This window comes from Psittacula echo, assembly GCF_963264785.1.
Source record: "Psittacula echo genome assembly, chromosome: 6".
Lineage (NCBI taxonomy): Eukaryota > Metazoa > Chordata > Aves > Psittaciformes > Psittacidae > Psittacula > Psittacula echo.
In genome coordinates this window covers 52,698,345-52,820,240 of record NC_137743.1, presented here as the reverse complement: position 1 = coordinate 52,820,240, position 121,896 = coordinate 52,698,345, and the positions used below count along the sequence as shown (strand labels likewise).

The following is a 121,896-nucleotide window of genomic DNA, read 5'->3' as shown; positions in this document are numbered from 1 at the left end:
CACAGCACATTCCAGGTCCTACATTCAGGGATTTTCTAAGATGAAATTTTAAAGCTGTCCTGTTCACCAGGGCCTCCTGTCCATACACAAAGTTCAGCTGAACATTATGTAAACAGCCTGCTAACTTACTGAAAAACAACTGAAAAAAAAAAAAGGAAAACAACTGAAAAACAACAAAAGCACACACATTTAAAGAAGGAATGGGTAATTCCACAGCAGTAAGTTCTCTGACACTGCAGGTTTTCCTTTTGAGACAGAAATGAGTAATGTTCCTCTCTCTGCATCAAAAAACGTTCCTAGTTTACTGAAGAATCTCAGACGTTGACCAAATGCCACATGACACGGGAAATAGTAGTCTCAACTGCCTTGGCAAACTGCTCACTTCAAACAGGCCCTGCGCTACAGCTGCATTATGGTATCATAAAAGGCTTCTCACTGGGAAATTGTGTGCAAAGTTGGTTTGGGGAAAAAAGAAAGATTTAAGCTGCCCATATGACCAAGGTGCTGGGGACAAACAACCTTACAGCTGTACCCTGGTGAAGAAACAGGGCCTCAGTTTCAGCAGATGCTTGAGATCAGGCCAGACAGGGAAAACAAGATGAGCAAAGGTTGCATGCAGTCCCCTGTGGTTTACGCAACAACAAAACAACCACTGTTCAGGACAGACACACATAAAAAGAACTTACTGGAAATTACTTTTAATATAGGCAAACCAAGACTGCTTATGATTTGTAGGGTATGATAGTGTGACAGACTAATCTGAACAGCTTTTGTTTCATGTCTCTAAAACAAGCATTCAAGAAGTAATTCACATTACATGAGTCATCTTTGGTAATACTGTACATTTGTGTCAATCACTTGGTAAACATCAGTTCTTAGTGTCATTCATCATAACTACAAACTAATTTGAGAGTTGCAGGAGGATCCTCCAACTGTACGTCAGCTTGCAAAGGGAAGAGTTCAGACTAGCAATGCAGAAATTACTTCACAGAGTTATGTAGCAAAAGTTACAATTGCTCGTCATAAAGCATTACACTAGTTTCTCATTTTATCTACAGTTAAAGTGGGCTTATGCTCAGCACTATTATAAATTAACAACAAAGTAGCTCCTGAAACAAATTGAGGGAGTAGGATTGAAAGCAAAGAACTTTGATGGAAGCATAATTTTCTGACTTTGGTTTCTAACTCTAAATTATTAAAATACAGAAAAAAGTCATAATTATTTTAAAAAAGATGCATCATTTAGAAAAGAAGTCTCATTCCTTGCAAAATTATTTAAAATTGACATAGAAGAATAAAACACTGCTACAATACAATTAAGAGCATTCCGATGGCATGATGTAGGTACCCCTGTATGTCCTCTGTTCCATGGCACAGCCATGGCTTTTAACTTGCTTTGATGTGTATTTGACGGTCACTGAACTTTTCTCACTTATCTCGATGTGGGCTGTCCGCATCTACTGTGTTAACACTTGACTCGGCATTTATTTACAGTTTAAAAGCAGCACAGCTGTCCCACATCCTACAGCTAGCTCACTCCACTGTGGTACTGGAACGAGCACAACAGCTCGGGTATCTCAGGGAATGTATCATTGTTCTGAATTGCCTTTTTTTCCCTGTTTTATCAGAAGGTGGCTCCTCAGTGTTTTTCCCAGCCAGCTGTGCAGGCTCTGTTTGGAACTGTTCTATTTGAATCTCGAGATGTTTTTGAATGGCTAACCCAAGGACTTCGGGATCCACAGATGCCCCATATACTTCCCACGTCATTCCTTCATCATCCCATCTCACTTCACGCACTGGAGATTTGGGGGCCTCCATGTCTTGCTCTAGGTTCACCTCTGGGAACACATGTGAGTGGCTGTCTGCTGCAGCTGCTGGGCTTGTTGCCACAGATTTGCATTCCACGACTGGAAGAGTTTGTACCTCGGCATCTCTACACTCAAGAGCTGTTTTCAGTCCTTTGGTTAAATCATTCATAGAGGTCATAGTCCACATATCCTTAGTTGTCATTACCATGTTTGCACCCTGCTGGCTACTAAAGGCAACACAGGCAGCATTTGTTTCTGGAGGAGCCTTCTCCTGCTGGGTACAGTGTTGAGCATGTTGCAGTTGTTCTCCAGGAATGCTACAGCACTTCAGGACTCTTTTGGCATCCAGGCCTGATTCACTTACTGAAGACACCAGCTTAGGATATGTCAGAATGTCTGAAGTAGAAAAGGAATGAAAATAGCCAGGTGCTGCCTGCTCTTTTCCTGACTCACTAACTGAACATACCAACTGTGGAACAAGTTGTATAGATGGTATAGGCAAAGAATGGCAATAGGCAGGGATGGTGGCATCTACCTTCATACAAGGGTCCTTCCTTATATTACAGGGCCCTGCAGAATTATTATGAATTGTCATCACCATGGGGGAGTATGCAGAGTTTGCAATATTACTGTAAATCAGACCACCATGAATAATCCCAGTGGCTTGATTGAACATTGTCCTGTTTGAGAAACCATTTCCAGGCACGTGGGGTCTTAGGACAGCGGTGTGAAATGTTCCAGGATCTGTGTAAACAGTAGTGTTACGTGGCATACCGCTGCTGTCAAAGCTATTTGTGGGTACTTGCTGGTCTCTGGGTAGAGCTGGAGTCACAAGGTTTTTATAGCGAGGTGCGTTTTCATTTGTTTCTGATCCATATCTCTGTGCTTGGAAAGACATCCTAGCCACTGGTGGACCATGCCTGCAGCTAGAAGAGCTTAGGCTGGAGTAAGTAGCACCGGTTTCTCTGTGAGTGACACAAGTCTGGCGTTTGCAACTGCAGGTCAGGTCTGAGTGGCTTCTCTGAAGCGCAGCTCCCGGTTCTTCCATTTTACACATGCTTTGCTGATGGACAATGCAGGCTGAGGAAATATTCTCAACAGTGCTGCTCTTTACAAACATTTTAGTGTCCCCCACTTCCCAGGATGCTGGGGACTGTTCAGTGATAAGAAAATGATTTGTAGTCTTAGCTCTGCTCTGTGAATTGTCATTGGCTAACTGGTTGCTTCTGGTTTGGACCACTGATCCAAGTCCCATCATCCCAGGCTGTGAGGACCATCCAGGACTCTGCACACTCCTTGCATCACTCTTGTTTCCCAGAGTATGGCAGATGGTGCTACTATGGCTTTTCTTCAGCTCCTGCTTGTTGCTTTGTCTTTCCTCTAAACTTGATTGCCCAGTACAGGCCAGACTCGAGGAGCTCTTTGACAGGGGGTGACTGTTGACATTCAAGAGACCATGACAAGTAGAACTCAGTAAGTCCTGGTAGGAATGAGTGTGGAGCTGGTGGCTGTCTGCTGACATGGCAAAGGAGAGAGATCTGCAAGAAATGATGGAGAAGAAAAGAGAGAACTTCAGTAAAACATAAATACACTGGAAACTGTAATCTCTATTGACCTCCTGCCTGGGCTTCTTGCTTTTCACAGTTCACAAGTACTTCTAAAAAAGCAGTCTCTGTGTACTACAGTCTCTGTGTACTCAGACCAGCCAGTTTCCATTTCCAGTTTCCACAACGGGTTTTCCCTGAATTAGATTCAGAATTATTGAAATTCTGGGGGTTTTTCATTTCATAAAACACAAAGTTGTTAACATTCATGTTAGCACTTCCACACCTAAGAGAAGCTGTAATTGAAGATTTTTAATCTAACCAGATTTAGTGATCCATTTTTGTTGATCAAATCAGATCTTCCATTGTTTGACTACACACATTTCCTTGGTGTCACAGAGGTTGTGCAACATTTGTATAACTAAGTTATTTTAATATGCTCATATATCTATATCTATCAACACATACACATATAACTCTTTCCTAAAAGAACCCATTCTGTTGAACTGAAAAATGTAGAGCATTTATTCATCGCTTCCAGGCCAAGTACTACTGGATATTTTGTTGTGCAGTACAGTGGAAGCCACAATTCCTCCTTTTAGAGAGCTTTCTCTCAGGTGCATTCTGCCTCCCTAGCAGGACTCCTACAGAAACCTTCACAATTTCTTGTGAACCAGATCACTAAAATAAAAATGAATGTGTGGAACCGTAAAGGTATGTACATGTGGTGGACAAAAGCACTCTGTAAACATAAGAGGAGCGTTCACTCGTAACACCAAGAGACCAGTGACTGCAAGGGCTCGCATCCAAACCTATGAGTGAGAAGCTTTTAATATGTGATACTTTTAATATGATGCTTACAGCCTCAAAGAGTCATCTACCCATGTAATCGATAAAGAGCATGCCTTTTACTCCATCCACAAAACAAGCAGATCTACTGCTGAGCCTTACAGTTACCAGTGCTTACACTTGTAATTCCATTTTCGCTGCGAACTTGGGCAAGCCAATAGTTCAGGTTGCAATTTTCCTATCACCTAAAATCCATTTGCATTGACTGTGTTCCTTAATGAAACTAAACTGAGCAAGATGATGAGAAAATAACAGTATTTGCAATCACTTCTTTGAGAAACCTCTCACTGTGGGCTCACTAGGGACTTGGTACTGGCAGAAATATCCTCTAGCATTAGAGTTTGCAGAAAAAGGCAGTTTCCCCTCTTTCATATATGCTGGTTCAATGAGAAGTTAAACTCATTACAGACTCCTCACCAAGCCTGCTCTGCAAACCACATAGCCTCTCTGGCCCATAGGACTCCACTGTGGTGGCATCTAAGGACAACACAAAAGCATGTTTTCTTCCAGGAATGGAATTTCAGATTCCTGGGTGAGAGGCACTGCTAAGTTTAGCTGCAGTCAAAAGCAACCACTTTTTGCCATGTATTTCTGCATGTTTTTCAGAAGCCCTCATAAAATCTCACTCAACATTTTGAAGAGAAGCAAGAACTGGGAAAGTGACAGTTTTAAAACATTTCACTCATCTCCTCCAGTGTTATCTATCCTGCAGCCACTTACACATATGGGTATAGTCTGCCACATAGGAGTCAGTAGGATTAAACACCAGAGCATAGCTGTCTCCAAGGTGAAGATCTTAAATTTAATCTCTTTAGAAGATAATACCTACAAAGGCTCTCACAGATTGGGATGAAACAACATTTACTAATGGAAATCCTGTCACAAATACTGAGTCTCAGTTGAAAGGAAGCTTCAAACTGATGGCATAAGGCTGCAAAAACTTTGAAGAGCTCTCTCACAAAGTTTACAAGATTCAAATACGTGTGTCTACACAGATAAAAATGCCTCTATTTGCTTTCTTTATGTAGCATTGCTGCAGAAACCTCTGTAACTGGAAGAAGTGATGCAATTTGAGATTGATCCATCATCTGAATGTGAAGAAACATATTCAGATAAATGACACAGTCCAAATATGTTGACATAACAGAAAACAACATTCATTGTAATGTTTGCAATGAAACCTTCAAAGAGAATTCTGAAGAGATTTATTTTTGCCCCACTCACATAGACTCCAATTGCAGCTGAAATCAAGACCAAACATGGGCCAATGCAACATGTATATTACACATGTACAAATACATATATAACATTATAAGTAGCAACTATCAACAGGATTTGAACATCTTGACTCAGATAGACCAGTGTTCCATGCTAGCATAATTGTACAATTACCCTGTGGCTTTAAAAAATATGGGAACAATTACCAGTTAAGTAAAACAGCATCTCACCTGACACTTTAGGACATTGTTAAAGATGGGGGGTAGTAAAAAAACCCCAACAAAGCCCCATTCAAACAGGATGAATCAGCTTCCTTGAGAATAATGCACTTTCCTATTGTGTTGAAACCCAAAGTTAACATTTTCCCAGACACCCTGAACACTTCGCCATGTACAGACCACCTGTTGCTTTCCCCTTCCATTCCCTGCTCCTTTTATCTACTCTGGAAAGATCTATGAACTCTTTCACCACCAGCCCATTATGCCCACGTGGCAGAGGCAGGGTTCTGAGCTGGACTTGCGCACGTAGAGCTCTGCATGGAGAGGGACAGCTGCAGAACAAATCGATGTCTGGTAGACCTGACCTTTCCTGACCTCTGCTGCAGCCAAATGTCACCATGGCATTTCACAGTAGCATAAGTGAGCACGCAGGTCTGCCACACACTGCATCAGCCTGTTGGTTGATTGTTTTCAAACTGGTTCAGCTCCCACTCACTACATCAAATCATCAGTCCAGCCACACCAATCACTAATGTCAGCACAGGGAGGAAACAGAAGACCACTCCCTTCTGCAGAACCACAGATTCAGTGTGTGCATAAACCCAGAGCAAACCTGCACACACAGTGCCTTTCTTCCTAAAACTTTGGAAACAGCATGTAATCCCATACTCACCTTCCCAAACTCTACATTTCACACATGCAGTGTTGGCACTGATTCCCCAAGGTACACAAAAAATCTTACACATACATAGACAACCCTACAGAAAAGACACGACACTGCATGAACACATGCTAGAGGTGCTGTACTTCCTACATGAGCTCATGCAGACTGCATCCAGCTGATGACTTCTGAGAAGGGGCAGAAAGCAGAAGTGTCTGGATGGTTATACCAATACATATATACCACAGAGGGGCTGGGGGCAGGTACCAAGAATGGTGTGACAAGCTTCTTAAGAAACAACCAAAAAAACCTCAACCCAGCCACAAGACACGGAACCTGTCTGATTTCACAGCTGTGCAATGCCATTTTAGTTTGTGACTCAGCTAATCAGGAACGGATTACCCACGTGAAACATGGATATAATGAACACAGCTCACTCAGTTGGTACTTAGCGACCTGAAACAACTTTTTTTCTCATGTTGGGGGGAGAAGACCGCTTTGCTTAAACTTTGCTTTTTAAAAGGTAAAGACCTAATTTATAGGAAAGTAATTTGGGTATTTTATTTAAAAAAAAAGTTAAAAAATTAAAATTAAAAAAATAAAATTAAAAATATTAAATTTTTTTAAAAAAAATTATTCAAATGGGTATTTTATTCAAAAATACCCATTGTAGATTTTGAGTTGATCTGAGAGATTTTCATTTTGAAATCCAAAGGAAATCTACACCTGAATACACAAACAAGAAAGCATGAACTCTGAGGCAGATACCCTGCTATGAATATATAGAAAACTGTTAGTCAAGCAGAGAAAGGATTAGGATAGAAATGGAATTAACATCCACTATTTTTGGCTTAGCTTCAGATAGCTTATGAGGGGATCTAGGCCGCTTTCACTAATTCCACTGAACTACTTTAAAGCAACAAATGTGTATTTTGCTATGACTTATGATTAAAGTTGCTACCTATTTAATGCAATAGTAAATTTAGTCTCAGAATATTAAATATCATGTGTGTTGTCAACTGAAAGACATTCACTGGTAAATTAATGATGATTCCAAAATTCTTCAGTATTTTTGTTTTCTATGCATATACTTTTGATTACAATTTTGACAACAAACACAAATGGATATCAAATGGAATAATTCCTTGCAATCATATCAATATACAGAGCAAGTCTTCATGTAATGTAACAATACTGCATGATATTTCAGTATGATCGTACTTAGTTCCTTCTTTATGTATTTGCTAGTGATTGCTTTCTTCCCTGCATAGCCAGGCTTCAAAAGAGTGGCATGATAAACATGATATTCACAAAAGAACTCATAGTTTTCATAATGAGGATAGTAACATGGGATATTAACATAAGACAATGTGTTAATAACAGGATATGTACAGCCACACTTGCATTTCCTCCAAGTAAAGAAAGTACAAAATGCCATAAAAGTAACACAGCTGCTGCCTCCTTTATCCCAAGAAAGGACTTTTTAAGTACTAACTCCATCAAAGATCTGCACCATAACATAGCAAGTCACACTATATCGCGTGTGCTCTTTCGTAAGCACTCTGTGCCTACAGTAACTAAACACATTATGATGCGTTGTGAATTACCTAACACATTAAATGGTACAAATTAGTTGCAGAATTTGGGAATACTATTTACTAGAAAAATACATGCAAGGCCAGAGACTTACTTCTCTAAGTAAGTTTTACACAGTTTATTTTTGCTTCATATAACCATGATGGTCAGCCCATAAATCAACAAGACCTGTAACAGTGACTGCAGGCTGTTTCACCCTTCTTCACTTTGCTGATCATACAATAAAAAATAAAATATTTTTTTTTCTTCATGTATTTCATTTTATGCTTTCAAACCAGCATCTGGCAGCAAAATAAGCAATAAAACCAGAGCCAGTTTCAGAGGTGAGAGCATTACTATGCACGTGTGAAATTCGGAAGTTAGGTGATTTGATCCATACCAAGTTTTCAGATGATGACTGCTAATTTCAGGTACTGACCAGGACCCTTCATGGAGAGCACTAGCACTTTTTGAGAAGACATGCAACATTAAGGGGTTTGAAAAGTCTTTGCCCAGAATTCACTCCTTCATTTGTATCATTCTGACCCCCCTGTGCATCAGCACTTGGCAACCTGTGCAGTAATCAATCAGGTTCATAAGACATACACACAATTTTGCCAATAGCACCAAACTCCACAACAAACTCATTCATGCTTTATTCAAGAACAATGTGATTTTAATTAAGTTATTTAATTAATATTAATAATATATAATTGCTATTTATTACAAGTTTTACTTGAATAGAAGGCTACTATATGTAGGTTCTTAACTTTATTTAATAAATATCTTATTACAAATGCAATGGTTATAAATTTGAACAGGTAAGAGCAGTTTCTGGTTAAAATGACATAACTTTAATTACAACTCAAGGAGCAGCTGTCACTCACCATAGACACTGCTGACACCTGCCTGGGACACAAGATGGCACACACAGAAATAACTGAATTGCTGCCTGAACAGCCAAGTTACCTTGCGTACCAGAAGCAGTGCAGCATACTCATATTGTGTTCTCTTTGGGCCTGGCATTTTAAGCAATGTGTCTTCCTTACTGGCATCTACAACTGAACTTCTAAGATAGATGTTTACTGTGGTAAAGTGACATAAAAAGAAATATCAGCTAATATGGCATTAATTTCTTTTACAGCTCTACTCATTTTAAGGAGGCTCATATCACCATAAATAAATAATATAGAATATGGTCAAACTTTGTTCCTGCTTGCCCACACTGAGAATGACTGGTAACTTGCACAGAAAAAAAAGATCTGTGTTGCACTTACACAAAGATTGACATGCTAGTATTATGAGACCCTATGGTCTGTCCTTAACTACACTGCACAAAAAGAAATAGTCCATTAACAGTAATCACTAACATCTACTGTTGGGCGGGGGAGTCAAACCATTTGAAAGGCATTGGCAAAACAGGATTAGCCATGGTAAAAAGCTTAGAGATTCAAGTGTCTGGGATTAGGAGGGGTTTGGTGGTTTTAATTGTTGTTTTATTTTGGTGAGCTATAAGAGAAAGGAAGAAATAGAGGAGTTACAGTAGGGGAAAAGGTACCACTCATCAGGGAACATCAAGGAATTTCTCTAAATTCTGTAACTACAACTATATCAATGCAACTAGATTAGTATGGAATCAGGTTGAGACCACAGTTACTTAACATTTAATCCATCATCTTCCTTTAGGCTTTCCATTTTGCAATAGCATTATAAATTGACTATGCCTTGGTTCAGTTCAATCTGCTAATGCCCTCTTGAAAATATTTTGGGTCATCTTGTACATCCAAGTATCAGATCTACAGGGCAGACTGATCTGGGCATCTACAAACACCATCAGATGCACACAGCAGACAAGAGCATACTGTGTATGGGAATGAATGGAATTGATTTTCTGTTCTGCACCACTAGAAGCACTGGTGACAGTGGTGCATATCACGGGGATCATAATTCACTTGTAGGAAGAGAAGTACATTTGACAAGCTAGAAAACATGAGAGAAGTTATGACACTCACTGTGCAGCACAGCAAAAGCATAGATGGTGTGTTGTTTATGTCCGTATAAACTAACTTGTCACAGCTTTTCTTTGATTTCTGTTAATTATATCTTTGTCCATCAGGCTTTTCTAAAAGACTTTGTCATTTCCCTATCTGAAGCTGAGCATTCAGAACAGACATCTCTTTGCATTGATTGGCAACAAAATGAAAAACAGCGAGTCCCCTTTTTATTGAGCATTAATGAACCCCAGCTATCTCCTTACTGAGGACCCAAGCAGAGACGTCTTCCCCCAAATGCTGAAGTTACCACGGGTAGCCTGGTTACCAGTCACCTAACCAGGGAATAATATAATAGTAGCCATGTCAGAAAGTGAATAGATTCAAACATTTGCTGATACGTTCATCTCAAGGCTAAATGATTGGGCCATTGTGTCCACAATTATCCCAACAGTATAAAAAGGGTAATACAAAAAGGAGGAGCATTCAGTTTTAAGAAACAGCAGGGGCAGCCCGCAGCTGTGTTAGAGCCTGAGCCAGGAAAGAAGAGCTGGGAACTCTAAATTCTAAAATGAAAAAGGCTAAAATGAGAGTCCCAGAAGAGAAGAGTCTGAGAAGGATGAACCAAAGGAGATTATTTTAATGACAACTCTAATTGAATTCCCAGAATGGAGAATTCACATGGGGCTGTAAATAAATTGTTGAGAAACCAGAGAAGGGTGGACTCTATCACAAGGGAGGCACATATTGGGATGTAGTCCTGACACCACCACATTATGCACTGTGCAACTGTGTGTCCTCTTCACCACCTTTCTGTATTTAATCATCTGTTCCAGAAATAACTTCAAAGATCTCTTACGATTTTGATCTTTTTTTAGAAGAAGATTGTAAGCAAAACATTACTCCCACCATGTCTCCATGTGCACATAGACCTACCTCAGTGTACAAACAGCCTGACAATATCACCAACAGAGCTAAAAGATGAGATATTGCACAGTCACATTTGATGCTCACTGCTAGTATTTGACAGCTGACTTTAAAGCTCATCTCTTCAGTTAGAAGACTGGTCATTTAATCAGCTGTTTTCAGAAGCTGGAGCAACGCTGACCTAGAATCATGCTTACGGTGTGAATAGTGTGTGCCTACAGAAGTGGTACATTAATACAGTTGCTTTTCTGGTTTAAGCAGAGCAGAATTATGCAAAATGAAACTGTTAATTCAGCTGCCAGGTTTATGTCATTAAGAATTGCTGTCTACTGATATCCACTGGCAGCACAAAAGTCCTGTGAGAAAAACATTTCATAATTCTGTAGGAATTAAGCTTTAACGCACAAAATTTCCAGTGACTTATATACAATTGGATTTATTTCAGAGAGAGAACCTTTTCCTTTTCAATGCAGAGGATCAAATCCTATTCCATGACATGTACCAGTTTGGAGGGGACAGGGTCAGTCATGTACTGAACGACTCATCCCCCTCAGAGCTCCCTTTCTGGGTCCACTCTTCAGTTCTGAACAGGCTACTCCCAGAGGAAACCTATGGATGTGGAACTCCACAAAAACACATAGTCGTAGCTCACTTAGCAAGCCTCTATCCATCAGAGGCCGGAGCCTGCAAATGTATGAATCACAGAACTTAAAAATCATACAGAAAACCAAAAGCCCGCTTAGGGCTTGCTTCCCGTTTCACAGCGAGGGCATACAACTACATGTTAATGCAATCTTTGCAAGAGACCAGCAGTTTGCACATCCAACAAATTCCACCCAAGCCAGCTAAGTGATTAAAATATCCATGTGTAAATTCATGTGGTTCAGTAGAAAATATTCAAACCATCGTTTTTGCTGTTTGCTTGAAAGCTTAATAACAAGAGTTAGAGGGAAGACAGGAACTCAGCTTGGCTTAGCCTCCCTGCCCTATGGATATCCTAGCTTTAACTTCAGGATTCAGCACTGTAGTTAGTTACTTTTGAACATGAGGGCAAGGAGATACTCCACCCTGACAAGTGAGTGTGTATCTGACACCTAAAGCTCTGTCACATTGGCTGTGTGAGTCGATGGACAGTTAGCACGCGTGCACTCTGTGCTGACTGGAAGGAGCTGACCAGAAGAGCAGAGGCCAGCCTCCGCCTAGCGCACCCAGCCTCCCAGAAAAACTCACTCCCTTAGGCTAAATGTTAACACCAACTGAGAGCAAAGCTTTATAACTAGTTACAGTGGCAGACAAAGCTAAAACAAAATGCATCTTTTTCCTTGACAGCATTTCAAGATGTACTTATCTACCCTGTTCAGTCATAAACACTGAACTTTCCAGCAGATTCTACGCAGAAAGAAGTAATTTCAAAAGTCAATAAAAAACCCCATAAAAATCCAGTTTTGAATAGTTAGGGTGGTTTTGTGCATTCATCAGCTCTCCAATTTGCAAGTCAGGTTTGCTTAGTTTGAACTGAAAAGGAAGTCAAATCTTTCAATTCAGCTCAGATGAACTGGGTTCAGTCACTGTTACGCACTTTTGACAACAGTAAAGCTCTGCAGCCAAATGAAGGTCTTACAACAGCTCAATCCCATTAAAATTCATTTGCACACTCAGGTGTGCCCTTGCTAAAGCTTAATTAGTAAATATTCTGCAGATGGAGAAATACTGCTGCTCCTTTCTCTATTTTGTACTGAATCCACACTGCATAAGAGTTAAGCCATCCTTGTGGGAGACATACTACTTTAAAGATGCACACAGGAACAGGCCAGTTGAAAGGTGATCTTTCTTATGATGCTTCTCTGGTGCAGAATGATGCTTGGATGTAATTTGTGTGATTAATGCTTACACTCAACACCAGGCTAGCAAAGACCTGACTGATATCAACTTAACTTAGTTAGCTTGTTCCTATCCCCATGTTTTTAGTATATATATCTATGCAGCCCCAAAGTGACTTTTTTTTGTGGTTCCTTTTGCTAAAGATAATTTCTCTAGAGTGGAACTTTATTCTGAAGAACTTCAACAGCTCTCATAAAGGAAACAGACCACCTTCTTCCCTACCATCCACTAATCAGAGAACACTTAAATTCTTAAAATACATATAAACTATCAGCTGCACAGCTTTAGATTCATTCAGTAGTTAAAACGCAGACATAAGAAATATCACATCAAATAATGTTAACCAGAGAATGGCTCATTTAGTGTGTCTCGCTGCACTGCCTTCTCATTGTATCCCTTGTGCAAATATTCCCGACCACTGTTCTCCAACATTTATTTTCATTCCTCCTTTTTGCTTTCACAGCAAAGGTATCTCTCTCACCACTGAAACAGCCCCTGCCCCTCCCCAAGCGAAAAAATGACTTTTAAGAGTTTGGATGATTCAGACCTTACAGAATTTTAACAGCCCAAAGAGAAGCGTTTTCACATACAACACTGCACATGCACGCAGCTTTGCAGTTTACGCCAGTTAAAAAAATCATTACTGTATAATGAAACTTCAGGAATTAACAAAATGCCAGTGCCCGTGAACCCTATGGTGCTGCTCACAGTCACTTACACCAGAATGGTTTGGGACCACAAGCAATGAAATGTCACATACATCTGCCAAAGATACAAACTTTGGTTTCTTTTAGGAGATAAGAGAATTGCCCGATGACTTGAGGGTCACTTGCAACACTATAGCTATGGCGTATGATAACAACAAAAGTTCTGCTTTTTCTGATTCACTGAAGAAAATACTTACAGAACAAAGAAAATTAATAAATACCATTAGCAACTCTCTGTCTAGTTTCTTGAGCTTCTGAAAGCTTCTTTCCTAGGCTGTATTCTCCTGCAAATTGTTTAACAGCCTGCAATATCCAAATACAAGGGACCAATCAAGTATACTCCATCCTCATTTTAAAATATTAACTATAGGAGAAAGGAATGGAGAATTCAGCCTCTTCACGACCCAGAGAGTTGCTGAAGAAGGAAGAGGATTTTGCAGCACTAAACAGCTGCAGACAGGTATAACATTACCTCACTGGTACAGCAAATACCTCTGTTCATCTCGAGTGTTTTAAAGCTACCAAGATACTCTTTGTCATTGCCCTTAAAAATTTCAGGAGTGTAATGATCATCAGTAACAATTTGTGCCTGTTCCACCCTCCCTAATACAGTCATATTTTTCAAGTGCATTTCGAATATGAATAGTTTACTATGGAAGGAAAAATGTGGATTTGGTATGGTTATCTAATGGGGAATTATCACATCTGGTATTATAAACCAGCTCAGATATCACAAAGCTATATGCAGTTTATTGCCCTTCTTGTTTATGCAGCCCTAGTTAATTGTCAGTTAAACTAAACTGCAATTGCAGCTCTCTCTAGTGTACAGTTAAGATAAAATGTCTGGACGGTAAAAATCAACAAAACCCCATAAGCAGAGAATAGTGTTCTACAGAGTAACTGAACCATGACATGAAAACATGAAGTCCTCATCTAATCCACCCTCCCAAATGAAACCTTCCCTAAACCTAATTCTTTTACACAAGGACTCCATGCAGAGGTCTTTGTACTTGGATCTTACTGCAATCTAGGTCCTGCAAACATTCAGACAAATGCTTAACCTTAAACATGCAAACAACTATTTGCAAGGTTTAATCAATGTCTTGGTGCAAGGAAATCACCAATGTTTTTGTATCAGATGATTACTTTGAAGCATGAGTCACTGGAAAAGAGGTAGATTTTGATTTTTATACAGTCCATCTTATTTATGCACAAAATCAACAACTTAAAAAATATATTCATCCAATGGCTATCTTTCCAGTCACCTTTCATGCTTAGAATGCTCTAAACAGAAATAATTGCTTGCTCTCCTCCTCCTTTTTAAACATCTTCCCCTAAAATCCAGGGGTAAAACAGCACAAATTCTTACTTTTGATCATAGGAGGTTATAAGCTACAATAGATGCACAAAACACTCTTCTACTATGGTTTCTGATTTAAAACATTTATTCTAATGACAATAAAAAGCCAAACAAAATCAAATATTTGACTTTGCAAAAGATGTGGTTTTGTTCAAGAGAAAATTTTATCAGTCACTCTCAAGTTGATCATTTATCTAGGAAAGAAGAGTGTAAAACTAAGCTGATATGCAGAGGGCACTGAAATATTCCTGATTTTTCTCTAGTGCTTGATATTAACTTCTTAGGAATTTAAAAAACACGGTACACGTGGTATTAAAAACAAGGAAACCCATTCTCTGGCAGATAAGTACTAAAAGGTAACAATTTGAAGCAATACAGTTTACACTCTTTTTTTTTCAATATCAAAAATCCAACATACACACAAAAGATAATTGAAAAGCATCTTCATAAGCTTGCATGTGTGCAGATAAAGACAAATGGGATTATGGGGGTTTTTCTCCTCCAGAGAAACAATGACAAATATATCCTAGAAACACTTGCTAAAAGGCAAATACACATTTAAGTTAAAGTCACCAGCACAAAACCACCACCTTCTGCAGAACTACATTAAATTCAATTAAAGCTCACAGCCATAGTTCCTATCATTTACTAAAAGAAAACTACAATTTCCTGGGCTTTTCAGCCCAGCTATCAACCCCCTGCTGCCAACACAGCACTTACAGAAGCCTGGGTCTGCTTCTGTGCAGCTCCTCTCCCTTCCCCTCATCCGCTTTGTTACTCTGAAAGACCTGCTGGCAAAATGGAGAGGACTCGATGTCCTTACAGGAGATGAGAGAACGGGCAATACATGCCTTCCGTGGTCCTTACCTTCCCCCTACTCAGAGATTGCACATCCAGCTTCTCTGTCCAAGTTACTTGGAGGGTATTTAAAATAGATGCTCAGAAATCTGAGGAGAATGAAAGCCAGAAGAGTTCAGATTTCCTCTGGAGCCTGGGCTCCTGATCTGCCTGATGCAGTTGACACCAAGGTGAGCATATGATGAGGGGAAGGAGGAGGGATTGTTAGAGAGCATCAAAGGCAGGAAACTGGGAGATGGGTCTTTCTCTGCCTGGACATGACACCCCTTCCTGCCTCCCGCCTTGGCTGGAAAGGAAATAAAATGGAGCCTAGGAGGGAGAGAGAGAGATAATCCTGTGGCTTCATCTAATTAGAGAAACTGGGCCTGTGCAGAGCTGGCAATGCCGCCAGGGAGGCAGAGGGAGGGGAGGCAAAGAGGGGCAGGAAGAGGAGGAGCAGAAGGGGAGGAATAGAAATTATAAGGGAAAACAGAAATTATAAAAGGCGTACAAAGGAACTGATGCCTGGGCCAAGCCACCCTGGATGAGCTCAATTTCTAACCTCTTGTAAATGTGAAATCAGTAGGAAACACCCATTGCTTCTGGCAATCTGGAGTAATCAGGAAAAATAAACAATAACACCTCCCCTCCCACCTCCAAAACAAAACCAAACCAAAGCAGAATGCATCAGTTGTATAGGCATGGACTGGGAACAAGGACATCCCAAAGGACTGAAAAGAGTGGGACTATTCTAAGCAGGGAGCGATGAAGTAAAACCCAGTATACTACAGATAGCTGTCTAATGTGTCATGGACAGGACACAATTTAGAACAAATTTTCTCTTGGCAAGTCATTTTCCAGAACCTGTTTCTGCTTACTGAAACACATTTTAGTTGAACCAAAGTGACATTAAATACGCATCAGCACACACATCGGTGTCTGCATCTGTGGCCTTGGTTGCCCTCCCATGGGTCCTACACCCTGGCCATAGCCCCACAGTCATTCCCACCCTCCTAAAACCTGGCACAGGCACTCGTGGGCTCACAGCCCCCCACCTAAGTGTGGCCACCTGCACCACTGTGCTACTGTGCCCCGTGGGGGATCCTCAATGTGCAGGAGGCTGCAGCCAGTCTGGCCCTCACTGCACACAAGTGTGAGGGCAGCTCCATGCCCTTGCCCTCAGCTTGACATGGGAGCTCACCCGAGGTGCACTGGCAGGGTCTTGAGGATGCTGTTGTTGAGCATCCAGGTCCCTCTAAGCCACCTTGAGACCTATGGTATATTGGGGACATTAAGGACAGATGTGGCCAACAGAATCTTGTCCCCGTCCATGGTGGCCCATTTCTGTGAGAAATCTCCCCTTTCACTCACCTTCATCACCTACTACACTAAGCCCTTTCCCAAGTACCAATTCTTGCCTCTGCATTTTGAGCGGCTTTTATGTCTGTCTGGCCTATTCCCCTCAATTTAAAGCTTCACACAAGGCAGGCTGGTTAGATCTCCGATGGGGCAAGCAGAAGGATGCTAAAGCATCAGAAATAAACACCTTCAAGTCCTCTTTCTTTCTGTTCAGGAAGGAATTAATTTTTTTCCTAAGTAAAACACTTAGAACACATTCTCACTTTGTTCCTAAGTCTTCTCTCCTACCCTCCCATCACACCTATGTCAGCTGGGAGATGGGTACCAAAACCCCCTTCCTGATGCTTTTAGGGACACCATATTGTTCCCCAAGTCTTCAAAATGGGCTACAAACCCAGTTATTTTCTATGTGCTTCCAGGCTTTGCTCCTAAGAGGAGCATCCCCACACACTCACTGAGCAAAAATTCATACAAAAACTCCCTCAGGCTACAGATCAAGAAGCATGCATCAGCAGCAGCTTTGTGGCTGCTTTATTTTACCTGCTATGTTCATTATAGCAATGAAGCAGAGCAGGGACTTGAAATCAGCTGTTTGTGCTGACCTTGTGCATCCTTCCTGCAAGGCCAGAAACAGAAGTTCTTGAACCATCCCTTCCAGAGCATTCTTATCAGCATTTCTGGTAGCCCAGGATCATATCCAGGTGACTCTCCCCACGGTGGTATAGGACTACAATGGTGCTGCAGGGAAAGGACAACTCCACAGCATTTTGCCTCCTTTCTTATTCCAGCAAAAGACCTTTGGCTGATGTGATCAGACACAGCCCGGGCACTCGTAGCTATTACAGCATTGTTCTATGGGTGCCAGTGGCCACCTTGGACAACTCAGTGTACGACTCTTCCAGTCAAATGCATCTTCCAAACTTGCCCCAGGTTGCCCAAAGAACATACAAAAGATACAACGTAAGGATAATATTGCATTTCTCTTTTTCTTTAAACCCTGTACAGGAGGAAGTTCCATAGCTCTCTTGTTCTGGATTCGGTATGTCCAGCAAGGTTGACTATTTTCACTAGAAGCATCAAAATGTGCTTACACACCATCCCTGGAAGTGTTCAAAAACCGTGTAGATGAGGCCCTCAGTGACATGGTTTAGTGGTGAACTTGGCAGTCCTGAGGTAATGGTTGGACTTGATGATCTTAAAGGTCTTTTCCAACCTAGTTCATTCTATGATACTGGTGACCAACTCACACCTCAACAGGTGGTGTAAGTACACCTCATCTGAGCATCCATAACAATGATTGCCATACAGCTTTTTCATTTTACATTTAATGAGAAAAGGTGTACAGATGTCTCACATCCAAATTTGAAGAATTTATCGTGTATTTTTCTTTAACAAAGTTGACAGTTAAAGGAAACTGAAAAGTCAATAGCCTACAGATACATCAGGCTAAACCCAGACAATGTTGATGAATTTCTGTTGGGAAGAAGGGACACTCTGTTTTTCAACGGGATTTTTGCAGAACAGTTCTGCCACTGTTACTCAGCCTGACTAGCATTCATGTTTCCCATGAAATCCACCCAGGGTTTAAACATGTGAGAATGTGTTTAGTTTAATGAAATTACAGTCCTATGGCCAGCCATGGAAACAAGATTTCAAAATGACTATTTACTGATTTGGGTGCTTGAAGATCAGAAGCAAGCAAGCAAGCCACCACCATGACTTTGAGTCATATCATGTGAGAAAGGGCAGTTGGATCCACATGCCTGCCGAGGGGATCACTGCACAGAGCTGCCAGACCCACAGGCCAGTTTTTGTCACCACAGCCTCCAAGAAGAGAAACCCAGTCCTAGCCCAGACACTCTTTGTCTAATCTAAAATTCACAGACCACATGTTGACCAGCTACCGCACTTCAGAAGTGGGTACGGGGTGGGAAAACCATCCTGATATCTTGGTTCCTCCCTGTGAGACCTAAAAACTTGTACTGAAGCCCTCCTCTCACCCCTTCCCATTTATAACCCTTTTCTTAGACTGCCTGAACTGCTGTCATTCACAGTAACATTTTCATGCCAGGTGAGGGGATTTGGACCTGCCCAGACTGTGCTTGCTGAACTCCTCCATCAGCCTCAAACCTCTCAAGCTCTTGGAGGAGGCAGGTTCAAGTGTCCCAGTGAGAATGTGCTCTGCTGCAAGTGCACATTTCTTTCTGAGCTGCCTCAATCAAGCGCTGCTTGCAATTAGTTCATACGTCTTTCTCTGGGGGCTCTGTATGCGAACCCTGGAAGGCTGACATTTGCTGTCTGTTGATTCAAAGCCACTTAAGGCAGTGAAACTGCACCTGCAACCAGGCTGATTTTAACTTAATGCATTTCTGGAATAGGTTCTAGTCTACCACAATAATGTAGCCCTCCAGGAACAATATGCTGTCTTCTGGGTAACACTGCTCACTTGCCTGAATGATATCTGCCATAGTCAATTTGGATCAGGTCTTGGATATCACCACTGTAAAGGATTTTTGAGTGTTTCTGAAGAGTAACAGCACTTTAGCGCAGTCTGAGAGAGCCTGTAAGATACCAACTAATGTACTATAGCCAAACTTAACTTCTCCTACTCCTATAACGAGTCAGAAGCTGTCCACCCTAGACACAGCTAGCTCCTTATTGAAATTGGCATCCTGTATGCAGTGGCAGGTTTGCAGTTTTTGCTTATGCTCAGATACCCGAAATAATTCCAGTCAGTCCAATTCAGGAGCTAGTTTTCACACATGCTTTAGGCAAGTCACAGTATCACAGTATGCTAGAGATTGGAAGGGACCTCAAAAGATCATCTAGTCCAATCCCCCTGCCAAGTCAAATGCATCCAAGATTGTTTGAAAACATAAAACTGACCATCACCTTCCATTTGACATAAAAATCATAGAATGGTTTGGGTAGGACAGGACCTTAAGGTCATCTGGTTCCAACCCCCATGCCATGGGCAGGGACACCTCACACTAGACCATGTCACCCAAGAGTCCGTCCAACCTGGCCTTGAACACTGCCAGGGATGGAGCATTTACTACTTTTTTGGGCAACCCATTCCAGTGCCCACCACCCTCACAGTAAAGAACTTCTTCCTTATTTCCAACCCAAACTTCCCCTGTTCACTACCATCTTTCCTGCTTTTTGATATATACACAGATATCATTCCCTTAGTTTATGGGCCATCCCTCTAAAATGTCCGTTGAACTCATTTGTTTATAAATACTCTGTAGAAAGGGTTTATATATAGCAAGTGGCATGACAATTTCTGCTTCTTCTGCCTGGGAGAAGATAACTGCTGGTTAGACAGCCCAGTTATAGCAAGTACAGTCTATGAATAAGCCTCTATTCTGCAATTTTGTGTATCTGTGGAAATGAAGATGATTTGTTCGGGTTTATCTCATCTGTTTGTTTCACAAAGCTGTTATGAAATCTGCCAGGTCATCTACATTCACCTTTCCTGGGAATAATGCCGTAACACTACTGACATGGCTTTTTTTCAAGGAGCAACATAGATGTAGTACTCTTCTTTGTGGGATTAATCTTTTTGAAAGCTGTCAGGCTTTTTAGTACTGTGAAAGCTGGTGGTTTGGAGCTGTGTCATCTCCCTTCTTTTTCATCTTGGATTTAAGAGCAGCTTTCTCAACAAAGCAGGCCAGATCTTTTGCCTTTATTTTGCCATGGCAGCTTGAAAGGCAGCACGCTGACATGAGCAATCTCATATATTTCAAAGACTTAGCAAATCTCTACACAGCACTATTTTTTTTTATTCTATTCATTTGATAACCAAACAACAGCTGATTATGGAGAAGGCAAACAAGATCCCTCTTATGAGCATTTTTTGTTATAAACCAAAGATTTCATGACATGACACCTTAAATCCCATCTTAAATCAAGGGACTATCACATGGGCACTCTGCTCTCACTTCTCCTTTCCCAGATCTCATTTCCTCCTATGCAGAATCACCAGAATGTCTCCCCTGTTCTCTACTGTTGCGCAATACCCAGTAGCAAAAAGCAGTAAGTAATTGCACCAAAAAAACCCAAAAAACAACCCTTCAAGCCAGTTTTTGAGTAGCTTTAAGCTGCCTTCCATGGAATAAGTGCTTTGGCCCTTTAATCACATGTTTAGCTTCGCTCTGCATTTCATTGCTAGTATTCCACTACTCTCAACTGGAAAGGATGCAAGCCGGCAGGGCTCCCAGAAAACACACAAAAACCCCCAACAAAATACCCCCAACAAAACCAAGCAAACCAAAACCAGTACAACATGTTACACTTCAGGAAGTCACCAGCAATTCTGTCTTACGTGACTTACCCATCAAGACACTCTCACAAATTTGGATCTGAACTCTTCAAAAACACATTAATGTATATACTAAACCTCCTTAGTTTATGCTTGCAAATGCTGTGATTCAAAAAAGTGATTTGGTCTATGGATAACAAATGGAAGCAAAAGTAGTGGAGTCTTTTCTAGACCATAGCTGGTGCCTAGGTCAGAGTGCTATGAACAAAGCCTGCTGCACAGACAGCGCCACTTAATGGGAGTCAAGCAGCTAAACATAAACTTAAATTTTGTGCTGCCTCAATTCAAGGATGTAAAATGAGGAAACGTTATGAGCGAGAAGTTGGGGAAAGAACAAGGAAAACATTGCACAAGAGGAAAGTACTGCAGCCTGGGAGCATGATTTCTGACCCTGATGCACTTTCAAAAAGCACAGCTCTGCACTTGCAATAAGGTTTTGTTTTGCTATATGACCTGGAAAATTCCCAAACAATTTAGACCACAAACATCATAATTGTAATTGCCCATTGGCCCCATGTGCCTGTGGACTGACTCCAGCACACACAACATTCCTAACCCAGCCTCCCTTTCCCGGGCAGATGCTTCGGCAGTATACCCATTCCCATTTCTGCCCCATGCAGCAGGAGACTGCCTACACTGAACTCTCTGACTTCTTTCAGATGACCTGGGAGGCTTGTCCAGGATATGCTGGGCAGAGAATATGGTGGAAGAAAGAGAGACAAAGTTCAGAGGTTTCAGAAAAGTTGAGAGAATTTGCAGAGGATTTGGATTTAGTCCCTGTGGCTGACTATATCGGACCACTCTCATAAGAGGCATAACCTTTGGTTAAATGAAACAGAGAAAAAATTATTATGCAACCAATATACCAGGGTGACATTCTAAATTAGACACAAGCTGAGAGCACCAGCACTATATATTAAATGGGGCTCGCACAAATAAGACCAAAAAAGTAGTACACAGAGATTTCAGAGCAGCCCCACAGGAAGGGAATAATGCTATTTCAAGTGTATCCACTGCCAGAGGCAGTTCAGTGAGATGGACCGTAAGCCCCAGGATAGCTCTGCCTGCAATAATCTGCAGAGTTGACTCTGTGACAGATTGAAATGTACTAACAGTGTTTATGCAACTAAGTCTTGTTTTAATCTATTAGTTTATATAACCTTTGCTCATGGACATACTGACTCATAGGTCTCAGGAATCTAAAGAAAATCTCCGTTTTTAACTCTCTCTCATCCTTAAACCCCTGGTTGCCAAATAAACAAACATTGTCAGAGGTCTCATTCATATTCTTTAAAGAAAAATTATGTTGGTAGGTGAAAGAAAAAAAAAAAGGTATCAACTAAAGTCCTAAAATCCAGTTCTCTGCACATACAACCAAAGTCATATGATAAGATAGCTAATAGCGGGCAGGCGTCCTTCAGGTTAGCATTTCCAACCACAGAATGCATCATTTGAGCCTCAGGCTGGGAAAAGGACAGAAATTGTTTAGCTAGTTCCTAGGATTAAAACATTGCTTTCTAGCATACAGATGCTACCTTCCTGAGTAAAGCAAGGCAACAACATCTGAAGGAGTTACACTGATGTTTCTTAGGTCAAAATGTTTACTTTCATCCTTGTCACGTTTGTTGCATTTTCGAGAGCATTTTCACACATATTATAAGTGAGGAGCTAGCAGGAACAGGGTGCAGCATTCTTTCTGCAGCAGTCTTAGTTCTAGTGATTACTACATGCACCATGTCCACATCAGCTTATGTTGGCCCTTCCTGGCTAGGCTTTAACCTAGATTTGTGAGAGGATTTGAGTTAGGATGAACCTTTTTGGGGTTTGGGGGACTGTGGGGGTTTGTTTTGTTTATTTTCCTGCCAATTGAATAGTTCACATAGCTGTTGCCCGTGTAACACTTGTTATCTACCCTATACCTGATTTAATTTCTAACCTTTGGTATTGAGGATTCATGCACAGGCCAAAGCTGATCAGTATCACTTAGAATTAATGTACTTGGAGCCAAATCTCACTGTATTATGTGTATTCAGGAAAGGTCATTATGCACTTCTGATGCATACTGTCACTGTCAGTACTAGACAGATATTCTGTAAATGGATCAGATGTTCCTTATTAGTCATTTCAAAAGCTGCAGAAGAACAGGGATAGTGCCTGTTTCTGCTAAGTCCTTTTACGTATTAGGATGGTCTCCTAGTGGATTCTGTGATCATATTGAACAGTTTACTCTGGCAGAGCTAGAAGCTGGGCCTAGATAACACCAGTCATGTTTTAGCTTTGTCCTGTGTGGCAATTCACAAAGGAAAATGCCCAGAGGGAGCCCAGGGATGGCACCTGCCCTGCCATCTCCTGGATGCTTTGAAAAGAGAAAGGGATCACTTAGAGAGATGAAATAGGAATTAATTATATGAAAAGTTTATTGGTTTTCCCTACACTCAGGATTCAAATTTCTTTTCTTACATCCTTGACCCTCAAGATCTCACTACATTCTTGTCCAAACCCACTAAAACCTACAAAAATATATGGGATGGCATCTGTAAAACTGTTGTTGCCACAGATGGAGCAGTTTTAGGTGTATGTGCCTGCAGAAACAACCATAAGCTAGAGCAAACAGATCTTCAGCTTTTAGTATCTCATTCCAGTTGTATATGCTCCCAAAAACAAACAAAATTTTGCTCTCAGTTAGAAGTTTGCATCCCTTATGGGCTACAGATTTAGGGCTATATTACATACAGGGTAATATATACATTTTTGTGCTTTCCTGCACTTCATTCAAATCTTCAGGTGCATTTCTGTCTACAGACTCATCTATCTGATCAGCAATTCCTTCACGTTTGTCTTATAGTACTCATACCTTACTTAACATTGTGTCTGGATTAAATCCGTTATCTGTTTCAGAGGGAGGGAAAGTTAGGAAATACTGCCTAAAATAAAAACTAGTCTTGCCTTAGAGCAACATTTGTTTTCCATGGCTACAGCTGTGTAAACAGCTCATTTTGCATGTGTACATAAGTAATCTTGCAAGACCTTGGCAAACTAACAAAGTTTAGATTACCATTGCCAAGGCTAGGTGACGTGTGAAGCCAGAACAAAAAGTCAGATCTTGCTCCTAAAACGCTTTAAAGCCATGAAGGCCAGAGCTTTGCAAGTAATTTTCTCTGCAACAATCTCTACCGGCCTTATGCAAATCATCGTGAACACCGAGCTTATTAATAAAAGTCATTTGAGAGGAACATTTTGTGCTGGTTTTTTTTGAAGCAGCACCAGCTGCTAACTTTCTTAATGCAATTTACATTAGCAAAAAAACCCATGAGAACATTATCCTGTCAAAACAGACTTGGTATTTCTGAAATTCCTATTGTAAAACACAGGAAGAAAAAGTCAACTGAAAGCAATAAAAGTTCACATCCTCTGCATTCTGTTTCATAAAGAAAAATAAAAAAGTCACTTTTAAGAGAACTCAGCTTACTCTGTCGATTCTCAACAAAGCCCAACTTTGGACAGGAGGTGGTGCTGTAGCTTGCACAAATTTTATTATCCAGCAACACCAACAGTCACAGCGTACTAAAAGCAAAAGGAAAAAAACAGAAACATTCTGAGCTCTGTAGAAATGCCGATATGCAGACTACCTATGTATACTTTCATAGCATTAGATATACAATAACAGTGCTGAAAAGATTTGTAAGAAGGCCCTAAAGAGAAAGTAAATGCATCGTGTTCAAGTCTGTCAGGGACTTCCAATACCCGGCAAAAGATGCGTACCAAAGCATGGAAGGGGGAATCCGTCTTGCACAGCATGCTCTGTGCAAGCTGTCATAGTTTTCTATGTGCTCAATGCTCTGTTGACCAGTTCTGTGACAAAAGGAAACTGATGGGACAGATACCCACAGGTGGAAGGTTTGCACAGGTCCAGAAAGCATTCTGCCCATCTTTCCCTGAGGAGTATCACAGACACAAACAGTGTTAGGGGTTTTACTGGCCTAAAAGGAAATACCAAAGTAGGAAACCAAATCCCTTAACTAGGTTAAAGTTATCTTCCCCTTCTCCCCTTTTCTTTTCTTTGCTGTCTTTCTCCCTAGGCCGTTTGAAGAGGCACCAAACATGGCAGGTTTTTTTCCTGTTGTTCACATCGGCCCTGTCTCTATTCCATTTCATACCTGTAATTTTAGCAGGAGCATTGTTCTGGATTGTAGCCCTAGGCACTCAGAGTTAGAGTGCTTAAGGGCAAGTACCATCAACAGTAAAGCTAAGAAAAAACAGTTCTGGCAGACTCATTCCCTTCTGGATGCACTTACTCTCCCATTCCCATCTCTTCTTTTGAAAGGAAACTAACAAACAACACCCAAAATTAATCCAAAGGATATTTCATGACAGAGTAGATCTTTCTTTCACATTTTCTTTTCTGAAACAGTCAATTATCCATAACCTGCTCAAGCTAAGAACTGTATGTTAGTCCAAGGCCAACAGTAGGTTGTGGGAGAAATTCTTATCTCAGTTACACAAGTGTGACTCTGGAGGAATTCCAGCTATTAAACAATCTATAAAATAAGGATAACCGTAACTATTATTTCAAAAAGCTTTTGTGATGGTTAACTACCAGTAAATAATGCTGGTCCAGAAATCAGGAGCATGGGAATGAAAGGCTTTATAGAAATTCTAAGAACTCATTATTCCTGCCATTCACAATCATACTTCTTAATGTAATCTATTTGTTGTAGTTAGGGTGCTCATCAGTGTTCCCTGCAAACCCTAATCTGTTATGTCCCTGACAGATTCACCAGCCTCAATAAAACTGGCCACATTTTAATTGGGGAAAAAAAGAATCTACCTCTTTTTAAATGCCATTCTAGCTGAAGGTACCGCCAGTGTGAAAGTCAAAATTCACAAATACAAGGAAGTGGGTACGAAGGCAGAAGAACTTGAATACATTTCACTTACAATACCTGAATTTAAAGATCATTCTAGGGCTGCTTAAAACAAAATAATTACAAAATCCTTTTATCAAAGGAGATCCACTGTATCTTCAAGATTATTAATAAATTACAGTAAGAATTAGTCTTTAGAGGAAAACTGTCAACTGAATAATACTAAGATTACTTATCATTAGAAGGATCTACTGATGCTTATAATTCTACAGCTGTATCTTAAGTATTATTTATCTATCCTCTGTCATAGGGTGCTCCTAAAAAGCATTACAAAATTACTGATTACTAAACAGCATTAAGTAATTACATGCTTTCAACTTGATTATGAAATGTTTGCTTGACACCATTTATATCATTCTGTTTATAAAGTTATCCAATTTAAAAAACACATACATTAAATTTCACCCATGCTAGTGGAAATTACGAGAATATCGTATGATAAATGATAAAACATGTTACTTACCTTGGTGTCTCACAAGCAATGTGACAGCACTGTTTTTACATTAACTGCTTTGTGACGGAATATTCTTTATCTTGAGTGTTCTGACTTTTAAATAAATTCATTAAGAGACTATAATCCATTTCCAACTATTTCTGGTTTTCAGAGATTTTAAAAGCAACATTACAACACATTTTCAGGCTTACCTTTTCTACACATCTCTTCCGGAGACCACATCTGCCTTTTCAGCATCAGTTTCAGCTTTGCCAAAGCAAGAAGAAAGCCTCCCACCTGAGCAGCCATAAAAATGGTATCAACATTTCAGCATTCAAAATGAGATAACTACCACAAAGGCAAGGAAATGGCCTATAAGCAAAGAGGTGTCAGACATATACAGTAAAAACTATACTATTCTGTATCTCCCAGGATGATCAGCTATGCAATTTCATGAGAATGTATGTTTTCAAAAACATGATAGGAATGTGCCACCAGAATCAGAAAAACAGAACACTGAGAAAAACATAATTGAGAAATATGCATGACTATTCGGGGCCCAACTCATTACTTTCATACTACAAAAATCATTGTGGTGAGAATCACAATGGTAATTCAAAGAATCACAATGGTGAATCAAAGTGGTGAGAATGCAGCATCCTTTAGCCTGTATTCTAAACTAGGATATCTTGGTGATTATCTTGAAGTATAGTAAATATAATTTTGTAGTTACAAGGGAATTTTTATGTGGTCTTTTAAAGGCCAAGGTTTTACTGTAAGAAGCAAGACCTGGATATGCACACTAAAAAATGTACATGTTAACGCTACAAAAAAAATTAACCAGAAACTTCAAATACTTATAGTACAATATCTAGGTCCACAAAACATTAAACTCTCAGCTTGCTCTCAGCTGACAGTTTACTAAATCCAGAGATTTAAGCTAGAAAGGAGGTTAGTAATCAGAAATAAAGGAGGGTAAAATTGAGTTGCTCACATGCTGTATTTTGATTTCCAACTGGTGCAAGAACTCAGCACAGAAAGACTAGAGAGCAGAAAGTTTGTGGATGCAGCACAGAATCAGAATTAAAGCTCCCTGCTTAGCAGCTTTGTCATTAGTTCCTTTAGCCTTGGAGAGGGTGAAATCTGCTACTCCAAGCTCAGCCCATCTCATCTACCGACACACTGAAACGACCTGAAACAGCAGACTGTTAGCGCTTCCCAGAGGTAAGTGCTTCACACCTCTCTACACAAACCGCGCAGCTTGCATGGGAGACAGTGCATCTGACTAGGATCGTTTTAACTGTTCAGCAGCACTCTATAAATCTATCAGATGTTTAAAGCAACGTTGTCGCTCCTCACACAGCCATAAAAGTGTGCTCAAGTGAAAACACTGTAATGGAAAGCAGGCAGCTGTTGGTCTTGCCACATAACTCAAAACTTCCAGTTGTCTCAAACAGACATTATCCTTGCAAGTGCAAAACTACTGAGCAAAAAATCTATATTGCAATACTGATACTAATTCAGTGTAGAAATAAGAATAACAAAAGCGCTGATTATGCAATACTTATTTAATAGGTACCTATGTTAAAAGTGCAAAACTGAAATACATGTAGCTTTTTATTTTTAGAGTAAAAATTAGCTCAATACTTTCTAATTAGGGAGAACTCAAAAATAAATAGGAACATAATAGAAAAGGCTAAACCATACCACATAAACATTTTAAATGAAATTAAAAGAATTCAAAGATTCCACAGAATTGGGGGATATTCCATTAGACTCCTACTAGTTTAATTCCTATGCATTTCTTTGGCTTTTAGATTAAATCACACCATGCAAATGCATGCAATAGCTGTGAACAGAACAAGCATGTATAACACAAACAGTTATTAAATGTGAGGTGTATATTCTTGTCATACTGGCTGAGAAAGAAGCAAGCATTAGCAGACAAGAAGTGAAGATGAATAATTTTGTTTCTGAACTATATGTGAGTAATTTGGTTAGTTAAGATCTGTTTGGTTATATCTACTACACACACACGAGATTGAAAATCATTACATTTATACACACAAATGGGAAAAGCTGTAATTGCAGTTGTCTAAGTAAACTTTCTGTGTTCCTTTGTGCTTATGCATTTTGGTTTGAACCAAGCTCACGCTCATTTCTTGCTCACCTGAATTTTCAGAATTAAGCTACTACTAGCAAAGCTGCTCTCTGAGCACAATCATAGTTTAAAAAAATATCTCGTGTACCTAGTTAGAGTTGGAAGGGGCTTTAAAGCTCATTCAGTTCCAGCTCCCTGCCATGGGCAGGGACACTTACTAGACCAGGTTGTTCAAAGGCCCTTGAACACTGCCGGGATGGGGCATCCAAAGCTCCTCTCAGCAACTTGTTCCAGTGCCTCACCACCCTCATAGTGAAGTACTTCTTTCTAACGTCTAATCTTTCTAACCTCTAATCCGAATCTACCCTCTGTCAGTTTAAAGCCATTCCTCGTCCTATATGTTGCACAGGGCCTTTTAGGGCTGACAGAAGATTTACTCGGCACAGCGGCACTTCTCTCCTTATTTCCACACCTGGCTCCCAGGCAGGACGGCTGACGAGCTGCCTGAAGCCCGGAGTGCCTGTCCCCGATCCCCAGCCGGCCAGTGCCGGCTGGCCCTGCACAAAGAGCCTAGGTAAGGCTGGAACTTCTTCCGAACGTGCCCCTCACCCTTTCTTCTGACCGGAACCAGAGGCGCCTCTGCTCTAACTCGTGCTTCCAGCCCCGTCGTCTGCAGCCCAGGTGGCGGAGGGCAGGGCCGGGGAGGGGCCGGGCAGCCACCCCTCGGGGCTGCCGGCAGCCCCAGACCGGCGCGGGGAGCGGAGAGCTGCCACCGGTCACCGAGGCCGTGACCGCAGAGGCCCGAGCGCCCGTGCCGGGTGAGTGCCCGTGGGGGCGCGGACGCAGGGAGGGGAGTGGGGTCCCCCGCACCCCTGGCCCCGGGGGCCTTCGCCCTCCTCAGGCAACCGGCTCCCCTGCGCCCAGCCCGGCGTCCGCCTCGCCAGCGCTTCGGCGAAATCAGGGTAAGGAAAGGACTCAAACCTGCCTCTGAGCTCCACGGGCTGTAGCGCTGCTCGACCTTCTGAGGGAACCGGAGAGGAAAGGCAGCCTGCAACCTGCGGCTCGAGTACGCACCGCCGATCTGCATTCCGTGCACTGTGCTGTCGGAGGACAAGCCGGCTCTGCGGGACAGACACAACAAGTGCCAAGAGCTTAACCCCACCCCAGATAATTTGGGTTTTACTGTACATATACTGTAACTGCTAGTAAGTCTGAGTATATGTGGATTAAAGCTTTTGATGGATAAGTGGCTGGTCGTAACTCCCAAAGGCATGCTGCGAAGTTTAAGAAAGGCTTATTAAAAGTATATCATTGGACATTAAGCAAAGAGGGACCCAACACCAAAGATAATGATGATCACTATTTCTCTGTGCTAGGATAAACTTGGTACCTATTAACAGAGGACACCCGGAGACTAAGTGATCCAACACGTCTCATCCATCGCCAGCTGCCATGATTCTGGATCACAGAACAATACAATGCATCAATTCCTCACAATGACAGGTACGTATTTAAAAAGATACATATTTTTGTCCCTGCAGACTCAACTTATTTCAGTGGTTGATTTTGTGACTAGTACTACATCATGCCCTAAGCTATTGGTTCTGCTGCTTACCTAATCAGGTAAGATGAACTAGAAGTGTGCCAAATTTTCCTTATCTCATTAAATCATAGGTAGCTTTGCTGAAATGAGTAAAACTTTACCTTGTATATACCACTGTGTAAAAATAAATAAAAATAATTTGAGCCAATGGCAGTAGGTGGGTCATAAATAGCTAACAATTTCCAGTGGACAAACTCAATACATTAAACTCATTTAATCATGAGATTGGAAACTCATTCTCTTACTCCAAAAATCAGTGCACGGCTGTTGTACTGTTTATTGCATTACAGTACACCTCAGCTTACTGTCCTTAATGGGAGATGGTGACAAACTGGTTGGGGGGGGGAGCACAGAGTTGCTGCTGAGAGCATTAAAGACTTTGGAATGGAAAGGACAAGTTAAATAGGCTGTTGAGCTTGCTTGAAATGCTAACTTTTAATATACTTTTGTCAGACAGTAAAACCACCAGCCATACAAACATTTGTATTGTTGATAGTGCACCTGCATGAAGTGAACCATTAATTTCTATTATGTTCATGGGTATTAAACTAAAGCATTTTTTCTGTGTCTGGCCTTCTAAGCTGTAATAAAATGGCAATCTGACTGAAGACACACTCAAGCATGCCTTAAATAGGAAGAAACTAAGTAAGACTAAGAGGAACAAACACACATTTTCCATGCTTAGGACTGCATCTGTTAATGCATTTCCTCATACTGTGCATTCTTGTAAAAGAAAACTAAATGACCAGTAATAGTACAGACTTTTCTTTGCATTAATATTAACCCATACCAAATAGGTACTTGTTTCATGTTCCTCAGAACAAGTCTTGAACTGATACTGTTGTACCAATAGCCTGACTAAATGCTGAAACCTATTCAGCCTACCTGCCAGTTGCAAGGACAACAAAGTGCCTGTTGCTCAGGTATAGCCATGAGCAGGGTGGTTGCTCCACGGTGCTGGGAGACATGAGTGATTATATGACTCCTGGGGAAGCAGCCAGCCAGTTCCTGCAGAGAGCAAAGGCAACACACCTGGAGCAAAGCTGCAAAAAGTAAGTTGGCTCCTATGACTGTACCAAAAATGCAGGAAAATGAGATAGGATCACATAAAGGACTTTGAGGCACTACGGCCAGGTTCATTTTCTAGAACAAGGCATTTACAGAAGTGTTCTGTAGCTGACGGACATTTCATATCGCTTATAGGACCATGTAAACTATGAAAAAGATCAGTAATACACGTTTGCAACTCACTTCCTATATATTTATAGCTCTAATCAATAAGCTAAACTGTAGAAAATTACTTTTGAATTCTTATTCAAGACTATTACTAATGTTGACTGATTATCTTGTTTGTGTTGATTTTACTTATACCATTATATAGAGGTGGCTAACTGCAAGGTATCTACCAAGCAGAGGTAGATAAAAAGGAATAAAGCATAACCACAGTTACCTCTACCTAAAAGCAGAGAATTAAAAAAGTCAGTAGCAAGTGTGAGAGAACAACAGGTCACTTTGCTGCTTCAGTTTCAGGGGAGATCCTGAGAAATGGCAATACATGAGAACCCAGCTGATGGTAAACTGCCTCACATGGCTGCAGTGAGGAGTAGTTCTGCAGTCTGGGCTCAGACAGACGGATATTCTGGCAAGACCAGTTCTCAGTTGAGACCTAATAATGTCTCAGTGCACCAGTACTAGTTTAGTGGTAGGCCAAGACAGGCTAGGTATAAAGTACAGTGCAAAAGTGGCTTTTCCAGACTTTTACTCTAGCATACTCAGCAAACATGAGAAAACAACAAACTGAGCCCACTATCAATCATTTATCTTTGGTCTAGGGAGAAATTTTCACAACAGCATTCCTCATATTCATATTAAATACATTTATTAAGTTTTATTAGCTTGAAAAAAAGTCCCAAACCCCAAATTATACAAGATTTGGTTTTATCTGAAGTAATCAAGATTCAGGAAGCAGTGTTTAATGGATACTTAAGTTCGATGTTACAGATCAGGAAACACATGCATCCTTAGAAAACAACACAGAGCTTTGCTTTGTTCCTTGTGCCAGGATCTAGTTTCAATTCAATAGATGAATAGTTGGAAGAACAAACCAAACAAAAATAATGGTACCTTTTGTGTTAGATACTCCCGTGTTTTCTTTTTCTTCTGTTATAAAAGCTCTAGCGCTTCTGCCACGATAAGGTAAATGCTTATGCTAACGTAAAATAAGAGTCTGAACAGCTCTTTGGGTTTGGTCCCCTGTTGTGTTCCCCCCCAACATCTATAGCCTTCTACACTGCAGCCATTGCCTGCATATCTGAACAGTTTAGCTCTGTTGATGTCATACATCTTCAAGCGTTGCATCATGCTATAACCAAAGACAAATATGTGCACATGAACAGAATGTTTCACTTGAAAATCATTTTGGAATTTAAATCAAATAAATATTTCAGTTTTAATATTCCTGTCTATCCCCAAAACATACGTAACTTTGATCCTCCTATGCTTTATATACTTCTATGTTTGAACAGAACAAGCAGTTGCTGTTGCTGGAGGTATAATAGGAGGGATCCTTTTATTTGTTCTCATCGGAATAACCGCATACCTGCTCTGGAAGAAATTTTGCTGGTTCCATTCTTATGAAAAGCTCACCGGTGCTGTCAAAATGACAAATGCAAATGCTGTTTTTCAGGATCAGTCTGAAATTCAGCTAAAAAGCACAAGGTATATATTTTTGTTTTTTAAAGCATACACTAATGGTAGTTTATTTAAACTTGTGAAATCTCAAATGAGGGGGTCATCTAAATATATTAATGTTCATAAGTAAATGAAACCCCCTAAATTGTACAAAAACATCAGTCATGTTCTGTTTCGTTCCTGCAGGAAAACAGTACTTTCTTTATCTACGAATGCAATTATTATTTCTGATTTATGTAAGAGAGAACAGATTCAAGTGTAACTGGTGCATGGATAGCTTATCTGTTACTTAGACAGATTCATCCTGTGCTCCAGTCTTTCCTGGTGGTCTCATAATGAAGCATCTGAGAGCTAAACAATAGGACTTTGGTTCAGAAAGGAGACTCACCTAGAAAGTTAGTTAGTGCAGAGCTTTGGGGCTCCAAAACAGGCAGCTGTAGTTAATTCATCCTTTCTTTTGAAAGATCAATTCTAAAGAAGAATTAAAGGAAAAAGTGAGGGATCTGCCTGAAGAATTAAGATCGGATGGACCTTTAGGCATTATACAAATAAAATTATTTGCAAAGCAGTATCTTTTCTACCTGTGCATCTCCATATAACTCTTACAAGATTATGAAATAAGAACAGTAAACTTATTTTTGTTACCAAGTTTGGTTTCCAAGCAGAAGTCAGTAGCTGTTGCTGTCTTGAGCAGATCCAGAAGCGTTCCATTTATCATTCCACCAACACTGCACGAGCGAGACTGGATTAATCTCATGAACGAAGAACATGTTCAGGAAGACAGCGACCCCTACATGACTCCTCTCTCTGGGCCCCGGTCATCATTTCATTCTTTGGGTATGGCATTGCAAAACCAGAACTCTTTTTAGTGGTACTTTTTTAAAGAGTAACTTTATTATTGTGAAACATGCTTACTGGGTGCATACCAGACATCATTAGACAGTACAAGCCCCAAACACTGTATGCATATATATTTTTTTATACATGTAGAAATTGGGCCAGAGTATAGCCATTCTGGCTACATCCCACAGCCACGTGCTGTCGGACCTTGTGCATATGGCAGACAAAGCAATCTCTCCTGTGTTTTGTAAAGGCATAACATGAGTGTAGCTCAGAAAGTGTCTGACTGTTGTCCCCAGAAACAGTAGTGACCGGTTGCAGACTGCAAAAAACTATCAAGGTACAGTCACATGAATAGGAAAAATAAATGTGTCACAGCTTACAGTTACTCCTCCAAATTTGAGTGAAAAGGAATTAAAATACCAGGTTTATGGAAAATTTGATTGTTAATATAGAGATTAATGTGATTTCCCCAAATACAGCAGTGGCTATAAAAATGCCTACTATGGTCTTGAGACTAATCTGAGTGTTCTCGATTTTTATTTCTTGAAGCTGGAGCTTACGTTGTAGGCACCATTAACCCAGAGCTGTACAAATCTCCTGAAGACAAAAGTGAGACAGATTTTCCTGAAGGCAACATTGGCCGCCTCTGGTTCTCCATAGAATACGAGCAAGAGTCAGAAAGACTCCTCATCTCGTTGATCAAAGTCAGAAAACTGCAGCCTCCTGCTGCTGATTCCTGTAGTCCATTTGTGAAAATCTACTTGCTGCCTGATGAAAGAAGCTACTTGCAGTCCAAAATGAAACGCAAAACCCTTAACCCGCAGTTTGATGAAAACTTTGTTTTTCAGGTACTTTTCCTTTTGATGAAGCAGATTTTTGTTTGCAAATATTGACTTGTCAAAGTACATGTTTCGTGAAAATTAAATTTCTACAAGTTTCTACCACGATACCAGTCATTCCCACTGGCGATAAGTTATTACTGGGGCTCCTGGAGATCCTGGGATACTGAAGCCTGTGGCTCCAGCAAAGATCTTGCTTGTTGTCTGCACCAAAGTTGAGGATTCCAGAACTTGCTCTGGGAATGATGAAAGCTCCAGTCTGAACTACAGCTGAGTAGTTCAGCTGAGCAGCTCTAAAAGTCCATGTCCTGGGTTCAGCAGTAGCAGTCAGTTTTTCTCCTTCTTAGTAGCTGGTGCAGTGCTGTGTTTTTGACTTTCAGCCTCGAAACAGAGCTGATAACACTGATGTTTAGACTGACCAAGGACTTTGTGAGTCTCATGCTCTGCCAGGGAGGAGGAGGGGCCGGGAGGAAGCAGGGACAGGACACCTGACCCAAACTGGCCAGAGAGGTATTCCATACCACAGCACGTCATGCCCGGGGATGTAACTGGGAGCTACCCGGAAGGGCACGTCCTCTTTTCGGTCGGGCTCTTTTCCGGCGAGCGGTATCATATTTTCTTCCCTTGTTATTTCTCTTATCATTATTATTATTGGTGGCAGCAGTAGTGATTTGTGTTATACCTGAGTTACTGGACTGTTCTTATCTCAACCCATGGGAGTTACATTCTTTCGATTCTCCTCCCCATCCCTCTGGGGAGTGGGGGGGGGGGGGAAGTAGACTGCGTGGTTCTAATTTACAGCCGGGGCTTAAACCACGACAGTTCTTTTTTGGCGCCCAACGTGGGGCACGAAGGGTTGAGATAACGACAGATCTGACCGGAGTGTGTCTAATCGTATTTGTGATAAGCATTCAGTGTTTTAGATTAATAGTCACTCGTCACAATGCTGATTTATTGGCTCTCAAAGTTGTTGTTTTTGATCTCACAGTCTCAATATGCTGTAGGTTACTTAGAGCCGGTATTTGCTGTGTTGGTGTTTTTCAAGTGTGGGGCTTGGGCTAAGGTTGTTGTCTCGTTGTATTTTGTGGCAATGACTTGTAATACAATAGAAGGATTGATCATGAAACTGATCTGGCTTGTGTTCCCAGTGTGGTCACCACCTTTATACTTTGGGAGGTATATAATACAAATGCTTAGCAACTATACATCTTTTTTCTCCTTCCTGGGTGGTCAACCTATGAAGGAGACATTCTTTTACCCTCCCAGTGCCCCTCCCAGACCGTTTACAGCATCGTTTGAGAGTTTTGAAATTTTTGAGTGGCCTTTTAATATTGTTGAGACCTGTTTGCTGATTGTGATGGGGGTCACCATGTTGGCACGCATACAGAGTGTGTTTTGTCCACAACCATTACGTCTGATCTCAAGAGTTAAGCAGAGTCGGGTTTGGGTCTTGTCTGGGGTTAGACGACAAAATAGGGGGACCGAGAGATTTTCCCCGAGGCTGGACAGCCATGAGTGGCAGGGTGTGTGGGATAGTATGGGCAAGTATCTAGGTCAGTGGGCCCCTCCAGTGTTTTGGAATTTCACCACCGAACAACTGCAAAATCCAGAAGAATTAGTAAAACACTTAAATGAGGTGTGCTGTCATCCTGGTCATACCAGAGAGGGACAAATCATGTCAACGTGCTGGGGCTTGGCCTATGCTTACCGGGCCTTGTTCAACGCTATCCAGCACCTTCAAAAGAGAAAAAATGTCCCTGGATCTGAGGGCAAAGCAACAGACAGTGCAGCTACCCCAGCGACAAGTACAGCCGCTACTCAAACTTCGACTGCAACAGACAGTGCAGCTACCCCAGCTCCAACCACAGCAGCTACACCACCCCCAGCGACAAGTACTGTTGCTACTCAAACCACAGTGATGACTGCAGCTAAACCAGAGGACCAATTCGTACCAATATCGATTGCCCCTCTACGCAAGAGAAAAAGCAAAAAAGAGGCAAGAAGGGTGAAGCAAGATGAAGAAACAATGTATTCACCACTCAGGACAGCATCTGGTCAGGAGTCATCATCACATGATGAAGAAGAAGAAGAGGTGACTTCTCGACCTCGGACCTCAACCGAGCTACGGAATATGCGAAAAGATTTTACCCGTCAACCAGGGGAGCACATCATCACCTGGTTGCTCCGATGCTGGGACAATGGGGCCGATGGTCACGAACTAGGAGGTACGGAAGCCAAGCAGCTGGGATCACTTGCTAGAGAAGGGGGAATTGACAAAGCAATTGCAAGAGAGAAAAAGTCCCTCAGTCTTTGGAGGCGGCTCTTGGCAGCTGTGAAAGAAAGGTTTCCATACAAGGACGATGTTACGAGTCGTTCGGCCAAGTGGACTACTTTAGACAAAGGCATCCAGTCTCTGAGGGAATCAGCCATCGTAGAGATGATCTATCACATCAAACCGAATAACGGAGATATACCCATAGACCCAGATGAAGTCGAATGTACACGACCCATGTGGCGAAAACTTACACGGAATGCACCGTCATCATATGCCCATTCATTGGCAACAGTAACCTGGGGTGACATAGTAACACCAACAGTGGATGAAATGATTCATAAACTCCGAGAGTTCGAAGACAATCTCACCCCTTCCATCATCTCAGCTGTGGAAAAACTGTCCCAGGATGTCAAACAATTGAGGGACGATCTATCTGATTTATCCAGCTCCTCACGTGTACCAACACACGTCTCGGCTGTTAACAAAAGACGTCCTATTGTTCGAGACAGAAGATATAGAAGGCAAACACCACGGGCCACCCTATGGTTTTACCTGCGGGATCATGGAGAAGACATGACGAAGTGGGATGGAAAACCTACTTCAGCTTTGGAGGAACGGGTGCATGAATTGAAAATAGGAACAAGGGTCAAGACTAATCATCCCATGAGAGCTGCGGCTTCAGTCTCTGGTGAGCAGGTTCCCAGATGGAGCGGAAGAGCTGATTTTACTCCAGCTCCTATGATAACGAAGAATAATCCCTTTCAATACGACTTAGGTGTCCAACGTTGTGATGACTGTTAGAGGGACCCTGCCTCCAGCCAGGTGGAGGTAGGGGATAATCGGATTTACTGGACTGTGTGCGTCAGATGGCCTGGCACATCAGTCCCACAGAAGTATAAAGCTCTCGTAGATACCGGTGCACAGTGTACCCTGATGCCGTCAAGCTGTCAAGGGGTGGAACCCATCTATATCTCTGGAGTGACAGGAGGATCCCAAGAGTTGACTGTACTGGAGGCTGAGATCAGCCTGACTGGAAGGAAATGGCAAAAGCACCCCATTGTGACTGGTCCAGAGGCTCCATGCATCCTCGGCATAGATTACCTCAGGAGAGGGTACTTCAAAGACCCAAAAGGGTACCGATGGGCTTTTGGTATTGCTGCTTTGGAGACTGAGGAAAATGAGCAGCTGTCCACCTTGCCTGGTCTCTCAGAGGATCCTTCTGTTGTGGGGTTGCTGAAGGTCGAAGAACAACAAGTGCCAATCACGACCGCAACAGTGCACCGGCAGCAGTATCGCACCAACCGAGACTCCCTGATTCCCATCCATAAGCTGATCCGTAGTCTGGAGAGTCAGGGAGTGATCAGCAGGACCCGCTCACCCTTTAATAGCCCCATATGGCCAGTGCGAAAGTCTAACGGAGAGTGGAGACTAACAGTAGACTATCGTGGCCTGAATGAAGTCACACCACCATTGAGTGCTGCTGTACCGGACATGCTAGACCTTCAGTATGAACTGGAGTCAAAGGCAGCCAAGTGGTATGCCACGATTGATATTGCCAATGCATTCTTCTCAATTCCTTTGGCAGCAGAATGCAGGCCACAGTTTGCTTTTACTTGGAGGGGCGTCCAGTACACTTGGAACCGACTGCCCCAGGGGTGGAAACACAGCCCTACCATCTGCCATGGACTGATCCAGAATGCACTGGAACAGGGGCAAGCTCCAGAACACCTGCAATACATTGATGACATTATTGTGTGGGGTGATACAGCGGAAGAAGTCTTTGAGAAAGGGAGGGAAATAATCCAAATCCTGCTGAAAGCTGGTTTTGCCATAAAACGGAGTAAGGTCAAGGGACCTGCACAGGAAATTCAGTTTTTGGGAATAAAATGGCAAGATGGACGTCGCCAGATCCCTACAGATGTGATCAACAAAATAACAGCAATGTCTCCACCAACTAATAAGAAAGAAACACAAGCTTTCTTGGGTGCTGTGGGGTTCTGGAGAATGCACATCCCAAATTACAGTTCGATTGTAAGCCCTCTCTATCATGTGACCCGGAAGAAGAACGATTTTAAATGGGGCCCTGAGCAACAACAAGCCTTTGAGCAAATTAAACATGAGATGGTTCATGCAGTAGCCCTTGGACCAGTCCGAAACGGGCCAGATGTAAAAAATGTACTGTACACCGCAGCTGGGGAGAATGGTCCTACCTGGAGCCTCTGGCAGAAAGCTCCAGGGGAGACTCGAGGTCGACCCCTCGGCTTTTGGAGTCGGGGATACAAAGGATCTGAGGCCAGCTATACCCCAACTGAGAAAGAGATACTGGCAGCCTATGAAGGGGTTCGAGCTGCTTCGGAGGTGATTGGCACTGAAGCACAGCTCCTCCTGGCACCCCGGTTGCCCGTTTTGGGCTGGATGTTCAAAGGCAGGGTCTCCTCTACACATCATGCAACCGATGCGACATGGAGTAAATGGGCTGCACTAATTACACAACGAGCTCGAATAGGAAATCCCAGTTGTCCAGGCATTCTAGAAGTCATTATGGACTGGCCAGAGGGCAAAGATTTTGGAATGTCACCAGAGGAGGAGGTGATGCGTGCTGAAGAGGCCCCACCATATAATAAACTGTCAGAAAGTGAAAAGCAGTATGCCTTGTTTACTGATGGGTCCTGCCGTATTGTGGGAAAGCATCGGAGATGGAAGGCAGCCGTATGGAGTCCTCAACGACAAGTTGCAGAAACTGCTGAAGGGGAGGGTGAATCGAGTCAGTTTGCCGAGGTGAAAGCCATCCAGCTGGCCCTGGACATTGCTGAACGAGAAAAGTGGCCAGTACTTTATCTCTATACTGACTCATGGATGGTGGCAAATGCCCTGTGGGGGTGGTTGCAGCAATGGAAGCAGAGCAACTGGCAACGCAGAGGTAAACCCATCTGGGCTGCTGCACTGTGGCAAGATATCGCTGCCCGGGTGCAGAACCTGGTGGTGAAGGTACGCCATGTAGACGCCCATGTACCCAAGAGTCGGGCCACTGAGGAACACCAGAACAACCAACAGGTGGATAAAGCTGCTAAGATTGAAGTGGCTCAGATGGACTTAGATTGGCAACATAAAGGTGAATTATTTTTGGCTCGGTGGGCCCATGACACTTCAGGCCATCAGGGCAGAGATGCAACATACAGATGGGCCCGTGATCGAGGGGTGGACTTAACAATGGACACTATTGCCCAGGTTATTCATGAGTGTGAAACATGTGCTGCAATTAAACAAGCCAAACGGTTAAAGCCTCTTTGGTATGGAGGACGATGGCTGAAGTATAAATATGGGGAGGCCTGGCAGATTGATTATATCACACTCCCACCAACCCGCCACGGCAAGCGCCATGTGCTTACCATGGTGGAAGCAACCACCGGATGGCTGGAAACATACGCTGTGCCCCATGCCACTGCCCGGAACACTATCCTGGGCCTTGAGAACCAGATTTTGTGGCAACATGGCACCCCAGAAAGAATTGAATCAGATAATGGGACTCATTTCCGGAATAACCTTATAGACACTTGGGCCAAAGAGCATGGCATTGAGTGGGTATATCACATCCCCTACCATGCACCAGCCTCTGGGAAAATCGAACGGTACAATGGGCTGTTAAAAACTACACTGAGAGCAATGGGTGGGGGAACTTTCAAGCATTGGGATACACACTTACCAAAGGCCACCTGGTTGGTCAACACCAGAGGATCTGCCAACAGGGCTGGCCCAGCCCAGTCAGAACTTTTACATATTGTAGAGGGGGACAAAGTTCCTGTGGTGCACATGAAGAATTTGCTGGGGAAGACAGTCTGGGTTATTCCTGCTTCAGGTAAAGGCAAACCCACTCGTGGGATTGCTTTTGCTCAGGGACCTGGATATACTTGGTGGGTAATGCAGGAAGATGGGGAAGTCCGATGCGTACCTCAAGGGGATTTGATTTTAGGGGAAAACAGACAATGAACTCAATTGTACGCTGTTGCCTGCTATAGCCATCAACTAGAAGTTTGCAGGGCACCAGCGACTGGCCCTGACTTCCCTCCGACCATCATCCCAACAGAGAATGAACTTTGATAGAACCGGATGAGTTCTACAGTAAAGGAATGATCAGCATCAGCAGGCAACTATCCAACACTGCACACAGCTTCTCCTGCTCTGAAAGACTGTTACAAGAGATGGAGCCCAACATCATGAACCGAATGGACTCAGTAGCTTTATAGGAATTGGTCCGTGCACTAAGATAACAGTGCACTGAAATGAGAGTGAGGGTATATGGAAAATGTGGGATCTGAGCATGACGTGAATGGTATGGAATAAGGGGTGGATACTGTCCTGGGTTCAGCAGTAGCAGTCAGTTTTTCTCCTTCTTAGTAGCTGGTGCAGTGCTGTGTTTTTGACTTTTAGCCTCGAAACAGAGCTGATAACACTGATGTTTAGACTGACCAAGGACTTTGTGAGTCTCATGCTCTGCCAGGGAGGAGGAGGGGCCGGGAGGAAGCAGGGACAGGACGCCTGACCCAAACTAGCCAAAGAGGTATTCCATACCACAGCACGTCATGCCCAGGGATGTAACTGGGAGCTACCCGGAAGGGCACGTCCTCTTTTCGGTCGGGCTCTTTTCCGGCGAGCGGTATCATATTCTCTTCCCTTGTTATTTCTCTTATCATTATTATTATTGGTGGCAGCAGTAGTGATTTGTGTTATACCTTAGTTACTGGACTGTTCTTATCTCAACCCGTGGGAGTTACATTCTTTCGATTCTCCTCCCCATCCCTCTGGGGAGTGTGGGGGGGGGGGAAGTAGACTGCATGGTTCTAATTTACAGCCGGGGCTTAAACCACGACAGTCCAGAACCAACCGATACTGAACTAATGCTTTCGTGGCTTTTAGTTTCTTTGCTTTAGAAGTAGGCTAGAAGCTAGAACTCACGAGCTGTCTGGTCTGCTATTTGTATAGCGCTATAAAGCTAGAAGCTTGGCTCCCTAAGCTAAGAGGCCTTCACAGCAGGTGTCACAAGACAAAAGCTTTAAAACAAAAACAGTTTGTGTTTCAGACCAACTGAAAAATGAGTGTTTACAGATTTCTAAACACTTGCATCCGGAAGCGAATGCATTGTATAATATATATGACTCAAAAAAACACCAGTTAATTGCATATTTTTCAAGATACCTCATTCTATGTTAGCTTGTATCCTTAGACTTAGCATAGCTAAAACTTTAGGGAAATTAAGAAGGTCGACTTCAAATAATCAAAGGAAATCTCCACCTACCTTTAACTCACTTTGAAAAATTCTTCCTCTGAAGTCATGCTAGTGTTAAAGTGTCAGGTGTTTTACAATTATTAATATATTCTTCCCATTCTAATACAGGTTTCCAGTAAAATGTTGTTCCAACGGACTCTGAAGTTTTTAGTTTATCATGTCGATAAACAGAAGAAACATCATCTCCTAGGCCAAGTTATCTTCCCACTGAAAAATGAAATATTAACCGATGACAACAAGCTAATCATATGGAGAGACCTGGAGAAAGAAAACTTGGAGGTATGTGATAGCAGGCTGCTTGGCACTGTGGAACTTCTGCCATCTTACAAGTACTAGAGAGGTACAGCTGAAGTACTTGATACAACATATATCTACATCAAATGCAGAAGTATTTGATAAACATTTAGAATCAAGATTCCAACCTGCAGATCCATAGCTGTTGCATAGGGATTATCCAACTGCCCAGAAACAGTCACACAAGCTAGGAAATAGTTAGTTAAGAACACACTTCTTGTTATTTGCTTCTGTTCTGAATTGGTGAGAGCAGAAAAAAGGCAGAAAAGGCATGGAAACAGGCATCACCTGGAAGAGACAGTAGTTCAAAGGTTCCAGAAAGCTGATTAATTGGTTCTCTCCAATGTCACAACAGAATAAAGCCATTACAATTTATTACTCACGCGAATTGAGCCCTTAGTGTGGCAGAAACCACTAGTACAAAGGACAACTTCCCCCCTTCCCCATTTGTCTGTGTGAAGAGAAAGTTTGAGATACATTTGACACGTGTTGTTCTACTTCCAAAGCCTCCTTCAGAGTATGGTGATATCCAGTTCTCCCTCAGCTACAATGACTACCTAGGCCGTCTCACTGTGGTGGTTCTGAGGGCAAGGGGATTAAAGCTCCAGGAGGAGAGCCATGCTATCAGTGAGTGATTTCCTCTTTGCTATCAGCTCCAGAATTCCTGTTTTAATTTGCTCCTTCCTCATCTGTCCACCCAGGCTTGCACTGAGTGACTCTGAAAAGATAAACATATGGGTGATTTGTGTGGAAACAACCCACGCTTTATTACTGGGGTAATTAGATTTTGATAGCTTGGTTCTGCTACGTTTTGATTGTGTTTCATAATAAGTGGTTTGTCTCACGTCATCGGAAGTACTTTTTTTATCCTGCTTTAATACAGTGAGCAACTACCCTACTACAGAGAAGGCAGCATTTTAGGGGATGCTGACTTTAACTGAGTTGCTTCAAGGCAAAAGCCCAGAGGTAACAGCTGCAGGACAAGCGCTTACACTGAACAGCTGTCCTGGGTAGAACTGAACTGGGAAAAAAAAATAAAGCCATTTTAGGGCAGCCTGGCCATTGTTCAAAGGACCATAGCATGGACCCACAATTTTTCTCCCTTACTGCAGTGGGCATTTTCCTGGTACACCATGCTCACATGTCCCTGGCCTCAGAATAATAAACACAGTAGCAGCATGGAATCCCTTACTGCTTCACTGGAAAAGAACAAATATTTAGCAGTTAATTAAAATTAATTTTCTACATGCTTGTCACTAAATTTTGTATAAGGACAGAGAAGAATCGAATATTTCAGGCTGCTTTAGATCTCATTGCCAGAGACCTACTGAATAAGTCCACAATGCAATACAGGTCCCCTTCAGGAAGCAAAGCATTTTTTGTTGTTGTTGTTCTTGTTCCCACACTCACGTACCAATTTTCGCAGTATCTCCTAGAAGAGCGAGCAGAGATCATTGATTTCTTCCTCATTTTCTTCCTCAAATTGTCTATCAACCCCCTTACCACAGGGCTAGGAAGTCATTAGTAAAACCTTTTGTCTAAGGTTTCTTCTTTGACCAGGAGACTCTACTCCCCTGAAATTTATCCAATCCAAACACAGTCTGCAGCTTTATGATGTGGCTCCTCCCTCACAGCCTCCCTGTATGGATCAAACAATCATGCGATCAAATATATGAAATTAACTACTGACCAAACAAGCTAAGCCTTCAGAAAAGTCTCCATCAGATGAAGGGAAGGACTAGGAACATAAGATCAAGGATGCAGGGTAAAAACATGACTGCTCCTTTTAACAGCCCTTAAATTGGAAAATACACTGCAAAATTGGCCCCTAAGTACTTTGTGTACTCCCTGCTTAATGTTCTGCATTGCCGTGCTGCCATATATGTTTCACAAATCAGTCATGATCTAATTTTATACTTAATATAGTCACCTGAAAGCAAGAAATTTCTTAAGCCTTCTCCCTGCTGCCTCTGATGTATGTTCCTCTTGAATATCTTTTTCTCCAAGGTGTGTATGTCAAAGTCTCGCTAATGAACCATAATAAATTCATCAAAAGTAAAAAGACAGCAGCTGTTCTGGGATCTCCCAATCCAGTGTATAATGAAACCTTCAGTTTCAAGGCAGATCAGACAGAGCTGGATACAGCAAGCCTAAATCTATCTGTGCTCCAGAGTATCAAGGGTGAAAGTAAGCAATATAAATTATTACAGTTAAGATATCATAAACCTCTTAAATACTGCAGAGATACTTAAACCTGGGAGGAATTCCTTTTCAGCAATAATCATAAAACATACAAAAGGTCTGAGGTATTTCACAGGATATTTCTTTAAAGAGCAGAACAAAACTTATTATTTGCAGTAATTGTATGTGTCTCTTTCAGAGGCCAAAGATAAATTTAATGGAAGACAGGAATAAAATAACTGTAGGCTAGTCACTATCAGTAGAAGGTGCTGTACTTTTGTTTCATTCTGGTATCCTATGAAAACAAGCTTTTGCAATTATGTTCTCTTTATGTGTAGATCCCAGCCTCCAAATTTTGAGGCTATTCACTGTTCCTAACCAAATTTGAAAGAAGAATAGGAATTTTAATTATCACAGCAGTTAATGCAGTAAGAAAGAAGAGAGATTACAAACATCCCCATTCTCTGAAAGAAAACCAGATGCTTGAAATTGCCTCTTACTATGTCAGAGAATGCATGAAGAAGTTCTGCTTAGAGAAGTGAATCAGAATTTCCCATTTCCACTGTTCACAAGAAAACATCTTCCCTGCAGTGCAGATATGATCTTAATAGTGAAGCATTAATACCCTCATTTGGATTCATATACTTCTTAAAAAATTCCTTTAGGTGAATTTTTTGGCAGGTTCTTTGGCTTTGAGGATTGACAAGAACTGGTCTTTCATCATTTTCACTTGCAGACAGACTAATACTTTGGAAACATTCTCAAGTTCATGTAAAGGCAGGTTTTAATTATTTTTCTCCCTCCACAGCTGACAAGTTCAGGCATGAACTAACAATCTGCTCATTGGCAGAGGGTGGCCAGTGGCAACCCACATAATGTAACTCACAGCTGTCCCACTAAAACTATTCTTTCCCCAGCTAGAATATCATTTGAATCCTGCTAAAGTTGCTGATGTCCAAAACAAACACTTCCACAGTATACCTGAGGTAGAGAGGCTGGGCAGATACAGATCTGTGTGCTTTAAACTGATTCTAGCTTAGAGTGCAGGCAGTAGGGTAGGCCTGAATTGACTGAATACCCACTTACTGCAGTACCTTTTAATGCTGAATCTTAGCATGTAAAAACTACGTAAGTTGAAATCTAGAGTTAATTCCTTGACGAAAATTTTGGGTTAAAAAGAACTTTCAGAACATGCGTTAGAGAAATACAAGTTAATTTTCTAATTTAGGTAAGGATTTTGAAGAAGCATCTACAGGTGTTAATCACAAACTGCTTTCTTTTTTTCCCAGAAACACATCTACTAGGACATGTAGTAGTTGGGCCTTTCATGTACACCCGTGGCAAAGAACTAGAACACTGGAATGAAATGATCAGCAAGCCCAAGGAGCTGGTTAAGCGATGGCATGCTCTTCGCCACAGCACATAACAGCATGGATAATAAAGCCCACAACTAACCTTAAAATGGAAAAGCTCTCACCAATATCTTTCATAATCTAAAGGGTACAAAAATCTTTGACCATTTTACACTCTGAAGTAGACAAAAATAAAACAAGGAAATTCTTTCCTTGCCCAAATGCAAATAGAAGACTTGGTCCCTAGTAGGCTGGAACTCTTATCTTTGCTCTCTCCAAAATATATTTCCAATTTAATTAACATGTACCAGAGTAAACAAATTAGACAAACATGATCTCACTGTATTAGTTATTTTGACTAATAAATTCTAATTCTTGGTCATGAGTTCCATGGGTATCATCCATCATGTGGACAGACCGAAGAATGACCTACGAATTTTCAATGATGACAGCAGGCCTAACTGTTCACTGCATTGCATCACCATGGGCAGAGTATCTTCACCAAAAAGGGATGGAAGCCCAGTAAACATGTCAGAACAGACAAAGCCCAAAAGATGTTGACTGACTACTAAGTGTACAATTTATTTAAAATAGCAGTATTAGGGATGTTAAGGATAACAGGAAGGGATTCTATAGGTACGTAACGAATAAAAGACAGACTAGGGACAACGTAGGCCCCCTCTGGAAGCTATCGGGAGAACTGGCTACCCTGGATTTGGAGAAGGCTGAGGTTCTTAATGACTTCTTTGCCTCAGTCTTCACTGGCAAAGGCTCTGACCACACCACCCAAGTCTTGGGAGGCAGACGGAGGGACTGTGAGAATGAGGACCCTAGGCCCACTGTAGCAGAGGATCTGGTTCGAGACCATCTTAAGAACCTGAACGTGCACAAGTCCATGGGACCTGATGAAATCCATCCACGGGTCCTGAAGGAGCTGGCGAATGGAGTTGCTAAGCCACTGGCCATCATATTTGAAAAATCATGGCAGTCAGGTGAAGTTCCCGATGACTGGAAAAAGGGAAATATAACCCCCATTTTCAAGAAGGGGAAAATGGATGATCCGGGGAATTACAGACCAGTCAGTCTCACCTCTGTGCCTGGAAAAATCTTGGAACAGATTCTCCTGGAAGGCATGCTAAGGCACATGAAAAACAAGGAGGTGGTTGGTGACAGCCAGCATGGCTTCACTAAGGGGAAATCCTGCCTGACCAATTTGGTGGCCTTCTATGATGGGGCTACGGAAATGATGGACAGGGGCAGAGCAATTGACACCATCTACCTGGACTTGTGCAAAGCGTTCAACACTGTCCCACACGACATCCTTGTCTCTAAATTGGAGAGACATCAATTTGATGGGAGGACCACTCGGTGGGTAAAGAACTGGCTGGATGGCTGCACGCAAAGAGTTGTGGTCAATGGCTCGATGTCCGGCTGGAGACCAGTAACGAGTGGTGTCCCTCAGGGATCAGTGTTGGGACCGGTCTTGTTCAACAGCTTTGTCAGTGACATGGACAGTGGGATTGAGTGCGCCCTCAGCAAGTTTGCTGATGACACCAAGCTGTGTGGTTCGCTTGATACGCCAGAGGGAAGGGATGCCATCCAGAGGGACCTCGACACGCTTGTGAGGTGGGCTGATGCCAACCTTATGAAGTTTAACCATGCCAAGTGCAAGGTCCTACACCTGGGTCAGAGCAATCCCAGGCACAGCTACAGGTTGGGCAGAGAAGAGATTCGGAGCAGCCCTGCAGAGAAGGACTTGGGGGTGTTGGTCGATGAGAAAATGAACATGAGCCGGCTTCAGTGTGCACTCGCAGCCCAGAAAGCCAACTGTATCCTGGGCTGCATCAAAAGGAGCGTGACCAGCAAGAACAAGTCCAGAGGAGGGCAATGAGGATGAACAGGGGAGGGAAGCACCTCCTGTATGAAGACAGGCTGAGAAAGTTGGGGCTGTTCAGCCTGGAGAAGAGAACTAACTTCCACTATCTGAAGGGGGCCTACAAGGATGCTGGGGAGGGACTATTCATCAGGGACTGTAGTGACAGGACAAGGGGTAACGGGTTCAAACTTAAACAGGGGAAGTTTAGATTGGATATAAGGAAGAAATTCTTTACTGAGAGGGTGGTGAGGCACTGGAATGGGTTGCCCAGGGAAGCTGTGAATGCTCCATCCTTGGTGGTGTTCAAGGCCAGGTTGGACAGAGCCTTGGGTGACACGGTTTAGTGTGAGATGTCCCTGCCCATGGCAGGGGGGTTGGAACGTGATGATCTTAAGGTCCTTTCCAACCCTAACTATTCTGTGATTCTACAACTCTATATTTAAAACAAATCTTTGAATCTTTTGAATATGAGTGGTGGAAAGCACTGAGTGTTTCTTGATCAAAAACTTAAGATGCACTTGTTCACATTCCCCAGCACAGAGTATTTTTTGCAGTAATTCAGTTTTCATGTTTTCAGCTGACCCCAGCGTGTGACACTTTGTGTTGACACTAAGGGCAAAAGATGAAAGAAGTTCTGAATTCACAAATAACTGGAGGCTTGGAGGAGTATAGGAGCACCCTAAGGAAGTAACACAAGGGACATGACCTGACCTTATGTATTTCTCCCTAAACACATCTCTGCTGGAGCCAGCACTGATTACAAGAACCTTGGGTTTGATCTAGTATGACAACTCTTACTCTGAAAACCCAATTAGCTTAAGCTCCCAGGACATATGTCTGGTTTAGAGTTTTCTTTGTTAACTAAATTAGTGTTCTGTAAAATAATTCAGAGCAATTATTTTAATAAAGTAAGGCATTCTTCTGTTCTTGATCATTCTCTGGGGACCTGAACTCTGTACCTTTCACGCCATGCAGTTATAAACCAGACAGTCTATTGCAGCAAAGCATCTTGTACAGTTATGTTCCAAGGATGATAATCTTTGCAGCTGAAATAAAGCCAACTTGCTTTCAAACAGGATACAATAGTAATTCAATATATTAAAAAAACATGAGGCTTTTCTGGAGAGATAAGAACACTTTCCATTTTTATATTATTATCTAAAGGAATATTATGAATGAGAATATATTTGAGAGGAATCATAAGATAACAGACTCTGCTTCACCTCATTTGAAATGGTACATGGTACCCACATTCTGTCTGGCTAACTGCACCACTGAATAAGATGAGCCTAGACTCACTACATTTAATTGAATTTTGCAGAATGCTCAACTCTCATATGTGTCTTTCAAATGAGTAATGCCAGCAGCCCCAGCCCCAATGTGCCATATTCTAATTTTCCTCCCACAAACCCACTGAAACCCCATCTAATAGGCCCAACCCCATCCACATGTTCAATCTGGGAATGAAAACTACATACGAACTCTGTGATAACTCCATTACTATGATAAAGCATATGTACCAAATACATTATGTCCCTCTATTATTTTAATCATACCAATAAACATTGAAGATCATAAAAGTAAACTGTTAAAAATCTTTCAGACTGGTTTACTAGCCTATGCAGGAGGATGTGTGTAATTGTACGGTGTTTATGAATGTAAATACCTCTAAAGTGGGAAGTCACATGTCTATGTACACTACAATCTGAGTAATAAAACAGTGCATTATATTAATGTGGTCTCTTTCCTTCGAGCTTCTTATATATTAAAGTACCAAAACTTCCAGCTTGTGCATTCAATAATTCTAGCTAAAATCTTTAAGAAACATAACACACTTTAAATACACTTACTAATGTGCTTGACTTTGCTTGAGGTCATCCAAGTGAAGTAAATGAGAAAGGTCCTATTTGACTTTTCCTGAACACAAGAGTTACTCCAGTAAAGCAAGAAATGTTATTAAATAAGGGGTTACAGTGATATTGTCACACAACAAAGCAACTTTTTTTACCTACTGCCTTTTAGAGATCACCCCCGTTATCTTGTGCTTGAGAGTTATATTAAGATGAGGGATGAAGAATGATACAAGACCTCTCAGTGCGTAACAGTGCTTCTTTTCCTCTAAAATATTTTAAATTTTTACCCAGATATATAGCACAAATATCCCCATCCAAGAAACAGATACAAGATCATACAAAATGTGACACGTTCCTCAATACTCCCCATTACTATTGACAAACACAGGAATTTCTAATCTTAAACCCAAATTATCACTGAATTATGGCAGGTTAGAGAAAGGCATCCACATCTGAGAAAAATTCAGTCTCAATACTAGTGAATTTTTCTGGAGAGGAAAGGAAACCAGATACTAAGTAAGAGTTTATTAAGATAAAAGAAGTATTTATAAAAATATACTTTATGACAATTTTTAAGTATTACAGCAGCAGTATATACATATAGCAAATATTCCATACCAGTCCTTTTTTCTTTTTATAGGTTAAAACCAAAATCCTTTCTTGTATTTTTAAAGATATTTGCTTCCTTCAGTTAATTCAGTTTTCTTCTGTTTGCCATCTGTGTATTCCTATGGTCTCTGTTATTGCAGAGGTCAATGCTTCAAAGATTAGGATGAAAATCTAGCAGATGGAAATCCTTTTGCAAAGGATAGCTGTTTTCATCTAGTACAAAATGGCTCCTAATTTCCAACAAATAGGATGCTTCCGTATCTGCTAGCAGCAGATGGCACAGATCTGCTATTATTGTGCCATAGGTTATATCTGAAGAAGGCACTGCAAAAGACAGAAAAATCCAACTTACTCTTTATTTTCATAACAGCACCTAACGGTCAAGTTCCACTTCCATGAAAGCTACACTGAATTACTGGAAGTGTAGCTCAATATTCAAATATAAAATTAGCTTTTGTTTTTAATAATATTTTAAGACCAATGTGCTAATACTGTTTCTCATTAACACCTGTGAATCCTGTAAAACACCTCTCAAGTTAAACAGGATGTATTAAGGGAAGTTTGTCTGAAACACTGCTCAGTGATTTACATCATGAAAGCATCACAGTATCACAGTATGTTAGAGATTGGAAGGGACCTCAAAAGATCATCTAGTCCAATCCCCCCGCCAGAGCAGGAACACCTAGATAAGGTTGCACAGGAATGTGTCCAGGCGGGTTTTGAATGTCTCCAGAGAAGGAGACTCCACAACCTCCCTGGGCAGCCTGTTCCAATGTTCTGTCACCCTCACTGAGAAGAAGTTTCTTCTCAAGTTTAAGTGGAACCTCTTGTGTTCCAGTTTGTACCCATTACCCCTTGTCCTATCATTGTTTGCCATTAAGAGCCTGGCTCCATCCTCGTGACACTCCCCCTTCATATATTTATATACACTAATAAGGTCCCCCCACAGTCTCCTCTTCTCCAAACTATAGAGACCCAGCTCCCTCAGCCTTTCCTCATAAGGGAGATGCTCCACTCCCTTAATCATCTTAGTTGCCCTGCGCTGGACTCTCTCCAGCAGGTCCCTGTCCTTCTTGAACTGAGGGGCCCAGAACTGGACACAATATTCCAGATGCGGTCTCACCAGGGCAGAGTAGAGGGGAAGGAGGACCTCTCTCGACCTACTGACCACCCCCCTTCTAATACACCCCAGGATGCCACTGGCCTTCTTGGCCACGAGGGCACAGTGTTGGCTCATGGTCATCCTGCCGTCCACTAGGACCCCCAGGTCCCTCTCCCCTACACTACTCTCTAACAGGTCGTTCCCCAACCTATACTGGAACCTGGGGTTGTTCCTGCCCAGATGCAGGACTCTACACTTTCCCTTGTTATATTTCATCAAGTTACTCCCTGCCCAACTCTCCAGCCTGTCCAGGTCGCGCTGGATGGCAGCACAGCCTTCTGGCGTGTCAGCCACTCCTCCCAGCTTAGTGTCATCAGCAAACTTGCTGACAGTACACTCAATTCCCTCATCTAAATCATTGATGAACATATTAAATAATACTGGTCCCAATACTGACCCTTGAGGCACTCCACTAGATACAGGCCTCCAACTGGACTCCGCCCCATAGACTACAACTCTCTGGCTTGTCAGCTATTTCTAGAAACTGCTAAGAGAGTCTATTTTGCATATAAGGAATCCATGTAATTACTGAATACTTTGCTATATAAACTATAATAAATGTTCATACCATCTGACCTCATCATTGATACCTCAACTCTTAACTTCAGTAACTTTCTGACAAACTCAGAAGTGTTCTGAGTTTTTTCGGGTTTTTTTTGTAAGTCTTCTACAATATAAGCAAACATCATCCAGAACAATCTCACCCACTTCTAAATTGTCAATAGTTAAGAATTTTACTTCCATTGTGAACTTTACTCCCTGTTACTATCACAAGTAATTTATGAAACCGTACCTACTAATCTCTTCAGCCAGTCTGCAGGAATATTGAGAAAGACTTTTTCCATCAACTCAGATACCACATGAACATGAATTTCATATCCTCCATCTTCTACTGTCATCAAAGCAGGTCTAAATCAGAAAACAAAAGACTTCAAAGTTAGCTGTGATGTTTTTTTTGAAGCAAAGTTTCTGAAAGTAATACAATGTAATATTACTCTCCAACATAACATCAGGAACTAGAAAACTAGAAAATCTCCACACACTCATGCCTGTCAAATCTGTAGAGCTGGAATGAGTTTGAGATATATATACACTGAACTTACTATTCAATGTTAAAATAACTTCAAAATCTATCAAGTAAACCTTACTTTTGGACAACTGCAGAAAACAATGCTTTAGCAGTGGTCTTTTCCTGGAAGACAAGAGAACTGCATTGTTATGAAATAAGTGCTATGTTATTTATGGCTTTGAACTTTATATATTTAAAGTATAAAATAAGTTATTCTATTGTTTTTTGCTGTGCTTCTGCAAGATGATGATACCTTAGCAGTCCTCTAGAGTGATGTTCAACAGGTAGTTTCTGCTTGCTTTCAAGCTTGAGTGATTTTACTAAGCCTAATCATTTATACAGCTGATGCAGCTTCTATCCAACATACGCTCTTTGACTGCCCTGAGACTATTTAGAATTTGACCTGTAACATCTGCACCATCACAACCCTCACACTTCAGAAAATCTGCACTGCTCTGACTAAAGGAGGATGCAATGCTTCTATCCCAACCATCCCACATAAGTAATTAAAATACTATACATCAGGACATATCACAATAATGTAAATCCTGGTTATAGCAACATTGGAACAGTACCAAAACAGTGTATGTTAAATAAAGCAATAAAATAAGATAAGGCACAGTCATCTTCAATGCAGAACTTTTCAAAGGTGGATGTTCCAAAGAGGATATAAAATGCGCTCACTGCAGAGGTGGTAGAAATGAAAGAAGGACAGTCACTTCAAGAGGCTAGCAGATCCGCACTGTCAAATAGGGCAGTCAGTCAGTACTGCAGTACACTGACAACCAGAGAGTGTTATTAACAGACTAATTTAGGTATATTCTGCATCATGCTAACTAATGGCACTAACTGAAATGCCTGTGAGGCATGACTGCAAATACTGCAAATGACTGCAAATACACCACTTTCCCAGTAGGGCAAATAATTTGATTTGCCATCCATTGATCTAAAAGCTACTGCTAAATTTCATAATTTCAGTGATTAAAAGAGGTAAGAGAACTCCATGTCTGATTATGTATGGGATTACTTCAAATCTATTGGTCTAGACAGAAACCAAGGCCCAGACTACTGTAGTTATTAAAGACTGCTGGCTCCCTTCATGACAGAAAGCTTAAGAATACACTTACATGCTTATACACTTGTAACTACCCAAATAATTGTGGGCAATTGCTATTTTGTCTCTGAAGAAATGTATTTTGGTTTAGACAATTTATGCTGATGTACAAGAACATCACTGACTTCAAGACATACTAAACATTAACATTTTGGAAACAGTATAATTAACTTAAACATGTTTGCAGAGAAAGGTAGTAACAGATGTTGCGGAATTTAAAGCCTTCAAAACCATAGGCAAATGTGGTCTACAAATGTGATGTGTCAGAAAACACGTGATACAGTAGAAAAGATTAATTTTGCTTTATTCCTGATTATTATACTCTGACTACCTGTTTCTCAGTTCATACTCTGTTCTCCAGGTCATCTAAGTCTTCTTTTAGATAATCCTATTTACTTCAACAGGAATGAACTGTCATGGTGAGAAAGAAATTTCAACAGAGCCTAACACTTTTCTTTCACTAGTGCACAGAAAATGCCATTTTGTGATTAACTTTATTCCTTAAAAACCACTGTTTTTAATACGGTGAATTTAAATGATTGTAAACCAGTCAGAAACACATTTAAACATATAGCTAAATTTCTCTAAAGGCATAAATAAATAATCTTAGAGGCTACCAAGTAAATGGTCTTTAGCACCTTTATACTAAGCTGGTCAAGCATGTCAGTGAAATGGGCTTTTCCACTAGTAGAGAAGGGTTAGATTCAATCCATGCTTAGCACTGAGTACCTAGGAATCTCTCATCTCATTATTACTACTGTTAAAATGTTCAACTTTTTAAAATACAAACACTTACTGGAATGGACTGAAAAAATTACCTGAATGGAATGCCAACATCATAACAAATTCTAGGGAAAAGATGTCAGGAAACAAAGTTTGGGCAAAAACAGATGTAAGAAACAAGGATCTATCTGTGATATCTGACATTTAAGAGGTGAGCTCTGAAATACAGAGTATTTCTTCTTGTCTTAGTTTTCATGATTTTTTCTAGCTTAATATTCATATTGTCCTAGCAAAAAAAAAAAAAAAAAGGGAGGAGGAAATATTTACACACATTATATGACAACAGTTATGTAAAGTATAAGTTTCTAGGAACTTCTGCCTCATTATTACTGCTACTGTTATTGTGTTCAACATTTTAGGTATCTAACTTTGAAAAATAAGAAAGCTATGTAAGCATATACACATCCATCTACCTAAAGCTTGTGTCTCTGGCATCTGAAGGAAAAGATGAGTTTCATTATAGTCACAGCTGATTAACAAAACTGGGCTCTTATATTTCAAAGGAAAAAGACGACAGGGGATGATTTCATTGACCTACAGTATAGAAACCGAAGATACAAAGACTAAGTCTTCTAAATGCCAAGATCCTGTTTTAATACCTATTTTCCTATCACAGTGCCTATTTCTTAAATGTTCACACTTCTAAAATAAGTGTTATAAGTTATTACATTCCCTGAATCACAAATAAGCAAATCAAATTATAGATTAATCTTATGTTTTAAGAACTCTGCAGGGCTCAGTATTATTAAATTTACTTGTACTAAGTAGAAAACAATATATAGATTTTACTCTGAAGGAGATGCTGGTACCTACTGTGTTGCTAGAAATAGAGCATACTGAACTTACTACTTCCTTATATAGAGGAATTGAAAACAATCTATAAAGGGACACGTTGCTACATTCAAGTTGCTACATTTCAAAAGCCCAAAGATAAATTTAAGAATTAAACAATCGGTTAATAATGTTGTTCCTGCACCAACTGGATTCTGTTTATTTAGTCTAAGTAAATGTGCATATTGTCAAACAGTGCCATCTGCTGATAACTTGTATCTCTGCTCTGAGAATGTTGATTGAAAACATGCTTATATTATTTCTGCAAGGCTAGGGCTGATTAATCAGTTTAAAAATATAGACGTGCATTCACGTGATTTCAAAATTTGGTTGAAACAAGACTCTCAAGTAATCTTTCTTTGGTCCTCAAGCTTCTACTCCATCTTAGCTTGCTGACACAGTACAAGGCAAAACTTGTCACTCTGACATAGTATTCAAAGAAATTAAAAAAATTTATTTAAACAAAGAATATTATTTATAATATAATACAATAAAATATATTAATTAAAGAACAGGTCTTTGAAAATCCATTAGAAAAATAGGAATTGCTAACCACACATACCTTAAACACAGAATTTTATATGAGGGAACTTAAAATGGAGGAAGTTGTAGTTTATTTCCCTAATAGTACACAGTATTATTTTGATTTTGTTTACCTGTAGAATGTTTTTACTTTGTTGTATGGCAAACATCTAAGACACTGCTTGTAGATCATGTTCTCATCAGCCTGTAGTTCCAAACCACATTTAGCACAACCTGAATACGTAATCATAGGCAGAGAAGTCAAAACACACTCCAGCGAAGTGTCAGCACAAAAGATGAGCTGCTTGTATTGACCAGTTGAAACAGTAAACTTCAGTTCTAAGATACGGGCTTTCACTTGAATCACTCCTACAAAAACAATTTCAATCAAATCTGCATTCAGTTTTATTTATAACTGAAACCAAAAGCAAGGGTTACAGCTGACAGATACCACTATAGAAGAGCCTGAACGTATTACAATTGTGCAAATTGTAATAAAAATAAAGAGATCAACATATTACAATTGTGCAAATAATTTCCAACTGCTTTTCTTCTACATTAATTCAGAGACACTGAAAATCACAGCTTTAACAACTTAGCTTTCCACTAATTAGACATAATAAACTAGAGTTAAGCGTTGCAATACCAACTCCATTTAGTTACTTCTTAATGTTTAACACTAACCTTGGCAATCTTCTACTTTACTGCTTTTGTAAAATATGTTTTTTTGTAATATGTTTTCAATAGCAGTAGCTATTTTACTCCCACTTTAGAGAATTCCAGTTTTGGAGAAATACTATTTGACAAACTTTCAGTTATTAATCACATCATTACTAGACTGGTTAGCATGAACAACAAAAGGCAGCATTTCTTCCCATATTCCAAAGCTATCTTTGAATGGTACCACATACCACACCTATCTTGCCTCTGGGCTCACTGAATGAGGCCACAATCACAGTCTGGCTGGGTACTGAGCAGCAGCAGCCTCCAGAATAAATTCAGACTCATAGAACTGTGCTAACTTTAAAAACAAACAAACAAAAACACCAAACAAAAAAAAGCAGTATTTAACTTGATCAACAGAACATCTATTGGACAAGGAGTAATGGATTCAAACTTAAACAGGGGAAGTTCAGGTTAGACACAAGGAAGAATTTCTTTCCCGTGAGGGTGGTGAGGCACTGGAACAGGTTGCCCAAAGAAGTGGAAAATATTTCATTCCTGGCAGTGTTCAAGGCCAGGCTGGACAGAGCCTTAGGCAACATGGCCTAGTGTAAGGCGCTCCTGCCCATGGCAGGGGGGTTAGAACTAGGTGATCTTAAAGTCCTTTCCAACCCCAATAATTCTATGATTCTGGGATTAGTCATGCACTGCACAACAGACATTACAGACCTATGGATAACAGCTTTACCTGAGCACTTTTCCTCCAAATGTGCCGAGAGCTTTGTCACCTGCATGAGGGATACGTTGCTTTTCTGAAACTTTTCTTTAAATTCAATTGCCCTTTTGTCATCATCAAACAAGCACTCACACGATGACCATGGAGTTGTGTGCAGTTCAAAATCACCTGAGACAGAACTATGTTGCACCAGAAGGTATTTGAAGTCCCATATGTGATCTACAGAAAAAAAGAAAAAGAGTAAGCAACCACAAAACCAACAAACCAAAACCAACCAAACAAAAAAAACCCAAATAAGCCCCAGAAGAGCTTACTTTCTATACCTTATTTAATTCTCAGAAAGCCAAGGTTACTTATACAACTGAGAAACAAATCAGCAACACATTCTCATATGGTCAGCTCTGCCAACTTCATTTGAAGCCTGACGACATGTAGGGCTTTTCCTTTCCCTATAAACTTTACAGGAATCCTCCCATAACAAAATGATGCTTTTATTTCACCTGGACTGAATCCAGCTTTCAAGACAACTCAACTTTTTAAAAAAGAAACCAGTTACAAAATTTCTTGTCAGCTCTAATAAGGAAAAGTTGTCAATGGTTAGAAGAAGCCGTCTTTATGTTACTCATCAACTTCCATCTTTAATATGTCCCTATTTTTTAAATCTTCTATCTCCGTAATGCTCTGACATAAAAATAATTAATTTTCCATCTTCCAATTAACTCTAAAGAAAAATTGTTTAAAAATTGAGATCACAGAAGAGTAATATATTTTAGGTTATCCTTTATTTTGTTGTAAGAACCAAGTATTCACCTACTAATCCAATCTGATAACTATTTAAGCTGTTATTTTTTCCCATGTTTGCTCAAGGTGGAAATTGCAGCCAAAATAATTGGTTTTGGAAATATGGTCAAAAAAATACAGATTAATTACTTTTTGTTTAACGTATTGAAGTGTCTGTAAGTATTAGCATATTAGTATTTTCATCTTTTTGATTAATCTAATTTTTGGTGGTAACTTGCTAGAAGTGCAAGCTCCTGAAAAATCTGCTGCCAAATGCAGATTTACAGTAAAATACTCCAAAATATCTTCTTCTCTGAGCGGCTTTGTTCATCTCGTATTTGACTAAAGATCTTGCAGCCTCCCAAAACTGAGTATGCTCTGGTTCAAACCAAGGTTCAGGCAGTAACACTACAGCAACACGAAGCAAAATCTAAACAGGAGGAAACAAACAGGCACTTGGCAAGAGGGGATACATGGATGCAGAGGACAGTCTAAATGGGGTAACAAGATTTGGTTGAGAACCAAATTTAATGTGTTATTCAGACCTTTGATATTCCTCTGTTGATTAGAAAACTGATCACAAAACATGAGTAAACTGTAAGTACTCAAGTTTAGAGAAATGTGTGTAATGAAATAAATCTTGCCTTTTCGGTAATCTAAACCAGATAAGCGTAAAACATGAACTGAATGTCTGATGATTGTATACTGGAAGACTGGACTGATTTTTAGCAAGAGATGAAAAAATGTAAGTACCAGGAACAATTTTTAGATGCTCTAGAACTGCATAGTCTTATGCACTTTAAGTATGTGGACAGTTCAAAAGTTAAAAGTCAGTACACACATACACAACCAGTAAACACACAACACAGCTGTGCTGTTCATGGTTTGTCTGTGATTAAGAATTTGAACAGCTGAGAAATCACTCACCTTGAATTTCAGATAATCCTTTAATCATTAAAATGCTACCTCCTAGATACACAGTACACTAGTTGGAGAATAGGACACAAGCTTTGCATCAAATACACTTATTACTACAGAGCTCTATGTCTTATACTTTCCTGCATTAGAGAAAGTTGTCTGAGAAATTACCTTTGGTATCTTCCTTTTGCAGCTATAAAAATTTTTAAAATTCCGTATCTTGAAAAGTCTAATATTCTAGCATGCTAAATTCTCTAATATTTCTAAGCATCTAACAAACCGTAGGTATTCTGTCAATTGGTTAATGCTTAAACTGGACCATCTTCTTCAAGTAGCTTAAGAGGTAGGTCTTGGAGTTAAATGATTACTTATAAATCAAAGTGGAACTGGTAGTATTCAGACTGCCTACATTTAATAGGAAAAGATTCACTTGAGATTGTTTAACCTTTCTGGGTTTTATTTTGCACTATACAAAAACTGGCTTTTTAGCAGGCACATTCAGCACTTCAACTAATAAAGTGTTTACTTCTTAAGTGTATCCATTGATCAGAAATACAGACTCTTTAGTTATCAATTTGACAAAAACTTAGGTTCATGTATTTTAAAAGAACAAAGCCAGGAATAGAACAAAATTCAGCAGTAGTCACTGCTAAAACACAGGCTACATAATTCTTGCAAGAGATGCTTTTAGTCTGTTACAGCTAGACTTGATAGCAAGACCATTAGGATATAAAACCTGACGCTGTAATAAAATGGAAGACAGCAAATTAAAATCAGAAGTAGAAAACCCAGCAATTCATGCTAAACCAGACAACAATAAGGAACGCTCAGCAGAACTGGGGACATAGTTAACATTCAAGGGGGTTTTATAGTTAAATAATTAGGCATCCTGTGTCTAGATTCAAGTTTTAAACACTCATGCTTTCTCAGTCTTCTGAAGTGACTGCATTCAAATGCTGTTGCTGATGGCACTGCTTCTGAGCAGAGAAAACATGTTACAATCTGTATCAACTATGTGGTCCTTCCAACCGGAGTATTTAAAGCTTGCATGGAAAAATGTTACCAGCTGCACATTTTGAAGATATTAATAGCATCACAAAAATCCTTTTACAGCTACCTATAGCTACAAGGACTTTACCTTTTTTCTTTTGAAGCTGAGGGCACCAGGCAGCCCCTGCTCCCCACAGCACCATCCGATAGTGTCGATCTCTGCTCTGTTCTACTGTTAGAATAATTTTTCTTTGCTTGCCACCTCTGTAGCTATATGCTGATTCTGAAAAAGTTTGAAATTGTATGACTTCTACAGTAAAAATCTTACAGAAACAGAAAAACCACACACCTTTATTACGATAAATTCATGCTGCCATCTCATTTTGTAGTACAAGGGAAAAAAATACACCTAAAATTTCTTCAGGCCAGAATGAAAGCAATCTGATTTCTTCAGCAAGATTAATCTAGTTTGAAGGAATACATAAAGTATATTAATTTACCTTTATCCATCTAAATAGTCAGCAACTGGACACCTCCCTTTGAAGCAGCAGGTATGCTCACATACCTATGAGCTCCCACTCATCCTCACCAGTATAAGTGGAAAGAAACACTCAATCTCCCAGCAAGAGACTGTCATAATTGGAAGTTAAAGTTCCTGGAACTTCTGTGGAATACACTAAAACATTTCTCTACAATTTTCACATGAAAGAAAAATACAGTCACATACAAGGAGACCAAGAGGATTAGTAACAGTACACAAACTGAAACAATTAAGATCTCTACAGCATTCTTACCCAGGATATTGCCTGAACGTTTCAGCTGCACACTAAAACTACAATATTTTCATAAGCAAGTAAATTTTTGAACAATAACTCTTGCTTTAAGTATGTAACAGTTCTGGTGTTATGTACAATAATATGAAGATTTATATTTTCAGAATTCTCCATTTATAATGAATAAACATGACATTGACAGTGTGGGTAATGCATGATGCTAGTGCAGTATGATCAAATTCATGTGCAAAATTTATTATGCAACAGTGATACTGTAAAGAAAAGATGATCAAAACAGTTATGCAGGGAAAAGACAGGAAGACTGCTTTTCCACCTGGGAACAGTGGTGTTTAACTGTTAAAAAACATGGCAGGATGCCACATGAAATACTGAGAATGGCCCAAGATAATTTGGCTTTTTTCATTTCAGAAGGTGGAGAAGATGCTAGGAAGCAGCTGTAGGACCTGATTTTGAATGGAAACAAATTATCAATTTTAACATGGAAAATTGCTTCAGCAAGAGGAATCCTGAAATAACTGCATTCACTATTAGAAAAAAAGGAATGCATGACAGAAGGATAAACCAAAAAAACCATATAATAAATCAGTACACGGACTATTGGCCACAATTCTTCAGGGGAGAAGAGCCTTTACAATAAAAACATACAGAAAACATATTTCCAAACCAAATTATGTTAACGAACTAGTTCTCTGTTGTGCCTACGCAGAAGAAATAGGAGTATCACAGTAGGACATCTTAGTGTCACACTGCCCATTTTCCAGCATTGAAAAAAATCAAAAAGAACTTGTACAAGGGCACACAGTATGGAGTATTAAAGAAATATTTCATGTATTTAAGAAATCAGGAATGCTTAGCTTTAATAAACCTATTCCAAATAGGAAAAAAAAGAAACAGATATTCTGAATAAAACATTATAAAAGATCACAGTTTCATTATAAAATAAGAAAGGCAAGGACATCCTAAAAATATTAAAATAATAAAGAATTTATTCAATTCTCAAAACCACATAATTTCTAAGTGCCATCAAATGTTCTTTTAATGACAGAATGCTTACATGGAAGGTGGCAGGTCAGCTTTGACTGTCCCACATGACATTTTCATAAGCTAGCATCATTTCTCAAGCAGTGGTCAACAGTACTAGTATACATTAAACTCATTTCAGCAACTGACTACAGTCATTATTCCCTTCCTTTCCCTAGCCCTACTTCTGTAACTTCTATGCCCCCATGAGTGGATCGTTACAAAGGTTTGACTTGTGACTCCCACATCAAACACTGGTGTACTGAATGGGAAACAAACAGGAATTTTACAAGGCAATTCTGATTAAGTTTTACCTATTGTTGACGTTTCAGAAGCTGAAGTCCACTGGATGAACTTACCTGTTAATACGGCAATGTTGATAATCCTCAAGATTGAGTGAACCACTGTATTTGGCTGGAGCTGGTCCAGCTGCATATACTGAATACTATCCAGCCTCTGAACTTGTCTTCGTGGAATGTCTTTAAAGTGTGGAAATTCTGATGCTATGTAGGCCAGTAAGCCAAGGAGAACACCACAATCGACTATGTGATAAACTGAGGGGAAAAAAAAAAAAACCCAAAAACAAACCAGACAACAAACCAAACCCAAAGTTAAAGGAACACTTCTTTTTTTTTGTAAGCTTAGAAATATAAAATGTAATCAGTTGGTGCATATTTACACTGATGAAAACAAAACCATTTCACAGCAATTCTACTGCAAAAAATTCTTGAGATGTGTAGCACTTCATCCAAAATTAAACTGTACTCATCTGCCTCCTCTTGATAATATCCCAAAGTTAAGCTAAGTACAGTATTTTTAATTACACCAAAAATAGGAAAGAAATCTTGTATCATAGCTTGGTAAGAATAACTGTTCTTGATCTTTTTATCTCAAAACCTGCCTTAAACAGCTGGCAATAATGGACAGAAGATGACAGTAAGAACAGCACAAGTTTATGGTCATACTTCTACTGTATTTTCCCTTAGTTGCCAACCCTCCATGGCTCAGATATCTTTAAAGACTTTGTGCTTAATAGCCTTCAGTCAATTACTTTCCTTGAGTGGATCTACTTACTCATTAAGCCTCTACAGTTTTTAGCAAAAAATCATTAATCCTCATGAAATCTCAGACATCTTATGGTTGAGTCCTGGGATAACTATTCACTCTTAGCTCAAAAAAATCAGTTCTCTCCGAATTCACAGTTTTGAATGGTAACCACCCAATGTTACCATTAACTCCACATACCTATCTGCTGTCATCATGTCCACAGGTCTTCCTGTCACATTTTCCTAGTGTTTTGTACCTCTCAGTTGCTCACATTTCCATTTTATCCTGTGCATGAGGCATTGCCAACAAAAACGAGCACTATATATAAAATATAATATATAAACTAACTGTATGGTACAGCTATTTTACTGTGATTTTCATGGAAACTTATGCAGTATAATCTTACATTCTTCTGGATTGAGGGCTGAGCAGTTCCCCAGATTCAGTAACTGACTGCTAAATGTAGATTGCAGCATGATTTCTCCACACCAAAGATTCTCATACATTACTATATCTGCAAAAAAAAAGCAACCTTATCAACTCATGTACCAATAATATTGAAGTGTGTTATACTTTTCTTGACTATAGAACTATCATACATACAGGTGTGAAAGACAGTTCAAAAGAGGGCACTTGGAAACAAAGTGATATTTTTTTATCTACCAACACCATTTACAATGAGCTAATAAATTTTCTCAGTAGTTTGATGAAATTCTTCAATTCATATAAAATATTCAATACCCTCATAGCAGGTCAAGTGGGTGACTGCATTGGGTAAATTATTATTGCTCTATGTTTCAGAATGAGTAATGAAGTAGTAGGATTACCCAGAAACACTTTTGATGGATTTTGAGGTAAGAGTGTCTAAGCAGAAAAGAAAAATCCCAATTTATCTTCAATCTCTTTATCTACTTTTGTACCTACCTATAAGCACTTAAAGAACTTTTAACAAAGAGCAATAGGCATCTTAAACTGTAAAAGTATTCAAAAATTTTATATTGTGGTGGGGCACAGGGAGTGTTTGTTTGTTGGGGGAGGGGTGGTATTTTTCCTTTGGTTTGGTTTCTGGGGGTTTGTGTTTGGGTTTTCTGCACTTTGCAAAACCTAAATAGCCAGATCGATATCAAGTTCTGGCCAACTCCAGCCCTAAATTACGTACAATATCATTCTATAGTACTGTGCTCTCTTACACAAGATGTGTTCTCTTAAAGGGAACTTTGCATCTGTTGGGTTAAAGAGTACAAAGGACTTAATAGGAGGAATCTTCATTATTAGCAGACAACAGCATTTTATATTTCTCAGACCAAAGACTATACATAAGAGATGGGCAAACTTCTATAGGACAGTTCATGTTCCACTGGAAGGGTGAGTGATAATTCAAAGTGCTGTAGAATGATGTAAGTAATGCAAGAAAGAGACCTACAAATGCTTAGCCATGGTTACATATTGTTCCACTTCAAACAGGCATTTTAAAGATCCACATATTAAAAATGCAAATAACAATTCTCACCTGTAAGCAATACAATATCTCCAGGAAACACAGTGAGTGACCAAAATGCAGCACCACGCCACAGCACCACTTTTCTCTCAATTTCTGACTGGTCAGTAACTACAACTGTTGCTACAGGAACTTTACATGAAGATTTTGGTCTAGTCTTCACCTGCATTTCTTTGATATGACAAGGATGTACAATTGTGACCAAAACATTATACTTTTGATTTTTGCTGCAGCAATTTTTAAGTGCTGTTAATTTCTTTTGAAGTTTCTTGAACTCTGTTATCCTCTCTTGATCCACTTTCATCCCAGGACCAGCTGGACAAGAATTAAGTTTTGCTCTCTTAGATTTCAGGTGTCTTTTAAATGCTGAGTGAAAATTATGAAAGCAATCTTCACACTTGTGGGCTCTTTTAGAAGAACTCTCATGAGAATTGTCTACTTGAGAGCACAATATCCCTGAGCTCAATGGTTCAATACGGATTTCATTTACAAGTTGTTCAGCAGGAACATTAAGTTTGTGAAGCTCCTCTATATTTTCCTGAGCATTTCCTTCTTGTTTTGCAGCTTCCAAGCAAGTATTTTTTCCATCACCCTCAGAAATGAAAAGTTCAGGGAAACCTGTACACACCTCCTTATATTCATTTTCAGCTACACTGAGACATGTTCCAACATCAGAATCAAGTCTGAAGTGATCATACTGCCTTTCATCAGGTTTTTTGCCTGCTTCCACTTCCAGTAGTTTTATGACTCGCTTCTGCATCTCATTCCGATCCTGTGCAAAAACAGCCATCTGACTTGAAGTCATTATACTACGAAATTCAGTATCTGTCGACACTGCAAAGTCTGGACAATCACTTGGTTCTCCTTTTGGTTTTGACTCTTGATTTTCAGGGAAGAACATATCCAAATATTGACTTAGATGTTCATGGTAATCATTTCTACAATCTGATTGAACACCTTGTCCCACAGACCTTAGATGCATGCTGATCTGCTTAGTACTGGCAACCAAACCAGAAATGTCAGAACTGTTAACTTCTAAATGACCACCTTTTCTTTCAGTGAGGTGTGAACAACAGCCATGTGATATCTTATCTTGTCTAGCTGATTCTGCAGATTTTTGTGGAAGGTGTGGATCTGCAGCCTGATTTGCAGATGCACAGATGCAAGTAAGTGTAGATATCTGACAATCTGAATAAATGCAACTTTCGATCCTTTTAGGTGTGCTGGTACAAGTTACTGCCACAGGTTCGAGAGAGATCAAATACTCTTTTGCTACCATTAATCTCCCCTGTTCAGACTGCTGAGAGCTGTCATGGTTTGTAGGAACTGCTGTTTCTTCCTGAAGCACTAAGCAGTCAGCACCTTCGACTTTTTCAGAAAAAAGGCCATGTGTATCACACAAACAATGGAGTTCTCTCCATTTTTCAGCAACAGGTGCTGATATACTTTGTTCCGACACTTCCGGTGCACTTGGAATACTGGGTGCTCCCACAAAAATATGAATTTGAGGTCTTTTTGACATTTTTGATCACTGTGTAATTCTGACTTTAAACAATGTCCTGTACCCAGGACAATGCAATAGGCACAACACTAAACATTAGTAAATGCAAAAAAAATAGATTTGGCTTTTCTTAACAATTTAAAAATACCCAACATTCAAGGGATCATTTCATAATTTAACTGGTAAAACCACTACTACTTAAAACCTATAAAACTGAATGTACGAAAAAAAACGGAAGCTATTTGTTGAGTCAAACTTGCATAAAAATATACATTTACAGTAGGGCTTAATTTCTGACTCTGATACTTGGAAATATAGCAGATGCAGAATTATAGTAAAGTTCAATTATAGTCTAATTATTGAGCAGACTTATCGCCACTTGTTATTGCTAATTAAACAGCCAAATGTGAACTCACTATTCAGTACTTAATTTTAATTAATGTGAAATAAATGCTTGTTAGGAAATTTCACAGCATAGTTAGAAGGCAATTTTCTCTCTCAGAAAATTACAATTTCAACTAAATTATTAAAAATACTAGAGTTATTTAAAATTAGTTTAAAATTTTTTAGAAATTAAATATTTTACATGCTGGTTTAGCATGCAAATACTCTATTAAGTGATTATTTCATGATATGGAAGGTTTCAGGATACTGCTGATGAATTAAAATTATTTAATAAGCACTAAGAGGTCAGTGAAACTTGAGAGGACGATTTAGAACTTGCTTTAATTCATTTATGTAGTACCATAATACCTAAGAAATTACTAGCTTTCCTAGCTAATTAAAAATTAGACCACCTTACACAGCACAAAAGGTCGTTTGTGTTTTATGTAGTACGACTTTAAAATACTCAGCTACAGCTACAAATGTTCATTAAAATGCAGACACCTAACTACATGTTATGGGAGTGGTGTTAATAGAAGTTGCTGCAATAGGCAGTTCCGCAGAGGTAGCAAACAGAGCTCCAGAAACTAAATTCAAGAGCTCACCCAGCTGCAAACAGAAGAAAAAGAGCACTGAAATAAATACAACATTGAAAAAGACTTAAACTTTTAATTTAGCCCTTATAAAATTAACAAGCATTTTCTATCAACCCACTAGAGGTCGGTAAATCTGCACATTCATAAAGCTCATAGTAACATGGAAAAACTATAAACATCCTGGAACACTGACCAAGAGGTCTATTACAGGTGTAACAGGAAAAGCAATATACAAACACCAAAATTAAACATACCATGTCAAAATACAAAGAAACTACAAAGCACAGTATCTTATCACTCAGGTTTACGCTCACTGTAAAACAAATAATACATAGAAGACTGCTATATCCAAACATCTGCAATTTTATGTTTAAATAAATTTAGGCTCACACGAATGCAACTTCTGAAGGACAATTCCCATACTTGTGAAAGGCTTAAAGTTACAGAACTAAAGAATGGTAACACGCAAATAACCAAAAGACAATGTCACCGCTACTTTAAATGAACTTTAGAAATGAAACCTTATGGATGAGACTAAGTAATTTCTCCCATTTCAAAATGTATATGTCTAGTTGTAGCTTTTTCATTTATTATTACCATGATTACAGCCAGTACAGACAGGTAGCTTTCTTAATTAGACAGTCTATAGTATAACAATATAAATGTCTCTTTATTAAGAGATTCAAGTGAATAAAAGGTTGAAATGAATTAAAAAAACTTTTCTTCCACACGTGTGCTATAGTACAAAAGACACTGAACAGCCAAATTCTGACACAAGCCCATGCCACTTCTAAAGAACTTGCATACCATGCAGTGATTAATGAAATAATCACTCATTTCCAAACTGGGCTTTGGTACAGCGAGCAGCTCTTTCATTTCAACCTTCACCTTCTTCTACGAGGGATGAATACTAACCTGTCACAGGTATAAGATACCATCTTATTCCAGTCTTACTAGAATAAATACACATTAAGATCTGTAACTAATATTAAGGAGTACTTTGAACATACTCAGGTGCTTGTCCTAAAACGTATTGTATAAGCACACTTGATACCCATATAGCGTTGACATGATAAAAATTTATTAATAACAAAAAGTGACTTACCACAGTACTAAAACCCCACCAATGCCAATGAAAAAATCTGAGCTACTCATATTAGCTAAATGCCACTGCAACAGAACAAATCTATTTTTGTGCTGCAGTTATGTATGGATAGACAGGGGGTTAGCTACACCAAAGATAACAGGAGCTAAAGCTCATAAAGGTATAACTGAAACCTGAATGCACATATCCATTATGCCTGTTAATTATTACACCATTTCTTCATTTGTGGAAACGTGCTCTATTCATAATAGCCAATGAAAGCCTAGCGTTTTATCTCTGAAATGGTCAGAGTCTGATCTATTAAAAAACAGTAACTACATCAGCAGGTTTTACATTTGCAAGACACTGCAACTAAAGTTTAATATACCTATTACAAAAAATGCATTACGTATGGTACACAGTGTACTTCCCCTGACCTAAACAGTAAGACAGGAATTCTAAATTTAAAGGTTTTTAAAATTAACAACTATGTCATTAGCAGTTTGTTAATCTCTAGTAATTTGCTACGGACAGGACAAAACTAAAAATAGCTTTACAAATCCTCCTCCAATAGTTAAATACCCTATGAACATTGTGTTATGCTATATACATGGCCTTAAATTACCCCTAAAATACCTTAGAAGTATTCATTATTTTCATTCTATATTTCACTATTCACTCATCATGATAATCAGTTAAGCATTAGGCCAAAGTAATTTAAAAGGGTGACATGGCTTCAGCTTCCTGTCACTCCTGAATTTAATGGCAGCCAGATGCCTAAATCCCTGGTTTGAAAAGTTACATACAAATATAGTTTCAACAAGTCTTTACTTAAGCCCTCTAACACTGAAAGCAAACCATACTAATTCTACCTCTGGGTAAGTTTCTTTATGTCTGTTAACACACCATAGCTTTAAGCTACAAATAAAATTACAGAAGTAACAGACAACAGAGGACAAAGGATTAGAACAATATAATGCAAAAGTGTAACTCCTTTTCCCCTCAAGAATACTCATATACCTCCTACACTGAAGTTTTTGGGGATAAAACCAGAATATTCTTCTAATTTGTAGCTTTGATTTAACACGGCTTGGTGATGAACATCCTAAGCAGTAAGTAGTTACTAACTTGATTCCTACAGTATGCAAAAGCAATTATATTGTCCCTTACCTGCTGAAAAGCTGGCCCTGTAGATAACAAATACATAAAGCAGGTTATCCTTTAAATTCTAAATTTTAACTTCTACTGTGAGCTTTCTTCTCCCTCATTTGCACACTTCATTTCATACTTCTATCTTCAATAAAAAAAAAAAAAAAAATAAATCTAAGCACTGTTTCACTGACCTTACAACAGAAGAAAATGAGTTAACAGCCAGGTCCAGAGTATTTACTTTCAGTTCAATCCAAGCTGTAGGGCCGTTTGGTTGAGGTTTTTAAATTCTTCACGTTTATTGGTAGAGTAGCACGTCTACTACGACACTTGCCAAACAAACAAACAAACAAACAAAAAAAAAACCAGGAAAAGAAATAATCCTTTCTCTTTGCATCCCAGGAAACTCTTCCGGCACTTTTACCACACTACTCCAAAATTCAAGTGTGTCTTTTTAAAAGCCAGGTACTGCAGCTGTACAATAACCTTGAAAAACTGAAGAAACAGCAAGCAGTGTACTAACAGTTTCATATACTCAGAATTTGAAACAGCTCTGGGATGAAGTGAACACATTACATGTTTGCTTGCAACTTTTGCCAGAAAAGGATGATCTCTATGCCAACAGCTCATGCTGGCACCAGCAATACCACCTGTCCACCAAATCAATAAGAACTTGGTCCAAAAATATAAGGATAAGAGGAACCCAGTGGAAACCAAAAACTGCTAGAAATCAAGCTAAGCAACTCGTAGCTAAAGCAATCTTATATTCTGCATAAGACAGAGGGATGTATCATATCATCAGGCTTAAAAGATTATACCTGTAAGTGAACGGCAGCTCAATGAGATTTATGTGAATTGCTTTATACTAGGCTAATGAACCTAAGAAGAAATCAAGGGAACACACATGTGGAAGAAAGTACACGTACATATGGGCAAATGGAGAAATGGACAGCACAGGTAGTAACAAGACTTATTTTTTTAAGCTTCTGTTTGGTGATGGCAACAATCACCAAATACCTTTTATCTAAATTTTAATACAAGCTTTCATGCAAAGACTGTAATCCTGTCTCTAACTGACCTGTTTAACCAAAGATAATTTTTCTTCAAGATCGTTACTTGGCTCACATAATAATGTTTTTGGAATACCATGTACAGAAGCAGTCACTAGCCAGACATACCGGTATAGCAAGAATCCCGCTAATCAATATCTAAATTTATGAAAATCACAAGCTTTCACTTACCTACAAAAGTACCTGTAATCATTAGTATAAAGGTATCTCTAAATGCTATCTGAACGTAGATCATTATTGACCATAAAGTAATTTCTATTAGTACTTATTCTGTATATTAAATAGCAGCAATACTAATCCATTCAATATTTAGTTCTTGTCAATCGCTATTACCAGGGGACTACAATACCTGTTGCCCTCAAGACAGGTACAGGTGGTTTACAAATACACAAAAGCTATATTCAGCAATAATTAGCCATGAAATAACATGTATCCAATTTTTTTTTTTCCTTTATCTGCAGGGTTTTCAGTAACAAAGTATTTTTGAATATGAAACACTCATGATTCAGGCATTGCAACAGAAATCTTCCTAAATATTCCTGCAGCATAAGCAACAACATCAACAGTTTAAACCAAAATCAGTGTTTTGAGAAGTTTCATACAGCCTGACACTTTTCAGAAGTTATATCAAAATACTGAATAAAAGGCTAGAAACACTAAGTTGTTCTTCATAACTATTAAAATAAACAACTAAGGCAAGCAATCAAATAGCGTTAACATTTAATAAGTACCTACTTTCTTGCAGGATCGAGGCCTGTGGTTTCTGAAGTTGTGCTCTAACTGGAAAATTTTTTCCTTGATCTGAAATAAAGATATTTCTTCTATAAAAACAAGCTTGGATCATATGGAAGCATCCACTCAACAGTTGCATCAGAAATTCTGCTTCAAAAGGATTATTTTATGGAACCAAATGATGCAAAAATATTAACACAGATGATACATTTTCAATTCAGCCACTGAAATGGTCTTCATCGTGTTTGAAAATTGAAGTAGTAGGCTTTTGTGATTAACTCCATAATCCTTTCTTACTGCCTTTGTGCCTTGTGACATCTCCTTTTAAGTAAATTCTATTTATTGATTTTTGTTTTGCAATATATAAAACCACAATTAAAAAGATCTGAACATACAGTGGCTGATACAAACTAAAAGTTTAAAGTTCTGAGGAACTGCGACCTTTTGAGTAGGAAAGAAAAATAAAGGTAAAAGGTCAAAGATAGACAAAAGTGCTGTGCATGGTTTTTTTTGAAAAACACTCATTCTCCAAACCCTTATCTTTGAGAACTTTTTAAGCAACTAAACTGCTGTATCTTCTGGCAAGAAGGATATTCTTCCAGATACTTCAGCATATTCAAAAAACTCAATATTAGAATGACTTCATCATGGCTTTTTTACAGAAAATGGTTAAGTCTGCAGAAAATTAACCACAGGTAACATTTCCAGTGGAGATCTATTTTAGGACATAAATGTTCTGATAAAATGAGGTTGATAAAACAATACAGGACCCAAGATGAAAGTCAGGCAACTAGTCAAAGAAACATGATCATAATAGCCCTATTTCCATTGAAAAGCCTGTAGATTTGATTTATTAGGATCAGAAGACAAAAAAAAGGCCAAGTTATCAGGTTAGTATCAACTTTCATTTTCTTCTAGCAAAAGTCTTTTCTTAAACTGAGCAGTTTATTCTTTTTTTGACCAATCATGAAAATAAAACTTTCTAAAATGAGCAATAATTCACTGGGCTTTGATTGGATTTCTGTAAAATCTATTTCCGGAACAGCAAATACCTTTCAGCTTTGACTTAGTAACACAAATGCCAGAACATCACTGTATGGTACAGCTAAACAGGTACTATAATACTGATCAAGCACATCTTCCTGCACAAATCCAATGCATTTTTCAGGGAATAAATAAATAAATAAATCAATTGAGGGGGGTTATTAGTTAGGATGAAATCATTATGAAAGTTACCAGAATCCATCTTCCACAACAATTGCATACATCACCGGGATTATCTCGTTATAGCACACAAGACAGCCATAATCAAAGGCTGCTTTCTCAATTGTAGTTGTCTGAGTGGCTTAGGAAAGAGGATTTACTCTGCCATATTGTATGTGGCTTCCGCAGAAAAAATATTTAACATACAAAGCCATCACTATCACTTTCTCACCTTTACAAAAGCCTCACTCAAAAAAGGTGAAGTTTTATAACAAAAAATAAATGCTGACTGCACATGACAAAAAAAGAGGTATCATTAATGTTTCGGGCAACAGCTGCAGGTAAGACTCTGCTTATACTTTTGTACTGTGGGAGACAGGGTGTTGAAAAGGTACCATTCATAAGTTTACTTGTGTGGGATAAATCAATAACACTAAACACTAGTGTTAGCAAAATGTCTTTCACTCTCCGTAAGTGAATAAGTTAGCAGTAGACTTTAACAGAAACCACACTTCCTCTTACAGTTAAGGCTAGTGGGGTATTGTTTCATTAACAGCCACCCACTCACGGAAGTCATACTAGGAGCACACAAGTTCTTACTAAATCAAAAGGTGCTCCAAGGCTGTGCAAAACTGGCAAATACGCAGGCAGCTCCAGAAGCAGCCAGATGGCCTACAAGTCCTCAAGACTTCTCTAGATTCAATCAGGTGTTCATTTACCTTCTCAGTCTTTATGCAGTATCTCTTCAGAAAAGCAAGGATTTTTTGATAGGATTGGCATAAGTATGGCACAAGACCTTTTCAATTCTCCACCCTGAGTCCCATTCTGCACATTTTATCCATTTCTGCAGTATACAACTACATACTCCATGAGGTACCATTAGCATAGCTTAGTGAGGTTTGAAGTAGCTGATGATCTGATATACTAAATACCTGATCTCCCCGATACTTCCATATCTCAGGAAGATGAACCCTGGCTTCACAGTTTTCTGTAAATCTGAAGTCTCAAAAGGCAAGCTCACCACATGCTTCTGAAGTGAGCATTGTATTTTAAATAAAACACTTGACAGACATTAACTACATGACAGTATTGAGTTTTATATCCAAATATCTCATATTTCTGTTCTTGAAAATGGAAAGAATTTGAGGTTATTTTAAGATCTTCCTGTCGCACAAACTAGACACCTCCCCTCCTCGCTTCAGCTGTAACAACTGCAAACGATATGCTGTTCTGTCTAGAAGTTGAGAGGTTTATGGTTTTTTTCAGAGATAAAGCCCCCTTAAGGAAATATAACCTTCAGACTTGGGCCAAACTGGCTCTGTACAATAGTGAATAGTACTACAAAGATCACAGATGGTTCACTGCACACATTTGCTCTTTATTGTGGCTACAGAAGCAACATACCTACGAACTTCTTTATAAAAGTTTATGAATGTCAGCCAAGTAAATGTTCTTTCACAAATACTACGTCTAAGCAGTAAAGTTGTTAATTTACCAGATCACCACAGAAAAATCAAGATAAAATTTCAGAGTATTTTAAGTTAATAAAAGCTACAGCAAAACTTATGGAAACAGAAACTTTTAAAGTCCTTTAGTACTTACCTAGCAAAAAAGTATGATATGATACACAAGGGAAATTAGCATTAGCTTTTTAATATATAAGACTTAACATTTTAATGGTTTAGATGGATGCTAGTTTAGCAAATTGGTTAAGCTTTAACAGAGAACCGGTGACACTGAGTAACTATCAACACAGCTGACTGAGTCAAATGTGCCTTTTAGATGCAAATTTCTCTATGTCAGAGAACTAACTTTTCTCTCAGACTTTAAGGCAGCAATGCACTTAGACTACTCAAAAATATATACTTCAAAATTTGTAGATCGATTTCTACTCACAAAAATGAAATCATCGCAATAAAATCTGTGAATAAAACGCTTGAAACACTGATTTATGTGGCCTGTACATGTATCTACCCTTTTCCATTGTAATTCAGTTGTATGAAAACACCTCAAGCAAAATTTGGGTCTCCTTCTACTGTTGTAAGTCACAGTGCATAGCAGCATAACCACTGACAAAATTTTTTTTTTGGTATGTATGTTCTCACTAAAGATTAGTAATTTTCTTCATTGTTTTTTAGTTAGAGGCAATATCTCAATTATTTTCTGTACCATGCTAGTATGACTATTGCTATGTACCTTCACTCAGTTGTCTTTGATTCATAACCTTTACAAATGATTTTATTACTCGTTGTACTACACAGTACTAATTTTTGAAGTGTATTACACTAACGGGTTGAGACCAGCCCTATCTGCGTGACTCACAGCTAATCTGAAAAGACTTCAAGATAAATTATTTCCCCCTCACCCATGTTAATACCGAGGAATATTCTGCCCACTCTAACTCTTCCATCATGTGCTCTGAAAGTCCAGCAAAGTACATGCATACTTAACATGTTCACATACACCATGAACCCACTTAGAAGAAAGTCCTTTTCTTCAGAGAGATACTGGTACTCCAGGTGATCCATCTTACCAACAAACCATGCTGACAAAACCAATAATACAAAATCGTGAAGGAACCATGAAATTTTAAGGTGTGTAACTTTCAAAGCTCCTGAAGTGTAAAGAGTTAAGGATAGAAACGGAAGAGGTTTAACTATTTATCCATTTGTCTTCATGAAGAAGCTGATCCAAGCTTAAGTAAAACTATAGGTTGCTTCTGAGTAAAATCCAATATATCCTCAATATTATGAAGAAAAACTAAAAATTTAAGAAATGCTCACCTCGTAGGGTACTTACTACTGATTTCCCTACTGTGAGAATGAAAGTCTCATGACTGGAGTTAGAGCTCTGTCCACTGGGGTTACATTGCTATACACAGGAAGACAGGGGAATAACTAAACTGCAATGTCTGTACTCCCAAAGATCAATTACAATTAGCAGTCCACGCAGTTACAGATCTCATAAAAGTCACCTTGGCCCATGTAATCTTCAGATTTTATATTCTTTTATGATCTAGGATGCGAAAACAAAGTAGAAAAAAACAAGTATGAACAAAGTTCAAGAAACTACACTGTGTTAAAGAAGCTGATCTGATATTCTCAGCAAAAAGGCACAATCATATCTACACTGGCACATTCCTAAAGAACTCATGCCAATCTAAGCATCCAATTCCTTTGCTGAGTAATTTCACCTTAGTTTGCATTTTAGAAATTTTTATAACCAATATAGTCATAGGTCAAGTTATATTACTTTCTCTTCACCTGTCATCATCAAATTTGCTGGATGAATACTTGCTGAAAGATGATTTTTTTTTCCAGACATATTAAAGGACATAGTGTGGAAATAATTTAAATAACCTCTGCTTGAAAAACAGCCATATGTAATGTATTTGACAATCACTCCTTTTATCCAAACTGGCACATTGAAGTAGCGTATGGATGCAGATACAAATATCTGTTATTTCAAGAGAACTTCTGTTGATTTCTCTAACACTAATTTTTAATTTCTATGGATTCTTTTAATCCAACAGAACCTGGAAAATACTATGTAACTTTATTTTTCATTATCTTCAACATAAAATGAATTAACTGTAGTTCTATTAGAGCTTGCTGTTTCTTTTCCTAACAAGGAAAAAGCTGAGTAAATTTAATATTATCTGATACAGGATAAACATTCAAGACATGAAATATTTTACTTACAACTTAGATTACAATCTAATACTATTTCTCTAGTTCTCTATTTCTTGAGAAATTCCTTGAGTTTCTCATTAAGAATAAATACTGTAATTTCTGACATTCAGAAATTCCATTCAGACATAAGGACCACAAAAGTTTGCATAACCACCTCAGTTCCATGATAATGTATTTTGTTGACCTTTACAGAAGTAGGGAATAAATTATCATCTGTTTTCCTTATGCGAACTGAAGCTAGGAAAGATTAAGTCACTTACTTCGGAGTACACAGTAAGCTGAAACAAGTGGAGAACTCTGCGTGAATCTTTCATATTCATACCTTTAAACTGCACTATCATTCCCCAGTGTGTAATACTTTGTGTTAAGTCACAAAACTATCCTTTTCATCTCAACTTTTCTTCCTGCAATATCATATTTATTGTCCTCCGTCAAAAGCTTTTATTCCTTACTTCAGATCTCAGGTGCTTACTTACGTCAGCATAAAACAGTCAAATGATTCAAAGTTGGTATTTACACAGGGCACCCAATATTACTTTTTTGTTTAGTTCTTAAGCATCATACACTATTTGAAAAAGGTTTTCTCTTACCTTATGTATTGTGCAGAACCTACACACCAGCTAAGCCTTAATTTTCAAACATTGAGAATTACATTAAGTTCTCTAAAATTTAAGTGGTATATTCTGATGTAACTTTAATACTTATACGCTCTGGGAGAAAAAAGGTGCTGAAAATACAATGTTTTGCCAAATAAGACACCCTTCTTCTTTTTGTTAACAAGACATAGTAAACCTAGAACTAAATAACACTAATGCACTTGCACTACAGGTATGGGTTGTAGTAGGTAGGTAAGGCATAAAGCATACAGGGGGAACAGAACAATGAAGACTAGATTCTTTTTCCTTCCTTCTCCCCTATTACCTTCATGAGGCATTTGTTACATAAGGAGGAATCTAAATTGCTGCTTATATAGCCCAGTGTAACATTTATATAACTACCATAATGCTGATGCAGACTATAAACCTGAGATGAACACATAGCATACACTCTGTTCAAGAAAGCTGATCTGTAATGATAATGGTACAATCTAAAAGCATACATTATTTAGACAGCCAGTTAGTTTCCCTTAACTAAATTAAAGACAAACACCAGCTTATTTGAAAAGCTGGTAAGACAAAACAAAAGAAGTCAAGATAAGCTTTTACAAATTCCAGGGCTATTTTAACTCAGTCAGATGACAGCAACATAATACCCCTCCTGAAATCTGAAAATCTGTTAACGATGTGTAAAGACTCTACCTTAACAGGATTTCAAAATAAGTCAACTTACTGACTCTCAAAAGAAAACCAGAAGAGATAGTGTCTTATTTACCTGTTCTGCTTTATCTTGCCAGCATTGTCAAGATTAGACAATAAATAATAATCGATAAAACCTTAAACAGCATAGTATCTTCAGCTTGTTAATCAAAATAAATGTTTAACTAAGGCAAATTCTATAGTAGTACTGCAGGTTTATGGCAGCAACTGCAAACTGTTCTCATGTCAACTGACATGAGCATCCCTTGGATGCTCATCGTATCTTTGGACATCACTAGGATCATTCCATCCTTGCTCCTTAAGGCATCTACTGCTCCCACACCAGCACCAAGTAACAATGACAGCAACAATGCCTCCAGAAGACATTTCAAAATAGATAGATTTTGTGCACACAGGCTTTGCCACAACTCCATACAGGGTCACTTATGTTTGGCACTACCTGCCTATACATTAAACATGGCTGCTATATAGGCACTTAAACACCACATATAACAGGATTAATGAACTCCAGAATTTCCATAGAAGGGCAGTATTAATAAACCAAGCCATTTAACTGGGAAACAGACCAAACTGTAAATTTTTTTTTTTTTAATACAGTGTTTTCAAAAATAGTTCAAATGTGCTCAAGATGGGCAGTTTAATTAAAACAAGTATTTTTCATTCTGACCTAATCGTAGCTCATGCCAGATTTCTCTGGTTTGAGCTATAATAGTGGTTTTTGCACTGGATACCTACACCCAGTGGGCACCATGAACAATCTTGATGTTTATTGAAGATGACTAAGATACCAGTCAATATACTCCTGGACTTTTCTGATGAACACCACCAATTTCTTCTACCAACAAACATGAGAGGCAATTCTTAATTCTTCACCATCTTTCACAAAGGATTAAGCATTCAAACATATTTTAACAATATGGATTTCCATAACCAGTCTGCCAAAGTGAAAAAGGATAAAGTTGAATCTGTTAACAGAAAAGCAAACAAGACCACTGCCGAAGACTAGTATTCTCTGGTTCCTAAGAGCTTTAATGTTTGTTATTTAAACAATACACACTGTGTTGATGCTAAGAGCTCTTGATTGCCAGTTAAGTAAAGCAAGAAAAAAATGGTTTGCGGTCCCTGATGCTGCGATTCCAGGCTGTTAAGATCTCGGGTATAATTTTCAGCCAGACAGCCAAGGCCACCAAGAGTTGCAAAAAACCATCTATTTCAATTGAAATATTACTTTCAAACAATACTCAGTACGCTCCTGGCAAATCATACTTTCTACTCCCTCATTTGTTGTATTGACTAAAATAGACAGCAATTCTTTAAAAAAAAAAAGGTATAATAGCCACAAAATAAACTGACTAAAGTACTTTTGTTCATAACCTATTTAAAGCAACAAACCTCACATGCTCACAGTGCATCAGTGACTGTTTTTATGCCTGTATACCTGTCAGACTTCCCATTAGATTTTTCATCAGCTAATTTCAACACATTTAGCAGTTAGACAGGAATCTCAAATATACTGGCTTTGGTAACTGTATCATTCCCTCTTTCGTCTTTTGAAGTAGAAATGAGTTTAAAACAAGTAAAAGCTAAAGATCATTCCACAAAGACATGAAATAGCTGCTTTAACAGATTCTCACTGATAAAGGATATGAGAAAGGAACAGCCTTCACAATGACCAGCAAAAGCCATGTTGACTGAAAGGTCACTGAAATCAGATTAATTTGTTAGAGTTCAGAAAGTTTCAGACCAGACCTGCAGACTCCAGAGAAAGTTACCTTTTGTCCTAGCCATCTGAAAGCCAGAAGTAGCATTACAAGAAATAAATGTTATAAAAAGCATATTTTATATTTCTTAGTCACATTATCCGACAGTGCCTATTAGCAATATATTGGAGTAATAGTACCAAAACATGACACACAAAATTTTTGCATATCTATAGACTGTCTGAATAAGAGAGAAGGACATTATCTCCTGTATACATGAAGAGCTTTTTGTATCTGTTCTGTCACAGACCTGAAGTAATCAGTTGGCAACATCAGTCATCATTCACAGCAGCAATATAAACAGATGGAGACAGAAGGTCTTTAAAGCTGATAAACACAAGCACTAACACTTTTCATGGCGATGAAAACTATATCTACTAATGAGGCAATTATCAGAATTTATTCAATGTTTTCTGATTTCTGCAGTTGAATTATTAACATTTTAAAAGCTCAGGAAACCGCCCTCTGACACTTGTTGAGTCCACTTACTGAAGGTTTTTCAAGTACTTTTCACTGCAAAATTGAGAAACACTGCCAAATTTACATTCTGGAAAATGGCCCAAGAATTCTATTGCAAGAATTATGAAATAAGAATCACATCTTGTTGCAGAAGTTCTGGACAGGTAAAAAATTATGATTGTTTAAATAATAAATATAAATATTAATTTGCTCAGCTACTGATTTTTGTTTTGTAGGAATTCCTCAAGCAAAAAAAACAAATCTCTCACTTTAGACTAGTATTTTCTAAAGAAAATCATTTCTAGGTTAAACCTACCAAATTCCTACTTTACTTGTACACTTATGAGTTTCACTCCCTGCTTTTGCAGTGCTACAGACGAGCAAAAAAGTTACTCTTCGCATATGAATGTTAGCAGCTTATACTTAAATTTAGCAACCATGAAAACACCTAAATTTAATACAAAATAATACATAATGCTAAATAATCAGACCACAGGTACCTAAGCATCTCACTAATAACAAAGTCTTTATCTCAACAGGAAATTATCTAAATACCTCTCCTCCAACTTTGCAGCATTACAGAAAACACATCTCAGATTTGCAGCATATGCCAATCCACCTTCTGCAGCCTGCCTGGAAAAACACCAAATTCAGTTTCTTCTGTATTAAGGAAAACGGAACAAATAAAGAGAACCTGCCAGTCTGCTCTTCAGCTCTGGAGTGGCTGAACACAGCTGAAGCTACTTATAAAGGGAAGAAATCTTAATTAAGGGATTCATAGCTCCTTACCACAATTTCTACCTGGTTTCCCTTAGTCTCCAAACCAAGCAATCTAAGTATTGATACCTTACGCCAGTGAAGCAGCTTTTCATCAGGTTTCATCTTTGTTTTTAAAGAGATGACTGAAATGAAGATTTCTAGGCAAGTTTTCACTTTGTAAAAGTGCTTACATAGATAGCCATGTCACAAATTAAAGAAAACTTCTGGTATTCACCTAATTCATGTGTTACATGTAATAGCATCTTATAGGGCCAGCTCTCTAGCAACACCGAAGCTTGACAACTGTGCCACACTTCTCATTTCGTTCCTGTTATATCATGTACTGTCTAGGCATAAACAGGGAAGAATATAAGCAAAATATGTGACATTCTGAGTATACTAACTTATTCACAAATTTGGAATTAAAATTAAGCTTGGATCATGTTAATCATTCCTTAGATTCTTTATGTTATAGTATATTTATTTTATAAAAATATACCTATTTAAAAGAACACGTGCTTTATCAGCATTACCTCCCATTATTCTGAGAACTGAATACTGGTACAATATCTTCCTGCAGATACAGAAACAGCCATCTCTACTTTCGTATCTCCTGCCAAAAATAATATATGATACATGAAGATTTACTTTAAAGCACTGTGAAAGCTGAAAATATGATCCATAAAACTTGAGAATCTCTCAAACTAATGATCAGCAGATAGCTATTTTGCAGCAGGCAGCTCCAATGCAGGAGGATTATTGTGAAGTCCTACATATTTGCTGCATACCCTCTATTTAACAGAAACACACACGGGGTTTCTATGGCTAGAGCTACAGTTAGCATTCCCAACAGAATCATACCCACCGATTCTTCCAGTAACCATTATTCAACCATTCACAGATCTGTTAACTCAGAGGCTGAGCAGTTCTTCAACAGTTTGGGATAAAACAATAGCCTCAGCTCTCACTTAGTCACACTACCAAGATACATCAAGCTGTACAGCATACCACTTAAGTCCAAGAAAAAGAAGCATTTTCTTGCAACTTCTGGTGAAATGAGGAAGAGAAACATAATTGCTCATATTGGCAATTCAAAGGGGAACACGAATTTGTACAATATTCAAAATTCGCACATTGGGCTAGAACCACAGTTTTACAACTTTCCACATTATTTCTGGAATCACTACAAAAAACGTCTTCATATGCAAGTGCTACCAATATTTGCACATTATCTCAAACAATTCTTTAAACAAAGGGTAACAACTGCCAAGTGCTTCATGTAACATGGCTGACAGCTTAAAATGAAGGTTGCTGAAACAAGTGTAATTCCATTTGCAGAGTATTTCAAAATCCATTTCTGTTCCCAGAAGAAAGTCTGTTTACCACAGAAAGGAATTAGTTCTCTGCCCACTGAATGAACCAACTTTCCTCCTGAACATGTTGTCTAATGGATGTTCAGACTCTGAAGTCTCTGAACTGGAGACAATCTCAGAGTTACTCTGTACTTGAAGGGGCTTAGCCAGACAAGGGGCAGAGTTATTCGAAGGCCTGTGGAGACCCCTAATTTTCTACTGGGATAACTAGCCTAGCTTCTAAGACAATCCAGTACTAGTACATCCTAGGAACATTTTAGCCGAACTGACAGACTTTGATAGAGAACACTAAACTGAACCTGACATTTTAACTTTAATACAAAAATATTTATCATTTATGGCACCACTATTAATAATGTTAGACACAGGAAAAAGATTACTCTGGTCACCTACATATTCTCAAATAGCTAATACTCCAAATAATATAATGGATTAAAGCACGGTACTGGATTCCTGCTTTAGATCACTTTTTTTCAATGAAACTTTAAATTCAACACATAATAAATTTGACTCCACTTGCTATGAAATTGGCAATTTCAAAAAACACAGATCGCTTCAGGAAGGCACAATACAGTGCTTATTACTGTTCTTATATACCATAAAAATGTTAAAATTATATATAAAGATGATTTAGAAGAAGCTTAGAAAATTAATCAACTTGTTTGTTGTCTCCCTCACCCATACTTCACAGATTTTAAATAAAAACTTGCACATATCATGTATACACACTTGAATATGACCTTGTTGCAAAGTCCATGAATCACACAGTTCCTACCACACAGGTATTAAGTTTTCTCTATATATCTCTCCTCAGATGCAGGTCTACAACCAACATTCAATATGAAACTTTCAATATGAAACTAGCAAAGTTAGTGAAACTTCTGGTTGTGAAGATGACAAAAAGTTACCTTTGAATCCATCAAAAACTTTTTTTTACTGATGTTACTCAAATATGACTCTCCTGATGGCACCACATCTGCTACGCAAGAACAAACAAGACAGTTAACCTTTTATTATTGTAATTGGCACTTTCATATCTGCTAGAACTCACTCATTCTAAAGCATGTGAATTTTTATTTCCTCCAACAAACAGATTTTGTCTTAACTGCTCACCATTTACTATATGAGAATACTGGAATGGGGTATATGACTCTTGTTCTTACTCTTCTTGAACACCCTCAGGCAGCACGGTTATTCTTGCCTCCAGAAGGGATTTGAAGCAAACAAAAATCCTGTAGAGAGCTGCTGAGGCTGGTAAAGTGTCTGTAAACGGTACACGATTTCATTCATTAAAAACTGCAAACAAAAATCCCTCGTTTTCTTTCATAATAAAGACTAAGAAATTAAACATACTGATTTAGTTATTCTTAGCATTTTGTAGACATATTGTTGGATAGTTTCCTGAAATCCAGCCTTCTTTAGAAAGAGGCTAGCTACGGTGCTACTCCAAAGACATCTGTGTGACTGAACCCGTGGAAAGACCCACTTTGTTCTCACACTGTCATGTCCCGTAGTTGGTCTCAAATACATTCCAAATATGTACTGCAAGCAGTTGGTAATTGAGTAACGTGAAGGCAGGATAGGAGCTAGTTGTGTTTACCTTATTTCGATCTAAGTCTACACACTTGAGCAAACTGGTTAATTGTATTTTTCATTCAACTTTTGTCTGTGAAATAGTGTTCTAGCCTACAGAACAATGTGAAAATAATTAGCTGACAAGGACTATTTACCACAATACCTTTCACCACGTCCTTTCCTACATATTTAAAAAAGAACTTGTACAGAAGTTTTAGATAATGGAAACCTGCAGATGACAAACCAGAAAGCAGCGCAAAGCTGACACAACCACTGAAAACACTGCAATTCTGTGAACTGAAAATTAATGCAATAGAAGTTACTTATGAACCACCTCCAATAAGGGCAGAAAAACAAGTCAGTAAGCTTTCTTCTAAAGCCCAGTGGAAACACCCAAATAACAAACAGTCCTAAGAACAAGCTCCTTTCTTGCTTTTGTTTCCACATCACTTACTATCAAGGATCTTTGTTCTCTAGGCTACAGTTATAAACCATCCTCATTACAGATAAAAGGCAACTTTATTAGTGGTCCTTATGACAACTTTTTAGGATAGGAACAAAGTTAAATCAAGATAAAATTTGAGTATCAGTTGCCTCCAACACACCTAAACACACACACACCCCGCCTCAAACAAACAGAAAAAAAACCCCCAAAACAACAAAACAAAGCAAAACAACATCAAACCTGTCTTTTCCAACTAGCAGCTCAATCCTACAGAAAGTGAAAGTTTATTTCCTCGGAAACGAACCTCATAAAAATACTGCCACACACCATCTCCCATGTTCTGAATGCAGATCTTGTATAGCTTAAAGCTGCAAGATGCACTCAAAAGTCTAAGCTACATAAACCCCAACCACCCTTAGTGGCCCAAGACCCAGCAAAAGGCAACATACTACCAATATAACCCGAGCAGACAAAGCAGCAGCGTTAGCAGCTTGGCTTGAAGCTTCTGTTTCCTTTCTTGACAGGGCAGTCACTTAAACACGTGTGGATAAGCTGGGTTTTCCTAACAGGCTCTCCTCAAGAGGGGTCTGCACGCAAACCACACTTTCCCTAAGAATTTTGTACGCTGCAACTGTCTGGAAGTACCCTTACTTATATTTGTACCTACCCGAAGAGCAACCATGTGTTTTACTCAGCTAAAGGGCAGCATGCCACAGTCAGGACAAGCCTCCCTCGCCCAGGGCACTGCCGTGCCCCAGCTCAGAGCGGAGGGCAGCAGAGCAGGGTGGAAGGTGCTGGAAGCTACCTAAAATCTCACACTGGTGCCTTAGTGAAGACTACTTGCCCCACGCTCTTCACCAGCAACGGCTGTTTCCCAGCATAGCACCACGGAGCTCAAGAGGAGCAGCACCTCGCCAGCGAGGGACGGCGGAGCCCCATCACACCCCACCCCTCCGCCCAGAGAGATGGACCGCAGCCACACTCGTGAGGCGCTAAGCCCGAGCACGCAAGCACCCCGGCCGGACCCTGCGATAGGAAGGAGAAAGGATCCAGGCGGGAAGCGGCGCGGCGGGGAGGAGCCACCGCCCTCCGCCTCCGCCTCCGCCTCCGCCTCCGCCTCCGCCTCCGCCTCCGCCTCCCCTCTTGCCCGCCCCTTCCCGCCGCCGACCTACCGAGGCCTACGGGAAAACAGCCGGGGCGCACCCGCGCCCTCTCCCGCTCACGCCCCGCGTGCACAGCCACACGTGCCAAGCTCTGCGGGCCGCGGCGGCCCTATGGGGGGAGCCAAACGCGCATGCTCACCACACCCCCTCCGCCCCGCCCATAGCGAGACTCCCGCGCACCGCGCCCTCTCCCCCTCCGCGAATCCCGCCGGGGGCGGGGCTGGGCGGGGCTTCGCGCAGGCGCAGTGGGGAAGGGCGCCGTGTTCTCTCCCCTTCCCCCCCTCCCCCCCGAACCTCCCCTGTCTCCCGCTGCCCACCCCCACCCCGAGGCCGTTTAAAGGCGAAGGCGGCGGCGCTTTGCGCTTGTTGTGGCAGCAGCAGCAGCGCCGCGCCAGGACTTGGCACTGCCTCACCGCTGCGCGCGTAGCGGAAGCGCTGGTGGCTGCCGCCATGTACCGCTACTTGGGGGAGCTGCTGGCGTCCCGCCTGGCCTCCGGCGCGGTGCTGGCGGGCGCGGAGCCGGGCGGGACGGCGGCGGCTGCTGGAGGGGCAGCGGCGGCATGGGGCGGGGGCAGGTGCCCGCGGCGGCACTACTGCGAGGCGGCGAAAAAGGAAGACAACCCGAACTTCTTCAAGATGGTGGAGGGGTTCTTCGACCGCGGTGCCAGCATCGTGGAGGACAAGCTGGTGGAGGGGCTGCGCACCCGCGAGAGCATGGAGGACCGGCGCCACCGCGTCCGCGGCATTCTTCGCATCATCAAGCCCTGCAACCATGTGCTCAGTGTCTCCTTCCCCATCAAGCGTGACAACGGCGAGTGGGAGGTGATCGAGGGCTACCGGGCGCAGCACAGCCAGCACCGCACCCCCTGCAAGGGAGGTGAGACCCGCCGTCCCCCTGTCCCATCACCCCCCCCCCCCACCCCCCCGGTGTCCGAGGCCGTGGAGGCCCGCAGAGCCTCTGCCCGGCAGTTGCTTCCCTCGCCCTGGGATACTGGGGAGGAGACGCTTGGTTCCTCGTTGCCGGCCCGGCCAGCGACCGTTAGCAGCCGTTCCGGTGATGACAGCTAGCAGCGTTCCTCTATCACCTGCAGTATCTGGTATCTGAATGGAAGGCAGGAGCCCGGGCAGAGTGGTTCCTACGCAGCCCTTCAGCGATCTGTTGCCCGGGTTGGTTATCCGAGGTGTGAGGTCTCACAGCGGCTGATCGTGTGGTCTTTGCGGCAGACACCGTTGGCCTGGCCGTAGCAAGGCGCAGGGTGCGAGGGCAGCCTGCGCAGTTACTCAGTGCGACTCAAACCTCACTAGTGTTTGTTGAAAAACGTGGAAACTCCATGCTTAAAGTGTCTACTCTTGAGGCGGGAGCTGGAGAAGCCATCGTTTAACACACTGCTTGCTGTGTTCACTAAAGCCCAATGCTCACACAGGAAACGTCAGGAGAGAAAAACAAGTTTTCCCAGTTAGTGGCTGGATACACAGGAAGAGACAAAAGTAATTTTTCTAGGGAAAGCTGACTTGGTATAGGTGAGGCCAACACCATGCCTGTTGTACAAAGGCACTGGGAGGTTCAGCCCTGCCAGAGCTAAGCAGAGCTGAATTCATGTGGCACCAGCTCTGATCTCAGAGGAATCAGACTACCTTTCAGTCCAGGATAGATGTCATTTCCTTGAAAAACAAATACAGATGTTCTTTGCCATAACTTACTCAGGAGCTCTGATCTTTGTGGGCAGTTAAGTATTGGAGAGAGTTTCAGGAGTGTGTCTGAAACTAGGGTTTCTATGATGTGCAAATACATTTCTTTTTTCTTCAGCATAGACCAGCTTTATGGCGAATAATGATGGTTGCTGAAAACAAAGATTTATTTGTAATTTCTGATCAGTGGGAGACTTTGAGACTAGAGTAGGAAAGATGTTCTTAGGTTAATGTGTTCTTGATAATCAGTTTGGTGTATATGACATGGGACGTTTTCTCTTTGCAGCACAATTAGTCTGTCCTGCTAATGTTTCCTACCTTTAAAAAATAAAATATGTAGTGAGTGTCCCGTGACATGCATAATTCTTAGCCAGAAGGGACTAACTCCTGGTGCTTCCTTGCAACAGAAGTTACCAGCATCAGACTTAGTTGTGGCTGAAGTCAGGTATGGTTGATGCTTACTGTGTGTGAACCTACTGTTTCTCTGCCATTGCTGTAATCTCCTTTAAAATAGTGATGAGTTGTTAGACTGCTGTTTTGTCACTGCTTAGGTTAAATTACTTTTTGCTGCTGTTTACAGGACGTCATTTTCTGTACAGCCTGTGTTTTTTGTAAGATCCCCACTCATATACCAAAATACAGTTCAGTGGTAATTGAAGTAACAAGATAGTAGTCTATGTATGATAGCATCTGATATTTCACATTAGTATTGCTCAAAACGGAAGGAATTAATGTTTTCACAACAAAGAAGTAGAAAAGACTTTGTATGTGAACAAAAAACACCAATTGGGTGATTGGATACCATCTGTTCTGATACCTGTATTTCTAAATGCTCAACAGAATTTCTTGATTTTCAGTAGGATTTCTTAGGCCTGTCTGCATGGAGCATTTCTGGAAAGTTACAACTGTAAATTTCAAGGCAATTTGAAGTGACAGCTAAAGAAGGTATAAAGTCTCAATAGTATGTAATTTTCTTCCTGTGCTGCTCTCTACTCCAGGTGGGCTTAGGGAAGGAATTGCAAATGTTATTTCCTTTCCAGTCTTTTCAGTGTAGCAATCATTAATGATTTTCACCTTCTAATGCTCTATAGGGATTTGCTCACTATCAGATGACAGATCTGGCTTTGCAGTAAATTTAAATGAGACGTGAGATAAGTGTAGATGGACTGCTTGAAACCTTCTGTGCAAAAAAGGTGTGAAGAATTAGAACACTTCTATTTAAATTGGAAAGAACAGGAATGTTAAAGATATTTCTGCAGTTATGATATATTAGATCCACCCAGAATACACCAACAACTTGACCTTTTGTCTAGAAGTGATGTTTAAACTAGAATCCTAGTAGATTCCAAAGGGAAAAAAACCAAGAACACCTACCTCACTCCCCCCCAAAAAAACAACACCAAAAACCTCCAAACAAAACAGTTTTCCCTCCCAGCAAAGCCTAGATAAATACAACTCAGACTCCGTATGGTTATGAAGTGGAAAAACTTGGTGAGGTGGGTGTCCCATGCACTGTGGAGCCCAGAGTCTGATGAAGATAATTCATACCAGCAAGAAACAGCAAGGGACATAGGGCACCTTTTAAAAGAAGGTATGAGTTGGCATCTGGAAGGCTTGCAGAGCAGTAGGAGAAACACAGCTTCCAGATCTTTTCAGATGCAGAATTGTGAACTTTAAATCTGCGCTTACTGAAAAAGAAAGTTTGTTAAAATAAGGTTCCCCATACTATATATATGTACATTTATTTATTTTTTAAGGATGTGTATTTGGTACTAAGAAACAGATAGCATTTAGTTTCTGCTAGGTAGTCATTAGCAAGTAGGGATGCTTTGTTATCTCTGTCATTTTCTCAAGCATTGTACTTTAAAAGTTCGTCTCTTGTAGTTTGAGTTTTATATAAGCTGAAGAATAAGAGATCCTGTTTAGAGAATATTAAATACTGTTCTTTATGCAGATTAGACAAATGATCAAAGTGTAGTTTAAGATTCAAGTGTGGAATGCAGGAAAACAAATGGTTTTAGGTCTTAAATTTAGTTCCTCGTTTCTTTTGTACATGCATACCAAAATACCTCATTAGCAATTGTAAGTTACTTCTGCATACCTTTTTGTTTGTAAGATCATCTACAGATTTAACTGTGAACTAATTAAAAATTAGTATTGTAAATCTAATTTAAAAAAAATATGTAAATGCTCTAAACATGTAGAAAGCTGAATTTCTTGAGGAAAGAGAGACTAAAAACATTTTCTTCACTTAAGGAGACCTTTCGTTTCTATTAAATGGCTGTAGGTTAATAATATAGTAGTTAGATTATGTTCCTTCTGTCACAGATGTCATCCTCAGTTTCTTTGCCTGCTCATTCTCTTCTAGGATGAAACCTCAACCCCTGCTCAGTAGTCCAGCCCGAATCTGGAAAGTGCCGAACTTCTTAATGCAAGATTGAACTTTATGAAGCGAGTTTAACACTTGCATGTGCATGTCAATGATACCTGCCAGTATCTACTTCCTCTACTTGTAGTCCTTCTGTACCTCCTTCTCTGCTGGCTTCTCTCTTGCCTGCAAGCAGAAATAAGTAAGCAGAGTGAATGCCAGAAGGGGTCTGCTTTGAAAATAAGACTTCTGAGTGGATGGACGACTGTGGCGTATTGCAGAAATGGAGTGGCAGACCACATGGATTGGGCTGCGTGACAGCAAATTTAAGATCAGTCTTACCTGTTCTGTGTAGGTAAACTACATCTTGGTTGGGAACATGCCTGTCATATTTCTATTCAAGAAGCTCAATGCTCTTAATACCCTAGTTCTAGTAATCTAAAACATAGTTAATAAAAATAGGAAGTTATTTAATGGCTTATCCTACTCTCCTCTCTCCCCCCAGAACAGGTGTAGAAACACAAGTCAACTTGATTTTTTCAGACAGAGTTGTCACTACACGGTAGTGCAGGTGATTCTTCATTGAGTCAAGAGAAGTGCTTTTCAGGAGAACTGGCACTAGGTACTGAAACATGGTTTCTTTCCAGTTTATAACTTGTGGGTTTTTTTCCACCTCATTGAGAGAATCCAGAAATAATATTTCTTGTTGCATTTTGTGGTACTTGCCTATTTCATTGCTGTAGAAATTAATCCTTAATTCCTACTTTGGGGGTCGCAAAATTTTGCCGTTCAAGAAGGTGGTGATTCTTTTTCTTTTGGTGTGCTTCTCTTCTGTGCTTTAGGAATCTTTGCAGAACAGTCATGAATATACCCATTGAAGTGGTAGCCATCACAGTATGTCCAGCACGCAAGTCCAAGTTTTAAAGCCTCTGTTTTCTGCAATTTAACTGTTTGCTGGAAAGGAAAATTGTTAGATGCTTTCTCATCCCATTAAGAACATAGGAGATAAGCAGTTTTCTTTGTGTGTTGGAACTCAAGTTGCTTATGATCCAAACTTAGTATTTATATAACTGGGCTGATGCTGCATGGTAGCTGAAGTAATGTGGAGGGTCAGATCACTCTTTCTTTTGCTTATGTGATGACCTGTATGCTAGTGGCCAGCACTAACAGGAAACCACAGCTGCTGTTGTTCACTGCACTGACAGCTGCCTGAAGAACTAAAACATACCAAATAGGGTACAGGAAATGAGATGGCTGAATACAGATGACTGTTGAAAAGACCTCTGACGGTCCCTACTTAAAATTATTTACAAAGATTCATTATTTTGTCAGGTTCTGTGAAAGGTGTAAAACTGGTTAAGCTGCTTTTTCATGTGGCTGCTGACAGCTGTTTTCATTAGTAGGACAGTTTTGGAAAATAGAATAAGCTTATTGAGCTATTATCTGCTTAGTAGTATGGAAATAATTCCATGTTTGTTAGGCAGCATCTACTGTGGGGATAAAGCTATTAAGTGGGTTTAAATTTTTTTTTAAAGCCTTTTCATGTTAACCAACTGTCCAATAGGTCTGTTATCAATGAAAGCAAATGAAGCAGAGCTGGGAAACAGCCTAATCTTTTGTTTATGTTCACCCAAACTACCTTAATCAAGTTTCAGCTGCTTCCTTAGTTCAGCAAGGCTTTTTAAAACCATCTTTAGTTCCAGACTAGATTTAGTCTTTCACTTAAATAGGAATTTTGAAAAACTTTGCTTTATGTTACTTTGAAGTTCTCTATCTATATGCAAAGACAAATGATTCTTAACTTTATTAGTTGATTTGGAGGTGAATTAATCTTATTTCCTATGTGGTGCTGCCTTGGCTGGTTAGTGGAAGGAGCTATTCTACATGACAAAATTTATGTCCTGGTTTTGGCTGCTTTTCTTCTGCCTGTAAGGATCTATCCTGCTCATTTGACTTATGAGTTTGTTAATGAGTTTCTTACTGCATAAGGTGACATTTATTCATGTTACCTTAGCTGTGGTTTTTCCAGTTGCAGAGATCTAAGGCTAATGCTAATCTCGGTGCCCAGCCATCCAATAGTCTCTGTTGTACTCATTGTCTTGTCTAAAACAGTATACACATACGTGCAAGAGTTGGACCAGTACAGCCCCATGTACTGCCTTGGCTATTGTGACATTGTTTATTCCCTTTTATAAGTGGGGAAAGTAAGAAGTAATGCTGTAAGATATCTTGACTTCAGCAAACTGTTTATCCTGGGGTTGTATTGGTGGCTTAGCTTTTTTAAGTCATGCATGGATAAAAACTCTCAGGTCATGTCTTTGGCCTAGGGGTCTTCAAGGATAATACATGGAAATGTACCCTAGGGACCATGCAACAGATGGAACCATCTGTAACCTGAAAAAAACCATGGAAACTGATCAAACTTCAAAGGAATAAGTTTTACAGAAAAAAAGAAAAGGTAGTTAGCTTAACTGTGATAACACTTGCCAGCTAAAGCTTATACGAATGCCTTATTTTCATAGATTTCTGTCCTCTTCCTGTAGCTTACTTAACTTTACAACTAGTTCAACAGTGGTTATATGTTTAAATTGCAGACTAAAAAATAAAGAAGGACAAGGAATGGGTGTCCTGTGTTTTGCTGTCCTTTAATAAACCAGTTGCAGTTCTCAGTGAACTGTATCAGTTTTGTGGTTTTACCTCTGGTACTCTTGTAGAAGGCTCTTCCTTGTTCTTCTAGCTATGAATCTTTTCAGTCTCAGCTTTCTCATATAATCAGCTCATACCATTTGTGCAGTAGCCAGCTTTGTCCTTGATCTTCTATAGTTGTTTTCCATTGCTACTGTTGGCTCCTTGTCTATTTATAGAGATATCATACCGCTCTCAGCATTGGGCTTTCAGGGTAAACACATGTTGGAGGGGGTGAGAAGGGGAATCTCTTGTGTGATAATCTCCCTCTTGTTCCCTGGGTCGTCCTAGCAGGTACTCTTTGTTGCATGAATTGCAACAGCTTCATCTTGTTAGGAAATAAACTCTTAGGAAGAGCATGGAATTTGCCTGCTTCATGTCAGCACTGTGGTGGCTTTAGCTTATTGTTTTATGGCTTCTATGGTATTTGGACTAGCCAAGGGCAGCTCGTGTTATTTCCGCCCTCTGCACACACCCATGCACTTCGTATTAATATCTACATGGAAGTAGTGTTACTGCATCTGTGTGTATCAGTCCTTGTTACTACGGTGTTGAGTGGAGTTTAATGAGGAACCTAATCCTTTAGGTAGAGTTGAGGTAGTTCTGTAAGTGAGACTCTACTTTGTAGGCATAATCTAAGTGCATTTGTTCAGGTTAATATGCCTAGTGGTAATACTAAATATCTCATATTTGAATTAAAACACAAGGTCTTACTAATGCACTGCACTTTATTTTTTAATAGGTAATATTACTGGTTTTTTTCTCTGTATGGAATGAAATAGACATGTATATGTTTAAGTATATTTCAATTGTAAGTATAGCTTATTAAAAGTATTCAGGAAGTGGTATACTGGTGTTCTGTCTGGTTGGCTACCTTATGGTCACTGAATAGATACTTTTGGTTAAATCAGAATGGGGTGTATGTTCATAGGGGAATCTTTCCTGCCCCAGGTTATAGCTGGCTAATGCTGTGTGGGAAGAGATAAATATTTTTATCTCCTCTCATGTCAGCTAGTGAATTGAATTTAGGAATGAGTAGTTCTTGTTGCCATTTGGTTTACAATAATCATCGTTTCCAGCACTGAATTACTCATCTGGCTTTGTTAGGTTTGTCTGGAATTTCTTTGTCATCAATAATTACAAACTTGTCATTGTGCTGTTTACCACAATTTCCAAATGGTTAAGTAAGGCGAAGCACTTTTCTTCTAGGGAAGGCTGGATTTAATTTATTTTTTTTTCTGGATTTAGAAAAATGTCCTGAAAGCCTAAGGATTGCTTTGAAGATCTGTTCCTGCTGTTTAGGTATCAGAGATTAGTCAAGAGTTTGATAGTAGTATAATCGCAGTCTCACTTGTTCACTTCCTAAATTTCGTGTAAATGAAAATTTTATACGTAATCCAGTTAAAACATTAAGAAACTAAGGCATTGCAATAATGCTGATTTTTGGGGTTTGGGGATTTTGATGAAGAGTTTGAACAAGATGTGCATCTTTACTGAAGCTCCTGACTCTGGATATCATGTCAGCCTTTGGACAAGGTCAGGCAAGCTGTTAACCCACAGAGCCATTGCAGAATCCAGTGTTGCTAATTGGGAGATTGATATAGCTGTAGTCACTCGTAAAACCTTTCAAAAGAGATAAGGAAATACGTTTTTCTGAGTACTGTATGGATAGTGTAGGTTAGCTGCTGCTTTGGAATGCTTGTTTGATGAGCAAGCAATTTTCAAATAGAGGTGAGCAGAACACATGGGCCATCTTAACAAAAATTGTCATTGTAAAGGACCCAAATTAGTTTCAAAGTTCCAAAGATCTTCACAACTAGAAGAAAACACCAAAGTCAAAGCAGGACAAAAGGCTTGGTTAGACATTAATCATTCAGGCTGAGGTGCAAAACTGTTCCAGGTTCTGGGGAACTTGAGAAACTTGCAAGATACTTAGCTCAGGAGGAGTAGTTCACTAAGTATTTTGCCCTGAACTGTTACTATGGCTACTGTTTAGTTTTGAGACTTGTCTTTGAATACTTCATGCTCATTAATGTTGAGGGCTTACATAGATATTACCATTTAAGATCACTGCACTTAAAAAATCAGGTAATAATGACAGCAACATCTTTAAGTGTAGCTTTTTAGGTGTACTAAAAAGGCAATAATCATCCTTGAAGAGCTGGTGGTTCTGAACATCATAGACTGCTGAAATCTCATTTGTATACCCAGTTTTCTTTGAAATAAAGATACTTGTTGCATGCCTGTTAGTACACTCCGTATTACAAACCGGCTGAATTAAAGGGGAACTGACTGCTCTTCCTACAGAATCCAAAATGCAACCTTGCTGATAATTACTGATTTGATATTTGTTTGAAAAGTGTTTCGTTTTGCTATCTTCACTTGGAAAAGTGAAAATTAATCTATAAGCATCCAAGAAGCTAAGCTTAAATCATGAGCAAATTTTACTCTGGCCAAAACAATTATTGAACTTGGTGCAAGAGGTAATCGAGTGAAGTATAATATATCCAAAATACAGATTGCAAAACCGGAAAATTTAAAAAACATAGATACTGCAATGTGATGATAAAGCCTTCTCTTTATGCTGAACAATAGTGAAACAAAATTAAAATTAAAATATTTCCTTATCTAAAAGATCATGTGCATAGAAAACAAAGTCGTTTAGCATACTGTTTAACTTCTTAGGGTGTGGCAAGGAAAGAGAATTCTCAACTAGAACAAGAATTTATATGTTTCCCAATGAAAAGTATTTTCCATGGTAGTGAGTCATACTGTAACATGAGGCTTTCTTCAAACTATTTTTTGTAGCTAGTTTGCTGTAAAAGTCACAAGTTTCCAGAGACTTACTGTGTGGTACTTGCCAGGGTTTAGAAAAATTAAAATCTTTCTGCATAGCAGTGACTTCCATTTGCTTCTGTATTAAAAAAATCTTTAAACAAAAAAAATCTTGAATATTTTATCTGTGTTTATGGTCCATTTTTAGACTCAGGCTATTGAATGCATAGTAGCACTGCCAAAAGAGCCATACAAATGCATGGCAATACTCTCCTGCCAAATTAGGAAGCTGTCAAACTAAATTTCACTGATGTACAAATAGAACAGAAATTAAGTCTTTTGTCTTTGTGCATCCCCTTGCAGATGGAATGTACAGCATTCTCAGATGCCTGCTTCTCATCAGTCCTAACAGCTTAGCACAAATAACTTCCCTGTCAAGAGGTGGGCCTCCTGTAGAGTGATTTCAATTCCTGGAAAATGGTAATTGGCTGAATTGTGAAAAAGAATGAAATGTTAGCATACCTTAAATGTTATCCACTCCTGCCACAGAAAGGAAAAAACATCACACCTGTGAGGAAACCTGGAATCCACACTCTGAATTTTGCCTTACACTGTAATGGAAGTTTTTAGCAGATAAACTGGAAGTGGCTGGTGAAGTCAGTACAGCTCTCAGAATTCACTAGTCTCCCACTCCAGAAGATAAAGACTGCAAACAAGCCATTTTGATGAGAACTGTTAAAAAAGGCTAGAAAAGAAGCTAAGTCTTGCTCAGAAGTATGAAGTTGTCCAGAAAAAGACAGTTACAGCCTCAAGTCTGAAAGTTTTCCCTATTTGGATACATGTACATGGGTGACAAAAAGGCAACTTGGCTGAAAGCCTTACAGTGCTTAGTTAGTCTTGGGGCTTTTTCCATAGTTTCCTTGGAATGAAAGTTTAATATTTATTACAATAAAGTTTGCAGTAACCCTTGACTGTAATACAAGGAAAGTGGAGATAGAACTGTTTAGCGTGTGTTTGAGTCTGCTAGCTAAACTGCTCCTTGTTTACCTTTTCAGATCCCATCTTCCATATGATGGGCAGAAGAGACTGCTTGCTCCTTTCATATTTTTCTTCCCTGTCAAAAAGCATAAAGTAACTATTCCCAACTATTTAATCCCCCAGCTGCTTTCCATGTATCAATAAATAACATTTGGTGTGTCTGCAGGAGTATAGTTACAGCAAAACTGCTTTGTATATGCAACTTGAAGTTTTAATAAATATATAGCTTGAATAAATACACAGTGATCTAGTTCAGCTGAGATGGAGGGGCAGAGTACATTTTTGCCTAGCATAGATTATGGCTTCAGCGTTGGCTGGCTTGAGTCTCTCAAATGAGACCTGTCCCCAGAGTACCCACTCAACCAAGAGAGAATTGCCCCCCAGCAGGACAGTCAATGCCGTAGGTGTTTTTTTTCTTGCTCAGGGCCTGGCAAGAAGGATAACTGCTCCTCTGAAGCATCAGAGTAAGACATGTTAAAAAAAACCCATATATGTTGTAACTGTGACTGGTCTGTTGGGCTTTGATAGATTGAACTTACATTTTGAATATTACTTCCTGTGAGAAGGTTCTTGAAATCCCAGATATGAGTACCTTACAGCTATTTAATTCAGAAACTAGTTAGTTTGCTTTTGGAGACCACCCTTCCCCCCTATACACACTAAATTTAAATTCTGTTGTGCAGAGGCATGGTACTTTCTTTTACCAATTGAACTTGCATAAAGCAGCACTTGGCTCTCAGCTTTATTTGAGCTGCACTCAGTTCCTTTGAATCTGGGATTGTTTCCAGAGCATTCAGGAATGGCTTCCATAGCAGCACAGTACTTTAGTTTGGATAATATATGCTGGCCTTTTTTCACTCCTAAGGACCTGAAAATGGTCTTCTCTTTACATAATTGGAAATTTGTGGTGCCTTGTCCTGATATCTGAAGGACACTCTGTGCCTGCTACAAACTACAGTGCAACTTGGCACAGCCTACAGCCAAGGATTTGGGGAGCAGAGGTGGGGATGATAAATTCTTCATGGCTCTGTTAAATGCTTAGTTATGTAGGAGAAGCTTGGATAGAAGATAATATATAGCTGTAGGGTTTGTTTTTATTATCAGTGGTCACATGATTTTGGGCACTGTGTTGATCTTAAATATCGTGTTTAGGGTTCTGTATATGTGCACTGTCAGTTTGGTTAAATGTTTTCTGCTCTGCAACTACCTCCAGAATACGTGAATTTTAATTTTGAATGCAGTCAATTTATTGCCCAGCTACAGCCTATTTCTTTAGAAGGCTGGTAAGAGTCAGGCAGGTGACACATCTCTCTATCTTTATGTAATCATTTTCCACTCAGTTTTGAACTGCCTTGAAGGCTGGGATCACCCACTGTGCATCCAAGCCATTATCAGACCACAACTACTCCAATTTGCATCTGGACCACCTGTCAGCACACACTTGCAGTTCTGCTGGCTGGCTTGGAGCAGAGAATGGAGGCATGGGCTGGCTTCCATATGGGTGCAGGTTGGGTGGCCCTGGTCACACAACCTTGGTACTGGGATAGAGTTACTCCATCAAAATGTTTTGAACAAGTTTGAATTAATGGAGTGGATTGATGCTTTCTGTTATGTGACTGTGCTTAGCAGCTACAGCCTTGAAGCTACATATGGCTCATAACAAGAGATTGCATTACTCTAGCGAAATTATCTTGATTATAACCTGTACTGATAAGTTATGTTGTTCTCTTAAAGCAAATAAGTTGATAAATTACATAATTGTATGTTACAGGTGGCTGGTATAGAAGTATCCTTCCCAATTTATAAATACCTAAGAAGTTGTTCAATGAATCACTTTTTTTCTCATGTGTTTCTTACAGGTATTCGTTATAGTTTGGATGTTAGTGTGGATGAAGTGAAAGCCTTAGCATCTCTGATGACATACAAATGTGCTGTGGTTGGTAAGTGATAATTTTTCAAGCAAGGATACAATCTTTAATTTCACTTAGTACTGATGTAATTTACATGAAAAACATTTAAAGGCGCTAGATCAGACACTGATCTGACTAAAATCTGTCACAAGATGGGAAAAGTACATACTGACCAAAATAATAATACATATTCACTCTGCTGTTACTGTAGATCCTTGAATAAAGTTGCATTTTCATTTGAAAAGCCCAAATTCTGCTAGCTACCACCTCCTTTAAAATGCTGCATCTTGAACTCAAATCAAAGTATGACAAACTTGGATTAGGAGGGGCCTAATTTTAGGGGGAACAGATGGAGGCTGTAAAGGACTCAGGGAGGGAAACTGTGGGGAGAGAAGGATGAAGTTCCGTTATGGTTTATAAAGAAGTATATTTTATACATGACTATTAAACTGTAGAGGAGTTTGGAGAGAATCTGCATATGATGTATAAGAAAACAAAATACTTTTTGTTTATAAAGACTTCACTTATGACTTCCAAAGTAAAATTTTTTGAGCTAAATCAGTAAAATGTAAACTGTAGGACTCACTGTTTCTACAAATGCCAAGTACAAGAGTTGAAGTATAGGAAATTTAAATCATGAACTTCTAAGTTTTGAAGACCATTTTCAAGCTGCCCTTGAAAGATTTCCCATTTCTATAGAAATACCTAAATCATATAGCTTAAACTTGTGAAGCCCTAAATGTAGCAAAACCAAATTCACTACTAAAATCAAAGATACAGTTATTCACACACATTACTGATGTGTTCTGCCTTTATTGTTGAAAAAGTAAAATAATTTTCCTTTGCATTCTTGTAGATGTGCCATTTGGTGGGGCAAAGGCTGGTGTCAAGATCAATCCCAAGAACTACACAGTAAGCTTAATCATAGATAAAATCTGAGTTTTCTGCAGTACTGAAACCAGCCAGTTAAAAAAGCTCTTCTAAGGGCATTATTGACCACTTAAAACTTCCTGCCTCTTCTGCCTCTGTAAAGGCTGAATTTAGCTTGTGCATGCCATAGGTAGGAAAAGAATTCTTTAAAAGTCTGTGTTTCAGAGGTGGAATATTCAATATACAACTTACTACTTTTTTCCTTAAAGTCAGGAAAATACAAATAATTTAGAACCTGAACTTTTAGTAGGTTGATACTCTTAATAAAGGCTTAAATTAAATTACTCTTAGAAAAAAAGTAAATATTTTTGTCTATTTTGACAAATAGTTTTATGCTTTATTAAACTTTTCTATGCAGTGTTCCATATGAATAATAACTAACTTGGCTTATAAAAGGTTTATTGCAGGCTTGTCACCTTGCCCTAATTAAAGTAACTTATACAGAAAGGAATACTAGAATATGTAGCAGATACTCTAAGCTCAAAACTGCTGTAAGGATTTGTGTGAAGTTGTTCAACTGTGGTGGTTACACTGCTGGCAGGCCAGCTATTGCTGGTTATAAATCTCTCTCATAGAACACCAGATTTGTTTGGTGGAAATCTCTGCTACAAGCACAAGTTCTTCCCGTACCACACTCACAACTTCTTGTGAATCAGAATGTATAGAAAGAAAGCTGAATGTATCCTTGTGCTGCCTGAATACTAAGGGTCTGTTAGGGAGTGTCATATGAATTATAGTAATATATGAATCATCCTTTCTTCTAAAAGAAAAGGGCATCTGTTTATACTTGGGCATAAGTTCTAGCCAATATTCATAAACACTAATGATTTCTTGTGATATTTATTGCATTTTCTCTATAGGACAATGAATTGGAAAAGATCACAAGAAGGTTTACCATGGAGCTGGCAAAAAAGGGCTTTATTGGTATGTTGTGCAATTTTACTATTAAAAATTAGGAGTCTGATTTATTGTGCATTGGCAGCACCCACTAGATAGTGTCCTTAAATAACCATGTTTTTGAGAGCTGTAAATAATTTGGGTATAGTACTTTCAGCAAAGAGCCACAAAGAATTGAGTCATTGTATCTTAGTGGGTTTTAAAGGGAGCTGTCTTAACCTTTTTCTTGTTGCTGTTCTGCTATGAAAAGCCACAAAAGCTGAGTGCACAGGATCTGAAATGAATCACATTTCTCTTAGAGATACGTTATAAAATAGCGACAAAGTCTGTTGCAATTTTAATCTCCAATATCACTCTTCACTGTTACTGTTTCCTGTAGTCTCATTTGAGGCTTTTGGCAGATATCTGAGGAAACATAGGAAGGAAATAGAAGATCCACACCAGCGAAAGTTGATGGCTTCATCCATGGCAACCACAGGCTGCAAGGATAGACAAAAAGCATAGGTGCCCGTTCTAACAGCCTCAGGTTCTGTAATGTTACTAGGTGTTTGATTCAGACTCTCAACCCACAGTTGTTTTGATAGCTTGCTGTCTGGGATTGCTATCTGGAAGTATCCTCTGGAGAAAGCTGAAATAGCTCAACTTGTAGTTAAATGGAGGATTTTACCTAAAGGAGATTCTTATTCAAGGGAATAAGAAGGCATGTAACTAGTTGTCCTGGGTTAAGCAGCAGCAGTCAGTTTTTCTCCTTCTTAGTAGCTGTTGCAGCACTGTGTTTTTGACTTTTGGCCTGGGAACAAAGCTGATAACACTGATGTTTAGACTGACCAAGGACTTTGTGAGTCTCATGCTCTGCCAGGGAGGAGGAGAAGCCGGGAGGAAGCAGAGACAGGACACCTGACCCAAACTAGCCAAAGAGGTATTCCATACCATAGCACGTCATGCCCAGGATGTAGAACTGAGAGGGCCTGGAAGGGCTAGATCACTGCGGGGTGGGGGCGAGGTACCGGTTGGTGAGCGGTTGTATTCTCTTCCTTGTTATTTCCTTTATCATTATTACTATTAGTGGTAGCAGTAGTGATTTGTGTTATACCTTAGTTATTAAACTGTTCTTATCTCAACCCGTGGGAGCTGCATTCTTTTGATTCTCCTCCCCGTCCCTCCAGAAGCGGAGGGAAGAAAGGTGGGGGGGGAAGTGGACTGCATGGTTCTGATTTACGGCCTGGGCTTAAACCACGACACTAGTTAAAGGTCTGTCATGTATTCCTGATGTCTCACTGCCCCTGGGAACGTATATCCATTTATCTGCATTTTCTTGCTCTTCAGCCAGAGTGTTTGTCATATGCTCTTCCAGCCAGAGTGTTTCTCATCTAAATTAAGCTTCTGTATAAACACACTTATTGATGTTACACGTGACTAGGGTAATACTATACACTATGGTGATTGTTAGTTCAGTGACAATTAAAATGGTTTGACTGAATCTGTCTTCACTTTTGATTCTGTGGTAGGCCAAAGCTTTCTTAAACTGTTTAAAAATAGTTAAGAAAAAAATTGGTAGAGGTAGAGATTGCACTTAAAATCTTGCTGAGCATGTCCTTCTTATCTTAAATAGGTTGGGACAATGCTAATTTTAGTTATCTAATAAAAACAGGCAGAATTTGTTCCTTCAAGGGTTTATTTAATCGAAAAAGATGTACTGTCTCTTTCTTGAAGTGGGCGGTAAAATCAAATGCGTATGCTAGAGTACAATGACTAGGAATAGCCTATCTTCAATTTTTAAACACAGTAACAAAAAGGAAATTTTAATTAAAAAGAACAAAACAAACAAAAAACCCCACCAAACCAAAACCACAACACCAAACAACCAACTGGACAAAAAAAATGCAATTAACATCATGATTTATAAAAATCATTACCTAGATAGTGCCCTTCCTGTTGTTACAGCAATGATCATCGAAAAATCCATAAATGCTTTTGATGCATTACCTTACTCTGACTTTTTATTGACAAACTGACCTTCATTTTACTGAATGGCTTGTGTGAAAAGTTGGAGGTTTTGACAGGAGTGTACTGCATGATACGGCATCTAAGGCTGAATCTGACTGTATCTGTTGGTTGCATAATAAACTGGGGATAAAACAGGAAGTTATTCTCTGCTAAGACCTGCACAGTTCCCAAGGGAGTAATGGTTGAAGATAACTATTCATGTTTGATCCTTAAAAGCCATTTTCACTGTTGCCAACAGGACCTGGTGTTGATGTGCCTGCTCCTGATATGAGCACAGGGGAGAGGGAGATGTCCTGGATTGCCGACACCTATGCCAGTACCATAGGGCACTATGTAAGTTTTGAGCAGAGGCTTTGAAGTAAAAGAGCTTTCTTAGTCTTTGCAGAAATCCTTTTATCTAGAAATTTATTACTGTGCTGCTTAACCATACAGTTTTATTTCATTATGTGGATCTAAAGGTATTCTTTCAAGCTGTAACAACTGAATTGATATGAGGTAAGGAAACCTTAGCTTAAACGGATAAGGAAAAATAGCTTTAAGGTTAATGCTTTAACAGTAGGCTAAAGTTTGTCTGATACAGTACTGATTGCAACTGTTCAGCAAAAAGAAAATACACTGGTTTTAAACATCTCATACATAGTCTAAAATTGGTTTCTATTTTTACCATTTCCTTCATTTTTTTCGTTATATATATAATGAAAAAATAGTATAATAATAATGAAAAATACAGTACTGAATATATATATGTAATATATAAATTCAGTACTATAATTACTGATTTGACATTATTAAACAATTAGTTCATAATACTTGGTATAGTCTTAAAATATGGAAATCTTTCAATTTCAGACTTTGAATTAACTGATGTTATTACATAAATGCTTGTGGTTTATTTATTACATAAATGCTTTGTGCATTCAAGAGACCATGTAAAGTAATTTAATGCTATTAGTAAAACCTGTAAAAATATTCCAAGTTTTCTGGGGTCCCCGAAAAGTAACAAGTAATTAGTGTGTACTCCAGCAAATTCTCCAAAATGTATAGCAAACAGACATTCATATAATTTTCCGCCCAGAATGCAATAGAAAAATTAAAGTTTGGGGTTTTTTTTAATATTTTTTAGTTATAGCCTTTAATCGGGCCTTTGTCTTATATTGCTGGGGTTATTTGCCAAGCCACTCTCCATAATATTCGAGAAGTCATGGCAGTTAGGTGAGGTCCCTGGTGACTGGAAATAGGGCAATATCACACTCATTTTTAAAAGAGGAAGAAAGGAGGACCCTGAGAACTACCAACCTCTCCACCTCACCTCTGCCTGGGAAGATTATGGAACAGATCCTTCTAGGAGCTATGCTAAGGCACATGGAGGACAGGGAGGTGATACAAGACAGCCAGCCTGACCAACCTAGTGGCCTTCTATGATGGAGTTACTACATCAGTGGATAAAGGAAGGCTATGGATGTTGTTTATCTGGGCTTCTGTAAATCCTTTGACGCAGTCCCCCACAGCATCCTTCTCTCTAAATTTGAGAGAGATGGATTTGATGGGTGGACTGTTCAGTAGATGAGGAACTGGCTGCATGGTTGCATCCAGATGGTAGTGGTCAATGGTCCAATGTCTGGGTGGAGATCAGTGACAAGTGACATCCTTCAGGGGTCTGTATTGGTACCAGTACTGTTTAATATCTTCATCAGCGACATAGACAGTGGGATTGAGTGTGCTGTCAGCAAGTTTGCAGATGACACCAAGCTGAGTGGTGCAGTTGATACACCCAAGGGCTGGGAGGCTATCCAGAGGGACTTGGACTCGAGGGGTGGGCCTTTGCGGATCTCATGAGGTTCAACAATTCAAGTGCAGAGTCTTGCACCTGGGTCAGAGCAACCGCTGGTATCAATACAGGCTTGGGGACGAAGGGCTCAAGAGTATCCCTGAGGAGAAGAACTTGGAGGAATTGGCTGATGAAAGATTGGACATGAGCCAGCAATGTGTGCTTTCAGCCCAGAAGGCCAATTGTATCTTGGGCTGCATCAAAAGAGCATGGCCAGCAGGTCAAGGAAAGTGGTTCTGGCCCTCTGCTCAACTCTGGAGCTCTGAAGTCCTCAGTACAGAAAAGACATGGACTTGGAGAAGGTACAGAGGAGGGCCACGGAAATGATCAAAGGGATGGAACACCTCTCCTGTGAGGAGAGGCTGCAAGAGTTGGGGTTTTTCAGCCTGAAGAAGAGAAGGCTCTAGGGAAACGTTACTGCAGCCTTTCAGTTCTTAAAAGGGGCCTATAAGAGAGATAGGGAGAGACTTTTTAGCAGGGCCTGTTGTGATGGGACGAGGGGTGATGGTCTTAAAATGAAAGAGGGGAGATGCAGGCTGGATGTGAGGAAAAAATTTTTTACAGTGGCAGTGGTGAAACACTGGAACAGCTTGTTGTCCTGGGTTCAGCAGTAGCAGTCATTTTTCTCCTTCGCAGTAGCTGGTGCAGTGCTGTGTTTTTGACTTTTGGCCTGGGAACAGCACTGATAACACTGATGTTTTTAGTTGTTGCTCAATAATGTTTACTCTCACCAAGGACTTTCTGAGTCTTATGCTCTGCCAGGGAGGAGGGGAAGCTGTGAGGAAGCAGAGACAGGACACTTGACCCAAACTAGCCAAAGAGGTATTCCATACCACAGCACATCATGCCCACTATATAAACAGGGGGCAGTTACCTGGAAGGGCTAGATCACTGCTTGGGTCGGGCTGGGTATCGGTTGGTGGCTGGTGAGCGGTTGTATTCTCTTCCCTTGTTATTTTCCTTATCATTACTATTATTGGTGGTAGCAGTAGTGGTTTTGTATTATACCTTAGTTACTGGACTGTTCTTATCTCAACCTGTGGGAGTCACATTCTTTCGATTCTCCTCCCCATCCCTCTGGGAGCGGGGAGGAAGAGGGGGATGAGCGAGTGGCTGCGTGGTTCTGGGTTGCCGGCTGGGCTTAAACCATGACAGGTCTTTTTGGCACCCAGTGTGGGGCACAAAGGGTTGAGATAACAACAGATCTGACCAGAGTGTGTCTAATCGTATTTGTGATAAGCATTTATTGTTTCTGATTAATAGTCATTTGTTACAATGCTGATTTATTGGCTCTCAAAGTTGTTGCTCTTGATCTGAGTTTCAGGATGTCGTACCTTACTTACAGCCGGTATTTGCTGTGGTAGCGTTTATGGGCTTGGGAGCTTGGGCTAAGGTTCTTGTTTCATTGTACTTTATGGTAATGACTTGTAATACAATAGACTCATTGATCATGAAACTGATCTGGCTTGCGTTCCCAGCGTGGTCACCACCTTTATACTTTGGGAGGTATATAATGGAAGTGTTTAGCAATTACACATCTTTTTTTACCTCTTCAAGTGGTCAGCCTATGAGGGAGACATTCCCTTACCTTCCCAGCCCCACCACCAGACAATTTACAGCATCATTTGAGAGTTCTGAAGGTTTTGAATGGCCTTTGGGTATCCTTGAGACCTGCCTGCTGATTGTGATGGGGATCAGCATGTTGGCACGCATACAGAGTGTGTTTTACCCAAGACCATTTCATCTGAAAAGTTAAGCAGAGTCAGATTTGGGTCTTGTCTAGGGTTAGATGACGATATAGGAGGACCAAGAGATTTTCCCCGAGGCTGGACAGCCATGAGTGGCAGGGTGTATGCGATAGTATGGGCAAGTATCTAGGTCAGTGGACCCCTCCAGTGCTTTGGAATTTCACCACTGAACAAGTGCAAAATCCAGAAAAATTAGTAAAACACTTAAATGAGGTGTGTTGTCATCCTGGTCGTACCAGAAAGGGACAAATCATGGCAACGTGCTGGGGCTTGGCCTATGCTTACAGAGCCCTGTTCAACACCATCCAGCACCTTCAAAGGGAAAAAAAACCCAGAAAAACTCACTGTTGTGGTTTAAGCCCAGCCGGCAACCCAGAACCATGCAGCCACTCGCTCCTTCCCCCCTCTTCCTACCCCGCTCCCAGAGGGATGGGGAGGAGAATCGAAAGAATGTGACTCCCACAGGTTGAGATAAGAGCAGTCCAGTAACTCAGGTATAACACAAACCACTACTGCTACCACCAATAATAATAATGATAAGAGAAATAACAAAGGAAGAGAATACAACTGCTCACCAGCCGCCGACCAATACTCAGCCCTACTGAGCAGTGATCTAACCCTTCCGAGTAATTGCCCCCGGTTTATATAGTGGGTATGATGTGCTGTGGTATGGAATACCTCCTCTTTGTTAGTTCGGGCCAGGTGTCCTATCTCTGCTTCCTCTGGGCTTCCCCTCCTCCCTGGCAGAGCATGAGACTCAAGAAAGTCCTTGGTCAGAGTAAATATTACTGAGCAACAACTAAAAACATCAGTGTTATCAGTGTTGTTCTCAGGCTGAAAGTCAAAAACACAGCACTGCACCAGCTACTACGAAGGAGAAAAATGACTGCTACTGATGAACCCAGGACACTTGTCCAGAGAGGTGGTGTATGCACCATCCCTGGAGGCATTCAGGGATGTTGTTCTGGGCAACCTGATCTGGTTCAGGATGTCTCTGCTCATTGCGGGGGGGGTTGGACCAGATGAGCTTTGAAGGTCCCTTCTAATCCAAACTATTTATGATATTTATACCTGTTTTGACTGCACCAAAAACATGACTGTTGACCAGATACTTTTGTTGTGTGCTTTTGACAGGTTGTATGAAAGAAAAATGTATTATGGACAAGTTATTTCTTAAGGGTCTACTGCCTATGCTACCCAAACTTTCTAGTTTCTCTTTCAGATGTTGTGAGCTATCCCAGCTCGTTTAAATTTTTTTTTTTTTTTTTTTTTTTTTTACTTTCTGCAATGCTTTCCGATATCTCTTGGAGAAATACTTGTTTTGTGCTGTCTAATGCCTATAACAATAGGAGGATGGGATGGCACTGGTTATTCTAGATCTGAAATGCAGTCTAAGGTATCTTACAGGGTGAGGGAGAAAGAAATGCTTGAGGGATAGGTTGCAGCATGCTGATTAGTTGAGTTAAATTACTTTTACACCGAGTTGTCTGTTAAATAGGGATATTGCTATAAAACATTATTTTCTCTTATTCACATACATAAATATTTTATTTCAAACTTTAAACTTCATAAAAAGCCAAAATGATGACTTCAACACACAGAATGGCAACTTGCTCCCTCAGTCATAACTTAAAATTACGATGTTTAAGAAAACTACTGCCTCAAAGCATTCTAAGTTTTAACATTTAACTCACTGCACTAAAATGCGTGTTTCACTGTGATACAACTGCACTGTTGTACTACAACTGACGCAGAGGGCTCACATCACATGACCTGCTTTAACATTTGCTGTATTTGTTAATAGTTCACATACAGTTTTATACAGAAACTTCAGGGGTTTTAATAGGTGGAAAGCTAAACACTGGTACAGGGGAAGATTTTTAAATGATGAATTTCTTATTCTTTCCCCTTACCATCTCAGCTTGTTGTGCAGTCCTACATATGCACATACTTCAGTGACAAAAGAAAACAAACCAACAACTACTGAGGATAAAAATACAATATGAGTTATGCCACAACAGTTTCTTATAATCTTAGACTCTCTCTGCATGGCAGTACCCAATTCTTGAAGACTAAAAAAAAAAAACCAACTAAACCCCCCCAAAAAAAATCAAAACCCCAAGAGGATTTAGATATATTTCTGAAAAGTTAATTAAAGAATTTAAATAAGGAAAAAAATCACTTTATTTTGTTGGATTGTTTGTTTGTACATGGAAGAGAGAATAGTAGCCATAGTGGAACTTTGGAACTACTGTGGTACAGAAAAGGAAGGTGAGAACCCTGGACAAGGGGAGTAACCTATCAAAACCAATTTGTAGAGCAAGATGTTCCAGATAACTATCTGGTTGAGACACCAAGAACAAAACTCAAGGTGATTAAGGAATACTAAACATACAGAAGTAACCATGGGGAAAAAAGGGAAAGGAATGAAGAGCAGAAAATGACCATGGAGCAAAAGTGAAACTAACAGTAATTAGAAAACAGGTGGAAGCTGTGCAAGGGACTACATTCAGATTACTGGAAAGATAGCTCGTCAGTGAAAGTGACCTGTCTGAGAAGTCTACAGACGTCAGAGAGTATTAGTGCAGCGTAGAAAGAAGTTAACAAACAAGCAAAAGTTCAGTGTTACAATTTTGCCAGCTAAGTTCTAATATAGAAGTCTTTAATGCTAGTCATGAGCCATTTTACAAGCTTCTCATTAAAAGCCATGGTCTTTCTTTTTCACCCAAGATGTGTTAAACATCTTTTGATTGACTTAATACCAAAGTTTTTAGAACTTTGACATTGACTGTGGTTCATATATGTGACTTTAAGAGGACCCAGACCTGCCCTCACCTCATGCTCTATTTCCTTGCCAAACCATGCAAGTCTTTAATAACTACCATGTTAACTGTTCCAGAAAATCCACCTTAAGTTGCTGGATCACTGAATTATATATAGCTGAAGTTTTTGATTAAATTCATGCTTTCCACTCTATTGTACTTCTGACACATCCAACTGACTTTTGGGACATGTGAAGGGACTTTAATAAATACAAATTATATATGGTGGGAGGCTGTATTTCTTCAAGTATTTGTAAAAGATACTTCCTCCTTTGTGAATGCATGAAGGCTAAGATGCAATTTAAGTCTGAAACAGAATGAAAACCTAAAAATAACATCAAAACACCAGGCCAAATTGTTCTAACAGACCACCACCACAGATGTTGTTTATAGTTGATACACCACCAGAGGGAGCATACAGCGTAATGAAAGCAATGCAGCCGTATTTTGGGAAACAGAATTAGGAATTTTGTGGCAAGCCCAGCATCATTTTTATTGTTTTTAAAGAGGGGTTATCTTTGGCTTTATATGTGAACTCACTGTCATTTTCAAACAATAAATAGTTTTCATTTGCATTAAGGCTCTTAAGTATCTCCTGTCATTCTGCCTCCACTAACTTTTGTCTGCTTGTTTCCTTCCTCTCACCAAGCATCTTGCCCTCACGCCACAAGCATGCAAATGCATTTGGCATAAGTAGTGGAGAGGAGGGAGCCTCCCAGTGAATATGCGGTTGGTGGAACAGAAACCCATCCGGCTGCTGGCAGACTCATTTCAGTGGATTCTCTTTCATCCCTAAACTTTTACTTGTATTGGTGGCCAAGTCAACTGTGTGACTGTGCTCCCAGGGTGTGGGAGCATGGGAACCAGTGGTGACAGAAGAGGGAGACCCAAACAGTGTCTAGTTTGGAAGTAGTTGTTCAAGTTATTAATTTCAATTTGAAAAATTAGCACTGGTTTTAAATAGTCTGTTTTATCTTGGCTAGCTGTCTAGCATTTGGAAAGTTTAATTTTATTACCACCAAATTAAGGATAGAGGCTTGATTATATGTCGCTTTTTTGAATAAACATACTAAATACTTCTCTGACTTTTCCATATGACCAGTGTATTGTAGATTTTCCTCTAACATCAAACATCCCTGTATTCTGACAGCAGGATGGTTGGCCAGTATTGTTGTTTCAAAATAACTGAATTTAGTATAAAGGAACACTAAGCATTTTAAAGATGATTAAAAACCAGTCCAAGATATGTCTGAGCACTTTTAAAGATTAAAATATCAAGAAAAATTACAACAATCATGCCTGTAATAGGAGCTAATTTTGAGAAACATACCCAAAAAGCTTTTTCAGTTGTCAAGTCTGCTTATTGCTAACAGTACAACATAGATATCACCATAATTAACTAAGTACAGGCTGAAGTGAAGTGAACATATACACTTTAATACAATGAAAAATTACAGAACATATCCAATACTGCATTACACAACTTTCCTGACAGCTACTAGAGTACTTCTGAGGTGTTCACGCAAACTGAGGAAGGAAATAATCTTTACAAGCTAAATGTATATAGACTATAACATGTTCTGACTCATGATTCCTGTTCGTCCTTGTCTCTAAAGTGTACAAAACTTCTAGTTCTAGTTGTTCTTTGATTAATTCCACAGCTCACAAGTCCTTCACTGTTTTACAGGATATTAATGCACATGCATGTGTAACTGGTAAACCCATCAGCCAGGGTGGAATCCATGGACGTATTTCTGCAACTGGGCGTGGTCTCTTCCATGGAATTGAAAATTTCATCAATGAAGCATCATATATGAGTATATTAGGAATGACTCCTGGATTTGGAGATAAAACATTTGCTGTTCAGGTAACTTTTTTCCTCAACTGTTGGGAAAAAGTAGTAAACAAATTTCCAGTGGAGCTGCTTTTAAAAAGGGCTATAGCAGTAAATCCTGTTAAGGTTTTACCACTTCCAAGTTAACCTTTACTCTCAAACTTTAAAAACACCTTTCAAGCGACGCAGGTGCCCTTTATTTTGGACTATTTTTAAAAAACTGAACTTCCAATTGCGCTTTATAGGCACAAAGCCCAAGTCTCCAGTCTTTATAAATATAGGCTGCAAGAACAAAGTGAAATACTATTACAGGAGCTCTTTAAACTAAGGCATTGCACGCATTTTAATGAGCTGTGACGCTGTTTCTGCCTACACACAATTCGTTGCACTGTTTTGTAATAAAACATTTTAGGGAGAGAAGGAATTGAGGGTTATGTTTTTGTTCCACTTTGGGATGAGCAGTTGGAAAAGTAGAAACCAATACCTTATAGAATCATAGAATAGTTAAGGTTGGAAAGGACCTTTAAGATCATCTAGTTCCAACCCCCCTGCCATGGGTAGGGACACCCCACACTAAACCATGCCACCCAAGGCCTCATCCAACCTGGCCTTGAACACCGCCAAGGATGGAGCATTTACAACCTCCCTGGGCAACCCATTCCAGTGCCTCACCACACTCTCAGTAAAGAATTTCTTCCTTATATCCAATCTAAACTTCCCCTGTTTAAGTTTGAACCCGTTACCCCTTGTCCTGTCACTACAGTCCCTGATGAATAGTCCCTCCCCAGCATCCTTGTAGACATAAGTCTTTGGTGTTCATAAGACCTCAGGATTTATGTAGTTGAATTTTGGAGGGGTTTGGTATTCAGTAATACGCATTATCATTCTTAAAATTTCAAAGAAATAACTTTTTCTGTCCGGCTTCAAACAGCATGTTAAATGGAGGATCTGAGAGATTGCTTTGTTGTTTTCAATGCATTATTGGTTAAATATAGTTCAGTAATCGTAACCTCCAAATTGTCTTCTAGTTACCCAGTGGGCTGAAACATCTCTGCCCTTCACAGACCCATCAGCACATTCATCTCTCTGCACTTTGGCATTTTCATGCCTGGCAGAGAGCTACCAACAGGCGCTTAGGCATAGCTTAGACTGAAGACATGGCCATAAGAACAGCTAAACATAATTGGAGCTGTGTTCTACAGGAAGTTAATATTCAGCTTTTCTCCAGCATAGAATTTTACTACAAACTTTAGACATGGATCGTATGACCTTTTGGTCTGCCACCTGTGTTCCTTTACTTTCAGAATATTGAATAATGGTCTGGAATTAGGTTTAGGTGTAAAACATGCTAATGAAATGCAAGATTATCTGAATTTAAATTTGGGGGAATATGTTTTGTACAGGACCATTTCAGAAATGTATTAGAAATTACATAGTTCCTACTAGGTTATATGATTTAATGTGAAGAATTAATGATGTTCTTGTTTAATGCTTTGCATCGTGGGATGGTTTTACACTTATAAGCCCTCATTACCCAAATTAAATGAATATTTAGTTTATTTCTTGGCCTGAAAACATTAGTCAAACCTTTGAATCATCATACAAAAATCCATGAATCCCTCTGGAACAGTGCTTGTTATGAAATACACTTAATTTTCTTATGTCAATAAACATCATAGTTTTGGCACTTTTGTAGTAGCATTAGTGCTTCCTTTCTGTATTTCCAGTATAAAAAACATAGCAACTGTACACTGCTGGCTACCATGCAGAATTTCTACAATGATATTCAGACTGGAATAGAATGTGTGTAGATTTCTTCCATCTTTCTTATACACATCATCTGATGCCAAGATATGCCAGTAGATGAACTATTTAAAACTATTCAAAGCTATATAAGCCTTAGCAGTAATCATAATTTTAGCTGAAGGTTTAACTGCTTTTTCCTTTCTCTTTCCACCTATAGGGATTTGGTAACGTGGGCTTGCATTCTATGAGATACTTGCATCGTTTTGGAGCGAAATGTGTTGCTGTTGGAGAGTTTAATGGTTCTATCTGGAATCCTGATGGGATTGACCCAAAGGAACTAGAAGATTACAAATTGGTATGAAACTTAGCTGAGCAGAGTTTCATTTTTGTCGGCTTTGTAAGTACATAGGATGAGTGTAGACAGGTGTTAATTTGTGATATTTAAATCATGCTGCAATTAGTACTTATAAAATGGCTTAGGAATGCTGATTCTTTTGGCTTTCTCCTTATACCCAATATGAATGCCTGTGGTACTTTTCTTTACCCTTTGACCTGACTCTCAGAAAAATGGCAAAGGCTTGCATGTGGGCAGGCTAATTACTTTGGTTTCAGAATTGGAATTCATGATTATTTTGCCTTTCTTATTACTAAAATAGGAAGGATGTCTGAAGGAACCGGAGCAAAAAGGTTCCTGAAGGATTGCTGACTGAGAATCACAAGCATATGGACATTAAAGACTTCAAAGTGCACTTTTACTGCTTCTTACTTATTGATTGTTTCTGTAAAAATGAAAGCCTGTCTGTCAGTGTGACGTGGGATATGTAGTTTATAATGAAAACTGGATATGGTCTTTTTATTTCAGTTTCAAAGTGAAGCAGACTTGAGGGAACTGTTCACAGGCACGAAAATGTGATCTTTTACTTAGTTTCTAAGGATGCATCTTCTTTTACATAGGGAGAATTCGAACCCCTTTCTCAAAAGAATGAAAAGATTCTGTTGCTAAACAAAGGTTATCATTGTAGTACTGAATTTTAAAATTGTACTTTTAAATTTTATGTGACGCAACTTAGCGTGTGTGTAGCAGAGTGGCGGGTCATTTCAGTTGTTTGAAAACTATTGTATTAGCCATGTATTTTAAGAGTTGAGGGACTTTTTTTTTTTTGTTTGCTTGTTTTGTTGGGAATTTTTGTTTTGTTTAAATAATCCAGAGCCCAAATAGTTATCAGTGTCTTTGGCCAGAGAGCAGTTGTGCCTCAGTCATGGGAAATTTGACTGTTATCCAAGCTTTGTAGCTTGCTTTTTTTATGTCTAATCTAAGTAAGGGTAGGAATTACTTTATATGCTGTCTTTTTAGTACTGTTGTTTCTCCCTTCTTTCAAAACAGAAAGTTAAAAGAAGGGAAGGAAGGCAAACGAGTACACACACACACTAAAAACTTGTTTTCTTCAAACAGCAACACGGGACAATCATGGGCTACCCTAAAGCACAGACACTTGAGGGCAGCATTCTGGAAATAGACTGTGACATTCTTATCCCTGCTGCCAGCGAGAAGCAGTTGACTAAGGCCAATGCTCACAAGGTTAAAGCGAAAGTAAGTTGGAGAGTTCAAATGCAAATGAAAAATAGAGAAGGCCTGTTTAAATACTACTACTAAATAATCAGCATGGTCAGAAACAGAGTTACTCTGCTGTGATTCCTTTCAGATTATTGCTGAAGGTGCTAATGGGCCTACAACTCCTGAAGCTGACAAAATCTTCTTGGAGCGGAATATCATGGTTATCCCTGTAAGGTTCTATTCTGACCTTTGATTTTCATTACAAGGGCATTATTTTTATGAATTGTAGCAAGATGCTGTTTATTGAAGGCTTTTATTAATAGCCATTCATTCTCTTCGAGTGGCTTTTAACAACTGATGTCTAGGAAATGGGTATCAATGTTGCTTAAGATTGCTACTAATTACTTAAAGATCTTACTGCACCTGTAAATGACCAAAGATAGCTATTACATGAAGTCTACACATTTGAAAGAGAGAGCAGCCCACAAGTAGTTCTTAAATCTGTCATCTTGCATTTTGGAGTGTTAGCTGACATTTGATCAACTAGTCCACCAAACAAAGGGAGAAGGCAGAGTAAAAACACTGGCCAATTTGTATGTAAACACTGTGTCTCTGGGTGATATTCTGACAGAAGTATGTATTGTAGATTGTGAGAGTAAATGTTACCTATAGTGATAATCTGGAAGAATAAGACCTATTCAGGTATAATGGTAATATTTTCCTGGAGAAAGGGTGTCCTGATCAAGTGATATTGATAGGAAGAGTGGCTGATCTTCAACCTTTACTCACTGAAATGGCCTAAGAATGCCCTAATTTTCTTGATTAAAAACTTGTGTTAAAATAAAAGAAAGCAATCAAGCACACCTGAACTTTGTGTTCTAAAGTCAAATTCTCTACTAAATAAGTAGAAGTAACCCCTGGACTGCAGAAGAAAGAAAGTGTAGTAATGTAAAAGTAGCAACTGGATCATTTTCTGTACTGCGGTTTAAACTAATACTTTGTACATAATACTTCTATTTGCTTTTGCTTAACACAATAAAGCTGTCTTTGTCACATGGTCACAATTCAAGATATTTACTATTTCTGTGCAGGATCTTTATCTGAATGCTGGGGGTGTAACAGTATCATATTTTGAATGGCTGAAAAACTTGAACCACGTCAGTTATGGCCGCTTGACTTTTAAATATGAAAGGGATTCAAACTACCACTTGCTCAGTAAGTCCTCAGTTCCGCTTTAGCTCAGTGTTTAATTAATAGATTGGACTAGCAAACACCAAATGTGGGAGAAAGAAATACAGAACTATTTTGAATTCACTGCAGTTTCTCACAAATCTGTTGCTGCGTACTGAAGAGTAAGATTTCACAGGTTAACTGACTTACAACTCTAATGACTTAAGTTAAATGCATAATTTTTTCAGTTATCTTTTAATTAATAAAAGTGATGCTTTCCTCAGTTTTGTGAAAATATTGAACTCAGGCCACTTATGTGAAATATTTATTACTTCTTAAGGGATGTCTTTGAGTTGTACACTTGGTATTTGAGACGTATTCAAAGTTTTAGTGGGTAACATTGTTCTGCTTGTATGACAATAGAGGATTTCTGTAAATGGCAATAATATAATTGGTACAGCACTGTAAATCTGCTTGTGGCCTACAGCTCCACTTAAAGTCATTCTGTGCTTCTCAGTTTCTGGGCCAGAATACCAATTACATGGCTAGAGGAAGCTTAATGGAGAAGAACTGCAGGATATAGCTCTCTTTTAAACAATATTTTGTAGAAAATACATGAGAATCTTGGGATATTGGACGTGACAAAACATACATCTGAGTATTCTTTTAATATAACCTTTTCTTATAAATGATACCTTTCAAGGTGTTTCTGAAGCAGTTGAGGGTTATGGTAACTCTCATTTAAACCACTTTCTTAACTTCAGGATTGTGTCATCTGAAATACTCTGATGCTGTTTAGGAAACCATACTAATTAGATTTCGTGAATTGAAATAAATACCAATTCAAAATACCAGAGCATGTCCGAAGGGAAAAAACTAAAATTGCACATCAGCTTTTTTCTTAGCAAGTATTGTGTATATGCAAAGTGCAATAGGAGATAATTAATGGATCTATAAGTTCAAGAAATATTTTGTCTAATGCTGTCTATCAAGTTAGAAAAGTTAATCCAGATTGTTCTATCAGCTTTATGAGATTAGAGAAGTGGGATCAGTAAATCCACAGTTGTTTGCCATGTGACTATACTGTAGATATAATACTTCTACTATTGGAGACATTCAGCTACATGAAGAAAAATCAACATCTTCCTTTTTCTTAGAAAACAAAAATAAGATTAATCGCTTTGCCCCTAGTCCCTGTGGTCTGCATTTCACATCATTGAATGCTGAAGGTTCTCGGGTCAGCTTCTTTATTAGGAAGCACATTCCTTTCTTTGTCAGTTAAATTGCCTCTGTTTTTTTTTCTTTCTAGTGTCTGTTCAGGAAAGCTTGGAAAGAAAATTCGGGAAACATGGTGGAACTATTCCAGTTGTGCCTACAGCAGAATTTCAAGATAGGATATCGGTAAGTAGTAGCTGCTTGGTTTTTTTGTTATTGTAGATGTATTCTGACGTTATAACTGTAATCTACATTTTACCATTACTTTTATTACCATTTATCTCCATTTACCGTAGCTATCATGGAGATTTTTTCCTCAAGCAAGGCATTAGTACATAGTTAGCCTGATGACAAAACAAATAAGCAGCAAATGATCTGAAGTGCTTAGGAATACTGGAAGTAAGCTATTTTTAATTTCTTTTACTTGAGGCCATGGAAAGTAGTCAGAAATACCCCTCTAACATTACCAGAATTTGTTTGGAGATCTTGTTGATGTAGTTTGGCAAGATTTCCAAACAACTTTCAGTAGGATCTCACACTACAGACAGTTTTATACACTGTAACTCTGTAACTCCACATTAATACAGATAAGAGCTGGGTGAAAAATTGTAAAATGTTCCTTTAAGACTGAGTTAATGGACAAAGAAATGTCAGGTGAAATTCATTGTTATCTTATGTGTAGCAATACCTGGTGAGGAAATTTTAATATAAAATGTTGGGTTGTGAGCTCATCTCGAGATAATGATAAAATACAAGCTTAGAAATCCATAGCAATCAAAAAGCAAATCCAGCATTAGGAATGGTTCTGAAGGGAAAAGAATATGACTGACTAATGATGCCACAATATAAATACAAAGCGTATCTGCCTTCTGAATACTGCATGCAGGTTAAGTCTCTGTATCTTCTAATACTGTAGATGTGGAAGAAGTTCAGAGTAAGATCACAGAATGATCAAAGATACAGAAGGTGCTCATACATGGAACAATGGTCCATGTCCTATTGGCCGGAAGTAGTCCCAGGGTGAAGACAGTAATCTATGGAATGAGTGATGTGAAAATAGATGGGTATGGGTAGATTCTTCATTGTAAGGAATGATGAACAAGAATGAGGTGTGTTCAAACAAGGCCAACAGAGTGAGGTGCAGAATGACGGACAGGGGATGGTTCCTAGCACAGCAGACAGTTAAGATGTGTAATACTCTGTCAAGGGATATATGGCAGCTAACAGGATCTGTAGGTTTGGTTCTTTAAACACAAGTTCAGGAGGTGGGACAGATGACTGGGGGAAAAACTCCAGTGAGTTGTGAAAATTATTAACCCGTGTTTCCTCAGGAAGAAATCAGAGGAAATGTGTGTAAACTCGGACCACTGTTAGATGATAGAAATAGACTTTAGCCTGACCCATATGATGTTTTCATAAATGTTAGGCTGAACAAATAGCATGGTAAATACGTTCTGTGGCTTAAAGCGGTTGCTGTGATCTCTTAAGCACAAGCCATAAAAACTGCCCAGGTAATTTCTATATCCAGTCTAAATTGGTATTTGAGGGAAAGCATGTATTTTGTGAAGCCAGGTCTCAAATTATGATAAATTACAGCAGTTGCCATGATGGAAGGTTTAGACTGATAGTCATCCTAGTACAGGTTATCATCAATTATTTATTGTTCTGTGTTTTTACATTTTAGTAGGAACAAAGTTATTCTGGAGTTGCTCAGGGCTAATACAATGTTGAGTATATGAATTGGGGATCCATGCACTTCCTAAAATATAACTGGCTTCAAAACAATTGCAGGTAGCCTCTATAGATTATTGACTCTTGGGAGCTTCTTTGTTTAACTCTTACTGTGTGTTCTGAAGGCTGAAAACAGTAGTTATAACATCAATAAAAAATGTTAGCGGTATGGATCTAGAAGCTAGGTATACAAAAGTCTTCAGTGCTTACTTGTGAGGTTTTAGAATTGAATTGACCATAATCAGCTCTTCAAGTAATACGGTAAAGGTGATTCTTACACCAGTCATTAGAAGAATATGAGCAAGCAAGCTTCAGTAATTGTCCCTAATACACAACTAGTGCCTTTTTGTGTTTTGGATTAAACCCCAATTTTCTTCCCTGTTGTTGTAGGGTGCATCTGAGAAAGACATTGTCCACTCTGGTTTGGCTTATACAATGGAGCGTTCTGCCCGGGTAAATATTACATTAGTAAATATGCTTGTAGGAAAAAGAACTTACATGACTTTGCATAAGTTTTTGAATGGATTATACAGATTTTTTTTTTGCAATTAAAGGAAGAAACAGTTCATGATAATGGAAGACACTGTGAGTATGAGGTGAAGGTATTTCTCCTCTGTGCTGGAATGGTCAACTTTATCTGGATATATTAAATATTGGAGACTAATCATAGAATAGTTAGGGTTGGAAAGGACCTTAAGATCATTTAGTTCCAACCCCCAAATAATGAATAATATATGAAATCATGAAATATTTTCTAGTAGAAGCTGTAGTAATTAGAAACTTTTTCACTGTTCTCTTGTACCTGCCTAAGCGTACCTAAGACTGCTTTACTTTACCATCAGCAGTTTTAGATTAATCCCTTTATGCAGTATTTTTAATTAACGAGGCAAAGACTGCTTGAAACACCTTGTTTCTTCCTGTATCTGAGGTACACATGGATCCAAGACATGAAAAGGTGCAATGTAGTAATCTGGAAAAGATTTTCTTCCCCTTCATATCTCAGTTGTAAGGGTAATCAAGAAATTTTAAAATTGATCCACAAAGGATCAGAGCTCTGATACCAATCTAGCAGCTCTTTATAACTTGGATCCTCCAAGCAAAGTCTAATTTAGTTCTGTAGAGAAACTTGCAGAAATCACAATTAACCTTTTCTGTTTCAGCAAATCATGCGTACTGCCATGAAGTACAACCTGGGTCTGGACCTGAGAACAGCTGCCTATGTCAATGCAATTGAGAAAGTCTTCAAAGTGTACAATGAGGCTGGCCTGACCTTTACATAAATAAGCCATTACCGCTCCTTGTTGTATCCCGTCCCTCTTGCTGTTAATGTACCCTCTTCTTGAGAAAGCTTATCACAAGTTTACATGTAACCATAAAATTTTCTTTTCTTCTGACATTATAGTGGATTCTATTCTCAATTAGTTTCAGTCCAGAGTAGTCTTTTTTACAATAAAAATCCATGGATTAGGAAATTGTATACAAGTATGTATCTGAAGATAACAACTCATCTGCACTTGTGGGGGCCATTCTGGGTATTTCGCCTACAAACAAAATGGTACATTTCATGTATGAAAGAGTGGTCTTGCCACCTGAGCCACTTGTCAGACTTCAGATCAGATACTGTACTAGATGAGCACTTAGCTCATTATTACTTCATGCACTTTTGTTTAAAGATGTAATTTTGGCTTCGGCACTTTCAGTAAGGCCTTTTATGATCAATGCTGTGGCATTGTCAAGGGAAGAATGGGCCTCTAGCAGGGATTAACTTTGATAAGAGTCTAATTTTTATTTGTAGTGAAGCTTCAGGCCTGATTCTCTTTAGGCAATGTATTTTCTTTAACTGTGCTGCTGTTATAGGACTGCCTTTTATTGCTTGTTCGAACTAGCTTGACTATCACCATGAAGTACATAGAGGTGGCAAACTAATATTTTTATAAGCTGAAACTATTGAGCAACTTTAGTTACATTTTTAATCAAGTATCTACATAACTGTTCTGACCGTAGGTTTTGGTTTGTTTGTTGTTGGGATTTTTTTGTTGTTGTTGTTGGCTTTTTTTTTTTTTTTAAGAAAAGAGGTAGTCTGAACTTGGTAAGCAATCATACTTAGGGTTTTTGGAATTCTTTTGCAGTCTTCAGGGCTTTCTGAAAATTAGATAGTGCCTCAGTGAACAACTAAAGTGAAACTGAACCAAGAAATCATTGGCCAAACTACAGAGGAACTAGAATGCTGCTATAAACTTCATCACTGTCTTAACACACACAGCCTGTTTTGTGGTTTTGGATTGTTGGGTTTGTTGGGTGGTTTTTTTTTTTTTTTTTTGTCATCGGGAGGTCTTGAAAGTTTTGAACATATTAGAGTACAACAAAATGGACCTCAACACAGTACTGGATCAAGCACAGTTTTTAGAGTGTAAGGCTTTTGTCCTGTGGAGTCCCCTTGAAGTGCCAGATGTTATTTATGTAATGAATATGAATGTTTTTTTTAAAAGACAACTAGTCCCTCCCAGAAACTCATGCTTTTTTTCTAACTACTTTGTAACTGCATGACATAACCTGGAGAGAAGAGCAGTTATTAAAAAAAGTTAACCTTTCCAAACCTCCTATGCTGGTGTATTACTGTTTTCTATTTCATGCAATAGCTTTCTGTAGTTACAATCAATCTTCACAGCACACTTGTTTATTCATTACATGCCTACTGGTAAGATACCTTTTCTGGGTTATCCTAACGGGCTCACTAATACAGATGTCTCTTAAACTTGCCTGTCAGCAAAACTTTTGAAATTGGATATGTTTGGTAAGTCATTCCAGGTCTTTACTGTGTCCTCTCAAATTTGTGTGAAGAACTATTCTTGTAGCTAGCATGGAGCAATAAACCTGTGTGATGCATTTAATTAGTGGCTTACTCTATCGTATATGCTGATAGCCAGGGTTATAAAAGTACTGCAGATCACTTAAGTGCAATGTGTATATATGCTGGCATTTATTTAAAATAAACAAACAAAACAAAAAAAACCCCACATTTTGAGAATGAAAGAATTGCAGTGATCAAGGTGTGTAGCTCTAAACATGAGATCTGTATCTTGGAACATATTTTGCAGGGCAGTTTTTATGCAAACATTTATTAGATAGTAAAATGAAACTAAGATTTTAACTATCACACTGTGACAATTTGTAACCTACTTCCACCAAAACTTGGAGGCTAAAACCTAATAAATAAGTACTTGTATTATTGAAAAGAGAAATAATCTTAAAAGCTGAGCTGCATTATCTGTCAGCAAAGTTGTCAAAAGCAAAGTGCAGTAGCAGTAGAGAGACTTGGCTAATTTACTGTTCTTCCTCTCTCTAGCTAGTAAAGCACCTCTGTTCTGGCTGTGCAGACCTTAAAAATGGGACCTTTTCAGTGTCAAGAGCATATGGAAAGCCGGCATAGATAGCTAACCAGGATATTTTCAACCTCCTACCCACTTTGAAGGGGAAAAAAGCCACAAAAGCTGCATAATGCCCAAGTTCCCCTATTCATTAACATCTTACATTCTTGTACACCCACAAGCTAACACTTCTTTTCCCAGGATGTTTGAAAGAAAGCAAACCCACCACCTGGCATGATTTTAGCTAATCCAGAGATGAGCCCTTAAGGTTGACTGAATTTCTCCTCAACCAACTTGATTGCAATGGTTAGACCAAACTACTTGGGGAATGCTCTCTTTGCATAGACGTACCCCTCCACTAGTGGTGTCTTCCAGCTGAGAACACAGTCACTACTTGTATTCACTTACATGTAACTAGATGCTCACCAAGCTTGGGTGCTTGTCAGTGAGCCAGTCGGTACTGGATGTTAGATTTGAACAGAGATTTGAAACTGCTCTGAACCATACCTACTACATAGAGCAAAATGCATCCTTAACATAGCAGGTGCTTGTAATCTCTCATGCTGATTATGCAGACAGTTTGTGTTGAACAGGATCTCCACCAGTACTCCACAGCTGCAACTGAATTTCATAAGGATGACAACTACGATGCTCAGGGTTACATGCTGCCTGCAAACTACTAAATGCAAAATATCTCTATTATACAGAAGAACAAGTAGAACAATCACTTTTTTTATCCCAGCAAGGAACTTGGTACTATGCCTGTATTCACTGATGACAACTGAAAAGAAACACATCAGAAAGGAGTGTTGGAGCAACAGTAATTCTTGCTGATGCCAAGTAAGTGACCTCTAAATTATTCTATTAGGAACTGGTGAGTCTGAAGTATGATTCTAAGATCTCATTCAAAGCTCATGTGCATGCAGGGTGTTTTTGATACTTTAGCTTTTTTGTTCAGTTGGGGTGGGGTTTTTTGTTCTTGTTTTGTGTGGCTTGGGTTTTTGTTTGGCTTGAGTTTTGTGTGTGTGTTTTGGTGGTTGGTTGGTTTTTTAACAGCCCAGAGAGCTCAGTTCTCATTCTTTCAGCTTCTGCTTGATTCAGTGCATCTGTGCCATCTGTGTGTTTAACAGAAGCCTTGTAAATGTCATAAATGACTCTATTGTCATACTGTGTGCTTCATTACGCATCAGTACCTTGCTGTGCTGTTGAAGCTGTACCAGTGATCCAGCTCAGGCAGTGTTAAGCAGTTAGTGGTAAGCTAGGTGCTCTGCTAGCAGTAATGCATCACTGTTGTTAGCATCAGTTTGAGTATCACAGTGCTAGTGTTCAGCAGTTATGTGTCCCTTAAACACACTTGAGTCTTCATCAGCACAGTAGCTAATTGCAATTTTACAGATAAGACCAGAGGTACAAGCACAGTCACAGAAGTACACAGGTACTTAACCTTGTCTTGAAATGGGCGTTGGGTGCTCAGCTTGAGAGACTTGCGCTCACACATGGTCATGACTTACACTCAATGAAAGGATGAGAAATACCAGCTGTGAAGTCCTTGACTTTACATTGTGCTTACTCTGAGCCACCCCTTACCTCATCAGGAAGGGTTTGTGTTTATAGCATAGTACAGCTTTAGCTCTCTGCTCTCTGATGTAATACAGTCTTTGTAGGCCAGTGATTCTAAGTGTTTAATACATGTAGCCAAAGATTCCCAAGGAATACATGCAATCCAGATAGATTGGAAGTATTTTCTTTTTATTAAGAGTACATGTAGGAGAGACTTGTTTACAAAAATTTCAGTAGTGTTACATTTTAATCTTCATTGCCCAAAACTTTTGCCCCACGAAGTTGCTTGATTCGCTACGTTTTTAACAGCTTTTTCACTGGTTTCAGCAACTTTGTAGACTTCATCAAGAGCTTTGAAAACAGAAAAACAAAGGTAACTGTAGCATCCCTGCAATACCTTCCCCTTTCCCACCA

The 121,896-nt window shown here is 39.4% G+C and overlaps 4 protein-coding genes across 11 annotated transcripts; 2 read left to right on the top strand and 2 right to left on the bottom strand.

Moving 5' to 3' along the window:
* Positions 1-1,533: 1,533 nt before the first annotated feature.
* Positions 1,534-26,176, bottom strand: GPRIN2 (G protein regulated inducer of neurite outgrowth 2; the record flags this gene model as incomplete). Its single annotated transcript, XM_080621541.1, has 2 exons — positions 26,088-26,176; positions 1,534-3,346 (listed from the first exon to the last, which is right to left on the bottom strand). Exons 1-2 carry the CDS (start codon positions 26,102-26,104, stop codon positions 1,534-1,536), a joined length of 1,830 nt encoding a protein of 609 aa, XP_080477667.1. The 5' UTR covers positions 26,105-26,176.
* A 4,038-nt stretch (positions 26,177-30,214) lies between these two features.
* LOC308223261 (synaptotagmin-15-like) lies at positions 30,215-46,154 on the top strand (the record flags this gene model as incomplete). The annotated part of the gene is made up of 8 exons (XM_080622016.1): positions 30,215-30,221; positions 32,847-33,039; positions 33,707-33,849; positions 34,405-34,703; positions 42,362-42,532; positions 43,054-43,174; positions 44,555-44,734; positions 46,018-46,154. The coding sequence occupies 8 exons, from the start codon at positions 30,215-30,217 to the stop codon at positions 46,152-46,154; spliced, it is 1,251 nt and encodes a 416-aa protein (XP_080478142.1).
* A 4,320-nt stretch (positions 46,155-50,474) lies between these two features.
* SHLD2 (shieldin complex subunit 2) lies at positions 50,475-84,649 on the bottom strand. Of its 5 annotated transcripts, XM_080621732.1 has the most exons (11): positions 84,616-84,649; positions 70,865-70,930; positions 69,254-69,388; positions 64,358-66,839; positions 63,254-63,361; positions 62,160-62,354; positions 60,135-60,269; positions 57,311-57,517; positions 56,034-56,268; positions 52,374-52,489; positions 50,475-50,742 (listed from the first exon to the last, which is right to left on the bottom strand). In XM_080621732.1, exons 4-11 carry the CDS (start codon positions 65,865-65,867, stop codon positions 50,570-50,572), a joined length of 2,679 nt encoding a protein of 892 aa, XP_080477858.1. In that variant the 5' UTR covers positions 65,868-66,839; positions 69,254-69,388; positions 70,865-70,930; positions 84,616-84,649; the 3' UTR covers positions 50,475-50,569. The 5 variants fall into 5 exon arrangements, with proteins under 5 accessions (XP_080477858.1, XP_080477857.1, XP_080477859.1 ...); XM_080621731.1 differs by lacking the exons at positions 70,865-70,930; positions 84,616-84,649 and having other exon boundaries at positions 69,254-69,732; XM_080621733.1 differs by lacking the exons at positions 69,254-69,388; positions 70,865-70,930; positions 84,616-84,649 and adding an exon at positions 67,634-67,743.
* Positions 84,650-84,952: 303 nt separating this feature from the next.
* Positions 84,953-118,618, top strand: GLUD1 (glutamate dehydrogenase 1). Of its 4 annotated transcripts, none has more exons than XM_080622224.1 (14): positions 88,733-88,865; positions 94,487-94,603; positions 97,021-97,101; positions 97,928-97,983; positions 98,862-98,925; positions 101,144-101,238; positions 108,991-109,170; positions 111,101-111,238; positions 112,337-112,474; positions 112,587-112,667; positions 113,530-113,653; positions 114,918-115,009; positions 116,945-117,007; positions 117,715-118,618. In XM_080622224.1, the coding sequence occupies exons 3-14, from the start codon at positions 97,077-97,079 to the stop codon at positions 117,832-117,834; spliced, it is 1,176 nt and encodes a 391-aa protein (XP_080478350.1). In that variant the 5' UTR covers positions 88,733-88,865; positions 94,487-94,603; positions 97,021-97,076; the 3' UTR covers positions 117,835-118,618. The 4 variants fall into 4 exon arrangements, with proteins under 4 accessions (XP_080478347.1, XP_080478348.1, XP_080478350.1 ...); XM_080622223.1 differs by having other exon boundaries at positions 88,753-89,014; XM_080622221.1 differs by lacking the exons at positions 88,733-88,865; positions 94,487-94,603 and adding an exon at positions 84,953-85,483.
* The last annotated feature ends 3,278 nt before the right edge of the window (positions 118,619-121,896 follow it).

Excerpts from the sequence above, each read along its gene's own strand:
- GLUD1 (XM_080622221.1), top strand. The coding sequence starts at position 85,057 with ATGTACCGCTACTTGGGGGAGCTGCTGGCGTCCCGCCTGGCCTCCGGC. Across the intron at positions 112,668-113,529 it reads GGAATATCATGGTTATCCCT|GATCTTTATCTGAATGCTGG; the intron begins GTAAGGTTCTAT and ends ATTTCTGTGCAG. Across the intron at positions 117,008-117,714 it reads CAATGGAGCGTTCTGCCCGG|CAAATCATGCGTACTGCCAT; the intron begins GTAAATATTACA and ends TTTCTGTTTCAG.
- SHLD2 (XM_080621732.1), bottom strand. The coding sequence starts at position 65,867 with ATGTCAAAAAGACCTCAAATTCATATTTTTGTGGGAGCACCCAGTATT. Across the intron at positions 63,362-64,357 it reads AGATATTGTATTGCTTACAG|ATATAGTAATGTATGAGAAT; the intron begins GTGAGAATTGTT and ends TTTTTTTTGCAG. Across the intron at positions 50,743-52,373 it reads CTGGCTGAAGAGATTAGTAG|TGCCTTCTTCAGATATAACC; the intron begins GTACGGTTTCAT and ends TGTCTTTTGCAG.